Source organism: Kogia breviceps, chromosome 1 (genome assembly GCF_026419965.1).
Source record: "Kogia breviceps isolate mKogBre1 chromosome 1, mKogBre1 haplotype 1, whole genome shotgun sequence".
Classification (NCBI taxonomy): domain Eukaryota; kingdom Metazoa; phylum Chordata; class Mammalia; order Artiodactyla; family Physeteridae; genus Kogia; species Kogia breviceps.
In genome coordinates, this window is record NC_081310.1 from 181,288,176 (window position 1) to 181,410,930 (window position 122,755).

The 122,755-nt window shown below is 49.9% G+C and overlaps 1 protein-coding gene and 1 long non-coding RNA gene across 2 annotated transcripts; one reads left to right on the top strand and one right to left on the bottom strand.

Moving 5' to 3' along the window:
- Positions 1–19,118: 19,118 nt before the first annotated feature.
- LOC131760620 (uncharacterized) lies at positions 19,119–32,853 on the bottom strand. The gene is made up of 3 exons (XR_010836653.1): positions 32,673–32,853; positions 29,806–30,150; positions 19,119–19,642 (listed from the first exon to the last, which is right to left on the bottom strand). It is a non-coding gene; the product is annotated as an uncharacterized lncRNA (long non-coding RNA).
- On the top strand, positions 21,467–72,035 carry SLC9A1 (solute carrier family 9 member A1). Its single transcript, XM_059070261.2, has 12 exons — positions 21,467–22,660; positions 58,390–58,850; positions 62,148–62,398; positions 63,314–63,531; positions 64,493–64,695; positions 66,631–66,720; positions 67,196–67,266; positions 67,385–67,558; positions 67,793–67,907; positions 68,060–68,161; positions 69,486–69,558; positions 70,176–72,035. The coding sequence occupies exons 1-12, from the start codon at positions 22,309–22,311 to the stop codon at positions 70,514–70,516; spliced, it is 2,451 nt and encodes an 816-aa protein (XP_058926244.1). The 5' UTR covers positions 21,467–22,308; the 3' UTR covers positions 70,517–72,035.
- Positions 72,036–122,755: the final 50,720 nt, after the last annotated feature.

The window sequence follows — 122,755 nt, forward strand, 5'->3', positions numbered from 1 at the left end:
GGCTTTTACTTCTACTTTGGTGAAGAACGTGGCAAAGAACATCACTCCCACCTTAATAAGGAGAAAAAGGCAGGTAACCTACAATGTCATGATTTTTCTCCAGCCCATCAGAGAGCTCAGGCTGTAAAGTAACCAAGTCAATTGAATTCCAAAGAGCGAGAAGCCTCTCAAAGGTGAGCTAGGACACAGAGAGTGTGTCACCTTTGTCAAAGCACAAGAGAAAGAGGTGGCTGCCAGAGAAGCTGGTAAGAAGAAATTAGCTAAAAATTTGACAAATTTTTAAAGACCATGTGTGGGCTAGCATATCAGTGTGGTATGGATTGGGGCCCAGACACCAGAGGAGTTTGCACTCACTCCAGGTTCTTTTCCACGGGCCTCCAGTGGGTGTGCACAAGAAAGATTGGAGGCAGAGCAGGAGACCGGAGAGTCCCCTCATTGCCTAGGTGTGCAGGAGGTAATTGGCTGCTGCTGAAGAATGGACATAAAGTCCCTCCCAGTTTTCCAGACGCTTCCTTCTTTTCGATAAAGCAAATCCTTAAGCCTCTGGGCTAGGGGAAGCAGACCCTCTCCTGCACATGTTTCTCCCAGCAAAGATCTATTGCTTCTGCAGGGGGACTAGCAGCAAAGCCCATCTGCCTGGAGTGGTGGGGATGTAGGAAACACTCTCACCCCATGACACAAGCAAGGCCCCGCTGCAGCTGGGGGAAGAGTAGAAGCAGAAACCCTCTATCTTTCCAGGAGGGGCTAGAAACAAAATCAGGCTCAGGATCCTACCAGCAATACCAATCTGAGGTCTGCTGACTCGGCAGACCAACCAAAAACACAAGGCAGACTTTGAGTGCCACAAGGAGGAGGGACAGGGATGGTGAGAAGGCTCCAGCCTGAGGCCCAGATTCATAGAGCTTGCCTAAGACTGAGGCTGGATCAGCACAACAGAGAAACCCACCCCACGTCTTGCCACCATGATCAGCATAGCATCAAGTAACAAGCAGCAGCAGGCTACCACAAGGAGAGAGGTGAGAGCATGGAGAAGAACCCCCGCTGTGTTGCAGGGGTGCAGGGGTGGCTGAAAGCTGAGGCAGCAACAAACAAAAGCTGGGGAAATCCATAGTCAGCAGACCTAACGATGAGAAAAGATAACGGAAGTTCTTCAGGCAGGAAGAGCATGATACCAGAGAGAAACTGGATCTGCACAAAGAAATGAGGAGTATTGAAAATGGTAAAAATAAACAGAAGAGACATTTTCCTTATTTTCAGTCACTTTAAAAATAATTGCAAGACTTCCCTGGTGGTCCAGGTGTTAAGAATCCGCCTTCCAATGCAGGGGACGCGGGTTTCATCCCTGGTCGGGGAACTAAGATCCCACATGCTGCTGGGTAACCAAGCCCGCCGCCGCAACTACTGAGCCCACGTGCCACGACTAGAGAGAACCCCGTGTGCTGCAACTAGAGAAGCCCGTGCACCACAATGAAAGATCCCACATACTTCCATGAAGATCCCATGTGCTGCAACTAAGGCCCGACACAGCCAAATAAATAAATAAATAATATATTTTTTAAAAAAATTGGCTGACTAAAGCAAAAATAGTCAATAATGGCATTCATAACATATTTAAAAGTAAAATACATGACGATAACAGCATAAAAGGTGCTCAGAAGGAACTGGAAGTTTACTGTTGTAAGGTTCTTACTGTATAAGAGGAATGGTAGAATATTATTTGGAGGTAAACTGTGATGAATTGAATATGTATATTATAAATCCTGGAGCAACCACTAAATTTTTTAAAGAGGTGTAACTAATAAACCAATAATGGAGGTAAAATGGAATCATTAAAAAAATACTCGGGCTTCCCTGGTGGCGCAGTGGTTGAGAATCCGCCTGCCAATGCAGGGGATACGGGTTTGTGCCCCGGTCCGGGAAGATCCCACATGCCGCGGAGCGGCTGGGCCCGTGAGCCATGGCCGCTGAGCCTGTGCGTCCGGAGCCTGTGCCCCGCGGCGGGAGAGGCCACAACAGTGAGAGGCCCGCGTACCACAAAAAAAAAAAAAAAAAAAATACTCAACTGATACTGAAGGCAAGAAAAGAGAAAAATAGGAACAAATAACAGATGGGACAAATAGAAAACAAGTGGCAAGACAGATTAAATTGAACCATGTCAAAAATTCCATTAAAAGTGATCTAAATCGCCCAATAGAAAGGCAGAAACTGTCATATTGGATTAAGAAAGCAAGATCCAACTATGTTCTGTCTACCATAAATACATTTTAAATATGAAGTCCTAGCTAGGCTATAAGTTTTTTAAACAAGTTAAAGGACAGGGAATTCCCTGGTTGTCTAGTGGTTAGAACTCAGTGCTTTCATTGCCAAGGGCCAGGGTTCAAACCCTGGTTGGGGAACTAAGATCCTGAAAGCTGCTAAGAGTGGCCAACAACAACAAAAAGAAATGCAGGTTCATAGGCTCCATCCCAATCCTACTGAATCAGAAACTACATTTTACATGTGTATATATATTAAAGTTGAAGACACATGGTTCTAAGTGCCTTGATAGCAGAAGCTGTGGTTTTTAGACTCAGTACCTTAGGTCCATTAGAATGTCAACTCCATTAACGGAGGATTTGTATCCATCTTATTCTTTTCTGTCCCTCAGTGCTTGTACGTGGTTAAAATCTCAGGCTGGAATTCCCTGGTGGTGCAGTGGTTAAGAATCCGCGTGCCAATGCAGGGGACATGGGTTCGAGCCCTGGTCCAGGAAGATCCCACATGCCGCGGAGCAACTAAGCCCGTGCTCCACAATTACTGAGACTGTGCTCTAGAGCCCGTGAGCCACAACTACTGAGCCCACATGCCACAACTACTGAAGCCCACGTGCCTAGAGCCCATGCTCCGCAACAAAAGAAGCCACCACAATGAGAATCCCGCGCATCGCAAAGAAGAGTAGCCCCCGCTCACCGCAACTAAAGAAAGCCCGCGCGCAGCAGCGAAGACCCAACACAGCCAAAAGTAAATAATAAATAAATAAACAAATTTAATAAATAAATAAAAACTCAGGCTGAGAGCTGGCAAACCTTATGCATTTACTCCTATACCCTCCAATGCTCTCACAGAGGATACATAGGATACTAAATCTGGAAGGACCTTAAATACCAGCCAATGCTGTCTATTAGAACTATCTGCAATAATGGAAATATCCTATATCTACGCTGTCCAATATGATAGCCACTATCCACATTGTCTATTGAGCACTTGAAATATGGCTAGTGTGACTAAGAACTGAATTTTAAGTTTTAATTAATTTAAACTTAAATAGCCACGTGTGGCTATTGACATCATGGATCTAGACTAATCCTCTATTCTATGCACAGAGGACTGAGACTCAGAAAAACATCAGTGACTTGAGTAAGATCACACCATGAGTAGATGGACATCTAGATGTGTTTTGATGAGCGTTAAAGATGAAATGCCCTGAACTTAGAAAGAGGCAGACTTGGGTCTCTGGTATTGGCTCAGCCACAAAGCTGGGAAACTTGGATAACGTCTCTGGATCTCACATGCCTTCTGTGAAAGGAGGTGTTTACTTTATCGTTTGCTTGCTCTAAAATCCTTTCTAATTATTCGTGTTGAAAAGTTCTGATTGGATAATTTTTGTGCCCTCCTCACACAGTGCCACCTAGTGGTGCACTATGAACCCTGCATTTCCTCCTCGGATCAAATTCTTGGACACGGAAGATGGAAACCCTTGTGAGTTGATCACCCCCTTGCTGTGCGTGATTTGGCCATCAGATCCCACTCTCTACTCTCCGCACGTAGATGTGGGCAGCTGTCCAGTGCTGACACTGCTAGATGTCCCAGGGTTTTTCCTGACCACTTCTCACCCCCTGCATCCACAGGAACAAGACTTTGTGACTGCTTTTGGTGGAGTCATACCTAACTTACTTGTCAAAAGTCTCCTGTCCTTGTGTCTGGTCCATGACATGGCAGCCACCTCCTCTGACAAGCCTCTAGTTTGATATTTTTTTCTCTTTCTCCAGACACAGCTCAGCTGATGGTCAAGGGAAGAGCGAGTAGGTGAAAAGCCACAAGCCCCTTAACATCAGTCTGGGGACAGTGCCAGACTCTGAAGACTCCTGCCCCCATGGTCCTAAGAGCTCTGTGACCTTGGACAAGTTATTTAATTTTTCTGAGCCTCAGTTTGCATAGTGGAGATAAAAATACCTATCTCAAAGGTAGTTCTGAGAAATAAAATATAGAGTATTTAGTAAATAATAGGCGATCAATAAATGGCATTTGGTTACAATCACAGCAATAAGTAATAAAATACACCTTCTGTTAGTTAGGCACTGATCTCTGAACTCCAGGGGATGCAGAAGAGCTGTAAGAGACGTGATCCCAGTTGGCTTCCGCACTGGTTGTAAACAGCAGGCTACCACACAGGAACAAGAGTACATAATTGGAGGCATGGTATTAATAAGTGCAAAATGATGGGCTTCCCTGGTGGTGCAGTGGTTAAGAATCCGCCTGCCAATGCAGGGGACAGGGGTTCGAGCCCTGGTCTGGGAAGATCCCACATACCGTGGAGCAACTAAGCCTGTGCACCACAACTACTGAGCCCACGCGCCACAACTACTGAAGGCCGCGTGCCAAGAGCCCGTGCTCCGCAACAAGAGAAGCCACCTCAGTGAGAAACCCACGCACTGCAACATAGAGTGGTCCCCACTCCCTGCAACTAGAGAAAGCCCGCGTGCAGCAAGGAAGACCCAATGCAGCCAAAAATAAAATAAATAAATGTATTAAAAACAACAAAAAAAAGAAAGAAATGGGGGCTAGATATCCTGCAAGAAATTTGGATTTTACCATAAAACCATTTCCTCTACCCTGAAAGGTAAAATTCCCCAAGATCATGTTCAAGCCCATGCTTCTGAAGACTTGAACTGGTTTTGCTCTCTCCCAGCTCTGCCACTGATTAGCTGCATAACCTTGGACATGTCACTTACCTTCTCTGAGCCTCAGCTTTCTCACCTATAAAATGGGTATACTGGGACTTCCCTGGTGGCACAGTGGTTAAGAATCTGCCTGCCAATGCAGGGGACACGGGTTCAAGCCCTGGTTCGGGAAGATCTCAAGTGCCACAGAGCAACTAAGCCTGTGCACCACAGCTATTGAGCCTGTGCTCTAGAACTCGCAAGCCACAACTACTGAGCCCATGTGCCACAACTACTGAAGCCCGTGTGCCTAGAGACCATGCTCAGCAACAAGAGAAGTCACCACAATGAGAAGCCCACACACCAAAACAAAGAGTAGTCCCCACTTGCCGCAACTAGAGAAAGCCCACGAGCAGCAACGAAGACCCAATGCAGCTAAAAAAAAAAAAAAAAAAAAAAATTTAAAAATAAATAAAATGGGTATACTAATAGAGTTGCTGTGAGGACCAAATGAAGTTATGTGTAGTGCCTAGCACAGAACAGGTTGCTCAATAATGTTAGCCTTTTGTTTTCTTTTTTTCCATGGAGAGATAAAAGATAAAGGATGAGAAAACTGGCTTAATTTTTTAAAAATTAATTAATTTATTTATTTTGGCTGCGTTGGGTCTTCACTGTTGCATGTGGGCTTTCTTTAGTTGCAGTGAGTGGGGGCTACTCTTCATTGCAGCGCATGGGCTTCTCATTGCAATGGCTTCTCTTGTTGTGGAGCACGGGCTGTAGGCACTCAAGCTTCAGTAGTTGTGGTACTCAGGCTTCAGTAGTTGTGGCTTGCAGACTCTAGAGCACAGGCTCAGTAGTTGTGGTGCATGGGCTTAGGTGCTCTGCGGCATGTGGGATCTTCCCGGACCAGGGCTCTAGACCCTGCCTCCTGTATTGGCAGGCAGATTCATAACCACTGCACCACCAGGGAAGTCCAGACTGGCTTAATTGATGTGTGGAAATCTGATAAATTCTAGCATTGAACTCTCACTGCTACAACTGCTGGCAGGAAAAGTGTACAAGTCGTCCCTCAGTATCTGTGAGGGATTGGTTCTAGGCCCTCCTGCCCATACCAAAATCTGCAGATCCTCAAGTCCCTTATAAAATGGCAGAGCATTTGCATATAACCTACCCGCACCCTCAGCCCACCCTCCACCTGTATACTGTAAATCAGTGGTCCCCAGCCTTTTTGGTACCAGGGACTGGTTTCGTGGAAGACAATTGTTCCACAGATGGCGGGGGGCGGGGGGAGCAGGGGTTGGGGACCCCTGCTTTAAATCATCTCTAAGGGCTTCCCTGGTGGCACAGTGGTTAAGAATCCGCCTGCCATTGATGGGGACACGGGTTCGAGCCCTGGTCCGGGAAGATCCCACATGCCATGGAGCAACTAAGCCAGTGCACCACAACTACTGAGCCCGCGTGCCACAACTACTGAAGCCCATGTGCCACGACTACTGAAGCCCGCACGCCTAGAGCCCATGCTCTGCAACAAGAGAGGCCACCACAATGAGAAGCCCATGCACTGTAACAAAAGAGTAGACCCCCCTCACCGCAACTAGAGAAAGCCCGTGTGCAGCAATGAAGACCCAACGCAGCCAAAAATAAATAAATTAATTAATTAAAAAAAAGAATGAATCTGCATAAAAACATAAATCTACCATAAAAAAAGATTCAAATCATCTCTAGGTTACTTATGATATGTAATACAATATAAATGCTATGTAAATAGTTGTAAATACAATGTAAATCATTGCCAGTGCTCAATGAATTCAAGTTTTACTTTTTGGAACTTTCTGGAGTTTTCTTTTTCTGAATATTTTCAATCTGTAGTTGGTTGAATCCGCGGATATGGAGGGCAGACTGTACACTGACAATTTTCCTCTCCTCTTTTCTTCCCCCCCAGCTTTTGACCTGGACATATTTGTGCTTCCAAGTAAGCCATGGAAGAAAGACTGATAACAGACAATTTTCCTGGTGTCAGTCTTGAAGGTTCAGTCTTGAAGCTGCCTCTTCTTTTGCCCCTGAGCTGCCTTCCCCCACCGATGGACTGGTTTCCTTTCACTACAGGAGGAGAGAGGAGAGACAGCAAGGAGGGTATGGTAGAAATGACTCCACCTAGAGCTTGTGGGATTTTTACACAAGGCTCCGCCCTGCACCTCCCTGCCCGGGGGTCTCTGCTGGGAAGGTTGAAAGGTGGCTCTGGTCCTTACCAGGTGTGGCAATGTTGAGCCTCTAAAGACCACTGAACCAGGATAGGGTGGGGGTGGGAGGGTGGGCACTGGAAGTGATCATCTCTGTGCTAGTGACTTAGATTCCTGCCAGAGCTTGGCCTCTGCAGGCAAAGAATAAAGAGCACGTGTAAGGAAGGGGCCTGGGGAAGCTGAAACTGTGTGACTTTGGCTGAGTCATTCTATATTCAGCCACGCCCTTGCTCAGTAACCTTCAATGGTTCCCCACTGCCATGGGATAAAGTCCCAAAGGCTTAACCCTGACCCAGCTTATAGTAACCACAGGGCCTGCTACTCCACCCCACCTAGTCCCCAGGCTCCCTGCAATGCAACCTCAGCAGAGGTTTCTGCTTCAAGTAAGCAAGACCTTCCTTCTTTCCTTCCTTCCTTCCTTCCTTTCTTCTTTTCTTCCTTCCTTCCTTCCTTCCTTCCTTCCTTTCTTCTTTTCTTCCTTCCTTCCTTCCTTCCTTCCTTCCTTTCTTTCTTTCTTTCTTTCTTTCTTTCTTTCTTCCTTCCTTCCTTCCTTCCTTCCTTCCTTCCTTCCTTCCCTCCCTCCCTCCCTCCCTCCCTCCCTCCCTCCTTTCTTCCTTTCTTTCTTTCTTTCTTTCTTTCTTTCTTTCTCTCTCTCTCTTTCTTTCTTTCTCCTTTCTCCCCTTGTTTTCATATATGATATACATTTATACATATCATATATATGTGATATAGTTTAAAAATTAAACCTTTTCTTTAGAATAATTTTAGATTTACAGAAAAGTTTCAAAGATAGTCAAAAGGCTTCCCGTATACCTCTCAACCAGTTTACCCTAATACTAATGTTGCAGGAAGGGGGACCCATTCCAGGGCCCAAGAGTGGGCTCTTGTCTAACACTTGGAAATGAATTGTCTGAGGAGACACATGTGCTGACAAAGCAAGAGAATTTATTGGAAAGGGACGCGTGGGCAGAGAGCAGCAGGGTGAGGAAACCCAGGAGAACTGCTCTACCACGGGGCTCACAGTCTCAGGTTTTATGGTAATGGGGTTAGTTTCTGGGTTGTCTCTGGCCAATCATCTTGCTTGGCCCATATCTGGTGACTCAGGGTCCTTCCTGGTGGCTCATGCATCTCTCAGCCAAGATGGATTCCAGCGTGAGGGTTTCTGGGGGGTTAGGGCAGGACATATCGTCTCCTCCCTCTTTTAGGCGCTTGTCGAATTCTCCCGGTTAGTTTTCGGGGCGGCAGCACCATGTTCCTCATCAGGACCCCTGTTGTGAGACAACTCAAGCAACCAGGCCTGGCCAAGGCAGATGGTTTCAGTCAACAGTTCCCTAACATTAACTTCTTATGTTACCAAGGTGTATTTGTCAAAACTAAGGAGTCAACATTGATATATGTATTATCAGTAGCTAAACACCAGACTTTAATCAGATTTCACAATGTCCTTTTTCTGTTCCAGGATCTCATCTAGGATACTGCACTGCATTTGGTCCTCCTGTCTCCTTAGTCTGCTCTGGTCTGAGACAACTTACCAGTTTTTCCTTGTTCCTATGACCTTGACAGTCTTGAGGAACACTGGTTAGGTATTTTGCAGAATGTCTCTTAACTTGGATTTACTTGATGTTTTCCTCATGACTAGACTGAAGTTATGGGTTTTGGAGAAAAATAGCCCAAAGATGAAGTGCCCTTCTCATCACACCCTGTCATGGATTGCATGCTACCCACATGACTTATTACTAGTGGTGATGTTAACCGCCATCACTTGGTGATATTTGCCAGGCCTCGCCACTGTAAAGTTACTCCACCCACTCCCATTCCCTAACCCCCACCCCTACCTTTCTATTCTTTAGCAAGTCACTAAATCCAGCTGACACTCAACGGGTAGAGAGTGGGATTAAGTTCCACCTCCTAGAAGGGGAAGCATCTACATAAATTCTTTGGAATACTTCTTTAAAGAAGATTTGTCTCTTCTCCCCATTTATTTATTTATTTATTCAATCATTTAGTTTTATCAGTAGGGACTCTGTAATATTTATTTTACACTTTGGGTTATAATCCAATACTGTTATTTCTTTTGTTGCTCAGATTGTCCAGCTTTGCCCATTGTCAGGTTGACTCCCGAGCGTTTGCCACGCCCCCCCAACCTTTGGTGTTTTGGAACACTTCCTTACTTTCTGGCACTGCAAAATGCTCTAAGCTCATCTTGTCTTTTCTCTACCCCAGCCCTAAAATCATCTACTTCTCCAAAGATCCCTGGTTCTTTCTATCGGAGAATGGTTTTTATTTTTATTTTTTTTTATTTTTTATTTTTTTTGTGGTATGCGGGCCTCTCACTGTTGTGGCCTCTCCCGTTGCGGGGCACAGGCTCCGGATGCGCAGGCCCAGCGGCCATGGCTCACGGGCCCAGCCGCTCCGCGGCATGTGGGATCTTCCCGGACCGGGGCACGAACCCGTATCCCCTGCATTGGCAGGCGGATTCTCAACCACTGCGCCACCAGGGAAGCCCCGGAGAATGGTTTTTAGAAGACAAACTCTGGACGCTGGATCATTGCTCATTGCTACTGGGGAGTAGACCTATGTTTTTAAATTGTGAAATGTATAATATACAGAAAAGTACATCAAACATATAAGTATGGTTTAAAGAATAATTATAAGCTGAACATAATCAAATCTGTTTTTAGCATTACTTATGTCCATTCCTGTGTATCTTCCTCTTGAAACCTTCCCCTGATCTACAAGGCCAGGATGGGGTGCCCCTCACATGAGCAACCACAACACCTAGTACTTACTCCTATGCTAATTCTATATTAATACATGTCTATGGTAAACAAGTTGAAGAGGCAGATGTTTAAAGAAGAAACCAAGCCAACATTATTCTACCATACAAGGGAAAATTTCTAACCACCAAGAGTGGTCCAAGGATATACTGGTTTCCCTCTAGATCTGTGCTTCATTCACTAGCCCATGGGGCAACTGAGCACATGCAATGTGACTGGTCTGAATTGGGATGATTTAGTACAAAAAAAAAGAATGTAGGGCTTCCCTGGTGGCGCAGTGGTTGAGAGTCCGCCTGCCGATGCAGGGGACACGGGTTCGTGCCCCGGTCTGGGAAGATCCCACATGCCGCGGAGCGGCTGGTCCCGTGAGCCATGGCCGCTGAGCCTGTGCGTCCCGAGCCTGCGCTCCGCAAAGGGAGAGACCACAACAGTGAGAGGCCCGTGTACCACAAAAAAAAAAAAAAAAAAAAAAAGAATGTAAAATATCTCATTAACAGTTTTTTATATTGATTACTTGTTGAAAGGATAATATTTTGGATGTGTTGAGTTAAATAAAACATTATTAAAATTAATTGCCCCTGTACATGTGACAAAACTTATACATTTAAAATTGGTTAATTTTATTGCATGTAAATCAATAATGGAGATTTAAAAACTCTGAGTAGGGCTTCCCTGATGGCGTAGTGGTTGAGAGTCCGCCTGCCGATGCAGGGGACATGGGTTCGTGCCCCGGTCCGGGAGGATCCCACATGCCGCGGAGCGGCTGGACCCGTGAGCCATGGCCGCTGAGCCTGCGTGTCCGGAGCCTGTGCTCCGCGACGGGAGAGGCCACAGCAGTGAGAGGCCTGCGTACTGCCAAAAAAAAAAAACTCTGAGAAGACAAAAAAAAATTTAACTTCACCTGTTTCTTTTTTTTTTTTCCCTTTGGTAGTTACCAGAAGAATTTAAATTATATATGTGGCTCGCCTTATATTTCCACTGGACGGGGTATTCTATAAAGAGAGCTCCTGGTGACTAGATGTTTTTGAACACTGAGTGGATTTTGGTGCAGTGCTGGTGATAATTGTGGAGGTTGGATTAGGTGATTCTTAAGATTTTAGGCTTGAGAGTTTATGATTCTATGTCTCTGCCTTTTCTCACACTCTTTGCCTCTGTTTATACTCTGCTTATTCCCCAAACATGCCCTATGGGTTCCTTTTTTTTCCCCCCTATGACTTCTTCTCTCTGAGACTTCGTTCATCCAGTGTGGTCCATTTGGAATGTCCTCTCCACTATCTCTTTTGTCAAAATCCTACCCGACCTGAAAAGCAGCTGACATGCCACCTCACCCATGAAGCCTTTCCCACAGTGGGAAGTAAACTCCCTGAACACCTCCATCACTTCTCACCAACACTTCAGTGCATTTTGTACTTTGGCAATTTGCTAACTTCTCTCCCCTACTAGATTGGAAGTACCTGAAGGCAAGGGTGTGTGGCACAGATACTTCCAAGAACTGACCTGCAGATCTTCAAACCCTATTCATGCTCTTTCCTAAGACACATTTTCTAGAGAAGATGCTCTGAAGTCCAGGTCCACCTTTTTCTTTCCCACCCACCTTGTTCATACTTTACAAAAGGCTCTCAGCCCTGATTTTCACCCACAACCTTACCCCAGGGAGCTGGGGTGGGGGGTTAAACACCTTCAGGGCACCAACCAAAGGTGAAGAACTGTGATGACTGGATAATAAGGCATTTTGCAAGTGGGACAGTTGCTGGTACTTTGCTTTCAATAGAGTTGAAGGAGATTCTGATTTTGTTGTCATTAAAAATAACTTTTTATGATAGGTCACTATGTAATTTTTTGGCTTGTAATGCCAAGAATTCAAATAATTAAGTGATATTATTGTAACAGAACTCCCTCCGCTTTCACCTACTTATTTATTTGAACAAGATTTCTCAGTTTCTATTTATAAAAGTTAAAAATAGATATAAAGTTGATGCTGAACCCAGCTTCATTCCAGCAATAAGTAACATTTATTCATAAATACATAAACTAATTGAAAAAATCTATTTCAGTAAGAGATACTTTTCCAATATCGTTTTACTTTTTGTTTAATAATCATTTTTCAATAGATATATGTTATTTTGCTTTGATCAATTGTGTACTAATACAATAATAAGTGATATTTCAACCCAGAAGAAATTTTAAAACATAGAGCTTTAGAGTCAAAAGAAATTTTAAATTATTTAAATTTCAAAATTTCTTAAAGTACAATCATATATATAAATTTCTGTTGGGAGTATGAATTAGGTAATCAATAACAGACTTTCCAGCAGAAAATATATTACCCTAGGAGAACATTCTGTGAGAGGAAGCAAAATGTAACTACACATTCAAGAAGAAAAAAAAATGATGTAGCATTTCTGCCTGCTAACGTACAGCTTGTTCTGATTTTTTCTTGACATGAATGATAGTGAGTATCAAACCATGATGATACTTACATTCAACTGATGATGGAACAGTTTTATTTAAACTATTTTCAATATGCTAGCAAGTATATCCTTTGCAATGGCTTACATTTAAGATGAATATTTTATTATTTTTTTAAAAGTTTGATCTATATCCATTCCTTCATTTTATTTTCATTTTTTAAAAAACTGTAGTATCTTTAATTTTATTTATTTATTTATTGTTTGGCTGCATTTAGTCTTCGTTGCGGTGCATGGGCTTCTCATTGTGGTGGCTTCTCTTGCAGAGCATGGGCTCTAGGTGCACATGCTTCAGTATTTGCAACTCGTGGCTCAGTAGTTGTGGCGCATGAGCTTAGTTGCTCCGCAGTATGTGGGATCTTCCTGGACCAGGGCTCAAACCCGTGTCCCCTGCGTTGTCAGGCAGATTCTTAACCACTGTGCCACCAGGGAAGTCCCTAAGATGAACGTTTCAGTTGTCAATTTTGAAACGTGCCAGATAGCCTGCATGTGGACCAGCAGGTCCATTCTTTGACTTACTCCTCCCTTCCTCTCCCCTGGTTGGCTGACTTGGATGGAGGACATCAACGGCTCTATGCCTTCTAGCCTTGGCTTGGATTTGGTCAATGGGAAGTCCTGGCAGGAGACAGGAGGGAGGGAAGAGAGTGAGATTAGGGTCTCTATTCCCCTTGTTCCCACCTCAGGACATCTAGTCAGTCTGGCCCTGTCCCTGGACAGAAAGTTAGTTATCCTCTTAAGGAAGAGAAATTGCCCTTTAGACCTCAGGTGGTAACAGCCTGGCTGCTGCCCTTCCCAGCTTCCTGCATAATCCCTTGTGATTTCCCTACACCTTGACCACACCTTCTACATTAGCTTCTTTACATATATGACCTTCTTGAATTGTCTTACTTTGAGTGCGTCCTTTCCTGTTGGAATCCTCACAAATGCGGAATTAAAAAAAAATTCTTTAAGGGGGCACAAGAGCAAAAAGTCTGAAGACCACTGATCCAGGCTATAGCCTCATTCATTCATTCAATAAACATTGACTGCATCATGACCAGTGTTCGGTTACAAAGATGAATTAGTCGGCTACCTCACACCCATTAGGATGGTTACTATCAAAAACAAGTGTTGTCAAGGATGTGGAACAATTGGGACACTTGTGCACTGTTGGTAGGAATGCAAAATGATGCAAAAGCTGTGGGAAATAGTATGGAGTTTCCTCAAAAAAATTAAACAGAATTAACCTATGACCCAGCGATTCCACTTCTTGGTATATACTCAAAAAAATTGGAAGTAGGGTCTTGAAGACACACTACTGTGTACACCCATGTTCACAGCAGCATTATTTGTAATAGCTAGAACATGGAAGCAACCAGTGTCCATCAACTGTTGAATGGTTTACCAAAATGTAGTATATTCATACAATAAAATATTATTCAGTCTTAAAAAAAATTCTAACACATGCTGCAACATGAATGAACCTTGAAGATGTTATGCTAAGTGAAATAAGCCAGTCACAAAAGGACAAAAAAAGTATGATTCCACTTATATGAGGTACTTTATTATTTTTTTAATTATTAATTTTGGCTGTGTTGGGTCTTCGTTGCTGTGAGTGGGCTTTCTCTAGTTGCAGAGAGCGGGGGCTACTCTTCATTGCAGTGCACTGGCTTTTCATTGCAGTGGTTTCTCTCATTGCAGTGGCTCCTCTTGTTGCGGAGCACAGGCTCTAGGAGCGTGGGCTTCAGTAGTTGTGGTTCGTGGACTCCAGAGTGCAGGCTCAGTAGTTGTGGCTCACGGGCTTAATTGCTCCGCAGCGTGTGGGATCTTCCTGGACCAGGGCTTGAACCCGTGTTCCCTGCATTGGCAGGCGGATTCTTAACCACTGCACCAGCAGGGAAGTCCGCAATATGTACTTTAATAAAGGTGTGGACAAGTTGTGAGAGCACTGTGGAGAGAGCAACCAATTCTACCTGGGGGAATTGGGAGGGGCTTCCACAGAAGGTTTTATTTGGTTTATGGCATTGAAGATAAGTAGGAGCTTGTTTGGCAGTGAAAAGGAGAAAGGGCATTTGAGGCAAAAGGGCAACATGAATCAAGTCAGGAGAACCAATGATTGTTAGGGGATTGCTGAGTCATGGCTGGGTGTTCAAAAGGTAGTTCAGAAAGCACAAAGATGAAAGGAAACCATTTGTAAATATGATTAAATTAAAAACTTAAAAATGGCAGAAGACATTATGAACATAATTAAAATACTAAATGACTCTCTGGAAAAAGATAATTGCAATTTATATATAAATAACACCTAGAAGCTGGTGAGAACTAAAGACAAGCAAACAAGTTGAAACATAAGCTAAGGATGAAGAGGTTAATTCTCACAGGAACTCCCAACTGCAGAGGGAAATGCAAGTTAAAATGATTAGATATTACTTCCAAAGAATAGAGTAGGGAAAGGGGGAAAATAGTAACTTTACAGTGGAAAAGCACCAACTAAACCAAGGGATGAAAGGTAATAACATCACCAGTAATGTCATGTGGGTAACATGTGACCTCCTATAGTGTGTGATAAGAAAGGTACTTCAGGGAGCTTCCCTGGTGGCGCAGTGGTTAAGAATCCGGCTGCCAATGCAGGGGACATGGGTTCAATCTCTGGTCCGGGAAGATCCCACATGCTGTGGAGCAACTAAGCCCGCGAGCCACAACTACTGAGCCTGCGAGCCATAACTACTGAGCCCACGTGCCACAACTACTGAAGCCCGCACGCCCACAGCCCGTGCTCCACAACAAGAGAAGCCACTGCAATGAGAAGCCCACGCACCGCAACGAAGAGTAGCTCCCACTCACTGCAACTAGAGAAAGCCCACGTGCAGCAATGAAGACCCAAAGCAGCCAAAAATAAAATAAATTAAATTTTTAAAAATAGCATCACGCTCATGATAGAGGTTGCCCTGTCATTGGTAGATGTTGATGTACATTACTGTTTTTTTTTTTGGCTGTGTAGCATGTGGGATCTCAGTTCCCCGACCAGGGATCGAACCCTCACCCTCTGCATTGGAAGGGCAGAGTCTTAACCACTGGACCATCAGGGAAGTCTTACATTACATTCTTGATAGAGGTTGATGTCAGTGAAGGTTCAAAGAGACTTTAAAATTTGATAAAATAGTGCAGATATCTGTTTAAAAAAATTGAAGGCAAATAGAACAAACTGTAACAGCTGGTAATTCAGAAAGGTAAAAAGTTTGATGTTTGTTATATTATCTTCACACTTTCAAATGTCTTTATAAATAATTAGAGGGCAAAAAAAGTTTGTGTCCCTGAATGTGTGAAGGTCCTTGAGTGTCATGTCAGGAATGGGCTCTGCAGCTGTCTAAACAGGGGGACCACGGCTCAGACTGTTCTCCCTGAAAGCTGTGTGTAGCGCAGACTGGAAGCGGGAACAATAAAAAGTTTACTTTAATAGTCCAGGCCAGAGTTTTCCAAAGTGTGGATAGGACCATCTGCATCAAAATCTCCCAAGGGCACTCAATAAAATTCAAACCCTGGACCTTTCCCCTCCAGCCTACTAAATCCTAATGTTGCCAGCAGGGCCAAGCAATCTGTACCTGAGAAGGTGGAGTGGTAGCAAGTTCAGAGGAAGGTGGGGGGCTGCGTTTAGTATTTGTGGAGATGGAGGTGCCCACAGGACTTCCAGCCTGTGAGTAGATATAAGAGTTTCAAGTTCACCAATGGGTGTTTATCAGATTCATAATCAAGTCTCCCATGGCAGGAAGCACAGGGACTTGCACACAGTAGGTGCTAAATGTTTATTGAGTGAATTATGAATCTAGCTTAAAAGCCATTCACTGGATCAAATTCTACCTCCTTACCAACTCTCTCCTAGTTGCCGAGGACGTGCATGTTTTTTCATGCTGGCTTTCAGCCCAAAGAAGTGGGAAAAGCTTGGATTTCAGAGTCAGACAGACTTGGATTCTCACCTGGCTCTCCTTCGTCCCAGCTCTGTGGCCACAACTGACTCTCTCCTTGGAACCTCAGTTTTCTCATGTGCAAGTAATATACCCTGTCATTCATTCATTCATTAGGGTTCTCTTGCTCTCCTGGAGCTCACATCCTATGGGGAGGAATGGCAGTAAACAATAAATACAGTAAATAGGTTTATTATATCATATGTGAGAAGGTTGGCTGGGCCTGAGTGGTAGTGGTAATAGTGGTCAGGTAGGGGAAGTATCAGGAGTCACCACATAGTAATGGTGAGAAGGAAGATTTGTGGAAAGGCTTGAGGGATGTGATGGAGTAGGCCAAGTGGATATCTGGAGAAGAGTGTTCCAGGCAGAAGGAACAGCAAGTGCTAAGGCCCTGAGGTAGAAGTGTGGCTGGCAGTGTTTGAGAAATAGCAAGGAGGCAGTGTGGTTGGAGTGAAGTCAGTGAAGGGGAGACTGAAAGAAGAGGGACTTGGGATTTCCCTGGTGGTCCAGTGGGTAAGACTCCGCACTCACAATGCGGGGGGCCTGGGTTCGATCCCTGGTCAAGAGACTAGATCCCACATGCATTCCGCAACTAAGAAGGTTGCAACTGAAGATCCCGCATGCCGCAACTAAACATGCTGCAACGAAGATCCCGCGTGCTGCAACTGAGACCCGGCACAGCCAAAATAAATAAATACATACATACATACATATTAAAAATAAAGGCTATTATAAAAAAAGAAGAGGGCCTTGCAGGGCTGTGATGCTATATAACAAAGGAAATAAGGAAATGAACTCAGAGTGTCAATAATGTGTAAGGAACTGAGCTTGACATACGTCAGCCATTTAATCCTTGCACTAACCTTAAAGGCAGGTGTTCTGATCTCACCCACTTTTTATACACATGAATAAACTGAGTGACATAAACAAAACATGACTTGCTTATGATGTACAGCTAGTAAGTCGCCCAGAGGATCCTTTCCAAGCACCACACATTGTTTGCTATGTATCTGTCATAGCTATAGCAATTCCATAAAATTCCCATTACTTTTAGCAAAAGGATTCAATGAGGGGGACTGAGGAGCAGATGTGGCCTAAGCAAGGGGGAATAGCACCCAGGCCCAGACGTCCTGAGACTGTTCTGGATCTGCAGGAAGAAGAGTCTGCAGATATATGGCCCTTCTGAGTCAAGAGCAATGTGGGCCTGCAATGGTTAAAAAATGAGGACTTGCTAGACTCCCCCAGTGGTCCATTGGTTAAGATTCTGTGCTTCCACTGTAGGGAGCATGGTTTCGATCCCTGGTCAATCCCCGGTCCAGGAAATTCCACATGCTGCATGGGATGGCCAGGAAAAAAAAAAAAAGAGGACTTGCTAAAACAGGGTTACAAATATTGCAGCATATTTTAATGATTACCTTCAACAAGATCATGCTTTTAACAGGCAGAGGGACTTCCCTGGTGGCGCAGTCGTTAAGGATCCACCTGCCAAGGCAGGGGACACGGGTTCAAGCCCTGGTCTGGGAAGATCCCACATGTCACGGAGCAACTAAGCCCATGAGCCACAGCTACTGAAGCCTGCATGCCTAGAGCCCGTGCTCTGCAACAAGAGAAGCCACCGCAGTGAGAAGTCCGCACACCGCAACGAAGAGTAGCCCCTGCTCACTGCAAATAGAGAAAGCCTGCACGCAGCAACAAAGACCCAAAACAGCCAAAAATAAATAAAATAAAATAAATAATAAATTTTTAAAAACATGCAGAAAACACAGCAATATAATTTATATAAAATTATTAAATTCATAGCATACCACAGGGTGAGTGGTCTGATGATGGGACCAGTTTCACAGATGTGAAGGACTTCTTTCTACCCTGTGTTTCTGTGTCTGAATGTATAACTTCATATGGCCCTAACACAGAAAGTCTACATTTGAGGCCCTCAGTACATGTAAATAAAGATAAAGATGGTAAATATATGTGGTACTTACTGGCTGCTGCCCTGAGTTATATATGTACACTGGCTAAGACCCTTAGAACAGCCCCGTGAGTTTGGCATTATTGTTTCCATGTGATGGAGGAAGAAACAGTGAATCAGGGAGATTGACTGATTTACCCAAGGTCTTCTAACTAACTGAGAGGTGGTGTGGGGACCTGAACCTAGACAATCTGGCTAGATTCTTAATCTTAATTCTTTTTTTTTTTTTTTTGCGGTATGCGGGCCTCTCACTGTTGTGGCCTCTCCCGTTGCGGAGCACAGGCTCCGGACGCGCAGGCTCAGCGGCCATGGCTCACGGGCTCAGTTGCTCCGCGGCACGTGGGATCTTCCCGGACCAGGGCACGAACCCGTGTCTCCTGCATCGGCAGGCGGATTCTCAACCACTGCGCCACCAGGGAAGCCCCTTAATCTTAATTCTTAGGCTATACTGCCTGGTCCAGACTGGGCCTTGGCCACGGGCAGTCCCAGGTGGTTTTTCCCAAGGGCTCTTTCCTGGCACTGTCATGTTGATACAACCTTCTCCACGCTGTGGAGGATCTTAGGGCTGCTATTTGCTGGTTCTCATGGGATCTGCTACCTCCAAGGCTGGCTCCCAAGGGCTGACTGAGGACCGGAATGAGGGAGAGTCAGAGAGTGAGGAGGATCAGAGTGCACGGGTGAATGTTGACCTCAAGACTGGAAAGGACTGGGAGTTCCATGATGGTCTAGTGGTGAGGATTTGACACTTTCACTGCCGTAGCCTGGGTTCAGTCCCTGGGAACTGAGATCCCGCAAGCCACGCGGCATGGCAAAAAAAAAAAAAAAAAAAGACTGGAAAGGACTATAGGTCTCAGGGTTCTGGCCCATGTCACCTGCATAAAGTCCCTCCACTAGCCCCACCTTTGCCTCCTTTTTTCTACAATGAACCTGTGGTGTTTTGAAAGAGCTCTGGATTAAGATGTTAGAAAACCGACTTAAGTCCTGGATCTGTTACCTAATAGCTGTGTGATCTTGGCCAAATGGCTTTATGTCTCTGAGTCCTCAGTTTTTTCATCTGTAAAATGGAAATGAGAATAATAGCTACTATTTATTGAGCACCAGGACTTGGATCATTGATAAACCTGGGGCACTTTGTTGTAAACTATAAAGGACCGAACCATGTGAGGCATATTGTCATTGTTCTAATCCTTGTCCTAAATGCTTTTCCTCTCTTTGGTTATTTCCATTATAGCTGATGTTCTCCTTTCATCTGCTCCAGGTGACACAAGGCCCTTGGATTTCTCTGAAGGCTTTTCTAGGCTCTTCTGTCATCTCCCAAATGGCTGGACCTGTGCCAGGAGAATGTGAAGTACAGAGAATTCAGTTTAATGTTGGCACCTTCAGTCACAATGACATCACTCTAGTAGCATTTGAATATACTTTTATGTGAAAGGAGAGCATATCTCATGAAAAGTACACAGATCATGAGTGCTCAATGAGTTATCACAGAACAACTACAACTGTGTAACCTTTGTAACCACCACCCAGTAAAGAAAGAGAACATTATCAGCACCCTAGAAGCCCTTGCTCTGTCCACTTTGTGCCCCCTCCTAACCACTGACACCTACTTCCTCCCCATGTCTATGTCTGTGTTGCCAAAGCCCATCCATCACAAAGCCTTGTCAAGAGGCCCATAAATAGTTGCTAAACTGAACTAAGCCCTTTGACATCATTTTGTGATCTCAAGCTAGTCACTTGGACTTCCTCTGCCTTGATTTACTCTTCTGCAAAACAAGGGTGGCATTTCAGTAATCTCAATAATTCTCAACCCTAGTTCAGAATCACCTGGGGAAACTTTTGAAAAACTATCCATCTTGCTTGGGCACTACTCTGGAGGAAGTGAATACAAACCTTTGAAGGTCCCAGGCAATGGTAGTGTTTAAAAGCTTTCCAGGGGCTTCCCTGGTGGCGCAGTGGTTGAGAATCCGCCTGCTGATGTAGGAGACACGGGTTCGTGCCCTGGTCCGGGAAGATCCCACATGCCGCGGAGCAACTAAGCCCGTGAGCCATGGCCGCTAGGCCTGCGCGTCCGGAGCCTGTGCTCCGCAACGGGAGAGGCCACAACAGTGAGAGGCCCACATAAAAAAAAAAAAAGCTTTCCAAGGATTCCAGTGTATGGCCATGATCTCTCAAATCTTACAAATGCCAACCAACACTATATGTTCAAATCTCAGTTCCACTACTGCTGTGGGTTGAATTGTGTCTTCCACAAAGATGTTGAAGTTCTAATCCCCAGCACCTGTGAATGTGGACTTATTTGGAAATAGGGTTATTGAAAATGATCAAGATGAGGTCATTAGAGTGGGCCCCTAATCCAGGGTGACTGGAAACCTTATAAAAAGGGGAAATTTGGACCCAGAGACAGAGACACAGGGAGATCACCACGTGAAGACTGGAGTTATCAAGGAGCACCAAAGATTGTTGGTAAACCACCAGAAGCTAGGAGAGACACATGGAACAGATTCTTCCTCACAGCCCTTAGAAGGAACCAACTCTGCTGACACCTTGACTTCAGACTTCTAGCCTCCAGGATATGAGACAGTAAATTTCTGTTCTTTAAGCCACCCAGTTTGTGGTACTTTGTTACAGTAACCCTAGCAAACCGATATAACTATTTACATACTAGTTAAGGAACTCTCTTTACCTGTTTCCTCATCTGCAAAAGTGGAACCCTAATAATTGTTCTATATGCTGGGCTCCATTCTAAACACTTTACATAGATTATCTCATTTAGTCATCACATATACTATGCTACAGCAGATCAGCAGATATAGGTACTCCTGCTATCCCCACTTTTTCAGACGAGAAAACTGTGCAACAGAGAGGTTAAGTAATTTGCTCAAAATCACATGGTAACTAAATGTATAAGATAATAATACATCCTTCACAAGATTATTGGGGAGTCTCCATGAGACTGTGGATGTGGATGTGGATGTGAAGGCGCTTTGTAAATAGTAGAGCATTTTACTCATGTTAGTCAGAATCTCTGTAGATTCAGGATTTTTTTTTTGCCATCTCTGACTCTTCCTCCTCTTTCGACGCGATACTTCCTTTCCTCGGCGACAGGGGTCGCTGCGTTGAGCGGGCGCTGACAGGTCCTTCTAGCCCGCTGCACCGGCTGCTCGCTGGTGCCTATAAGTGGCAGCGCCGGGCTCAGAGAGGCATCAGTCCGCCGCCGCCGGGGCTGGAGCCGGGGCTGCAACTGGAAGTGGAGCTGGACGCGGAGGAACTGAAGCTGGGCCAGGGCGCAGCGCAGCACCGCGCCGGGGCCGCAAGGAGGGGCGTTTCGCTGCTGGCCCACCGCGAGCCGCCCTCAGCGCGCGCCAGGGCGCCCTCTCGCCAGGCCGCCTGCCTCCGCCTTCCGCCTCCCTCCATTTCCCCGGAATCTCAGCCCGGCGCGCCTGCACCCCGGTCCTTCTTTGGGTGGGGAAACTCCCGGCCGCTTTCTGGCTTCACTTCCTCGCAGCCTGGGCTCTCAGCCCCCTCTCTTCTTCTCCTGGACTGGGTCTCACCCCCTTCGATCCCCTTCCCTTAGCTCAGGCTCCTTGCCCCTTACCTTAGCCGAGTCCCAGCTCATCAGTCACTTTCCTCAGCCGAGGGTCCCCACTCTCCCTTTTCCTTTTCCTTGCCTGGGGTCCAACCCATCCTGTCCCTTCCTCTGTCCCTAGGGTGCACTCTCTCCCCTCCCCCACCCCCTTTCCCAGGCCTGGAGTTCCAGACCTTTTGGTCCCTTACGGTCCTAATTGAGTCCTTGTCCCTCTTCCCCAGTTTGGAGTTCTAGATCGTGAACCCAGCCTTCCTCCACTTCCAGAGGACTGCTTCCACAAAAACACATCTCTAAAACATGAACTTTGCTTAGAGACTCCCCCACTTTCTCTTCCCCCCCTGCTGACCCCCTGCTACCTATGTCCCTGGTCTTACTCTCACTCTGCTAAGGGTCGAGGGTGGCAGCAGGATGCTTCTCTGGTCTGGTGTCTGTGGCCTCTCTCCGCCTCGAATCTTCCCTTCGCTGCTCGTGGCAGTAGCCTTGGTGGGGCTGCTACCCGTTCTTAGGAGCCATGGCCTCCAGCCCAGCCCTACTGCCAGCACCATCAGAGGCTCAGAGCCCCCACGGGAACGCTCCATTGGGGAGGTCACCACCGCCCCGCCGGAGCTCACCCCTGAGAGCCGCCCTGTTAACCATTCCTTCACTGAACACAGCCTGAAATCTCGAAAGGTCTTTCCAGTCCTGGGCATCGACTACACACACGTGCGCACACCCTTCGAAATCTCACTCTGGATCCTGCTGGCCTGCCTTATGAAGATAGGTAAGTGCAGTTCACCCCCGGTGCTTCCGCTGCCACCAAACTAATGAGCTTCTTGAACCATCCTTACCACTTGAGGCTGCCTAGGAATAAAGGTCTGGACTACTCCTGTAAAGTAGGCAGCCTCTATCCCATCATCGTGGTCCTTCTCAGACTGGAGCTCCGTGGCCTCTGTGGGCTGAGGCCTCCTAAGATTGGAGCCAGCATTGTTCATGGGAGAGAGCAGGACCAGAGGATGGGATGCTTCAGGTACTAGGTACCTTCAGCGAGGCTTCCAGGCCTGGCAAGTCTCCTCTGGCTGGGACAGACCCCGAGGGGAGCCAGGCACCCAGCTGTGTGAGACAGGGGTGTCTTCAGCAAGTGGCACAGTCTGCTCTGTCAACAGCGACCAGTGTAATTACATGCTTCATGGGAGGGTGTTCCAGGATGGAGGCTATTTCTACTTGGTTTGTCTAAGGAGTTTGAGTGTGGTGGGGGACCTGTGTGCTGGAGACTTACAGGTGTGGTGGAAGATGAGGCATCCCCATATCCTCACCTTCCTTCATCCCCAGAGTGTTATCTGCCACCTTTGCCTGCCCAGGCTGGTCAGGAACCCCTGAGTCAGTTTCCTGCCTGGGAATGCCATTCCTTATACAGTTTATGGGACAGGGGCCTTGGGAATTCCTGAAGTCTGGTTTGGAGGTGGAGGGAGAGTGGACGAGGGTCAAGCTTGGTCTGGCCCCAGCTCATTTCCAGGTTGCACCCAGCCGTGTCTTAGGTGCTGTCCTGTTGGCCTGCCTGCTGCTCATCCAAGAGGGGGAGGGACAGGTGGAGGAGCTCAGCATGTTCAGATCTGAAGAGACTTTGAAACGTTCTTTTTGGGAGAAGGAAACAGATAAATTGTTCCCTTCCAGAGGATTATCACCCTGCTAGGCCTGAGCACTCCGTTCTGCTGGGTGATTGATGGAGCTCACCAGAACCTGCATAGCCCAGAAGTCCCTTGAAGTGGTGTCCAGGGGGCAGGAGGTGGGGGGGGTGGGGTGTTGAAAGCTGCCTTTGCTTTTCTAGCCCCCAGCTAGCTGTGGAAGGCACGGGGGCCTGGTGGAACTCTGCTGGTTTGGGTTTGGAGGGTTTGTGACTCTTGGCAGGAAGCCTTGCAGCTTTCCCAAGGACATGCAGGAGCTGAGTGGCGATGCCAGGCTGGTATGAGGCAGGCTCTGGGACATGCTGCAGGAGGGCACTCGTGCTTCTGTTTTGACAGATCCAGGAGCTGGCTTCCTGATACAGGGCTTTGGTGCTGTGACAGTAGCAGGCCTGCCCATGGAGCTGGGCCACCAGCACCTAGCCCCTGATGGCAGCCAGCTTCCCAGAAAAAATCGAGGCCCGGGCAAGGGGAGCCATGTGTACTGATTCTGACAAATACATGACCTTGAACAAGCTGGGGCCTTTTTCTCCAGGTCTCGCTCACCTGTGAAACTGGCAAGAATCTCTAAATTTGACCATATCAATTGAATCATGAAACCCTGTGTCTTAATTTGTTGGTAAGAAGCTGAAGTGACGGATATGGCATTTGCCTGTGTGAGACCAGGAAGAGGCCTCATAAACACTATTTATAAATTTCCCTCCCCTTTCCAACCCCCTCACCTAACATTGTGTTAGGGCATTAGAGGCTAATGCACACACTGTGCGTCTCAGTGCCTTCTGCTGGGTCGACAGCATGACCACAAAGATCCTACTCTGGATGGTCAGGAGGTCAGGAGTTTGTCTCTGCAGGCCTGATTACCTCTAATCCTAATCGGGTCAGGCTTGGCCTGCTTTGTCCCTGCCAAAACTGTGCCCGGGACCCTGGGCAGCTGGCGGAGGTGGTGCCGTGACAAGGGAATCAGTCTAGAAGTTAGGAAACTTGGCCTCTTATACCACCTCCCTCTGTGACCTTGGGCCAGTCATGCCTCTCCACTTGTCGGTTGATCTTTGTGGCCTCTTGCAGGTCTGACATTGCTGCCATCCCGCTGACTTGGGTGACCCTGGCAAGTCACTCACCCTTGGGCCACAGTTTTCTCATCGTAAAGTGAGGAGGCTGGATATGATCTCCGAGGGCATTTGTAGTTCCAAGAGACTGTGTCTCTGGCTTGATAGGGCAATTTTCTGCCTCTGAAAACAGGGGTGCCCTAGCATCTGGCCATCCTGGGAAGAGGGTAGAGAGAAAGATGGCCAAAAGATCTTAAGGGTCCCAGTTCAGGTGGCAAAAAGTGAAAGCCCATTGTTCCCTTTACCTTGCAGAGTTTTGGGTTTTTTTGTTTGTTTTGTTTTGGCTACGCAGCTTGCGGGATCTCAGTTCCCCAACCAGCCAGGGATTGAACCTGGGCTGCGGCAGTTGAAAGCCCCGAATCCTAACCACTAGGCCACCGGGGGACTCCCCCTTTGCAGTGTTGAATTGAGGTTGGCACCACTCTGCCACTTACCCTCCCTGAGCCTCAGTTTCCTCAAGTATAAAAAGGGGGAAATAATAGTATCTAGCTCTAATGCTGCTGGCGTGATGATGACATAAATTAACACGCGTAAAGCTGGCTTTGTACCCATAGGAAGCACTCCGTGAGTTGCAGCTGCTCCCGTTGGCATTTTAACCACCTAAGGTAAATGCATCCCTACCTCAGCCCCTCCACTGAGAGGGCTTCCTCTGAGGCTGGAGGATTACAAAACTCTCAACCTAGGCTGCCACCAGCAGTCCTTCCTTAAGGTTTCAGGAAGGACTGAGAGTCAGTCCTACTGACTTTGTTCTTCCTTCACTTAAGCTGCCTCCAGAGCAGGTCCTGTGGGGAGGGGACATGGCACCGACCGACTTGGGGGATGGGGGGTGTGCCGAGGCCACGCTCCCTCTGTACTGTCAGTTACCCAGGAGCCTAGGAGTTCATTTTGGGGTCTTGCCTACTCTCTCAGCACCCCAGCATGGGTAGGAGCTATGTTGGAGGCCTCATTCTGTCATCTCGGGCAGCTGCTTCCCTTGCACGTTACCCCTCCTTTAAAAATAGAAGGTTCTGTGTGTGGTTCTCACTCCTATCCTAATCATTGAGCAGAGAGAGCCTCAGGTAGATACTGGCGGAGATGCGTGTGGGAAGGGTGGGGTTAGAGCTGAAGTTCCAGGGTAGATGCTTCTGGATTCTTTTCTGAGTGACTCAGTGGGTCACATTAGGCAAGTCACTTCCCGTCTCTGGGCCTTTTTTCTCTCTCTGACAGTCAGGGATTCTTGCCTTTTCCTTGGTGAGGAGGGGCTGGTGATGTGAGTTGGGGTTAAACTATTGGGAGAACTCTGAGAAAGACTCCAAGCCTTAGGTAGGCCCATTCCCCTCCCCCACCTCCACCTCACATTGTGGTTTGGACCCTGCACGAATTCCACGTTGTCCCTGTTTACCTGGCTCCCAGTCCAGTGCGTGTTTCAAGGGAGAGCCTCGCTGTAACCCAGCTCACCACTGGCACCCCCTGCGTTTGTTTACACATATCCCAGACCAGGAACTCCTGGCAGCCTATGAAGCAGGTATCCATCTCGTCTCCTGACCAGAGACAAAAAAACCTTCCATTGTCCCTTCACGTCTTATAGCTTTTTCTGGTTTTGGTGTTTGCAAGGTTTGTTCTGCCATTTCCTCCTTAGAGCAAGTCTGTGAGGAGGGGAGATGGGGATCATTATTGCCCACTTCACGTGTGGGATATCAGACCCAGCAGCTGGTTTCCTGTGTAAGACTGGAACTCTCCTCTCTCACTTCTCAGAAGGAGAGAGGAACAACTTAAAGGTCACCTTGAAACTGTCTCTAGAAGCCCAGATGGAACTCTCCAAAAAGAAAAAGGTGACCTTTTCCTCTTTGGGAAAACAGCTGAGTGACTGCAGGATAGTGGGAGGGGAGGTCATCTGGGGACCGGGAAGAAGCTTCAGGTAGGACATGTGTGTCCCGAGGCTCCAGGACACTTAGAGGGCCTCTGTTGGTCATACTGCCTGGAGTTCATTCAGCTGAACACCCACGAGGTGCACCTTGCCTCTCCTTCCCGCCCCACCTAGCCCCTCCAGCTCTGGTGGGAAGGACAGACGTTGTCACAAAAGCCTGGGCTCTGCCGCTGCCCCTCGGTACCTGTGTGACCAGGCCCCTGGTTTCTCTGAACCTGACTTGCCTCATTGGGAAGGTAAGGATGCCGTCTCTACCTTCCAGGATCGGTGTAGAGACCAAACGTGGGAATGCTAGCACAGAGCCCAACGTGCTGTGGCAGCTTTCAGGGCCTGTTCAGATTCCTCCACTTTGGGCCGTCTTCCCAGCCCACTCCAGCCCACAGCCGTTGCTTTCATTTCTCCCCTAAAACCATATCCCTTATTGTTTATCCACAACTTTGGCATTAGGCCTAGCCTGCCCTGTGACATCTCTTCTGTTGGGGGCGGGGTGGGGGGGATGTGTGTTTTAGTAAGAATTACCATTTATTGAGTATCTACAGAGTGGTGTCAGGCACTTTATAAAAGTAATCTCATTTAATTCCTACTATCATCCTATGAGATAAAGGCTCTCTGTCTCACAGATGAGGAAACAGCTCAAAGGGGTTATCTGCTGTGATGCTGAATTACCATTTATCTCTGTTTGAGCCTTGGCACAGCCTCCTCTCAGGGTGCAGCTGCATCTCCTGCCCCTCACGTCCTCCTCAGCAGATGCCCGGGCCCCTGCATGGGGTGGGTGCCCAGCTCACTGCACCTGCCTTCCGGGATTTTAGGACTCCCTCTGGGGGCTGGCACTTGTTGATGGCGGAAGCCCTCTCCCTGCCCTGAGAAAGCTTGTAGGGGTTCTGTGCTGGCTTTGGGCCCATCTTCTGTCCCTGTGAGTCCGCATATGTGTACCTGAATCCCGCAGCCAGGCTGGGCCTATCCCTTGGCCTCTGCTAGTGACCCTGCCTGCCATCTCTTTGCTCTCTCAGTGGTCTGACTGAGCTTGCTTCTTCCCTGCTTTGGCAGGGGGAATGCCTCTTAAAGAGTAGTTTCCTTTGCCCAGCAGGGGATGGCTAACCTTGTGATTACCATCTCCTGCTTCTGGGCTGGAAGGGTACTGGGCTGCTTTTGGTTACCCTTGGGGCCCAGCAGGATCCCCTGAGAGGCAGCCTCTGTGCTGGAAGCAGATGGCGCAACTCTCTAGCCCTGTAAGGCAGGTGGAGTTTAGTAGTAATTCTCATTAGTATTGTAACTTGTTTCCAAAGCACTTGCGTGTACAGTATTTAATTCCGCTCTTCTCAGTGGTCCTGTGGGTTAGAATAGCAGGTGGTATTGATGTAACCATTTTACATCTAAGGAAACCGAGCCCCAGGTTGTGACCTGCCTGAGGTCACTTAGCAAGTAAGTGGCAAAGGACACAATCCCTGGATTTCTAACCCAAGGCCGTGTCCTCTTTCCTGCCTGGTCAGGTCATTGTGAAGATCAAGGGGGATCAGAGGTCCCAAGGGTCTTTAACTAGAGTAAATGACCAGGCACATCCACGTTGGTAACTTGAGTGGTTGACAGAAGAGACACTGTTTCCTCTTGGAGGAGCGAAGGGCTAAAGGAGCATGGTGGTTTGGGTTGGTCTGGGGCCCAGGCCAACTTAATTCCAAGTTCTTAACCCCTCAAGCATGCCTGTATTTGTATGAAGAAAGTGTGTGAGAGTGTGAAAGCTGACTCAGCCTCGGGACCTGTCATTCTCACAGGCTGTGGCGCAGCAAACTTTTGAAATGGAAACTTTTCCTTTCCCTTGATGTGTTGTAGGCTCTCTGGGAGGAGAAAGGAGAGGCAGAGAAGTGAATTACAACAGAAAACATGCTCAATGGGGCAGGAGAGGGAAGGGGTCAAGAGACCCTGAGATATGGTATGGTGCTAGCTTTTTGCTGCCTAGCTGTGTGACCTTAGGCAAGGCACTACTTCTCTGAGCCCTCGTTTCCTAATTTGTAATATTTATGTTAAATATTTGTTAATTATATTAGCTGTCACTTACTAAGCTCCTGTTTCAGAGGCTGTGTCAGGTACTTGCACAGCTAGAAAACAGTGGGGTTGAAGCCCATATCTGTCTGACTTTGGAGCTCTTGTTCTTTTCATCATGCCTTGATTCCCTTTCGGTTCAAAAGGTTTATTTTTCCCATGATCATTTTGAACAGGGAAGGATTAAAGGCATTTCAAGTCTTGGCTGCTCTCTGTGGATCACTTCTTGGGTTGGGGGGGAAAACTGTGACCTCACCCCCCAAGTCTTACCGTGAAGCAAATAGCCCTTCTCAGAGGTGGTGGCATTCAGAAACACAGGAGGGACAGGGCATTGGAGCTCAGCAGCCCTGGGCTCCCTTCGGGAATGCCAGCCTGTACACAGCTGGCGGGCCTGCCTGCCTGCCTGCCTGCCTGCCTCCCTCCCTCCCTCCCTCCCTCCCTTCCTCCCTCCTTCCCTCCTCCTCCTGTCACCCTCCCCCACCTGCTCCCCTTTCCTTCCGTGGTGGGGAGAGAAGGCTCACTCAGCAAACCCAGGACCTGGGTTATTCCTGAATCATCCATTGCCTGTGTGGGCCTCCTTCTGCAGCGCTCACTCCCCCTGTAAACGTCTGAGTCAGACATGTCTCCCCAGGATTGTCTGCACACACTGCGCTGGGCCCAACCATCTCTTTAGATGCCGACAAACATCAACTGATACTTTAAGACAGGCCGTGATTATATGTGGGTATTTTTAATCTTACAGGCTAATCTAATTTTAACTGAACTAAGTTTTGAGTTGGGCCGGGATCAGTGGGCTGCCCCCCTTCCCTGGGATCGTGCTGACTTCATTTCCTTTCCCTGAAAGCTCTTTCAACATGCGGGGCCAGTTTTGGGGTCTGTTAGGTCATACATGACCCCTGAGTTCTGACACTGACTTGCTGAGAACCTGGAGTTTCCCCAAATTACCCAGGCAAGCTGTTTCCTGAAAACATATAGCCTTAAGCAGCTCTGAGTGAGATTCAGGATGAGCATTCCTATTCCTTCCCAAGTCTCCTTCCCGGTCCCTTGGGGGACACTTACCCCTAAGCCCGGACTGGCCCTTCCACAGCGCTGGGCCTATCTGAGACCAGGTCACTGAGAAGCGGAGAGGTGACATCACAGCTGTCTGTGTCAGGCAGAATCAATGAGCCCACCAAAATAATAAGTAGCTAACACTTACGTAGCACTTGCTGTGTGCCAGGCAGACTCACAGAGGCTCTGGCTTTGGGCTGGCCAGCCAGGACTGAGAGCAGCTAATTAATTCGTCTGTCCAAGGTGGGGTCGTAGAGGCAGGTCAGCTGAAACCAGCCAGCGGGCTCTGAGCTTGTGGCACATCGGGGAACCAAGAAGAGTGAGACCCAGGCCTGACTCACCAGGAGCTTCCAGTCTGTTTGGAGAAAATGGTCCATCTGTGCTGAGGTCTCCGCGGACTCCTGGCAGAGGCAGAGTTCAGAGGGAACAAGCAGTCCCCGAGGGCACAGGTGGTTAGGGAAGGCTTCTCGGAGGAGGTGGAATTTGAGCCAGTCTTGAAGATGGAGAGGAATTAGACAAGCAGGCAGGACAGAGAGAGTTATTCTTAGGATAGGATTCCTACAAGAATGTAACCCCCTTGAGTGCAGAGCCTTTGTTTGCTTTCTTCTCTGTGCCTGGCACAGAGGCAAGGCTCCTAAATACTTGGGGGACAAACAAGTGCATGACTGACTTCTGTGTAGAGATAGTGTCCATGTGAAGCCTTTGAGGAAGACAAGAAACCAGCTTGACACAGAGTGATGCTCTAGGCGTCAGCCAGCACCTGTGTAAGTGCTGCTGCCACAGCCGCCTTCCTCCCCCTCTGCCTCCCTCGGCTTGGCTCTAATGGAGGGTCTTCTAGGGCATCCTCTCTGGGCTGGGTGGGGTCTCTCTGGGAAAGTCTGCATCTGTTTGGTTTACCCTCAATTTGTATAAGTAAAAGCAAGATACCAGAGCTTCCTCAGGGAAGCTCTGAGCCAAGAGCCCTAATTGAATTAAGCTTTTCCTAGGAAGATTCATCGAGTCATCAACCACACTGTGTCTGTGAATTAATGAAACCAGTGCCATAAACCATGCAAAAAGGCAGTCTTGCTAATTTATAGTTGTACCTAGACAGGTTGACTTACGTCTTCTCTTTGTTTTTGTGTGTCTGTTGGGAGTGGGCTGGGGCCAGAATCTCCTTTCTGTGGCAGGTTTATTTTTATAATATGAATAAATAAAACACGTTCAACAGTAGAGAGGGGTATTAAGGTAAAAAGTAAAAGTTTTCCTCCTCACTTCTCTGACCACCTCCACTGTCATACTCCCCGGAGGTTACCACTGTTAACTTTCTCGTGCATCTTTTCAGAAATTTTCTGTGCATATGTGAGTGTGAGAGTGTGAGGGCAGATTTTAGTTTTTAATTTGTGTGTGTGTGTGTGTGTGTGTGTGTGTGTGTGTGTGTGTGTGTGGCTGCGAGGCTTGCAGGATCTTAGTTCCCCGACCAGGGATTGAACCCGTGCCCTCAGCAGTGAAGGCGTGAAGTCCTAACCACTCGATCGCCAGGGAATTCCCGGATTTCATTGTTTTTTGTTTTTTAATCTTAACATCCTTATTGGAGTATAATTTACAATGGTGTGTTAGTTTCTGCTTTATAACAAAGTGAATCAGCTATACATATACATATATCCCCTCCCTCTTGTGTCTCCCTCCCTCCTTCCCTATCCCACCCCTCTAGGTGGTCACAAAGCACTGAGCTGACCTCCCTATGCTATGCGGCTGCTTCCCACTAGCTATCTATTTTACATTTGGTAGTGTATATATGTCCATGCCACACTCTCACTTCGTCCCAGCTTACCCTTCCCCCTCCCCGTGTCCTCAAGTCCATTCTCTACGTCTCCATCTTTATTGCTGTCCTGCCCCTAGGTTCGTGAGAACCATTTTTTTTTTTTTTTAGATTTCATATATATGTGTTAGCATATGGTATTTTTCTCTTTCTGACTTACTTCAGGCTGTGTGACAGACTCTAGATCCATCCTCACCACAAATAACTCAATTTCGTTTCTTTTTATGGCTGAGTAATGTTCCATTGTATATATGTGCCACATCTTCTTTATCCATTCATCTGTTGATGGACACTTAGGTTGCTTCCATGTCCTGGCTATTGTAACCGGATTTAGTTTTTATAAAACCACTTGTGTAAGGAAAAGAGTTCCAGGCTGGGAATCAGGGACCTGGGTCCTAGTCCTAGCTCTGCCTCTTTCTTGAATATTTTCATTTTGCCTCCCTGGTCCTTAGTTTCCCTGTCTGTTGATTTCAGTTGTTGAAAGGCTCTCTGGGACTTTCCAGCAGGAAAGGCAGTTGTCCCAGAGGAGCCCCTCCTCTGGTGAGGCCTGGGCAGACTGAGGCCCTTGGGAGATCTCCACAGCCCCATCCTTTGGGGGAATGGGCCACTGCTATCATGAGCACTGGCTTCAAAGCACAGAATTCTCAAGTTCATGATAATGGTCACCTCCAACTCTAGCTCAGGGTTATGGGGTTAAATGAATGGGTCTGCAGAGAGCCGGCTCTCTTGCTGGGGAAGTAAGACAACACACAGGGGAGAAAGCACAGGTGGGAAGTTGTGTGGCTCTGGCTAGGATGCAGAGGGGCTCAGAGAGGAGGGGTAGAGACAAGGGAAGGCTCCCTGAAGGAGGTGATCTTGAGCAGTGGGCCAGGTAGAGAAGAGGAACATCACTGAGGGGGACTTGCTGTTAGAAGGGATCCTGGCTTAGGTGGGAGAATGGACTGGGGGACCTGCTGTTCTTCTAGGATCTAGATCTAGGTTTCTGAGATTCTTTCTGAGTTCTTGATGGAGTTCAGGGGACCCATGGACCATCCCCCTCCAAATATCTGCAGACATTTGTGTGTTTGTATCAGAGGAAGAAAGCCCATAGTAGCCACAGATTCTCAGCAGGCTTTGTGCCCCCACTCCCCGGCCAAAGGTTAAGAGCTTTGGCCCTTGTCCTATGGGAATCTGAAGAAGGGTAAAGGGCTTTCCTTGGATGAAGTGGTACTTACCTCTGGGATGAGAGGGGTTTGCCTGGGGAACTGCAGAACTCCTTCTAGGCAAGGGGAATGAACCCAGTCAGAATGAACAAGCTGTGTCCCAGGAGAAGAGGAGGGAAGATGATTCTGTAAAGTAGAGAAAAACTTTTCTGGATTGGGGTTCAAAACAGATGAAGCAGGCTCCCCCTGCCCAGTGTAGACAGGGAAAGTACTGGGTTCATTCTGCCCCCTGGTTCTGCTGGGTTTCCAAGATGAGCTCAGCTGACACCCTGGGAGGTAACTCAGTCCTCCTGCCCTTTTTCCTAAAGTGGCCAGGGCCCAGACAGTCCTCTGAGACTCTGTTACAGGAAGCAGCTACCTTGGAGGCAGCAGAAACAAGGCATTGCCTCTTAAGGGGACAGGCTTTCAGGGCACAATACTAGGCAGCCCCGATTGGCTTCTGCTGTTTCTTGGATTGAGGACCCCCATCTCCTGCTCTGACTCTGCTTCCGGGAGTGAAAGTAGACAATATTATTCTACCTGTAGAATATTAGAGGTAGAAAGAACCTTAACATAGCTTGTGGCCCCAGGGCCCAAAGGAGAAATGGAGATGTTTTGATCCAGTCCTCTCATCTCCCCATTAAGGCCCAGAGAGGATGTGCCCAGAGCCACACGTGAATTAACGGCAGGGCAGGGAGGGCTTTCCCTGCTCTGTTAACTAACTCAGGGGTCTCTAGGCAGTAAGAGCTGGACCAAGAGGAGGGGCTGTGGTCTTTGGCCTTGATGTCGGTATCTAAGCATTGGCATCTCTCTAGTGGGCCCTAAAAGCCTAAGGAAGGGAAGCTTCGTGCTGGACTATCCATCAGAAGAGCTGTTCCTGGCCGAGAAGCCATTTGGCTTTGGTCATACAGGTCCTTGCAGGAGAACCAAGTGCAAGCCTTGGGACCCAGAAGCTTCTGCCCTCACCCATCAAATTCTTCAGGCTTTTGTACTCCTTCACAAGCCAATATTGAGCCTGGGTGCTCTGCTTTTTATAGCATCTTTGCCCTCAAAGCAGGGAATGAGATCTTATCTCCTGGGGCCAGGGCCCACAGGAATCTGGATGCCATACCAGGTAGGCAGGATGCCAGTGTGGAGGCAGGGCCAGCTCACCTCACTGAGCCCAGCCCAAGACTCAGATTACAGCTCAGTGGGGGAGGGGAGCTGGCACCCTACCACACCCTTCTGGGCCTGCCTGGCTGGTGGAACAAACAAAGATGCCCAAGAACTGCTTCTCTCAAGGAGCTCAGGGACTGGTCTGAGAAATTCAGTATAGTTGCAGGAGAGTCAGGCAGTAGAAAGTGGGTGCGAGTCGGGGTGCAGATGGAATTTTTTGAGGGTTTAGAGGAGGCAGAAAGACCTTCCCACCCGGGAGGATCAGGGAGGCTTTATGGAGGTGACTGGTGAACTAGGCCTTAAAGAATAGGTAGGATTTAGATGAGATGCTCGAGTGAAATGGCTCACTGGGCACAGCCAGAAGCTTCTACTTGGGGCAGGACCTTTGGATTGCAGAGGAGTGTCCCAGAGCAGTTTCCTTTGGAAACATGGTGGTTAGGAACACAGGCTTTGCAACTTGACAGACCTGGGTTCAAATCTAAGCTCTACCACTGTAGCACCTTGACTATGGGCAAGTCACTTTACCCTGTTTGCGTCTCATTTTGATCATCCCCAACATGGGGTAACACCTGGCAGGAATGTTGGGAGGACCCTTGTAAGATACATGGCACAGGTTTGACACATTCTGAACATACGATAAATGGTGGCACTTAGGAGTCCTTCTAGGATCAGGAGGAGGAGAAATACTAGCTTGTTTTCTGTGACTCCTGAATCTCCCAGCAACTGAAAAATCACTCAGCAGGACTTACTGATGCCCTGCTGGGCATCCAGTGCTCTGCTAAACACAGGGGTCAGGTGGCTCCGGGTAAATAAAATTTATTATTATTATTTTTAAAAATAAATTTATTTTATTTATTTAGTTTTGGCTGCGTTGGGTCTTTGTTGCTGCGTGTGGGCTTTTCTCTAGTTGCGGCGAGTGGGGGCTACTCTTCGCTGCGGTGCGTGGGCTTCTCACTGTGGTGGCTTCTCTTGTTGTGGAGCATGGGCTCTAGGCGCGCGGGCTTCAGTAGTTGTGGCACACGGGCTTGGTTGCTCCGTGGCATGTGGGATCTTCCCGGACCAGGGATCGAACCCGTGTCCCCTGCATTGGCAGGAGGATTCTTAACCACTGCGCCACCAGGGGAGTCCCAAAATTTATTATTTTAATGAAGTGGGTAGAGCACTTTCCGGCATGCATCAGGAAACCTTCTGGGGGGATACTGTCCTTCTCCTTTCTACAAATGAGGAAACTGAGGCCCAGAGAGCTTAGGTGACTTGCCTAGGGTCACATAGCCTGACTATGGCACAGCTGAAACCAGACCCAGGGCTTCCCACTCCAAGTCCTATGCTGTTTCTCCTACATAACAGTCCTTTCACCACCTAGCTGGAGTAGCAAGACTTTTCACTTGAAACATTTAATGAGCACGATTTTGTATGACAATTTGATGTGTAGCTATAAAAGCACTAAATTTTGCAGAACAGATGATGGTTTTTTAATAAATTTATTTATTTATTTTTTTATTTTTGGCTGCATTGGGTCTTTGTTGCTGTGTGCGGGCTTTCTCTAGTTGCGGCGAGCGGGGGCTACTCTTCGTGGTGGTGCGCGGGCTTCTCATTGCGGTGGCTTCTCCTTGCGGAGCACGGGCTCTAGGCGTGCTAGCTTCAGTAGTTGTGGCATGTGGGCTCAGTAGTTGTGGCTCATGGGCTCTAGAGCACAGGCTCAGTAGTTGTGGCGCACGGGCTTAGTTGCTCCGCGGCATGTGGGATCTTCCCGGACCAGGGCTCGAGCCTGTGTCCCCTGCACTGGGAGGCGGGTTCTTAACCACTGCGCCACCAGGGAAGCCCCCAGATGATGATTTTTTAAATAGGCCCAGGTGTGATGAGGTGCCAGGTGATCTGTGCCAGCGTTAAGGGCAGAAGATTCTGCCACTTCATAACCACCCCACTCTGTGAGCCTCAGTCTTCCCAATCAAATGCGGTAATGTCTGTAAAGCCCCAAGCACATCATAAGTGCTCAGAAATGGGAGTCACCACTGTCCTGTAACATTAAAGGAAAAGGAGGGAATCCCCTGGCAGCCCAGTGGTTGGAACTCCACGCTCTCACTGCCAAGGGTGTGGGTTCAATCCCTGGTTGGGGAACTAAGATCTCACAAGCCACGCAGCGCAGCCAAAAGAAAATTAAAAAATAAAAGATAAAAAAAATAAAATAAAGGAAGAGGAGATGAGAGTGAAGTCTAGCAGTGGAGGATGGTTTTAGGTAAGGGGGCCGGAGGACATTGGGGTAGGGCTGAATGTCACCAGGAATGGGGTGGGCATAAAATGAGACTGTGAGCTGAAGTGTCTGAGTTTGGCCTTCAGTTGGAAGAGGGGGAGACACACACTCAGTAAACACTGATTTGTGCGTGATAAATGCTGTGCTGAAGATGGAAAGACGGATAAATATAGTCCCAGCCTCATGGGAGCGGCTGACATGGAAACTGGCACTTGCCATGTGCTGTGAAGTGCCACAGGAGGGGCCCACAGGACTGTGGGTGCACGGGAGGAGTTGGGTTGGGGGCGGATCGGGAAGGCTTGCCAGAGCTTGAAGGTTAAGCAGGAGTTTGCTCATTTCACAGGGAGGGAGGAGCTGGAGAAAGATGAGATGTGGATAATGCAGAGCGTAGATAATGCAGAGCCATTGACTTTTGCTTTTGAAACCCATTGGGACATTCTGCATTCCCTCCACCTCACTCACCCCCAAACGTACTTAACCCACGTTCCTGGCTGGGCAGAGAAGCTGAGCTTCCCTGTGGGACAGTGAGCACCAGGGATGGGTGTCCTCATAAGCAGGTGATAAGGAGGAAGCTACCATTGAGTGAGACCTACCGGGTGCCTGGCCTTGTACTGAGGGCTCCACACAGCGCATCACTGTCCGAGTGTCACGACAGCCCCGAAGGGTGCGAGTCATGGTATTTACCTTTATCCAGCTTACAGCTACCTCGGAAAAGTGGAAGAGGGAATAAGTAAGTGCTTGATGATTGCTGTGCTACTGCCTCAAAGCCCAGGAGGACTTCAGAGAGGGCAGAATGTGGCTGGAAAGAGCAGGGAGCAGGGGCCTTTGCGCAGGTGCCTTCACTAGACCCTCATAAGGGGAGGGCAGGTGGCAGGTCAAGTGAGGGTTGCAGCACTTGCTGCAGGTGTGACTGGGCAGCTGAGAGGAGGCCCAGCCAGCTGGGGGGAAGTCTGGGCTGGGGTTCATTGAGAAATGAGATTGGGTAGGTGGGCTGGGCTGGATTCCCAGGTGCCTAGAACTCCAGCTAGAGGGATATAGAGTTGGCCAGGCCTCTCAGGCCGGTGGACAGATGGCTCCACGGGTCGAACGCTTTCCCCTTCCCTCCATTTCCACTTCTGCTCTCCCTATCTAAGCCACAAGCATCTCTAACCCGGATGACTCCAGTGGCCTCCTGGCCCCACTCCCCTCTGCCTGTAATCAGCTCTCCACAGAGCAGCCAGTGGGGTCGTTTAGAACCGTGGCTCACAATGTGGTGTTCCCCTGCTAAAACCTTTCAGTTGCTTCCTGATGAACTTGGGATAAAATCCAGGAGAGGTGTGGCCTATTCCTCTCTCTCCTTCACTCCCTGCTGCTCTTTCCCCACCACTCACACCAACCTTCTTGGGTTCCTCAAACACACCAGGTCTTGCCAGACCACTTCCCCTTCCGTAGGACCGCAGCGCTTGCTTTCCCCAACCTGGAAGACTGCCTGGAGATGGCCACCGGCTGGCTGCCTTTTTCATGCTCTGGGTCGGATGCCGTCTCTTCAGAGAGGCCTCCCTGGCCACCTAGTCTAATATGTAGCACCCGCCTCACCAACCCCCGCCCCGGCCCACGTCAGACAGTCTTCTCGGTGCTGAGGACACAGCTGGGAGCCAGATGAGGAGGCTCCCGATGTCAGGGGTCTCACAGGCCAGTGTGGGGTGTTGCACAGTGGATACATCAGGCAGTGATAAGTGTCCGGAAGAAAATAAATATGAGAAAGATGTGCTACTTTGGATGGTCAGCAAAGACCTCTCTAAGGAGCTGGCTTTTGAGCTGAGCCAATGACAAGAAGGCGTCCACCTTTCAAAGATCAGGGCCCCTGCAGAGAGCCTCTTTGCGGAAGCTGGGGTGGAATAAGAGGGAGGCGAGGTGTGAGGACAGAGAGGAAGGCGGAGGCCAGACCCTGCTTGGCCCGTGGGCCTTGGGTTAGGCATCGGATTGGATTCTATGTGCGTGCAGTGCCACTGACCTGGGGAGGGCTGTGCAGAGCAGCCTAGGGGGCAAGAGATGGCTCCCAGGGTCGGCTCTGGCTTTGTGCTGGCCACGGTGAGCCAAGCAAAGCAGGACCCTGGCCCAGGACTACTCAGCCAGGTCTGTGAGAACAACAAGAACAAAGCTTCCCAGCAGGCATCTCTGGCCAGGCCAGGAGCGGGATGGAGAGCCGTGCCCAGAGAGGAGTGGAGCCGGGGGGGTGGGTGTGTGCAGAGCAGGAGGGGGTGAGCGCACGTGGTGAGGGGAGGGGCTGTGTGAGGTGCCAGGCTCTGCTGGACTCCTGCCCCCTCCCCTGCCCAGCCCCAGCACCTGTAGGCAGGATGTCACCAGACCTGTCATGGGAGAGGCGTGGCGCCACCGAGCGCCAGGGCCCCGACATGCCTCTTACCGCCTGAACCTTACGGTCCCACGTGGCCTGGGGAGTTATCAGGCCCAGAAAGGGCAGGCCTGGAATCAGAGAATTGGACTTGATTGTTGGGAGGGATGCTAGAGACGGAGTTAGGAGTCCAGGAGGTGTAATGGAAAAAGATAAGGGCGTTGGGGGTTAAAAGGCCTGGACTCGAATCCTGGCTCCTGTCCTGGCAGCTGTGTGGTGACTGACAGGCAGAGTTGGGGAGGTTCGGTGACAGTGCCGTGCAGAGCACCGAGCAGTGGCGAGGCCTCCTCATCTCGCAGAGGAGGAAGCAGAAGGCCAGAGAGGAAATGGCTTGCCCACAGGCCACGGAGGCGGTGGCAGAGCTGGGCTAGTGCAGGTCTTCAGCTCCTGGTCCAGAGCTCTTCTGTGATGGAGTGAGTGGCCCTTCCCTCCTTCCATCCTGCACTGTTCCTCTGGAACAGTCCTCTGGCCCTTCTGCAGGCGTGAGGCGGCTGGCCCTGGGCATCCCACCTTCTCCTCAGCTTGCCTCTGAGCACCTACTACGCAATGGCAGGGCTGTGTGGGAGATAGACTTGTAAACAGCTTAAATACAAGGCAGGATGAAGTGACACAGGGAGGCGGCACAATGCAGCGTGGGCCCTGGTGGCAGACGGTCTCAGTTCTGGCGCCATCACTTAGAATGTAGTGGTGATGAGGCCCGCACTGAAGTTGGACCAGATCAGAAAGGCTTCTGATTCACTGCAGAGCAGCGAGGACTGTAGTGTAGTGGCGGGAACTGCAGAGGTTTAGGAGGGAGGTGTGACCATGACTGACTGGCTTGTGTTTAGGACAGAGGCTCTCCTGGCAGGTGGAGAATGAACTGGATGAACTTTTCCCCAGTGTTCTTGGCTCTGGGAATTTTCCACCTCCTCCCTCCCTGGATAATTATGCTTCCTAAGAAACTGATCAGATGGGAAGCTGCAGGAAATGATTTGGGACAAGGATTGTGTAGGAGTTGGGGAGAGAGTGGAGAGGATGTAGTGGGAGAGGGAGATCCATGCCAAGCAGCAGGAGGTGGCTGCCTTTGGAGGGGGAGGGGCAGGGGGAGGGGGAGCCTGGGCAGGCTGGAAATTTAAAGCAGAATGTGGTGGCTCTGGGGAAGCCAAGTTCCACAGAGCTCCTGTGTTCCTGGTCCCTTGTGGGGAAGAAGGGTGAGATTGACTGGCAGGGTCCGGCTTTTCTGGGTCAACAGGAGCTGGGGTCCTAATGGGAGAATGTGAGGCAGTGAAGCCTCACGGCTGGAGCGCTGGGCTGGGTATCAGAGCCAAGCCCAGGCCCAGCACTGCTGCTTAGCTATCCTTACACATCTGAAATTCCATCACTGTGGGCCAGGGCCTATTACGGTAAGTGGGTGTGTACCAGGCACCCTCTCCTGGCACAGAGCACTCCTCGCATCCCAGCTCCCAGTGGGCCCAAGACTTTAGCTGTGGGTGTGGCCTCTGCTCCTTTTTGGCCTCGGTTAAACCGCAGCCCTCAGTGTGCCGAGCCTTCCGGGGAGCCAGATTCCATCCACTTGGTGTGAGCAGGTGACTGAACCACAGTGATAACAGTGAAGAGCCAGATGGTCGTAGACGGTCTTGAACCCCGGGGCAAGGCTGCCTTTGCAGTGACACAGGGACCCATTGGGAGATTCAGGGCATCCTTCGGGGCAGTCAGGGGTCAGTGTAACCTGGCGGCTTAAGGTCTTCAGAAACTAACAAACCTGGCTTTGAATCCCAGCTCTACTACCTGCCAGCTGTATAACCTTGGGCTGAGTACCTGACCTATCAGCATCATTTTTATCTGGAAATAATTCTCGCCTGCATGTTGTTGTTGTTTAAAATTTTCTTTTATTTATTTATTTATTTATTGGCCGCGTTAGGTCTTCCTTGCTGTGCGCAGGGTTTCTCTAGTTGTGGCGAGCGGGGGCTACTCTTCATTGCAGCGCACGGGCTTCTTATTGCAGTGGCTTCTCTTGTTGTGGAGCACGGGCTCTAGGCTCATGGGCTTCAGTAGTTGTGGCTCACTGGCTCTAGAGCGCAGGCTCAGTAGTTGTGGTGCACGGGCTTAGTTGCTGTGCGGCATGTGGGATCTTCCCGAACCAGGGATCAAACCTATGTCCCCTGCATTGGCAGGCGGATTCTTAACCACTGTGCCACCAGGGAAGTCCCTCACCTGCATGTTTTTTTTAAACCTTTTTCCCTCTGTTCATTTAATCAAGGAATAACATACATACACGCAGTAGAGTATGCTGATCTTAAAGTGTACGTATGGCTCGCTGATTATTTACAAATGTTCACGTCCAGATGGAGATAAAGTGCATCTGTATACCCCCCCCCCGAAAGTCCCCTCTGCCCTTCCCAGTCTGTACCCCCACTCTCCCCTGTGGGAACCACCATTTTGTCTTCTGTCATTGTCACTTGGTTGTACCTGTTGTTCAACGCCATATACCTGCAGTCAGACACAGGTACTCTTGTGTCTGGCTTTTTTTGCTCAGCATTTCTGGGAGGTTTCCTTTTATCTTTGCATGTCCCCGAGGTTTGTTCTTTCCATAGCTTGGCGGCATCGCCTCGTGTGAGTAAGCCACAGTTGGTTCATTCTCCTGTTGGTGGGCATTTGGGTTGGTTCCCTTTTTTGACAATTATGAATAAAGCTGCTATGAATATTCTCATCTTCCATAGGGTTTTTGTGAAAAGTAAGTGAGATAATCAATTACAGTAACATGTTTAATGCTGAGTTTTGACTTAGAGCTGCTGCCCAGAAAATTTCCCCCAGATTTTTGTTGTTGTCGTTTGTAAAAAGGAACAAACAAAACAACCAACAAACACTACATAAGTATTTAAAGAAAAAAAATGCAAATCATACCTTTCACCCCAGCTGCTCCTCAGAGCTGATCAGTCTTCACAGTTCAGTGTGTCTGCCTGGACTTTTCCCTACAGTTGTGTGAAGTTATTTTTAATAAAAACAGTTTCACAATAATCATCATGCTGTCCGTAATCTTTTGCAACTTACTTTTGTCATTAAATCTGATCTTTTAAAAGAGTCCCCTTCTCTGAGTCAGTGGAGCAGCTTTGAGAGAGACAGGCTAAGTGAGCTCCTGAACCGGTCTCTCGGGCCTTTCACCTTGGCCTGGCTGGACTGCCTTCAGCCTTCCTCAATGTGGAGCCCAGGGTGCACGTTCTGGCTCTGTTGTGCCCTATCTGGATGTGTTCTTGGGCTTAAATGCCCTGAGCTTCGGTTTTTTCATCTTTAACCTAGGAGAACCCATACTTGCCTCTGAAGCATGCCATGAGGTTTGAGTGAGACGAGGTATGTGGAAGTACAAAGCAAAATGGAAAGTGATGCATGTGAGCTGGTTATTATGTAAAATCAGGGCCTGTCAGAGCTCGAGGAGGCCTCTGAGAAGCTAACTCAGCCCACCGTCTTAAACGTGAGGAAACAGTGGCCTGCGGAAGGTCACAGAGCCAGTGAGTGACGGAGCCAGACCTGCACCAAGGGAGGCGTAGGAGCTACAGCTTCACGGGGCACCCCACTTCACCCCGGCCTGCCGCCGCCGCCCCCCTCCCCACCGTTCCCACTCTCTCGGGACCAGAGCTTGGCTCTAACCGGTCCACCTCCTCTCTGTGGGGACTCCCTGCTAGGGAGGAAGGGTGCTCTCCCCCTGGTTCCTGACTGAGGCCACTGGGGACTAGAACTTCCAGGCACTGATCTGTCCCCACCCTCCCCTGGTCCAAGAAAGCAGAGAAGCAGGGGGGTGGGGCAGAGGAGCAGGGACTTGGATGGATAGGAGATGCAGCGCTGGTCTAGGACCCCCAAACCTGGGGCTGTGTGGGTTCCCCAGCCCCATGGAGCTCACTTCCTCCTCCTAAGAAACCAAGTTAGCACCGCTGCCCCTGTCCTCAGGTAGACAAAGGCCTGGATCTGAGTAGTCGCTCAGACAGCTTCCAGCTCAGTGTTCAGGTCTCCTGAGGCTTCACCCTCAGCTTCTGCGAGAGGGTAGAGGGGCGTCTTCCAGGCCTATGAGATTACAGCCTAGGCTGAGGTCAAGAATCTGGAAACAAAACCCTGACCAGCATGGGCTGGCCCTTTGCCTCACTACCCTGCCCCTTCCCGGGAAGAATTTGGCATGATAAGTTTTGCACGGTAGCGTACCAGCCCAGGAGGGCCCCACTTTCCTCGGTGTTTAGCCACCGCATGTGGTGCCAGGCACACAGCGGCGGAAATGGCTCCTGTGCTCTGGCTCCCATCCGTCTAGGAGCCGCAGCTCATTATGAAAGCACCAGGGCAGTGATATCAGGGAGCTGGCAAGGCCCCGCCTGGGAGTGCCGTGTTGGTCCAGGGTGGGGCTTGGGGAGGGGCTCTGAGCCCTGGTATCTGCTTTCAGGGTGAGGTTGTAGAGTGACACGTGTTCTAGAGTCAGTGAATGGTGACTTCGCAGGAGTCCTGCTCAAAGAATAGGAGGCACCCCCACCTGGTGCTTGAGCCTTACCTCACAGGCCCTTTGCCTTCATCAACGCAGTGGGGCTCGCCTGACCCTGGGAGGTGGGTGGAAGTGTCCCCACTTATAAATGAGGACCCTGTAGTCTGGAGAGGTTAACTAGCTTACCCAGGCTCACACGCACCAGAGAGTGGAAGAACTGAGTGACCGTGAATCCTGGGAAGCCAGAGTGAAAGACCCATTTGAGGTTCCCTGGTCCCCTCCGCTCACAGGGGAGCAAACCCGAGGCCCACAGTTAGGACATTGTGGGGACTGGCATTCAGGGACAGTGTTCTTTCCTTTCCACTGATAACAACAATAGTTATTCCATACTGAGGTCCTTTGAACACTCTGAGACAGTTCTAGTGAGGTCCATCCTTCAGAGAATTGAGAAAATGGTATCCAGATCATTTTCTCTGTGGCTCAGATGAGGAACCTGGCTGAGAAACGCCCTGGAGGATGAGCACCTGTCAGCTCTGGAGTCAGCTTCCTGGGCTGGCGTCCTGTTTGGCCCTGCCACTTAACCGGCTAGGAGGCCTTGGGCAAGTAACCTAGCCTCTCTGAGCCTCAGGTTCCTCATCTGTGATGTGGGTATGATAGGGCCTCCCTCACTGGGTAGTTGTGAGGGCTAAGGAGCCCTCAGTGAGGCTGTCGTCATTAACATGCCCATCTCAAGCGGAAGCTGGGCCACTGAGCTAGCTGATTAGAATCGGGGCTCCAGCCGGAGTTCCAGGCCCTCCGTGTCCTGCCCTGCAGGGGCTACTTTCCCAGCTTCTGCTGCCACAGGTATCCCCACTTCTGTACCATGTGAAGGATCATACGATGGTCCCTGCCCAGGGGGAAGCAGGTGTTCATGGAGACTTTCTTTACTCCTTCCTGGGCACAGGGCACTGCCTTCTATGGGGCGGGCTGGTGGCAGGCAAGTAGGCAGGTGGGCAGCCTCTCAGCCTGCCTGGGACCTGGCCCCTCCATGCCTGGCTCTTCACTGATGGGCTCCCAGCCTCCAGCCAGGCTCTCCCTGCACAATCTGAGCGGGACTCTGGAACCTGTGCCCTGAGGAAGAGAGTGACAGAGAGTAGGAAGCTGTTACAGGTCGTTTCCTACTGAGCAGCCTGGCTTGAGGGCAGAGCTTGTCTTCGGGGATCAGGTGTCCTGGGATCAAATACAGCAAGCAAGTTGTGTTGCTTGCTGTGTGCCATCTGGGCAAGTTCTTTAGGCTCTGAGCCTCAGTTTCTCCTCAGAAAATGGAAACGCTGCCTATCTCGTGGCGTTACTAAGGCAAAATGAGAAAGCACAGGGCTTGGTGTGATTCTCCCTTCCTATGCTGGTGGGCAGCTGGAGGGCTATGCCGTGCCCCCTTGAGTCAGTGCGCACAGGCCCGACCCAGGCCTGGGAGGTGCCTCTGCAAGAGTTCCATTCTTCTTCACCAGGGTACCAGATAGCTCCTGGTTCTCCTGCAAGCAAAGCACATGCAGAACCAGGGCACGTGGGTACTGCTAGGGGTTACCTAGAGGGAATCAGAGGTTTCGACTGGGTGGGTGGCTTACCTCCAAGGTCACACAGCAAGGGAGTGACAGAGCTGGGAGTCAACTGAGGCTTCTGCCCCCAGCCAGCAGGACAGAAAGCCAGGGCTCAGAGATGGAGGCAGCCTAGCTGAGCCGTGGCACTGGAGTCAAAAAGACCAGCTGTAGGGCCTGGGTTAAGTCCCTTCACCTCTCTCTGCCTCCGTTTTCTTAGCTGCAGAATGAGGATGACAATACCTGTATCAGAGAACTTTCAGGAGAACCATGTAGTTAATGTGTACAAAACATCACAGTGAAGTGCTAGAAAAAAGGTGGTTCTTTGAAAAAAGGTGGGAGTAGTGTGAGGCGTGGTATTGTGTTGTTCCAAGTGAGGACTGGCTCTGGAATATTGAGTCCTGGGTGTGAATCCTGGCTCTGCCACCACTTTGCAGTGTGACCTTGGCCAAGTCCCTGCCTGTCTCTGGGCTTCATTCTTTGCATCTGTGCAATGGAGGGGTCAGATTGAAATGGTCTGGGGAGGCCCTGCCTCTCCTAACCTCCTGTGGCTTTTTGCTGCCCATCTTCTTCGCCAGGAGAGGCCCAACTTCCCTTTGATGTTTCTGGAGCCCCAGGCCTTCCTGGCACCAGGACCAAGGCCTGCAGCCGGCTGTGTCCTCATCTCTGCAGTGTCCTCTAAAGGGCAGCCTCCTCTGAGCATGCTCAGCTCTCCCATCCACTCCGCATATCTCCTGGCTCCCAGAGGCCTGAGGTGGCAAACTGTCCCCAGTGGACAGGGAGAGGAGGCGGGGAGAGGCCCGCCAATGCTCCCTCTGTGTCCCGCCGCCCACCCCAACACTTCGCGGCGCGCTCGGCCAACTGGGCTGTTTTCAGGAGAAGTGTGTGCAGACTTTCAGGGCAGACCCGAGATGGATGCCTCGGGCACCTGCTTAGAGGGAAGCTCCAGCAGCTTAACTGCAGGGACTCTGCTGCCGAGGTTTCAGGGAACCTGCATCCTCAGGGCCCCAGCCGCATCCACAGCTCTCAAGATCTGTACTTAGGTACCCTGGGAGAAAGTTTTACAGGGGACGAGAAGCAGGTTCAGTGGGGCTTCCGCCTCTCTTCAGCGTCCTCTCTGTCTTCTCTCAGCACCTCTAGAAACTCCTGTCAGCCAGACTCAGCCTGGAACCAGTGATGACAGGGACAGGGCACCAAGCTCTGCTTCGGAGGGGCTGCCTCAGAAGGTGCCCTGGTCTCCTGACAGCTGCTTCTCTGGCAGCCGTGCTCTGATGCCAGCGGGCCCTCTCTGGCCTGGGATTGGTGAGACAGCAATGGGACCAGGCCCTTTGCTGAGCACTTTCTTTGGCAGCCCTTTGCTCCAGATACATCATCTCCTCGGACCCTTAGGACAGCCTTTTGACATAGAAATGATTATGAGCCCCACTTTTCAGATGAAGACGTGGAGACTCAGTGGTTGAGCGCCTGCTAGTAGATGGCAGAGCCAGGAAACCAGGCTGCTGGGTTCTCAAGACCAGCCTCCCTGCCTCCTCTGGTAACTGAGTTTGAGTTGAAACTTGGGACAGAATTCTGAGGCGACACCCCGGTGTGTTTTTTCAGTGTCTCCCTTCCCAGCCTGCACCTGGACTGCCTCCCCTGGCCCAGCCCTCCTACAAGCCCGGGACCAGTCCCTCTGCCTCAGTCCCCCAGAGAGCTGGCTGCCGGGCCCCCAAGAGAAGCTGCCTCTAGTGCAGACTGCCGCCTGACCGGGGTTTCCTCCTCTCACTAGGGCCTGGAAGCCTGGCTGGGCCGAGGCTTTAGAGTGAGTCTCTACTCCCGCGGAGGGCCCAGCACCTCTGGTGTCACCATATTCCTGCTGTGCTCTTGTGGAACCCAAGCCAGGTGGCAGCCACGCTGGGCCACACGATAGGCTGAGCCCTGGAGGGCAGACATGCCCTGCTCCCCAGGAGCAGAGAGGCCCCTTGCCATCCCACCCCTCCCTCCAAGATGTGTCCTTCTCCCTCCGCGTCTTCCTTGAAAGCGGAGTCGTCACGGTGATTGCCACAGCTCTCTGGGTGTTTGTTTTATTTTCCTCTCAGTCTTTTTACCTCCATTCCCTCCTCTTTCTCACAGCCACCCTGTGCCACAGTATTGCTTTATCCCCAAGCTAGAGAGGAAGGAAGTGGGGTTCAGGGAAGTACCATGATTTGCCAGAGATCACAGAGAAGTTCAAGTTTAGAACAGAAGCCAACTCTCTTGTTGGCAGACCAGGACTCTGTACACTGCCCCATGCTGCTTGTGCAGTCTTGCTCCGCATGAAGACTGTTCTGGGCCCAGACATCATGCTTGTTGGCATGGACAGAGACGGTATTCCAGAGCCCCAGCTTTGTCCATGAGCAGGGCTCATCAGTCAGATGTCAGAGCTGGAAAGGCTCTCAATATGCCTCTGAGGATGGGGAAACTTAGGCCAGAGAAAGGCAAGGGCTTGTTCAAAGCACCTAGTGAGGTGGTGGCAGGATCTAGACTGGAATCCGGACCTCCTGATCCCCACCCTGGGCTTGGCTCAGGCCCTTTTCCTCTCCCAATGTTGCTTCCTGGTCTCTGCAGGCATCTGGAGGTGAGATGGGGGCTGGGCTTGTTCACCTGCCGGAATCTACAGGAAGCAGTGCTGGCTGCCCCGGGATCCCAGACTTGATGGCTAGGCAGTTGGAGAGCTCTGCTCCACCCCAGGGTGCTGAGCCTGGGGGCAGCACCATCTCCCCGACTCCCTCCCCAAGGTGCTTGCAGGCAGGACCTTTTCGCCACCTCTGTCAGAGCCCTCCAGCAGCTCTGCCTGGTTCACCAAGTTGACCCAGAATTCTCTCTCCAGGCTACTTAAGGCCTTCCACAGTCTGGCCCTGGGTGAGCACTGGACTGGGTCAGTGGTCTCAGCTTTGTGACCTGGCTCTGCTGTTACCTGTGATCTTGGGTGCATGTCTGGATCTCTCTGAACTTCTGTTTCCTCATCTGTTGTCCACTGCCTTGGGTTTTAGTGAGGACCAGAGGAAAGGCTGCTTTATGACCATCTGAGTAATGGTTTCCTCTTCAGCCTGCACTGTCATTTACTCCCAGTAGAAGTCCTCTGCCTACACCACACTCGTTCAGCCTGTCCTGCCTTTCCGGACCCTGGGGCTTTGCCTGGAAGGCCTTCCCCGTGTCTGCCTAACCCCAGCCCTTCCTTCAGGCTCAGGCCAGTTCAGCGAGTGTTTAGTGCACACAAGCTTAGTGCCAAACACTGGAGATTAGGTTAAATTAGGACAGGAATTCTGCCCTCAAACAGTCATGCAGACTCAACAAACAAGTTTTACCCTTGCCCTGTGCCAGGCTCTGTGCTAAGTGCTGCAGAGTCGGCGGTGAGTAGGACAGGGTCCCTGCGCTTGAGCAATCTGGACGGGAGACGGCCAACCAGCCACACGGTGTGAGCAGACGCTTGGTCTGCTCAGTGCTCCCATGTCTGGGTCTCATGTGGTCCTCACAACAGCCTTGTTAGGTCACGGAGGCAGGAGACAATCATCCATTAAGCAAATACTGATTGCAAGCCTACTGTGTGCCAGGCACAACTCTAGGTGCTAGGGACGCAACAGCGATTGGGACAGTCTGCCTTGACAGAGTTTGCATTCTGGGTCAGGGGAACCGTCAGTGAGCACATAACACAGTCAGGAAGTGATACATGCTCTTAAGAATGATAAAGCAGGGTAAGCGGATAGGATGGTACAGGAAGGCCTCCCTGAGGAGGGACCCGTAAGAAGGGAGGGAATCTGCCGTCCATGTCCACGTATTCAGTGTAGAATGTTTCAGGCAGAGGAGCCAACAAATGCAAAGGCCCTGGGGTGGAATCATATTTGCATCCAGGGAAAAGCAAGGAGGCCAGTAGCTCCAGAAGGGAGTGAGTGGAGCCAAATCTGGTGTTTGCCACTGGATTGGGTTATGGGTTGTGAGAGAAAGAAAAGAGTCAGGATGATTCCAGGGTTTGGGGCCTGAGCAACTGAGTGATGCTGGGGAGATGGGGACCATGGGAGGAGGAGCAGGTTTGGGGGCGGGGAAATGAGAGTTCAGCTCCTGTGCCCTTGCCACTCTGCAGGTCCACCCTGTGCACACCCAGACACACCAGCCTCACGGTCACCCCACGCCCATCCCACTGGAAGCCTCCCCATCTTCTCAGGCTCGCTCCAAGCTCTGTCCTCTGAGAGTCATTTTCTTCCATCAGTGTCTTTCTGGCCTTTCTGAGTGGTCACCAAAACCTAGTTGAGGGGTGCCTCTTCTTCATCACCACCCCCAGAAGCTGTGAAGCACATAGTAGACTCTAGCCAGTTGAGCTGGGAGGGGTAGAAGGGGCCCCAGATGTCTCTCCAGGGCGCTGTTCCTTCTTCCCCACCCAGCCAGTACCACCTTTCTTCCCCACCCAGCCAGTACCACCTAAGTCCTGTTCTCTCTTTGCAGCTCCCCCTCCCTCCTCTGCGGCAGCTGAAAGTGGGGCGCCAGGACTTGCTTTCTGCACGGCTGTTGTCGTGGAAATGGTAGAATTTCTCTTTGTGTTGCTTTTCTACGGCCACCTCCCTGTACTCCACCTCTCTGTATCTGAGTACGATGATATCGTGAGCAAGTTCAAGTTATATCTAATGAATTTAGTTAACTGTTGTGCTTCTAAGCTAAGTGACTTTCAGCTGGGACATTAAGAACAACAGATATCTGGTATACTCAATTTCAGTTTTCTCTTCAATTTGGATTTTGCAAACTACACACTGCCCCCACCAAAAGGAAAAGAAAAACCCAGCTTTCCCAGGGCTCTAAGGTTCCTGGAAATAGAACCTCTATTATTGAACCTCTTGTTTCTTCCCCACCCCAGGTGTGGGGCAGACTGGTGCTTGGAGCTCCTGCTGCTGTCTGTAAGTCCTGAGAGCAGTCTGGCAGGAGTCACGACAGGGCTGGGGCTGGGGCTGGGGACGGGCAGGGAGGGCAGAGCCCGAGCTCGGGAGTGGCATACCTGAGGCACCAGGAAAGGAAGGGGATGGTGGCTTGAAACCAGGCTGATGCCAGGTTCTTCTCCAGCTCAAGCATTCTGTGCTTTCCTCTCCTCCACACTCTGTGGTTGAAATCTGGGGAGCCCAGAAAGGCCTCCTTTGACAAGAACGTGATTTAGATTTTTCTGATACCAGTGGTACCACAGGGTCAGGAGAAAGCAGAAGCCGAGGCCCTCTAGTCTCACTGCCAGCCACAGAGGCAAGGCCTCCCTGGAACTCTTAGTGGAGGATCTCCGAGTATAAGGCAGCAGGCTTCAGCCTAATGCCATCGTGGAGGGACCATCCAATACATGATGGCACAGGCAAGGCCGTACACACAGTGAAGTTGCTTCGTAGGGGGCAGGGGTGGAGGGCTGGGGGCGTGGGGTCAGCCTGGGTCTGAAGCACTGCTCTGTAACCCTGGCTCTCTGACCTTGGGGCACGTAAGTTGTCACCCCTCTGACCTCTTTACTTACCTTAAAATGGGGACAATAGTAGTACCTACTGCAGTAGGATTGTTGAGAGAATTGAACAAGATGCTGCAGTGAAGTGTTTGGCGCAGTCTCTGCCCCATAGAAGCAGTCGCAGCACGGTGTGTAGCATACACCATTTACACAAATATTGTAAACTTATAGATACAGAAAAGCTTCGAAGTTTGTATATCAATCTGTTTCGAGGGTTAGGGGGTCATAGAATGGGTATAGGAAAAGGAGAATCACTGGCGGGTTATTCTCCTTCGACTTAATGAACTTATATACTTTTGGAAAGAAGTTTTAAATGACCATGATTTCGTTTAAACCACCAAAGTAATATATTTCCATTTTGAAAACAATCCAAAGAAACCAGTGTGTATCACATGGTCCCCTGCCAGGGACCCAAACCAGCCACGAGAGTCTTTGGAGCCTGAGGTCCTACCCACCACCCTGAGCTGCTGCCCTTTCTGGCTGCGCGGAGACCTCTGCTGCCTGCCGTTGCCTGCTGGAGCTCTGTATCTTGTCAACACACATAGGCTGTTTACAGCCTGTCCCTGTCCGTGTCTCTACCTCCCCGCCCCTCTGTGAGTCATCCTCTACCTCACTGCATGGCGACTCTCCATCCAGCATCTTTCCTGTGGGGGGTGCGGAGAATCTGCGGGAGTGAAACTCATTCAGCAAATGTTTATGGAGAGCTTGGGTGATTGGGGAGGCTGGACTAGGTATCTAGAGTTGCTGTTCCAGCTCAGGGTGAGGTGAGGGGGAGTAGGTGGTGCTGACATGGGTCTTGAGACCCAGGGAGAAGTCTGGTGGGAGTGAAAGGCAGGGCAGGAATAGAACCTGGCTCAAGGGCCAGGCCTGAAGGTCAGGGGCCCCTCTGAGTCCCGCAGCATCAGCTCGGGCCCCTTGACTTGGGTCCTTGCATGCCTGCCTCCTCCAGCTGTGTGCCAGCACCTTCCTCGCTTCCAGTCTCATTTCCAGACTGGCTGGAGGCCTCAGGGTCCTTGGAAGGCTTTTGAGACGCCCTCTCTGTACATTTGTTCACTCTTCCCCCATCAGCCCCCTGCCCTCCAGACCCAACTTCAATTCCACATCCTTTAGGAAACTTCCATCATTCCCTTAACCCACTCATCCTGAGCATTTTCATGGGGCTCGGGATATTTGGAAAGCCACCTCAGATCCATTTGACAAGATTAGTGCCAGCCCCGTGTGCTGGGCTGCCAAGTCGACTAGAACACCAGCTACAGAGCTCTCACTCCTCAGTTTGCAGGAGCACCTGACTCAGCCTGGGGGTTCAGGGAAGGCTTCCCAGAGGAGGTGACACCTGCGCTGGGTTTTGAAAGGTGGGTAGAAGTTCAAGGTGAAGGATTTCCCTCGGTGTGCACAGAGATGGGATTTGGGAACTTCTAGCAACTGGAGGACAGGGGTTGATAGGGATGGGAGGTTAAGTGCTAAGGGTTAACGAACCTGGAATCCTGATCACAGCTTCTCCTGCCAGGTCTCCAAGAGGGCCCGGCAGTCACAGCATCACTCTGCTTATTGCTTTCGAGTCTCCTTGTCCCCCCTGCCCTCCGGCCCATGTGGCATTTCTGTCCTTACCTCTCCTTTATCAATCATCTCTGAAGTTTGTCTGCCACGTCACAATGTACAGGTGCTTCTGTATCCAGTCCCTTGATTCTCACTTGTCTACACCTGAGGAAACTGAGGCCGTCTGTGGTGTAATGATTTGCCCAAGCCTCCTGGTTGCTAAAAGGAAGAGCTGGGCCTCAAACCCAGGTTTTGACCTCCTGGCCTAGTCCTCTTTTCCCCATGCCTCAGGCGGCCCAGCGTACGCTGTTGTGTTCTCAGCTAGCTTATTAGCTAATTTCCCACCCAGACTCCATGTTCCCAGAGGGTGGGACCCTGTCTCCCTGAGATGTGGATTGAAACAGGCAAGAGATAGAGGTACCATTTGGAAGAATGATGGGAAAAGGCACAGAGAGAGACTGACTCCACCAGCATGGGGAACAGTTCTTCTCCAGGTTCTTGGAACAGATTTATTTTTGGCTGTTTTGCAGGGGAGGCATATTGCAGACTTGAATTCTCTTCCTGTTGATGCTCACAGGTTTAGTTTTCACTGATACAGCCTGGCACAAAGAACTGGCGATTAGGAGACCTGGGTTCTAATTATTCTGACTCTGCCACTTCCCAGCTAGGTAGCCTTGGGCAAGTCACTTCACCTCTCTGAGCCTCAGTTTCTTCATCTGTCAAATGGGGGTCAGGATATGAGATGAAATGAGAGGAGATATGTAAAAGCCTTGCATCAGACACTCTAAGTGTCTGGTAAGTGTTTTTCTCCTTCTCTGTGCTGGAGATTGTATCTTAAAGTGAATCATGATCAAATATAGTCTTACTGAATGGGCACTGTTGGTTTACATTTTTTTTAAAATTGTCACTCATTGGGTGACTCCTGTGGGCCAGGAGCTCTAAATAAATGATCTCAGTGACACAGCCACCCTGGTCACTGGGTGACCAGGTCAGTCATCACCCCAGTGACAGAGGAGGGACCAAGACTCAAAGAGACATGTAACAGGTATTGTGCTAAGTGTTTTACATACAGCACCTCATTTAATCTCAGCAACACTCATATTTGGATAGTGGCAAAGGCTTGGCGAAGTCAAGCCTTCCTATTTGTCTTTTTCTTTCCTTGTTTTTCATTCATTCATTGCCCATACATCCATTTGCTACGTGCAGGGTACTTATGCTGGGGTCTTTATAAAGAATACAGACCCTAGAATGCCTTTTTTCCTGCTTCCCTCTCTGGTAAACTTCAAAGCCCAATTCAGATGTCCCCTCCTCTGGGAGCATCACCTAGTCTCGAAATTTCAGAGCCCGCTTCCTTTTTCCCCACACTTCACATCTGAAAGTCAGTTTTATCTCAATTCACAAATAGTTAGTATGCCTACTCTGTGCTGGCAGCTGGAGACCCAGATGACTCTAGAAGGTTCCCACCCTCAGGGAGCTTAACACCTAAGTGATGGACAAGTGCGCACCAGCAGGTCATGATAACGTGGAGTGATTCATTTCTCTGCCGTCTGGCTGCAAACCTACTGAGGCGCCGCCAGCTGCGTCTGGTTTATCTTTCTCCCTGGTCCTCAGAGCTGACGTCGATGGTGGGAACAATCAACTGAGAGGAATCTGACTCAAGGACAATCAGAGCCCCTCCTACCCCAAAGAACCCTCCAGCCCCAGTGGAGCCCGGAGCTGAATACAGACCAGGCAGGCAGGGGCTGAGCAATCTGGCAATTCCCTCCTCCTACCCTAGGCGTTTAGGAGAAGACTGACCCCTTCTGGCTGAGTTAACTGGGGAGTGAGGCGGCAGGCTTAAAAGATGGGAAAGATTCCCCAAGGTCTTTCCTCGGCCTCTAGAGTGGAAGAGGAGCAGGGGCGCGACTTCCCTGGAGAAGAGCTGCTGGAAAGAAATACCTCGGGCACCCTGGGAACCACTTTGGGGCTCTTCAGTCCTGGGTTCTGACGCTCCCTTTAGAAACAAAATAAGAATAAAACCAGGGATAATGTAGGGAGTAGCTAAGAACACAGACTGGAGCCAGACTGCCTGGATTGGAATCAGTTACCAGCCGCTTGACTTTGAGCAAGTTGCTTCACCTTTCTGTGCCTCAGTTTCCTCATCTCTAAAATGAGGGGATAGTCATTGTGACTTCCCGGAGCTTGGTGAGGTGCAAGTAAGTTAGACGTGTCAGCACGCTGCCGTAAACTACAGAGTGCCAGGCTTTCCTTGGGAGGCATTACCTTTCATTACTGTAGTTGAGACTGGTTGCTGGGGCAGTTGAAGTGGGAGTTAAAGAAACAGAATTGAGCTTCCCTGGTGGCGCAGTGGTTGAGAATCCGCCTGCCGATGCAGGAGACACGGGTTCGTGCCCTGGTCCGGGAAGATCCCACATGCCGCGGAGCAACTAAGCCCGTGAGCCATGGCCGCTGAGCCTGTGCGTCCGGAGCCTGTGCTCCGCAACGGGAGAGGCCACGACAGTGAGAGGCCCGCATACCGCAAAAAAAAAAAAAAAGAAACAGAATTGTTGTGCCACCAGGAACCCCTTGGGACCTGGCCGAGTTGCAGCCCCAGAGCAGTCCTCAGGCCTGGAACTAGGGCGGCAGAGCCCATCGCGTGCCCCAGGGTCCCTGGTGACCCGGCACTGGTGGGCCAAGGAGGCCCCTCTTCCCGGCAGTCTCCCCGGACCGCCAGGGCAGGGGAAAGATTCGGGAAGTGGGACTGGGGTGTCTGGTCACCCCGGCAACCAAGGGTGATGTGGGACAGCCTCGCCTGCCTGCTCCACCGCGCCAGTCTCAGCAGATGGGGACAGTCTGAGGAGCTGTAAATAAAATGTTCTCATGGTGGAGAGCAGAGAGGCTGCAGAGGACCAGGAGCCCCTCATCAATCTGAAGTTTAGCCCAGTGCCTGTTCCGTTTACGTGTGCGTGTCAGAGAGAGAGTATGTGCGTGTGTCTGTGTAAGAAGGAGAAGAGGGTGGGTGAGTGTGTGTGTGTATGTCAGAGTATGTGTGTCAAGAGAGAGCAAGAATGTGGGTGACTGTGTGTGTAAGAAAGCGAGTGTGTGTCAGTACGTGTGAGAGAGTGTGTGTGTCAGAGAGAGTGAGAGTGTGTGTGAGTATGTATGTATGTGTGTGTGTGTGTGTTCCCACAGTGCCCCCACTTGCCCAACTGCCATCTACACTGGACAGAGTGAGAAACACCCCTCCCCTCCCCCAGCCTCTTCACATCAAAGGGAGGCCAGCCCCAACCTGTATCTCGGGTTTGCCCCATGGCGGGGATGTTGAATTCCACACCTTCTCCTGTCCTTGCTCTGGGAGGCCTGGATGCTCCTGAAGGAGGCCTTGTAGCTTGAGCGATCACTGGACTTGGAGCTTCATGGGTTCTCGTGGTGGGACTGGTCGTGACCACTGACAGGTCACCGCTTCTCTTTGAGTCTCAGTTTCCCCAACCGTGTAATGGAGGATTTGGATGATCTCCAGGGTCTGTTTCACCTCTCACGGCGCTGGATCTGATTCTAACTGCCTCTGCCCCACCCCTGATTCCATCCTGGTGACATCGCCACTGCCACAAGTTCGAGCCTTGGAAGTTTTGCCTCATTTCTTGGCATCTTGGAGTCTTGCCTCAGTGCTGGGCCTTTGTGAGGGGACCAGGAACCCCGCTGTCCCCCTTTCACCTCACTCAGTGTCAGCAAGCTTCCTGCGCTTTGAGGGGACTCTTCAGGGGTACAGGGTGGGGACTCCACAGGGTGGAGTCAGGGCCTTGGGAGAGGGACACGCCAGAACAGGCCCTGAGGCCCGCTTTCCACCGTGCTGATGACAGAATCTACCCCCTCCCCCTGAAGCTGCTTTCCAGTCATGTGCCGCCTACCCGCAGGCCAGGAGCCAGAGTGGATCCCAGACCTCCCTCCCCAGCCTGAGCCCCCCGCCCCCCCTCACCCTGTTCCCTCGCCTTCGGGGTTCCTTCTGCTTCCTGAGAGGCAGGGCGAGCACAGGAGCACCTGGGAGGATCTGCTCCGGGAGCAGGGCTCCAGCCGCAGGTACTCTGGGGGGTGGCTTATTTGAAGAAAGTAAGATGCTCTGAGCTAGAGGCAAACTCCTCCATTAGACTCTGGGGAGGCTACTGAATTTTGCCGAAGCCCCAGCTTTCTCTTCTGCAAAATGGGGACAATACCTATCCCACAGGGCTGTTGTGAGGACTAAAGAGGTGACATGTGCCATGCTCCCTGCTCAGGGCCTGGCTCCTGATGCACCTTTAGGAGTAGTGAACATTCTTCATGTTATTGTTCTTGGCTTGTTTCACACAAATACACACACACACACCCCCAACCCCCACACCCCCACCCCGGGGCTGTGGCTTATTTGTCTCTGTGTCTCCGTGCACTTCCTGGCACTTCCTGGGGCCAGGAAAGCTCTGTGGATTGGATGATGGCAGAGAGGGCGGTGAGGCAGTTTCAAAGCCTAACATTCTAGGTGGAGGTGGAAGCTGTTCTCCACCTGCCCTGGGCTGTCTCTTCAGACTCTGCCTTCTTCTGAGGCAGCCGTGGGTGCTCACCTCCCAGGGGTGGGGGGTAGGGATGTGGAGGCCAGCTGGCTGCGTTTGGCTTCCCCAAACTCACATGCTGTCCTGTCTCCCCAAGGATATGGTGTCAGCCACACATGGTGGGGGGTAGAGGTACAGGAATGGTGTTCTAGAGAGGCAAACTAGACTACGCAAAGTTCTGCAGGCAAAAGAGGATGTAGCTCATTTACAAGGAATTTGTCAAGGTTGAAACATAAGAATAAATGGGGCGGGGGTTGGGGGGAGACTTCCCTGGCAGTCCAGGGGTTAGGACTCAGTGCTTTCACTGCCGTGGGCCCAGGTTCGATCCCTGGTCAGGGAACTAAGATCCCGCAAGCTGCACAGTGTGGCCAAAAAAAAAAAAAAAAAATTGACAGTGGGGAGTGGGAAGCATGAGACATGAGCAAGCCCAGATGATGGAGGTGGTGCTGAGTTTGGACTTTAACCTTTTAGCAAGTGATCAAGGGAGACTCGGACTCAACCTGACCTACCTTTCCCAGTGTACCAGCCGGGTGAACGCTGAGGGTTACTGAAAGACGCTCAAAGACGGGACGGGGGAGGGGGCCTTTTGAGCTAAGAGGTGACTTTTGGTCAGGTCTGTTTTCAAGTCTCCTGGCCTAGGATGGAGATGCGTCTTTTCCAACATGTTTTGAGTATCTCCTGTGTGCTTGGCGCTGTGACAAGGTTCTGGGCCAGATAGTGTACTGAGTCTTGAATTGTAGCTGTACTGGCACCACCTAGATCAGTACCTGAGAGCAGGAGGGCTTTGGGCATGGGGAGGGATGTTCCTCTTCCTTCCCAAGGATCTCAGGGATGAAGAGAGCAGAGACCTGGCCAAACAGGTTATCGGGAATCATGTGGGTCCTGGCCAAGCCCTTTGCATTTTCAGATCAGTAGATACTTGTTGAGTGCCTCCTGTGTCCCCAGCCCTGGAGATATAATCGTAAACAGATATGGAATCTGCCTGCACAGAGCTTACAGGCTAAGGAGGGGAGGAGAGCAAGAGCTTTCACCTTGAGCAAAGTGTCAAGCAGACCCTCTTAACCAAGAGGACCTTGGTGGTGGGGGGGGGGTTATGTGCCTGACATGCAGCTAGATGCCCAGGTCTTCTCCACCCACCTCCTCACCCAAAACAAACCAAAAACCCATAGCCAAACCCATAGCATTGAGAGGTGCCCTCTCTGAAAGAGATTTTTGCTACCTCCCAGCTCTGGGTTTGGAACCAAGGGGGGCCCGCTGCAGAGAGTGACCTGCTGCTACTGCTGGTCAGGACCTGGCTTGGGGAGATAGTTGATGGGTCTCAAGCAGAGGGGCATTTTATGCCTTAATGGGGAGGAAGGAGGGGTTGACTTAAAGAACTGCAGAATTTGATGGGAGCTTCTGAGTCAGACCTGGGTTCTGTCCTGGTTCTGCTACTGATTTGCTGTGTGACCTTGGGCAAGTCCCTTCCCCTTTCTGAGCTTCAGTTGCCCTGTCTTTAAAGCGGGTGGAATTGGGCTAGAAACAGGGTGGCAAACAGGTTTTGTCTCACATGCAAAACTGATGTTTTGCTGTCGGCTTCCTGAGCAGCTCTCTGGGCTCAGCAGGAAAGCACACGAGTCTGGGATTGGAAGTTGCTGCGTGCGTTCTGCACGTTTGCAGGCCCCTGGCAGTATGATTCCCCAGGTTCCTTCCTGCACTGATACTCTTTGACTCCTCTGTGCTTCTTCCTATCTCCTGTGTCACTTCCCCACCAACCATTGTCTGCCTTTTGCTTAAATGCCTCCATGATGAGGAACTGGCTGTCTTCCCTCAGACAGACTTGTTGGATTGTTAGGCCTGGTCTTGAGCTCACATCTGTCTCCCTGAACTTGTGCCTGGAAAGTGACTTGGGTTCAGGTGTAGGTAATGCCCTTAGGATTGCAGATAGAAGTTGTGAGAGGGGAAGGCACCAGAAAAGAACTCCTACCCTGACCTGGGCAGACAGGGTGGTCAGGGAACTTGGAGGTACTTGGAGCCTCAGTAATCAGTGTATAATTTCTGCTTTCTGGAGGCATACAGAGCTGCTTCTTTCTACTACTTTATGACAGTGACAGAGGATAGCATCCGTATATATCCTTTGCAAAAAGCACTTTAACAACATCATCACTTAGTTTATACCGCAACCCTCTGAGGCTGGTATCATCAGCTCTGTTTTACAGGCGAGGAAGCCGAGGCTCAGGTAGTTAACAGAGCGGCCCTCTGAAAGCAAGCCTGTGCCCCTCTCACCAGCTGCCCTCCTCGTCCCCACCCCCACCCCCAGCCCCAGCCTTCTGTTCTCCTTGCTCCCGGCAAGCCCACGCCTCCCATTCTCTCACCCTCTGCAGGTTTCCACGTGATCCCCACCATCTCGAGCATTGTCCCGGAGAGCTGCCTGCTGATCGTGGTGGGGCTGCTGGTGGGGGGCCTGATCAAGGGCGTGGGCGAGACGCCCCCCTTCCTGCAGTCGGACGTCTTCTTCCTCTTCCTGCTGCCGCCTATCATCCTGGATGCGGGCTACTTCCTGCCGCTGCGGCAGTTCACAGAGAACCTGGGCACCATCCTGATCTTCGCTGTGGTGGGCACGCTGTGGAATGCCTTCTTCCTGGGCGGCCTCATGTACGCCGTGTGCCTGGTGGGCGGCGAGCAGATCAACAACATCGGCCTCCTGGAAAACCTGCTCTTCGGCAGCATCATTTCAGCCGTGGACCCCGTGGCCGTGCTGGCCGTCTTCGAGGAAATTCACATCAATGAGCTGCTGCACATCCTTGTCTTCGGGGAGTCCCTGCTCAATGACGCCGTCACTGTGGTGAGGGGGCAGGGACCACACCCACGTGCACACAAGACGCAGATCCGAATTCAGGTCCAGAGTGAATCCCACATCCGCCCGCTAATGATAGTAATAAGATAGCAAATGTCCATTCCTGCTTGCTGTGTGCGGACATCATGATGGGCACTGGACATGGATTATCTCATTTCATCCTCATGACCACCTTAGGAGGTGCTTATTATTCTCACTTTACAAAGGAGGAATCAGGCTCAAAGAAGTTAAAATAACTTGCTAGAATATGATAGAACCCAAATTAGGAGCCAGGTCTGTCTGACTCCAGGGCCTGAGCTCTTGGCCTTACCAGGTCATATGCTCTGTCCCTGATGGATTGTGGTGTGATCTTGGTTAAATCACTTATCCTCTTTGTACCTCAGTTTAGCCTTTATAGACCATTTAGTCTCTGAGGGGCATTTCAGCTTTCACGTTAGCTGTGTCTTGAGTTAGAGTTTAATTTGTGCAGAGTTTGGGGGTGGCAATTGTGGAAGGGGACCTTGCCTCTGAAACCTCCAGAAAGTGACAAGTAAAGTGGGTTGGTTTGGGTTGAACACTTCCTTACTGTGTGACCTTAGGCAAGTGACTGTACCTCTCTGGGCCTCACCTTTGACAGCTGCAAAGTGGCAGAGTAGTTAGTGCTTTCCTTCCAGGTCTAGCGAGGACAGACACCCCCTACTGCAGGGTCTGCACGTGGCGAGGCTGTATATGTTTGCACATACCCTTCCTCCCAGTCGGCTTCCTCAGGAAACAAATACGTGTATGTGCACACTCACGTTGTGTTGTGAAAACACCTACACCCCCCTCCTAGCTGGACCCCTCAGAGAGCAGCTGCCCGGACAGGAAAACACAAGGACATGTGTGCACGCTCGCACACACACGCCCACTTCCCCCCCAGCCCCTCAGGAAGCCGCACCTGAAAGAAGCAACAGACGGTGGTGGTCGGCCGCTGGCAGCCTTGGCTTCCTCGCCCTCTTCCTTCCCTGCCACCCTTGTCAGCTCCTCGTGAGGCTGGTGGAGCAGCAGCCTGACCTGAGCAGGCTGGCGTCTGTCCTGCTTCTTCTGGCCCCGGGTTACCACACCAGCCTGTTGCCCCATCTGTAACAGGGATTGCAGTGCTTAGCCTGTCATCCTCCCGGGGTTCTGGCAGGAGCCGCACTCACTGATGTCTGCAAAATCAGTGGGTGCCACAGACGAAGCCCTCCCCAGAGGATCTGGGTGTTGGGGCTCAGGTTGGCCTACTGGGGAGCAGCAGGGCATGGTTGCAAGAGTGGATGCCTCAGTCCAGCCACCTTGGGCCACGGCCACGCCTCCCCAAGACGGTGGCAGCGTTGGTGGTAATCGCTGGTGTTCACTGAGTGCTTCCTGTCGGAATATGTATTGTCTCATCTAATCTGCACAGAAACTCCATGAACTTAGCTTAGTGGAAAATGGTAATTTTCCCCAGTTTTCCAGGCGAGGAAACTGAGGCACTGAGAGATTAAGGAACTTGTCCAAGGTCATATTAGCTGATCAATGATGTAACTGGGGTTCAAATCTACACAGTCTGAGTCCAGAGTCCAGACGCTTACCAGTGTGCTACTCTGCTTCTCTAGTCCCAGTGACAGTGGTACCAGGCCAGAAAGGAGGACCTTGCCCTCTATACCTGTCCCATTGGCCCAGGTGGTGCACTTTAGGGACCCATGAATTTCCTCAGGCCAGGAGTAAATTTAGGTAGCCCAGGACTGAGAATGCACTGCTGTCCTTCACCGGAGCCCTGCCCTGTCTCCCAGACGGCTGCGTCCTGGCTGCACTGGGGACTGGCTGGTGCTTGGCATCTCCCCTTCCTGCCTAGCCCCATTCAGGCCCTTTCTAGAGCTCTGGGCATGGGTGTGAGTGCCCCATTTTCCAGACGGTAGAGCTGAAGGCTGCCCCAAGCTGAGTGGCTTCAGGCCTTTGCCCTGGAGCAAAGGTGCCCTGCTTCCAGGTGCGGCCCAGGTACTGGGGGCTTTTGAGGGTTCTGTCTCAGGGATCCTCAGGCCCTCTTGCCCACTCCCTCAGCATCCCCCGGGCCTGGGCGCTCCCCAGCTGGTTTCTAGGTGGAGCTGTTTAGGAGCAGGCCAAGCAGTCAGCACCTAAGAGGCCAGAACCTCCAAGCTGAATCCCCAGGGAGGCCCCATCCACTGCTGTCAGGGAACAAGCTGTAGGCCCAGTTCTGCTGTTCCTCGGCTGGGGGCTGTCTGGCAAGTCGCTTCACTGCTCTGAGCCTAAGTTTAGCAGGGGAACAAGCATCCTTAGCTCTCCTACCTCTTCACGCTGTAGCGTGTCGAGCAGGATGACCATAATCAAAGGGCTTTACAGTGTATGAAGTGCCACTTGAAGTCTGATGGTAGTGTTACAATGACGATTTATTTCCCCCGCCCGGAGGTGGGGAAGCCATGGAGAGCCTCAAGTCCCACAGTGCCTGAACTTGGTGGTTCATTGCAACTACCTGTTGAGCAGAGATTTCTGGGCCCCACTTCCAGACAGTCCAAGTGGGGTACGTATGGCCTAGCCGTGTATATTTTCAGAAAACTTCAGCGGGCTTCCCTGGTGGCGCAGTGGTTGAGAATCCGCCTGCCGATGCAGGGGTCACGGGTTCGTGCCCTGGTCCGGGAGGATCCCACATGCCGCGGAGCGACTAAGCCCGTGAGCCATGGCCGCTGGGCCTGCGCGTCCGGAGCCTGTGCTCCGCAACGGGAGAGGCCACGGCAGTGAGAGGCCCGCATACCACAAAAAAAAAAAAAAAAAAAAAAAAAAAAAAGAAAACTTCAGCGGTTAAGTCCTGTCCTAGTTCATTATCTGAACTTCCCCTGCTTTGTGCTGAAGGAAAAACTGAAATCCAGGCAAGGATATGAGAGGCGAACTTGGTGCAGTAGCAGCTAATACTGTGATAGGCACTTTGCCTTCATCGCCTAATTTAATCTCACAATAGCCCTGTAAAGTCGGTACTATTGCCCCTGTTTTCTGGTCAGGAAAACTAAAGCACAGGGAGACTGAGTAATTTGCCCCACGTATACAACTGGGGAACGGCAGAGCGAGAATTTCAACCCAGGTGGTTTGGCCGCAGAGCTGTGCTCTTTACCTGCGCAGCACGTTGCAAGCCCGAAGACCCTCTGGCCCTGAGGCCGGTGGTTTGGGCACCTGCTTGGTGCTAGGGTTTCTCTGCTACCACATGGCCGTGGTCAGCGGAGGGGATGGGATCACCTGGGTGGACCCCAGGGAGCCGTGGGGCATCCTGCCGACCAGCCTGTGCACTCTTCCTAGGTCCTGTACCACCTCTTCGAGGAGTTTGCCAACTACGACCACGTGGGCATCGTGGACATCGTCCTCGGCTTCCTGAGCTTCTTCGTGGTGTCCCTGGGCGGGGTGTTTGTGGGCGTGGTCTATGGGGTCATCGCAGCCTTCACCTCCCGGTTCACCTCCCACATCCGGGTCATCGAGCCGCTCTTCGTCTTCCTCTACAGCTACATGGCCTACCTGTCAGCCGAGCTGTTCCACCTGTCGGGCATCATGGCGTGAGTCTGGGTGTGGCCTGGGGGGCTGCCAGCTCAGATTCCCCAGGCTTGTAGGGTCAAAGGGAGCTACCCAGCCCCCAGATGATCCAGACTCTAAGTCCCGGAGCTGCCTCTGAAGCCCTGAGTTTAAGGTTCTGGGAAGTCTCAGCCCAGCTATTTCTTCCCTTCATTTGTGGCAAAGGGAACCCCTTGGTGGTAGCCAGACACAGTCACTCGTGCTTGCCTCCCCCCTCAGCAGCCCCAGCAGGGAGGCTCCAGGCTTCCCTTGAAGTGAGGGTCCTGGAGGTCCTGAGGCCCCAGATGGGTCTTGAAGCCGGGGGAGCGTGGAGAGGCAGTGAGGTGCCAAAGGTGCTCACAGTAGGGGAGGCCATTGGAAGTGTGGAGGCGGGACCGGATTGGGGCACTGGGGGTGACGACGGGGAGGCTGGGCCAGCAGGAATGGAGCCCAGGTGTGGGCACCAGGCTGGGAGGGCTTGGGCTGCTGCCCGAAAGAGAGCTCCCCGTGGGGACCCCCGCGGGTTAAAGGGACACCACCCTTGGGAGGATAAACCCGAGGCCGCAGACTTCTGTAAGGTGGAGCGGCCTCGTGGCCTCGGGGAGAAGGCACAGGCGTAGGAGTTGGGCAGCCCTTCGTTTGCGTCTCAGCTCTGCCGCTCTCTGGCCGTGTGGCCGAGGGCAGGCGACTTTGTTTCTACAAGTCTCAGATCTCTCGTCTGGAGAACACAAGAATATGCCTGCGTCTACAGGGTTGGGTAAGAGGCTTGAGTGAGAACAGGTGTGCGAAGTCCGCAGGGGCGTCTGACTCGCAAGGGGAGCTCAGGAGACGGGCACGTGTCCGCCTCCCTGGCAGTGGAGGCACTTTGGGAGGGTGCAGCTCGGCTCTGAGCCCCGAACCCCATGCTTCCCTGACCCCAGACTCATTGCCTCGGGAGTGGTGATGCGCCCCTACGTGGAGGCCAACATCTCCCACAAGTCCCACACGACCATCAAGTATTTCCTGAAGATGTGGAGCAGTGTCAGCGAGACCCTCATCTTCATCTTCCTCGGCGTCTCCACCGTGGCCGGCTCCCACCACTGGAACTGGACGTTTGTCATCAGCACCCTGCTCTTCTGCCTCATCGCCCGAGTGCTGGGTGAGGTCCCGGGCCCGAGCCGGGGGAGATGTGTGTGCGTGGTGGGGGTGGGTGCTGTGTGTGTGTGTGTGTGTGTGTGTGTGTGTGAAGTGCGCTGGGTGGAGGGGCTGGGGTTGGCTCCTGGCTGGGCTTCCCCACTCCTGCTGTCTGCAGTGCTGAGGCCATGATGGGCCCTTGCGGGGAGAGGGACGTGCTTGAGGTGCATCTGTGATCTCTGGGGAGATAGTCATGGTGTGCCAGTGGAGGGGCCTCAGGAGCCCTGTGATTTTGAGCCTGTCAGTGTCTGGGGAGGGGACCGAGGCCCACAGAGCCAAGTCTGTGAGTGTCTGGACTTTAGCACTTTCAAAGCTGCCTGCAGCTCCTCCCAGCCTCTGCCGCCAGCCTGGGGTGCACACGGAGACCAGGCCTTAGGCCCTTGGGTGCTGCTTCACCTGCCAGGCACACAATACCTCAGTGATTGCATGGCTTCCCCGCTCTGGATCTCACCTCCTCTCTGAGGTTAGGTCTGGGTGTCGCATTTACTTGCTGCACCGTCTTAAAACCCTTTTAATCCTGAGCCTCATCCTCCAGAAATTCTGGTTCTGTGGGTTGAGATTGGACTCTGAAATAACTTTTTATTACAGAAGATTTCAAACATTCAGAAAAGTAGATCCATGTACCCATCATATTTAATAGGTATCAACTTGTGGCCATCTCTTTTCCCATCCCCCTCCTAACCTCCAGCCTCTGGAGGCCTCTGTAATGTCTATAAAATATATCCAGGTTGAGGGACCCCCTTAAATTGAAGATCCACCCAGCTCTTGGATTGAGGGATCTGGAGCTTCTTGGGCTGAGGGACCCGAGAAATGAGTGAGCTGGGTGGGCTTACTAGTGGAGGCTTCCTCCAGACAGAGAAGTCTCTCTGCTGCAGAAGCCAGGAGGACCTGGGACAGCCTGACCCCTCTCTTCCGCTCTCCGGCAGGCGTGCTGGGCCTGACCTGGTTCATCAACAAGTTCCGCATCGTGAAGCTGACCCCCAAGGACCAGTTCATCATTGCCTACGGGGGCCTGCGAGGGGCCATCGCCTTCTCCCTGGGCTACCTGCTGGACAAGAAGCACTTTCCCATGTGTGACCTGTTCCTCACGGCCATCATCACCGTCATCTTCTTCACCGTCTTTGTGCAGGTGCTGGACAGGGTGGAGCAGCCCTGCCTGGGGACCCTGACTCTACCAGGAAAGAGGAAGCACGTGACCCAAGAGGGGGCCCATGGGTTCTAGTCCCAGCTCCACTGATAACTAGTGCAGTTATCACAGGGACAAGCCATTCCCCCTTTCTGGGCCCCAGTGTCCTAAATTGTAAAGGGAGAGTTGTGACCATGCGTCATTGAAAAGTGACCAATCAGAATGTAAAGTAACCAGACCTCTGCCTAGTTTAGTTAGGAATCCAGATAGCATTAAGAGGAGTGGGTCCAGTCAGCAGGCCCATGATGCTCACTGTAGGGGCTTTAGGAAGTGGTTTAATGTCTTAGGATCTTAGTTTCTGCATCTGTAAAATGGGAATAATAGTGCAACATGGGGAACTGGAAAGGTCCCTGAGCTGGCCAGCAGGAGGTCTGGAGTTAGCCAGAGCTCTGCTGTTGTCAGTGTGACCCCGGGAAAGACTCTCCTCCCATCTCTGGGTCTCAGATCCCCATCTGTGAAGTGAGGGGACTGAACTGGATGATCCTGAAGAATCCCTCCAGCCTGCTGGCCATGATTCCTGTGCATTTAAACAACCCAGACTTAGCTGAGAGCCTCATCGCCCTGAGAGTCCCCAAGAAAGCCCGGCCTGAGATGATGTAAAGTGCTTTTCCTTATCTGACCTGTGACCTTGGGCAAGTGAGAAACACCCTGTCTGGGCCTCTGTTTCTCTACCATCCCCTCCATCTTTCCTGGACACTAATCCTGGCCAGGCCCTAGATGGGAAACATCATTGCCTTCTCGGGAAAAAACAGTAGAGAGGAAACTTCCTGGGGCTGGACTTGTTTTCTGTCCTTTAAAAGGAGAGGAGACTGCCTCTTTTGTCATCTTGCCCTGCTCCCAATCTTCAAAAATATTTTATCACCTTGACTTTGCAGTTGTGTATGCTAATGGTTTACCAAGCGCTTTCTTTAAAATATAAATGTATTTACTTATTTATTTTTAGCTGCATTGGGTCTTAGTTGCTGCGTGCGGGCTTTTCTCTAGTTACAGCTAGTGGGACCTACTCTTCGTTGTGGTGCGTGGGCTTCTCATTGCGGTGGCTTCTCTTGTTATGGAGCACGGGCTCTAGGCACACGGGCTTCAGTAGTGGCTTGCGGGCTCTAGAGCACAGGCTCAGTAGTTGTGTCGCACAGGCTTAGTTGCTCCGTAGCACGTGGGATCTTTCCAGACCAGGGCTCGAACCCGTGTCCCCTGCATTGGCAGGCGGATTCTCAACCACTGCACCACCAGGGAAGCCCTACCAAGCCCATTTTTAATGAAAGCAGCTTTGAGGTAGGGACCTCCCTGCCTGAGTTTGAATCCAGCTTTACTACTTCTGTGAGACCTCAGGAAGTTACTTAACCTCTTTGAGTCTCAGTTTTCTCACCTGTAAAATGAGGATAATGAATGGGCTTACCTCTTAGGGTCATTGTGGGTATTAAAGTGCTAATCCTAGTAAAACACAGTTGGTCCTGGCACATGGCAAGTGTGCAGTTAAATTAGTTGCTGCTGCTCTTACTAGATCCTCCTGGGTGGCAGTCCTGCAAGGGGGGCAGAGCAGAGGTGGTCCTCCCTGTTAGCCAGGCCTGACTTCCCTGGGGTGACAGAATGCATCTGTGGTGGAGCTCACACTTGAACCCAGGCCCTCTGACCCCTGACCTGGGCTAGATGCCTGTGTGTGAGTCACTCGGCTGGATGGGCTGTGAAACCACTGGCTGTGTCTTTGGGAAGAAGTGGGCCTTAAGGACCTGCTTTATATAAGTGCTGCTGGGAGGTTGGGCGATTGGGGACCTCAGAGCAGAGGGCATCCCAGACTCAGGGACCCTGGGGTGGGGGACCTCTGTGGCCTCCTTACCGGAGTAGCAGAGCTAGAGTGCCTGACACCCACCTGCCCTCCAGGGCATGACCATTCGGCCCCTGGTAGACCTTCTGGCTGTGAAGAAAAAGCAAGAAACGAAGCGCTCTATCAACGAGGAGATCCACACTCAGGTACTGGAAGCTGGGCCTGGGCCCTGTGTTGCAGGAGGAGGCTCCGGAAGCTGGGGAGCAGCTAGGCCTCGCATCCATGCCCTCAGTCAGCCCCTCCTCCCTCATCCCAGTGCCCGGGTGGTCCTTCAGCCTCCTGAGGTCACCAAGTCACACCATAGGGAGGTGTGGTAGGAGCAGCCGAGAACTTGAGGAAGGGGCGTCACACAATCTCTGCCTCTGCAGAAACCTATCCCAGGCATCGGCACAAGTGGGTTCAGAGAAGGGGTCTCAGCCGGGCCCCAGTGGCCAGAGGGCTTGAGGTTTCCCTGGGGTTCAGGATGAGTGAGGTATAGGTGCCACCTCCTGACTGGTCCTGGAACTATAGGGCTGGGCTGAGCAGAGCTGCACTAGGGTGGAAGGGGGGGCGCCCATTCAGAAGTCTTGGGAGGGGAGGAGCCCAGTAGTAAGGCTTGACCTGGCCCTGGGCCCGTTTCAGTTCCTGGACCACCTTCTGACAGGCATCGAGGACATCTGTGGCCACTACGGCCACCACCACTGGAAGGACAAGTAGGTGGCAGACCTTGTGGGCAGGAGGGTGGGGAGGGGCAGGTAAGGGTCTCCCGGGGCCTGGGCATCAACCCATCCCAGGAGGTGGCTTCATCCGTGTCCTCCTTCCTCCCACCAGGCTCAATCGGTTTAATAAGAAGTATGTGAAGAAGTGTCTGATAGCTGGCGAGCGCTCCAAGGAGCCCCAGCTTATCGCTTTCTACCACAAGATGGAGATGAAGCAGGCTATCGAGCTGGTGGAAAGTGGGGGCATGGGCAAGATCCCCTCTGCCGTCTCCACCGTCTCCATGCAGTGAGTGCTAGTGGCCAACCCTGGCAGCCTCTGCAGGCGCACTGAACCCTCGACACCCACCTGGAGCAGGACCCCTGGGGCATCCTACCGGGGTGGGTGGGAGAGCTGCAGGGCCACACTGAGGACCTGAGGCTTGGCCCCCCCACCCCCGGCCATCCCCGGGGGACCCTTCTGGCCCAGCCCAGCAGACCCCCGGGTCCCAGGAGTTTTCTCATCTGTTCCCCGTTATCCCAGGAACATCCACCCCAAGTCCCTGCCTGCCGAGCGCATCCTGCCGGCACTGTCCAAGGACAAGGAAGAGGAGATCCGCAAAATCCTGAGGAATAACTTGCAGAAGACCAGGCAGCGGGTGAGGAGCTGCTCCCCACCCGGTCCCCCTACAGCAGAGGAGCCCCTCCACCCCCTCTCTGCTCCAGCCCCACCCCACACACCCAGAGCCGCCCAGCCCCTCCAGGCCCAGCTTCTGGGGCCTCCCCTGCCTGACAACTGTTCCTTCCACAGCTGCGGTCCTACAACAGACACACGCTGGTGGCAGACCCCTACGAGGAGGCCTGGAACCAGATGCTGCTCCAGAGACAGAAGGCCCGGCAACTGGAACAGAAGGTGTGTCTGGGACTGGAGCTGGCTCCCACCTTTCTCCGGGAGCCTGGGCTCTTCCTCTTCCTGCACCACCACCACCGGGCCCTTTTGGAGATAGAGCCACTCGGATCTGGTTTTTTGGCCTCCTCCACTTGTTTCAAAGGCTGAGCCCCAGGACGGATTCCAGAAAGCTGCCTTCTCTCCCTCTTCCCCACTCAGAGCAGCAAAGAGGCCCCCTTCCCCATTGTGTCCTCAGGCATCAGAGCCAGAAGGAGTCTATCCATGTGCTCTAACCCCTCATTTTCTAGTGAGAAGACTAAGGCTCAGGGGAAAGGGACCTGTTCCAAACCACAAAGCAAGGCACACGTGCGTTCATTCATTTGTTCAGGAAGTGTTTGTGGAGTGGTTCCTAAGTGCCAAGCAGCAGAGTATCCTCTGTGAATCCGGTGGTGAATGGGCCCAGTCCCTCCCTTACGGAGCTTCTCATGCAGTAGCCCGTGCAGGACAGGGAAGTGCAAGGGGCCCTGAGCACCCCGAACAAGGAAGTGGTCAGGGTATGCTTAGGAATAAGAGCCGCAGGGGAGGGAGTGTGGCAGAGGGAGGTCCGGGTGGAAGGAAGGAGCTGCGCATAAGTTCCTGACCACAGACTGAGGAGGCTCAGCTTTCCAGGAAGCTTGTTAATGGTGTAAGGGTTTGGGCTTTATTCCAAGGGCGTGGAGAGTCATGAAGGAGGGTTCTAAGCAAGGGAAGGACATGGGAAGCAGTGGGGGTGGCCCGGCTTAGGGCAGTGGCAGGGGGAGGAAAGGAGCAGGTAGATTCAAGGGACATTTAGGAGGTAGAAGCAGCAAGACTTGGTCACCAGCTTGAGGTGGGACTGAAGGAAAAGGAAAAGGAAGAGTCAGGGGTCGTGTCTAGCCTTCCATTGGGGTAGTTGGGAGTGGTGCCTGAGAGAGGGGACACCGAGGAAGGAACAGCTTTTGAAGGAAGATGAAGAAGCTGAGTTCAGTTTCAGCGTGTTGCATTGAGATACCTGGGGGCCATCCAGGGCCCAGGTGACACTCCTGAGTTGACTCTCTGGGTCTGTACCTCAGGGGTAGGTGTGGGCTGGAGCTAGAGTCTGGGCAAGTGTCACCGTGGGAGAGGCGGGGCAGCGAGGGGGCTGTTCAAGGCCACCCCGGAGGTTGCAGAGCTTGACAAGAGGCTGGGCCAAGCCCTCAGGACCTAGCACTGGCCCGTGCAGAGAGGGCGCGGGCACCCCAGACACACCAAAGGAGGGTGTGGCCACTGGCCTTGGGTGCCGTCCAGACGGGCCACCCATGCTCACCCCCGTCTGCTCTTCCTCTGTCAGATCAACAACTACCTGACGGTGCCGGCCCACAAGCTGGACTCGCCCACCATGTCGCGGGCCCGCATTGGCTCAGGTAAGGCCGGGCGTAGGGTGCTGGGCGAGGGGGCTCAAGGCTGGGCACACAGTGCCATCGTCTCGAGGATGAGGCTCCAACAGGAACGGGCCTCAGAGAGCCCGCGGGGAGGACGGGCTGCTCCCTCCCTGACCTCCTCCCAAGCTCCTCCTACATCGGGTAGAGTTGGGGGTTCACCAAAGGGGGCAGAGGAGTGGCCCTGCTGTCCTCCCCAGGGACAGAGCGCTCCACGTGGGCCTCGTGCTGAGGAGCTGGGTGCCTGGCAGGGAGGCTGGAGGCGGCTGCACCTTTGGATCACCAGCATGTGGGGAAAACAAGGGCAGGCCTTCCAGGAGCCGGTGACTCAGGAGGGATCCTGAATTGGTCTGAGGAGGGACTCCTATGGGAGCCCCACGGCTGGGGAGGGGAACACAGTCCTACCTCTCAGACCCCAGTCCGAGGGGAAGAAAAGCAATCTGCTGTGTTGACAAGGGCTTGGAAAGGCCCCTGTGGGGTGATTTGAAGCGCGCCAGGATTGCTGAGGTTCTGTAGGAGTTGCTAGCACGGGCGGAGGTGGGGCGTACGCTGGGCAGGGCTCAGGGGCAGAAGCCAGCTTGTGCCTGGCTCTCTGTCCCCAGACCCTCTGGCCTATGAGCCGAAGGCCGACTTGCCTGTGATCACCATCGACCCAGCCTCCCCACAGTCGCCCGAGTCTGTGGACCTGGTGAACGAGGAGCTGAAGGGCAAGGTCTTGGGGCTGAGCCGGGATCCAGGAAGGGTGGCCGAGAAGGACCATGAGGACAGCGACAGGGGCATCATGATGCGGACCAAGGAGCCCTCGTCCCCAGGCACCGACGACGTCTTCACCCCCGCGCCAAGTGACAGCCCCAGCTCCCAGAGGATACAGCGCTGCCTCAGTGACCCAGGCCCCCATCCTGAGCCCGGGGAGGGAGAACCTTTCATCCCCAAGGGCCAGTAGCACTGGGGCCAGCGGGCGGGCGGTGCCCGTCCCACCACAGACTCTCCCACCAGAGCAGGGGTCTGCTGGCGGGGCTCCTCTCGTCCTTCCCGACCTGGATGGGCCCCGCCCCTCCCCCTGTCGCATGGCAGCTGGGCCCATAGCCCCCACCGCAGCACGGCTCCCCCTGCCTCCTGGGAAGCGCCCTCCCTCCCACCAGAACTGCCTTCCCAGTCCTTTGGCAGACCTGCTGGGCTGAGGCAAACCCTGCCCTTCCTCATCCAAGCTCTCTCCCATACCAGACCAGGGCCTCTGAGTTTCCCAGACCTCGGAGGGCCCCCTCCCAATCTGTCACCCTCCTTACTGAAGTCAATCTTAGTTTCTAACCAAAGAGCCTCTGGCTCAGCCTTGGTTCCTCCTGGAAAGGGGAGGAGCCGAGGCCTCTGTCGGCCTATGCCAGGCCCTCCATTAACAGCGTTAAGACTAGGGGACCAGGCATGTAACCGGGGGAGGGATCAGTGACCCATGGCTGTCCCACCCTCCTCCTGCCAGCTCTGTCACCCTGGCCAGCCACCTGACCTGTCCTTACTCAGAGCTGCAGGCTGAGGGCATCTCTGAGCTCTGTCTGGAGCTGGGGCGCTTTGGACGATGATATGACTCAGCTCTCCAAACTGTGCTCCAGCGGGGACCACTGGGCCCTTCAGGGGCCGCTGTCAGGGGCTCCAGAAAGTGCTGCCTTTTTATCTGTTTTGTTTGTTCACACTTCCATGTATGATTCTATTTGCACAGAGGGCATTCCTGTTTTTAAAACATTTTTGAAAACGTCTAGCTGAACAGAGCTCCAGCCATCCTACTCTGGAGCATTACCCATCCTCAGTTGTGCCTGTCTGCTCAACGCTTTCCCCCAGAACAGTCCTCTGTCCCCAGGGCTCTGACTTCAGAAATGACCTCACCCGCTCACATACACACCCTAATCATGATTTTCTCTAGCTCACAGATGCCGGGCCTCCTGGCACCTTCTTTCTCTTGGGCCTGACCCTCAGTTCCCGCTGGCCTGTTCTTTCTCTCATCCCTCTCCCCTCCCACATTGGCCCCTGGAACCTCTCTTATAAGCACTGCACTCGGCTTGCTGTGGAGCCCCGTCCTCAGGGGAGGGGCCTCCCCTGAGCAGCTCCCACCGGCCAGGGCCAGTGGGTGGGCTGAGTCCTGGGCCCCCAGAGGCCTTTGCTCACAGGCACACACTCCTACTCCCACTGCCACCATGGGCCAGGCCCAGGCCTACTGGTGTCTGTCCTTCTCCCAAGGGTACTCCTTTCCCCAGGATTGTGCAATAGTCAGAGCGTCCCCCTTCCCAGTGGACTGGGCAGTGGGTGCTCATCTGTCCCCCCTCCTCTCCATGTAAGTGCTGTTTTGGGCAGGAGTCACCGTGCAAGGGTGACGTTGACAACCACGTTCAAAGCCATCACAGCTGCTGCCGCTCTGCCGCCTGTACAGAAGAAACCGAATCTTTTTCATATTCTAATAAATCCGTGTGAGTTTTTGATAGAGTCGAGGGCTGCTCCCTGGGGACGAGGGGCTTGCGGGAGGAGGGTGGCCCAGGGGCCCGAAGGACTTGGCTCAATGGCTGGCACAGAGAAACACTTAATCCATGTCAGGGGCTGGTGTGGTTATTACCGTGGGTCCAGCACCAGGAATACAGCTGTGAGCAAAGCAAGATGCTCCCTGCCTTCAGGCTCCGTCAGCCTCTGGGGAAGAGCAACATTAATCAGTCCTACCAGGAAAACCCCGTGTGTGTGTGTGTGTGTGTGTGTGTGTGTGTGAGTGTGTCTGTGTGTGTGTGTGTGTGAGTGAGAGAGAGAGAGAATGACAGTGAGGGGAGGAAGGGGTGATGAGGAGGACTTTCCTAAGTGATGGATAGAACTACAGGATGAGCTGAGGTTAACCAGGTGAAGAAGGTTTCAGAGAGTGCCCAGATGTTCTAATTGGGAGCTGCATGTGGGGACACCCTAGGATCTGAGGAAAGGCTGATGTGGCTGGGTCAGAGAGTGACAGGAGGGGAGGCGAAGATGGGACCTTGCAGCCCATGGTCAAGATTTTGGTTTATACTAAGGGCAATGGAGAGGCTCTCCGCTGTAAAGTGGGGACAATTACCCCTGGGTGAAACGTGCTCAGGAGTGAAATGGGCTCAGCACCAGTGCCCAGTGGGCTGAGTTCAGCTGAGGTTGGATCCCTGAGGTGCATTTTCAGGAGCTGACCGCCAGAGGGCAGTGGGGCCTTTGGTACACATCCCCGGCACCCTTGGAACCTGCTTTGTGGAGGAAAGCATCTCTTTTGCCCAGACTGGGACCTGTGAACAGAGCTGGTTTGAGCCATAAAATCTGAAGTGGTCCATGCCAAAAGGACCATACGGAGGGACCACACCATCCATTTCTGTATCAGTGTCCCAGCTAGAAACGGATGGTACCACTCAAAGGGTTACTGAAGAGCCTTCAACTAAGGAATTCTTTACAGAGGTATGGGCAGGGTTAAGGGAACCTATCAGGGATGGGACCCAGGGGGTTCACATTACAGGAAGCCGTTACAACTCCTAGACCTGAAGAGCAAAAGGAGGGAGTTGTTACTTTGGGGGCTGGGGGGTGGGGATGCCCTGCTGGGGCTGCAGCCATGGGGAGCAGAACACAGCCTCTGCCAGACAGGGAGCCAGGGGATAAATATTCTGACTTTGATCCTGCTGGTGCCTCCCCTTGGTCAGAACCATCTGCAAGCCAAAAGCGGAGGCACCTGAGTGACTTCACTGAGTGTAGTCCACGGAGGTCAGCCTTCCAGGAATGGAACAAGGGGAGAGTGGATTTAGAGGGGAGACAGTGTATCCAAGCAGAGCAATTCCTTACCCCCACCCTTCTCCCCCACCATTCACTCTTGTCCTTGTTAAACTCATGTTCCTATTGCTTAATGGTTACATAATTTGTTTGGGGTAATGAAAGAGTTTTGAAAATAGATCATGGTGATGGTTGCACAAATGCCACTGACGGTTCACTTTAAAATGGGTCGTTTTATGTTATGTGAATTTCACCTCAATACTTAAAAAAGATTAAGGGGTAAAGAAAGCTCATCCCTAACGGGGAAAACACAGTCTCATCGACCACCATATCCTTATCACACTCACCATATCCTTGTCATCCTTCAGTCACGCTCACCTGGACCCTAACTTAGGCATCATCAAGGCTCTTTCGATCAGACAGCACAGGGGGGGATAACAGCAGAAACCTGCTCCAGCCCCGCTTCTGTAGCTGGTCACGAGGGCTGAGTTAGCAGTCATGCCTTCTTCCTCCACCCCTTCCATGCTCCTCTCACCAGCTGCCAGCACTTTGGCTGATCTGGTTCTTTACCAGGTGTGTGTGTGTGTGTGTGTGTGTGTGTGTCCTAAGTCTTTATTCCTATGCGATTCAGGTTCTTATTGGTCTTTGGCCTATTGGGTTGCCGTTTCCCACTGTTGTTATTAGACATGGGAGATCTGAGAGGTACCCAGTGAATCCTCTGGATTCCAGATGTGGCCTTCCTGCCCGCCGTCCATTTTCCAGATTCATCACTCTGTCTGGTACAGTTGATGCCCACGCTGCCTTTTAGTTAAGCAACATACAGAGCTCAAAATTACCAGAAAGAAGACTCTACTTCCAATTTCAAGGAACCACATCTGTGTTGCCTGGAGAAAGTATCCCTCCCTTGGACACTAAAGACTCCGGACCCACCGAACACAAAGCTGAGCGATGGACGGCAAAAATTCCTCCAGGACGTTAATTGGGATAATAGTGAGAGGGGCCACCTCCACTTCCACCCCTTGGTCCCTGGGCCTCTGCATTCTGGCTGTGAGAGAGGTGGAGCCACTGAGTTTATACTGCATCCTACATGTCAATAACCTAACCTGGAAGGTTGCTGTCTCCCAGCCGGCGCTGAAGGTTTCGCTATCCAGTCAGCTGCTTTTGAGCGATGGGGTACATTGCGCGTCCAGTGCGTTCCATGGGTGAGACCACTGCTATGTGCCCTTCACCATAAAATGAAAATAGGCAATGTGTGGGATCGCATAGTGATGAGTAAGCAAGTCCAAAAATGATGAGGCTGGCAGAAGCCCTGCAGGCAGGGAAGCCAAGTCCGGAGCAGGAATACGTATTCATTACCATGAGGTCATAGATCCCTTATGAAGGAAGGGGACAATCAACCTACCAATAGGTAAGTAGCTGGTCCCCCTAGGGCAGTGGTTCTCAGGTTTTTTAGGTCTCAGGATTCCTTTACACTCTTCAAAATTATTGCAAAACTATACTCTTAAAAATTGCAAAGGGTTTTTGTTTATACAGTTTGTATCCATTTTACTGGATTAGAAATTAAAGCTTTAAACTATTTATTTAAAACTAATAAACCCATTACATAGCAACATAAATATAATATTTTAATGAAAAATAACTTTCAAAACAAAAATTGTGAGAAGAGTGGCATTATTTAACATGCTTGCAAATCTGTTTAGAGTCTGGCTTAATAAAAGAGAGCTAGCTTCTCAGATCAGCTTCAGCATTCGGTCTGTTGTATACACGTCGTGTAGCCTCTGGAAAATTCCACTGTACACTCATGAAAGAATGACAGTGAAAAAGGCAAATACTGTCTTAGTGTTAATAAAGTAGATTTGACCTCATAGAACCCCTGGAAGAGTCTTGGGGACCCCCAGGGCTTCCTGGTCCACACTTTGAGAACCGTTGCCCCAGGGGATAGGGCCATGCAGGGAACTCAGCTTGGTCTTTGCTGCTGGCAGCTTGGGCACTCAACAGTGCCAACTGCCCAATCAGATCTGCTGAGGGAAATCTGTTGAGTCTATGTGTACTAGCTTTATATGGCTGCTGTAATAAATTACCACAAACTTAGTGGCTTAAAACAACACAAATTTATTATCTTACATTTTGGGAGGTCAGAAGACTGAAATGAGTTTAACTGGGCTAAAATCAAGGTGTCAGCAAGGCTGCAGTCCTTTCTGGAATCTCTAGAGGAGAATCTGTTTTCTTGCCTTTTCCAGCTTCTAGAGGCTGCCTGCATACCTTGGCTTGCTCCCTCTACACCTTCAAATCCAGCCACGGCCAGTAGGATCTTTCTCACCTCACACCACCCTGACTCTGCCTCTGCCTCCTGCTTCCACATTTAAAGACCCTTGTAATGACCCCGGGTCCACCCAGGTAATTCAGGATAATCTCCCTATTTTTAAGGTCAGCTGATTAGCAACTTTAATCCTATCTGCTACCTGAATTTACCCTTTGCCATATAAAATATATTCACAGGTCCCTAGGATTAGGACATGGACATCTTTGGGAGGTCATTATTCGTCTACCACACTATGAATAGCCCCTATCCCTGCCATCATGGCCACTCTGTATGTGGGCCCATTGAGCAAGAACCAGGGCACATGGGGAAAGAAGTTGACATCAACAGGATAGGTCATCTTGTCCACCTGATCACTGAGACCCTCCCTCACAGTGGATGCCCTCTCAGGACATTTGTGTGGGTTAAAAATCACTTCAACACCTGTGCCCATTTCAAGCAATTCATCCATAATCCATATGTCTTTCCCTTAGATCTCTTCACTCTTCATCACCAATCTCCCGATCTTCTTATTTTCAAGTCCCTGACCAGCTAGTCAACTTGTGAGCCACTGCTCATGAATCAGAGTAGATCTGTACCTCTGGTGATCTCTCCTTCCATGCAAAATGGACAATCAGTATAACCAGAAGTTCTGCCCAGAGAGGATACCTCTTCACCACTGTCTTTTAGAGACGCTCTGAGTGTGGCTTTAATGTGTCAGTTATCCACTTGTGGCTGGAGCTCACATACCATGCAGACTCATTTGGAAACCATGTCTGCCTTTTCCTCCATGATAACTTGCCATAGCAACTTCCCGACCTTTGGGTTGAGAGAGAAGCGGTGAAGCACTAAGAGGGCCTACCACGGGAATTTGAGCCACCTGTTCCAGCAATTTCCTTGTGCCTCCTGGACTTGCTCAGACCTGATCTCATATATACTATTTAATAATAGAATGTTGCCATGCATGTCCAATTTAATGATTAGATGGATTAGAAAATGTCCAGTTCCAGTTGCATGGGTCACTTGGTGTCCCACAGTAAGGCATTCAGTCTTTATCATGCCCAGCTGTGAGTCAGGAGCTGTTTTTTTTTGTTTGTTTGTTTGTTTGTTTTGTGGTACGTGGGCCTCTCACTGTTGTGTCCTCTCCTGTTGCGGAGCACAGGCTCCGGATGCGCAGGCTCAGCGGCCATGGCTCACGGGCTTAGTTGCTCCGCGGCATGTGGGATCTTCCCGGACCGGGGCACGAACCCGTGACCCCTGCATCGGCAGGCGGATTCTCAACCACTGCGCCACCAGGGAAGCCCTAGGAGTTGTTTTTAAGTGGAGAATAGCTATTGGCAGAAGAGGTCATGAATTAATCCAAAACCCTAAGGGTCTGTAACTGTACTGCAACTCTCCTACTGGAGCTTGTCCCTACAGCATCTTTTTCTGCCATAAACTTCTAAATCGTAAAGCTCATGTGACAGAGCAGCTTGCTCTTCAGTCTGGACCTGCTGTAGAGTCTTATCTTGCTGCAGGCCTCACTCACAACTTGCAGTATTATGGGTTTTTCCAGGAAATGGGTAGAACAGCATGACCAAATGCAGTATATATTGCCTCAAAAATCCAGAGTCCCATCAAATGTTTTGCCTCTCTGTTGTAGACAGTATCAGGTTCAGTAACTTGTCTCTCATTTTGGAGGAGATATCCTGACATACCCCAGACCACTGGCTACCCTAGAAATGTCACTGACACAGCATTCCTCTGAATTTTTGTGGGATTTATCACCCTTCCTTTGGCATACATATGTTCTACTAAGAATCTAAAGTGCTTGCAAGTTCCTGCTCACTAGGCCCAATTACCACAATGTCATCAATATAATGGACCAGCATGTTTGGAACCATGTCAAGATGATCAGTATCCCTTTGGCCTATATTATGGCAGAAATCAGGAGAGTAAACAAAGCCCTGAGGTAGTAGAGTGCAGATATACTGCTGTCCCTGCTACCCAAAGGCCAACTAATTCTGATGATCTTTACTTAGCGGAATAGAAAAGTAAGACTTTGGGGTCAAAGATGTACACGAGGGCAAGAGTTGTGTTGGTTCGTTCCAGTAAAGATTTCATGTCTGCAATCACAGTTGCAATTGGCATCCCACCTAGTTAACTATAGTAATTACAGTCATCTATAATTAATTACAGTAATCTCTAGTCTTTCCTCAAGACCCAACTGGTTTTTGCACCAGCCAAATAGGTATGTTAAACTGAGTCTTAATAGGAAGGACCCCCTGACGTATCTCAGATCCTTGATGGTGGCGCTAATTTCTAGAATTCCCTTAGGGATGTAGTGTTGCCTTTGGTTTGCTGTTTTGATGGTGAGGACGTTGCCGTTCAGGGGCTTCCATCTGACCCTTCCACGCCTAAGTGCCTTTTTACCATGAGTCAGGAAATTAGTGGTGGGATTCTGCCAGTTAATTTACAGACACAGGATGGGTCTGTCGTCACATTGAGCTCGCTCAGGCTAAAAACGAATTGAAAGCCTTGAACCCATGACTCAGTGCAAGGGTGGACATTCAAAAAGCCTCCAGAATGACTCTGAAGGAATCTTTGATTCTGGTAGTCACAGAGCAGATATAGCAGAGGACCAAGCCCAGGTCTTGATGGTCAGGGCCCCAGGGTTGCAGAGCTAGTTAAATGTGCAACCCCTACCAAGTCTCTTATGTTAATGGAAAGGCACTGGTTAAGAAAGAATGGGAAGCCCAGGCATGGGATGGGGACATTTGGTCAGAACTTGGGACCCCCAACACCTCCTGAATCTTCCTTGTTGGTGAAGGCAGCAACCCTACCCCGCCTCGAGCACCCCCCCCCCCACTGCCTTCAGTCTGAGGAAACCAGCCTTCCTAGCATAAATATCCTGCAGGGACTTCACTTGGGGCAGTTTCCTCACAAGGGATGCTGATTTTCCTCAGGATGCACTCCATCACCTCTCATTGCCTCTAGGACCATAATGAGAACTCTTTCCCATTTAGTCCAGTTCAAGGCTTTCAATCTGTTTTTTTTTTTTTTTTCCTTTGTGTGTGTTTCCGAGGGCAATCAAATGTAGAGTCAGAAGGCCACTCCAGTCTTTGTAATTACTTCTGTCACCATAGTGACTAAGTGTCATAGCTACTTGATCTCCCAACATCTTACCAGTTCATGTCACGCCACCACTGGTCATAAAGGCAGTAATTGTGATGCCGCAGATAACCATTGTCCATTACCCCCGTCAAGGAGGCTGTTCACACACTAATCAAGATGTGTGAGCAACCCAATCCCAGAATCCCAGAATCCCAGCCAAGAATCTGTTTCCCGAGGCTATTCTGGTACCAATTATTGTAGCAGTCAGGGCACTGGATGGAAACAGATGGCACATTTAAAGGGGTAATTGAAAAGGGTTTGATGAAAGGATTATTTCAAAGTAGTGGGCACAGTTAAAGGAACCAAGAAAGGCTGGTGAGGTACTCAGGGGCTAGCAGCGGCAGGAAGCTTCGCCACCCAGGGAGCAAGGGACAGTCCCAGAACCTGATGAGAGCTGCAGCCTTAGGAAATGTCAGCCTCTGTTGACCAGTGCAGAATGGAGAAGAGTGAAGAGTGGACCGGTACTGGCACATGGAGAACGCCAGACATGGTGCATCATTTTACAGATAAGGAAACTAAGCCTTAGCTGCCCTCGTGCAATTCAGCAAATAGGCTCAGTGGTGGGGGGTGTTGGTGTGGAGAGACGGAAGCACAGAGCCCCATCCTGGAAAAACTGGCAGCCTGGTGAGGCAGACATACTCAGCCTCATTTCCTCGTCTGTAACAAAGGATTCCAATTACTGCCCACGTCATAAACTCAGTAAAAGGATCATGCCAGTGAGAGCCAGGAAAGCAATTTTCCATCAAGGAATATTTTTTGAGGACCCATTGTATGCTGTTCTCTGTGCTCAGGGAGAGGATGGGGTGGTGGAAGGGGACACTTGTAGATAGTTGAAGCTCACCTTCTTAGCAACCAAGGTGTCCCAGAGAGTGATGTAAGGAAGAAAGACCAAGGAAATGGAACACAGGAGAGGGAGTCCCTGAGTCCAAGGTGGAAAGTCTGGGAGCTGCAGAGAAAGAGAAGGGGGCAGCCTTGGTCAAGCATCTCTGGAGCTGTTTCTCCTTCCACATCCCCAAGGAGCCCCTGGTACCAGCCTGCATCATGGAAGGTGGAGGGGGAGGTCAGGGGTGGCTCTGAAACAAGGTGGCAGGTCATAAGGGAAGACGGTGTTCTGATGTGATCTAAGTCTGCTGGGCTGGGTGTGTGCCCTGGAGGACACATCACCCAGACTCATTGTTTCAGCAGCCCACCAGCCCTGGGTCCACCTGCTGGCTTTCCAGGCCCACCATCCAACCCCCAAGGTCCCTTTTGCTTAGCCTGTTCCACTGGTTCTACTTCGCTGTAGTGTCTGAATTTGAGCATAAACAGCGGGATGTTAGATGTGTATTAGTTTAAGCTCTGCTCCAGGGAGCAGACAATTGCTCTGATTGGAAATTCACACTGAGAGGGAAGAGAGTTGGAAGTCATCAGCTCTCATTTAGCCAGAAGGGCCATTCTCTAGTCCTGACCACTCCCAGAGCTTCAGCTTATTTTATTTCTCATTGACCCCAGAAGCTGTACCAGTTATAGCACACTGAATATTAGAAATGGGTCTCACTGAGGGGGAGGGATAAATTGGGAGCTTAGGATTGACATATACCCACTACTATATTTAAAACAGATAACCAACAAGGACTTACTGTATAGCACAGGGAACTGCTCAATATTCTGTAATAACCTAAATGGGAAAAGAATTTGAAAAAGAATAGATACATGTATATGTATAACTGAATCACTTTGCTGTACACCTGAAACTAACACAACATTATAAATCAATGTAATCCCATATAAAATAAAAAATATTTTAAGTCATATTTACACTATGCTATAGTCTATTAAGTGTGCAATAACGCTGTCTACAAAAACAATACACATACCTTTATTGCTAAAAAATAAAATAAATTTTAAAAAAATTTAAATTATAGAAATGGGTCTCATTGATAAAAATAGTGGTGTCAAGATATATGGATTGGCTGGAGTATCATAGAAACACTCCACTGCCCTTGCCTGAACAGGGAATAAAAATCCAGCTACCAACAGTGGCTGCCTGTGGGGTTTGGGGATTGACCAGAAAGGGGAAAGTAGGAATTTTGGGGGTGATAGAAGTGTTCTATATCTTGATCAGGGTGTTATCAAAATTCACTGAATTGTACAGTTAGGATGTGTGCATTTTACTATGTGTAAATGTTATATCCATTAAAAGAATGATATCAAAAAATCTGGGGCTTCCCAGGTGGCACAGTGGTTAAGAATCCACCTGCCAACGTGGGGGACACGGTTCGAGCCTGGTCCGGGAAGATCCCACATGCCGGGGAGCAACTAAGCCCATGTGCTACAACTGAGCCTGGGCTCTAGAGCCCAAGAGCCACAACTACTGAAGCCCTCGAGCCTAGAGCCCGTGCTCCGCAACAAGAGAAGCCACCCCAATGAGAAGCCCGCGCAACCCAACGAAGACCCAATGCAGCCAAAAGTAAACTAAAAAAAAAAAAAAAAATCTAGTGACCAGCCCTGAGTTCACATCCTGGATAATTCACCCCTGCAGCACTCGCTGTTCTGCTGCTACTTGGGAACCTTCTGGGAGCCTGGCTGGTTAGAAGTCAGCCCAGTCCCACAGCTAGAATAGCGTCCCATTCTCTGCAAGTTCACCATTCGTGCAAAGGTGAAACCAACCATGGGCTGGTGGGGCAGATGGACAATAAACAAATGCACACATCAAACAAGTGCCCTGAAAGAGACAGAGGGGGCACTAGGAGGGGACCCTTTAGATTCACTGGAGAGCAAAGGGCTCTCTGAACTGGTACCATTTAAACCACAGCTGAAGGAAAGAGGGAATCAGGCCTGATGAACAGTAGAGAGATTGTTCGGTCAGAGGGATGGGCAGGACGATGACATTTTTGAGAGCTTCAGAGAGGACAGTGGTCAGATTACACAGACCACAGACTTCATAGGCCAGGGGGGAAAGTGAATTTTTTTTTTTTTTTTTTTTTGGCCACTCTGTGAGGCATGTGGTATCTTAGTTCCCCGAGCAGGGATCAAACCTGAACCCTCTGCAGTGGAAGATGGAGTCTTTACCACTGGACTACCAGGGAAGTCCCAGAAAGTGAATTTTATTTGAAGTGCATTGGGAAATTATTCACATGACTTAAGCAGGACAGTTATATTACCTGATTTATGCTTTTAAATGATTCCTTTGGGCCATATGGAGAATTGATTTAGGGGATCTGGGATGGAAGTAGCAAGTAAGGAGACTAGAACAGTAGTCCAGGAAAAGGTGACAGAAGTCAGGACTAAGGTGCAGACAGTGCTGATGCAGATGTGTGTAATTTAGAGGTATAATGACAGACCCTGACAGGCTGTGTATGAGAAGTGAAGGAAAGGCAGGGATCAAGGAAAACTCCAGGTTCCTGGCTGTCTGACTGGGTGCGGGTTGGTGCAGAGTCACCCAGAGGGAGAACAGGTTTGGGGAGCAGGAAATCCAGAGTTCGCTTTAAGACACGTTTAGTTTGAGATGCCAGTGAGAGAGCTGAATGAAACTATCAGATAAGTTCCCACAGAAATGAGTCTGGAGCTCGGCGAAGAGGCTTGGGCTAGAGATAAAATGGTGTGAGTCTTTCAGTATCTAAATGGCATTTAAAACCACATCACCAGATGAACTGACACTAACCTAGAGAGACAGTGTGGATAGAGAAGCAAGGAGCTGAATTCTGCCACCAACTAGTGAGTTTGAAGAGGAACCTGGGCCTCAGAAGAGATCAGAGCCTTGGCCAACCAGAGCTTTGCTTTCAGCCTGGTGAGACCCTGGACAGAGAGCCCAGCAAAAACCTGCTGGACTTCTGACCCACAGAAGCTGTGACGCGATAAATCTGGGTTGTTTTAAGCCGCTAAGTCTGTGGTTGTGTGTCATACGGAATAGAAAGTGAAGAGAGATATGTGTCTTGTTTCGTTGGGCAAAACAAGAGAGATATTACAGATATCCGTGAGCTATTGAAAAATGACCCAGTTGAGAAGAAAACACTTTGAGAATGTAAGAGAGGTGGAGATTCAGAGTCAGACACCCTTGAGAGAAGCGGGGCCAGCTTCTCCAGGGCCTGCAGAAGCAGGTGGGTTTGCAGATTTAGCGGCGGGAAGATGAAACATGTCGGTGTGATTGAAGGCTTTAATTCTCTTAGGAAAAAATGAGGCAAGGTCACCAAACAACAATGAACCTAGGAAAGGAGGTACAAAATTTTGAAGAATAAGGAAAAGAAATGAAACTGTAATCTTGAGAGAGTAGAGAAGAAGGAAATTGTGCTTATTCAAAAAACATACTAGAATTTTCCATGTTGAGTCCATTTTCTGTTTGAGAACAGAAAACCAGTCAGCCTTAATTGTATGATTTTTATCAGTGATCTTCAGATACTTGAACACAGTCACCAGAAGGATGAGGTTTGCCAAGTCAAATGAAATGAAAGAGGGGCTAAGACTTAATATTGCAGGGATGTTATTGTCATAAGAGACCGTAGAATCAAGAAGAGATCCCAAGAAAAGTAAAGATGGGAGGAAGAAGAACAACTGAGGTCAATGGATTGACATCTCCATGAAATGGGAGCATTAAGTGGGTGTGTATTAATTAGGGGGAAAGGCAAAGTGCTATAACAAAGATATCCCAAAATATAGTAACTCAACAGAAGTTTGTGTTTTTTTCTCATGTAACAATCCTGAGATGAGTGGTCCAGATTGTTGGGGCCACTGTGCTCCCTGCAGTCATTCAGGGACTAGGTGTCTCCCATCCTGTGGCTCTGACATCACCTAAGGTGTTATCTTCACCTTCATAGTCAAATCATGGCCCATGTTTAGCCCAATGGGGAAAAAAAAGGGCATGAAGGGGAATGCACCTAAACTTGAAGGCCTGGATTTGGAGGTGACACCCATCACTTTTGCTCACATCCACTGATAATAATCTATCCTGTAGCCACACCCAGCTACAATGGAGGCTGGGAAATGTAGTTTCTAGCTTGGCAGCTAAGTAACCCTACTGCTAATACAAAAGAAGAAGACAACAGATTTTGATGGACATCTGACAGTCTTTGCCATAGGGGGTACTTTAGAAAATGGGCACGGTAATCGTCATATATGGATATCATAATTTAATAATTCACCTTTTTTTGAACACTACCTATTCTACCTAATTTGTATGTATTTTAACTAGTTTGCCAATTAACATCTTAGTACATAAGTCTTTGGGAGTGAAGTTTCTGGTAAGCATCTTCCTGAAAAGATTTTTTTTAGGAAGATGCTTATAATGAATAAGCATCCTTGAATTCTGACAAGCTTATAATGAATAACCAGGCAAAACCTAAGTGAAATGAGTGAGCTTAGTCAAGGTGTGGAGCTGTTTTTCCCTGAGGTCATTTGCCAACTTTGGGTTTGATATCTGATGGGCTTCAGGTTTGAGGATCTCACAAAGCCTAGGACCTAACCAAGAAGGAGAAGCTGATAAGAGACCCCAAATGGCCACACTCTCACTGTAAGAGTGAAACAGCAGAAATCATCCCACCCCCGCCCCCTGGAGATTACAAGGAAATATGCCATGGTGCCCAAAAGAGCAGGAGGAAAGAAACCATATCCCTGAGAAGTTGCTTCCTGAAGCTGTCCCTTATGCATACAATTCACATAATCTATCATGGTCTACAAATATTTCGACTGTAAGTTTAATTTAAAATAATCCTGGGCTTGTAATGCCCCCTAGCACCTGATAGAAGCAAATGCCCTCCGGAGGAATGCACCATCATCCTAAGCCTCAAAATTTCAACAAGTTAGGTTTTTAAAAATATGATCCGTTAACCATGCAAACAAGGGAAAAACTTATCATAAGTGACCATAAAGGAAAAATAGATACATTTAATTACATCACAATCCAGAAACTCCACAAAGAGCATGAAAAGATAAGCCATACAATGGAATAATACTTGAACACATATAACTGATAAAGGAGTCTTATTTCGAATATATAAAGAACTCCTGCAAATCAACAAGAAAAGACAAACCCACCAGATAGAAAAATGGGCAAATAAATTCAATACATGCTTTGCAAAAAAAGGAAATCCGAATGACCAATAAATACATGGAAAAGTGCTTAACTCCATAAATAATCAAGGTAGTACAAAAACTATAATGAAATACCGCTATACGCACACCAGTTGGGTAAAATTCAAAAGTGGGACCAGACCAAGTGGTCACAAGGGTGACCATACACTGTTGGTGACTATTAGCCCAACTACTCTGAGGAAAAGTTTGGCATTCTCCAGTAAAGTGGTATAAATACTCACATCCTGTGACCCTGCAACATACCCACTGGAAAATTGCCCTAAGAAATGCATGGACTGTGCACCAGGAGACATGTACAAAAATGTTCAGAGGAGAATTATTTATGGAGCCCCAAACTGGAAACAATCAAAATGCCTATCAATAGTAAAGTAGCGCAAGAGGGAAGAGATATGGGAACATATGTATATGTATAACTGATTCACTTTGTTGTAGAGCAGAAACTAACACACCATTGTAAAGCAATTATACTCCAATAAAGATGTTAAAAAAATAGTAAAGTAGCTAAGTCAATTTTGGTATAATCATACCATGGAATATTAAACGGCAGTGACAATAAACTAGAACTTCACAACAACATGAATTAATGGTATAAATCCAGTGATGAGTGAAAGAAGCAAAACACAAAAGATATGTAGGGAATTTTTCCATTTATTTAAAATTCAAGAACAGAAAAATCTAAACTATATTATATAAGGATGGATAAGCTATATAGAATGATGAAACTATAACACTAGGCAGAGATAACCGTAAATAAAAGAATGATTACTCCTAAGAGGAAAGGTGGGGATGTGATTGAGAAGGGGCCCATAAGGATTCCTGTGGTGCTGGCAATATTCTATTTCCTGACTTGGGTGGTGATTACACAGATGTTTGCTTTGTAATTGTACATTATACTATGCATTTATGTTTTATGCACCCTTCTGTATGTGAGTTATATTTTACAATCAAGCTTTTAAACAGAACAACTTTATGCCAATATATTTGAAAACTGAGGCAAAATGAATGCATTTCTAGAAAACTACTACTCTCCAAAACTGAATCAAAAAGTAATAAGGTATCTGAATAGTACTATAATTAGTAACCTATTGCTATGTGACAAATTACAACAAACTTAGCAAATTAAAAACACATGTTTATTATCTCATGATTTCTTTGGGTTAGGAGTCTGGGCACATCTTAGGTGGATGCTCTGTTTCAGAATCTCTCACAAGGCTGCAGTTGTTGGCCAGGGCTATGTCTTATCTGAAGGCTCAACTGGGGAAAGTCCACTTGTAAGTTCACATGGTTGTTTGCAGAATCCAGTCCCTCAAAAGTTGTTGGACTCTGGGCTTCAGTTCCCAGTTGGCTCTTAACCTGAGGTCACCATCTGTTTCTTGCCACACGGACCTCTCCAACACAGCCACTTGCTTCATCAGAGGGTATAAGCCAAGAAGGCAATAGGGAGAGTCTAGGGAGATTCTGCCAGCCAGCCAGAAGTTACAGTCTTATGTAACCTAATCATGGAAGTGACATTCCATGATTCCATATTCTATTGTTTAGGAGCAAATCACATGTCTTTCCCACACTCAAGGGAAGCAGATTACACAAAGACTTGATACCAGAAGGGGGTCATCTTAGAGTCTGCTCATCACATGAGTAAAGGAATTGAATCAGCAGTCAAATATCTTCCCACAGAGAAAATCCCAGGCCTCCACGCTAAGTTCTGCCACGTATTAAAGTAACAATTCCGGTTTTACGTCTTTGTTCTCATTTCCAATTATTCCCTTAGAACAGGGAAATTAGTGGGGCAAGGCTCTTGATAAATGCTGCTGAATTTTTTTTTCCAGGAATCTTGTACTAATTTACACTATTACTATTTTCCCATATCTATTTTTTCCCAATATTTTATTTTGAAAAATTTCAAATGCATGGAAAAGTTGAAGAAAATGTACAATGAATGCACATATACTCACTGCCTGGATTCTACAATTGTTAACATTTCGCTATATTTGCTTCATCATGTATTTATCCATCAGTGCATCTTACTTTGTTTATTTTAATCGTGGTAGAATATGTATAACACAAAGTTTGCCATTTTAAGCACTTTTTTTTTTTTTTTTTTTTTTTTGCGGTACGCGGGCCTCTCACTGTTGTGGCCTCTCCCGTTGCGGAGCACAGGCTCCGGACGCGCAGGCTCAGCGGCCATGGCTCAAGGGCCCAGCCCCTCCGCGGCATGTGGGATCTTCCCGGACTGGGGCACGAACCCGCGTTCCCTGCATCGGCAGGCGGACTCTCAACCACTGCGCCACCAGGGAAGCCCTTAAGCACTTGTAAGTGTACAGTTCTGTGGTATTAAGTACATTCACATTGTGTGACCATCACCACCATCCATCTCCACAGTTTTTTCATCTTGCAAAACTGAAACTCTGTACCCTTTAAATAATAACTCCCCATTCCCCTCCACCCCCAGCCCCTGGCAACCACCGATCTTTCTGTCTCTATGAATCTGACTACTCTAAGCACCTCATATGCGTGGAATCATAGAGGTTTTTGTCCTTTGGTGACTTGCTTATTTCACTTAGCAAAATTTCTTCAAGGTTCATTCGTGTTGTAGAGTGTGTCAGAATTTCCTTCCCTTTTAAGGTTGAATAAGATTCCTTTGTGTGTCTATACCACATTTTGTTTATCTATCTGTTAATGGACACTTGGATCACTTCCACATTTTGACTATTGTGAATAACAACACATCTTATATTTAATGCATTTAAGAGTAATTTGCAGGTGTCAGTACACTTTATTCCTAAACACTTCAGCATGAATAGTATTGACTAGAGTTCAATATTTGTTTGCAGTTCTTTTTTTCTTTTTCTTATAGAAATATAGTTGATGTACAATATTATATGTTACAAGTGTACAGTATAGTGATTCACAATTTTTAAAGGTTATACTCCATTTATAGTTATTATAAAATACTGGCTATATTCCCTGTTTAGCTTTTTTTTTAGGGTTTTCTGTTACTTTTATTTTATTTTTTTAAATTTTATTTTATTTATTTATTTTTTATACAGCAGGTTCTTATTAGTTAACTATTTATTTTGTACATGTTAGTGTATATATGTCAATCCCAATCTTCTAATTCATCCCCCTCTCCAATTTCCCCCCCCCGTGACCATATGTTTGTTCTGTACACCTGTCTCTCTATTTCTGCCTTGCAAACTGGTTCATCTGTACCATTTTTCTAGATTCCACATATATGTGTTAATATACAATATTTGTTTTTCTCTCTCTGACTTGCTTCACTCTGTATGACAGACTCTAGGTCCATCCACGTCTCTACAAATGACCCAATTTTGTTCCTTTTTTTTTTTTTTTTTTTTTTTTTTTTTGGTTTTTTTTGCGGTATGCGGGCCTCTCACTGTTGTGGTCTCTCCCGTTGCGGAGCACAGGCTCCGGACGCGCAGACTCAGCGGCCATGGCTCACGGGCTTAGTTGCTCCGCGGCATGTGGGATCTTCCCGGACCAGGGCACGAACCCGTGTCTCCTGCATCGGCAGGCAGATTCTCAACCACTGCGCCACCAGGGAAGCCCAATTTTGTTCCTTTTTATGGCTAATATTCCATTGTATATATGCACCACAACTTCTTTATCCATTCCCTCTGTAGCTTATTTTATTTATTTATTAATTTTTTGGTTGCACCGTGTGGCTTGTGGGATCTTAGTTCCCTGATCAGGGATTGAACCCCAGGCCCTCGTCAGTGAAAGCACCAAGTCCTAATGACTAGACCACCAGGGAATTCCCGCTTGTAGCTTATTTTATACACAGTAGTTTGTATCTCTTAATCCCCTACCCTTATAATGCACCTATCCTGATCCCTCTCCACACTGGTAACCACTAATTTATTCTCTATATCTGTGAGTCTGTTTCTTTTTTGTTATAGTCACTTGTCTGTTGTATTTTTTACGTTCCACATATAAGTGATATCATACATTATTTGTCTTTCTCTGTCTGACTTATTTCACTTAGCATAATACCCTCCAAGTCCATCCATGTTGCTGCAAATGGCAAAATTTCATTCTTTTTTATGGCTGAGTAGTATTCTATTGTATATACACCACATCTTCTTTATCCAGTCATCTTTTGGTGGACACTTAGGTTGCCTCCATATCCTAGCAGTTGTAAATAATGCTGCTATGAACATTGGGGTGCATGTATTTTTTCGAATTAGTGTTTTTGTTTCTTTCGGATATATACCCAGAAGTGGAGTTGGTGGGTCATATAGTAGTTCAATTTTTAGTTTTCTGAGAAACCTCCACAATGTCTTCCACAGTGGCTGCACCAATTTACATTCCCACCAACAGTGTACAGGGTTCCTTTTCTCCACATCCTCACCAACATTTGTTATTTGTGTTCTTTTTGAGGATTGCCATTCTGACAGGGGTGAGGCGATACCTCACTGTGGTTTTGATTTGCATTTCCCTGATGATTAGTGATGCTGAGCAGTTTTTCATGTGCCTGTTGGCCATCTGCATGACCTCTTTGGAAAAACGTCTATTCAGGTCTTCTGCCCCCTTTTTTACTTTTGAGATAAAATTTAGACTCAGTGAAATGCACGGATTATAAGTGTACCATTAGGGCTTCCCTGGTGGCGCAGTGGTTGAGAGTCCGCCTGCTGATGCAGGGAACGCGGGTTCGTGCCCCGGTCCGGGAAGATCCCACGTGCCGCGGAGTGGCTGGGCCCGTGAGCCATGGCCGCCGAGCCTGCGCGTCCGGAGCCTGTGCCCCACAATGGGAGAGGCCACAACAGTGAGAGGCTCGTGTACCGCAAAAAAAAAAAAGTGTACCATTAGATGAATTTTGGCAAATGCAGGTATCCATGTTACCCAGACCCTCATCAATATATAGAACACCTCCATCACCCCAGGAAATTCCCTCATGCTCCTTCCTAGTCAATTCTCAGTCACCCTTGTCCCCAGTCCTGAGGCAGACACTGTAATAACTTTTTTAACCATAGATTGGTTGTGCTTGTTCTAGAACTTCATATAAATGGAATCATACACTATGTGTTCTTCCGCTTCTGTCTTCTTTCCCTCAGCCTGTTTCTAAGATTCATCCACGTTGCTGCCATCTAGCAATAGTCCCTTCTGCCTTACTGGTTAGTATTCTGTTGTAAGTATACAGTCAAATCTATTGTCCTGTTGATAACACTTGGGCTGTTTTCAATTTGGGCTTGTGAATAAAGCTGCTATGAATCTTGTTGTCCAAATCTTTTTGTGGGCATATATTTTCATTTCTCTTTAGTAAATGCCTACAAGTGGACTTGCCAGTCACAGGGTATGGAAGTATTTAGTTTTAGAAGAAACTGCCAGATCTTTTCCCCAAAGTGACTGGGCCTTTTTATCCTCTCACCAACAATACACGAGCGTTCCAGGTGCTCCACATCCTCAGTGTCTCTTGGGACTGTCTTTTCATTGTTAGCCCTTCTGTTAGGTTTTGCAGTGGTATCTCATTGTGGCTTTAATTTACATTCCCTTGACAACTGATGATGTTAAACATCTTGTCTTATGCTTATTGGCCAAGTTCATATCTTTCTTTGTGGCGTATCTGTTCAAATCTTTTGCCCATTTAAAAACCGGGTATTTGTCTTTTTATCATTGAGTTTTAGAAACTCTATTTTTTCTGGAATCAAATCATTTGTCAAGATATGGGTTTTGTGACTATTTTCTTCCACTCTGTGGCTTGTCTATTCATTTTATTAAAGATGACTTTTGTGATGAAGCCTAATTTACTGTTTTTTGATGGGTATTGTTTTCTGTGTCCAGTCTAAGAAACCTTTTCTTACCTACAGATTGTAAAATTTTTCTCCTATTCTTTTCTTTTAGAAATCTTACAGTTTTACAAATTTATTTATTTATTTTTGGTTGCATTGGGTCCTCGTTGCTGCGCGCGAACCTTCTCTAGTTGCGGCGAGTGGGGGCTACTTTTCCTTGAGGTGCGCAGGCTTCTCATTGCGGTGGCTTCGCTTGTTGCGGAGCACGGGCTCTAGGCACGCGGGCTTCAGTAGTTGTGGCACGCAGACTCTAGAGCACAGGCTCAGTAGTTATGGCGCACGGGCTTGGTTGCTCCATGGCATGTGAGATCTTCCCGGAGGTTTCGAACCCGTGTCCCCGGCATTGGCAGGTGGATTCTTAACCACTGCGCCACCAGGGAAGCCCAAGCTTTTGGTTTTAGTTCTACATTTAATTTCAACAATAATTCATAAGATTTAGGTATTTTTTTCCCCTTTCATAGGGGAAGAAACTACGGCCACAGAAAGACCAAGTAACTCGCACATGGGCACACACACATACACACCCTTAGCAAGTAATTGTTGTGCTGGGGCTGGAATCCAAGAGGTCAGACGCCAGACCCAAACTCTGACACACCTCTATGGACCACTTTTGAAAGGTGCTATTGGGGAGAGAGGGAAATCAACCAAACTATTCTCTAGGGTCAGAGGCCCCTGTCCTTCCTGACGGGAAGAGAGAGCTGGGCACTGGGGGCTGGAGAAGAGGAGACGGGAGGAGGGGCTGGAAGGACTCACGGTTCCCAGTTGCCCTAGGAGGGGCCAGGCTGTCTGAACAGGCTCCCTCTTGACTGTCCTGGTCTAGACCCCACCGCCCTCCGTAGGGTCCACCAAGGGGCATCCGAGCCTGTTGGTCCTCCTGGGGCAGTGGTTCTCACTGGCACTTCCGGTTGCACGTTCCTTTTGCCTCTAGCCAGCACCATCGCTGGAGGATTCATTCATGATTCAAGGCTTCATTCGTGAAGAATCTCAACCCTGCGTGTATTTTCGCCATGTAGGGTAGAAATCCTCCATTTACTTTTACCACCGGGCCTGGAGGAACAAGGAGGTGTCCAGATGATGGCACCCCACCCCGGGCTGTCTCCAGGTTCTCCTTGTCTCTGTCTTATGGCAGCCTGCATTTCCTCTCCACAGTCAAGGTCAACACCCAGCCAACACCGTAACCCATCTCATTACCTGTTTTCTCAGTGGCCAGTGACAGTCTCAGCTTCCACTTCAGAGGAATCACTTTTGTATCTCTTGATGGACCCAGTTCTCCTCCTGGGTACTGAGTATGTACCGCTCCAGCCTCTCGCCGCTGGCTCCCAGACCCACGTGTATGACTCCAAGAGAGCTAGCATCCTATGTTGATACCAGTTCAAAGCACTCCACCATCTTCAGGCCAGCAGGTCTCATGTGGAGGTGTCTCTCAGCTCATATCACAACTGAGCCTGCGGTGGGACATTTCCCCATGCTTCAAGGCCACCTAGTCCTGGGTGAGGGGCACAAGGAAAGACCACTGAACCTCATGGGCACTGGCCTGTTGCTGTATGCCCTTGGTCTTCACAGAAACATGAGCTTCTTTGTAGTGGGCCATGCTGTCTTAGACAAGGCCCAACGCTGCCATTCAGTAAGTTTAAGAATGGCGGTGCAGGGCTTCCCTGGTGGCGCAGTGGTTAAGAATCCGCCTGCCATTGCAGGGGACACGGGTTCGAGCCCCGGTCCGGGAAGATCCCACATGCCGCGGAGCAACTAGGCACATGCGCCACAACTACTGAGCCTGCGCTCTAGAGCCTGCGGGCCACCACTACTGAGCCCGTGCGCCGAGAGCCTGTGCTCCGCAACAAGAGAAGCCACTGCAATGAGAAGCCCGTGCACCACAATGAAGAGTAGCCCCTGCTCACCTCAACTAGAGAAAGCCCGTGCACAGCAACGAAGACCCAATGCAGGCAAAAATAAATAAATAAAATAAATTTGTTTTTTTAAAAAAAGAATGGAGGTGCAGAAGGAGCATGCGGAAGCACACCCAACTCTACAGTAAGGTTCTATTGCAGGAGGACAAATTGCTGCTCCTTCACCGATGAGGTTCTTGACCAGCTGTGGCTTATGGAGACTCTCAGAACCCAGGGTGTCACCGTGTAACAATTTGTCCTCTTCTTGGGAAACAGATGGAATTAACAAACTATGACTATTAAGCAAGTTACACCAGAAGATAAATTATACATATTGCAACAAGGGGAAAGAGAACATGTAATGTTTGCAAAATTCTTAAGGGAGTTTGTCCTTGTCCTGGAAAAAAAAAAAAAAAATGCTGGCTTGCAGTTTAACATTTCTATCAGAGAGTTGAAGCTCTTCGTGCCTCAGAGAAGGCAAGAAAGTCATGCTGAGATGTCACCTCTGAAGCTGCCTGGAATGAGTGAGAGTCACAATCTAGCTGTGACTAGTTCTGTCCCCGGGGAATAGTAGCCAAATGTTGCTAGCATTATCTTAGGTCAGGATAACAGGACAGGAAAAAGCCATGACTTGTCTCTTTTGTCCCAAAATTTGTCTCACTGCAATTAGAAGTATCAAAGGTAAGGCCTAGTGGATGTTGCAATATTTTCTCGAATTTTGTCCAGGTCCTAAAAACAGAGAAGGGAAGAGAATGACACTCACAGGCGTCCCCTGAATATGGAGCCTCCATTCAAGGGGTGCCCCTTGGTGGACAGTCACCTGGGACAATCATTCTCTCTCAATCCGGGCCCATCCTGAGAGTCCAACCACAGAGTACCTCCTTATCTCCAGTCCTCCGATCTTCCTCTCTCCAAATCCCTGCCCACCTGGCAAGACCAGCCAGTGCCCAGAACTGACATAGAGCTTGACCTCAAGCCGCCTCTCCTTCCAAGCAAAATGGACAACAAAATGTACTGCTAGAAACCCCGAAAAGGTTTCTCATCACTGTCGCCGTCGGAAACGGGCAGCAGTGCCACAGCAATCGATTTCTGGCTGGGCTGGCTGCTGTGGAACCATCTGTTAGCAGCCTGTGGAGAGACCTCAGGATTGTCTGAGAAATGACCTCGAAGGCTCATCCTGGGTTGCCTGGCAACTAGCAAGCTGGGACCAGTGGCTCTGGGTGCCTGAAGGAGGGGCTGTGCCTGAACCCAGCCTTTCCTGGGATGATGATGAGGTGGGCACAGGCGCCCAAGGCCCCCAGGCCGGCTTTCCCAGATAGCTGACGCTTAAGGTCAGACTGCTTTGCAATCATTCCCCTCACGCCATCACCCCAAGGTCCTTCTCACACTCACCTGTGAACGGGAGAACAAGGCGGGGACCAGGGTCCCTCAGTCCCATGGTGCCTCCAGTGTCACCAGGGACCTGCTGTCTGTGGGCGCTCTGCCCGTGAGTTCCAATCTTCACCGAGCATTGGGCCAAGTGTCCCCCGAGCTCTTTATACGGCACCGGATCGAGTTTTCAATCCTTGGGCAACTGGGCCTGGGGGACCTGCGTCTGAGGTGTGGGTGGAGGGAGGGGCAGCTGGAAGCTGGAGAAGGGCCTCCGGGGAGTTATCTGCCTGCTTAGCGCTCGCCTGGGCTTCAGGACGTGCCTGGGCCCGGTCTCTCTCCCTGTGTGCCTTCTCCCTTTGATGACAGATGCTGCTAGGCACACCTGACTTTGTGGCAAAGTCAGACAGCACGCAGCTCTCGTCACGTGGTCCCCAGGTGCCTCATATCAGGCTCTGAGTCTTCCCTGGGGGCCACCAGCTTATGAAAGGCATGAGTTGTTTCTTGAAAGGAGAACAGTGGCTGGCAAAGGGGGAAACAGCTTTGCACCAAAATCCAGGCTTCTGAGCTGAGATTTGCCTCCTGGGGCTTGTCCTGGGCTCCATAAGGGCATCTCAATATGCCAGAGACACTCAGGGACTCAGACGATCCCAGCTTTGGAGTAACTTCCATGTGTGAGGGCGGGAGTGTGGAGATGGCTGATGCTCTGCATTATCCAGCCACCCCTACCCCCCACTGAAATAGAGCTGCATCCTCGACCTCAGAGAGGACTGCACAGCCCCTTGCCTCGGAGGTTAGATGCAGATTACCTGAGGCTCCTGACTCTTGACCTCTGTCCACAAGCCCCCCTCCAACCCAGAGTCCTCTGTTATTTTGAGGCCCCTGAGTTCTACTTACCTTTAGTTCTACCCAAGGGATCAGAATGGACTTCTGATTTTCTTAGGATTTGCAAGAGGAAACAGAATGACACGTCACGTTCTCAGACTTGAGTGTACATCAGAACACTCTGGGTGGTCATCTTGCTGTAAGTAGAATTGCCCAGGCCCTAACTCTGGAAAGTCTAACTTGGCAGAGCTGATGTGGGACTCTGGAATACACATTTTATCCAAGTTCCACACCCATGATTCTGATTCAGGTAGTCTGCCATGTACCTGGTGGGGCATCTCAGGGACAGGCGAGCCTGGGTCCAAATCCAAGTTCTGTTCCTGAATCAGTTTGGATTCATTGCATCGGTGAGGGGTAGATACCCAAAGCAACAGGAGCCTAAACAAGAGGGAAGTTAGAAGTTTCCATCTCTCATGTGAATGTCCAGGAATGTCGTGGATTCAGGCTGGTATGGTGGTTCCACAATCATTAGGAATCTAGACTTTTCCTATCTTCTTGGTCCCAAATCCTCCACATTCAGCTTTGTTTCGTGGTCCAAAATGGCTGCTCCAGCTCCAGCCATCATGCCTGCATTTCATCTAGTAGGAGAAAAGAAAAGGGGAAGAGAATGGCACAGTCTTATTTAAGGGCAATTCCTGGAAGTTAAACAACCACTTCTACTTACATTCCATTAGCCAGAACTTAGTTAAATGGCTAGATCTGTCATAAGGGAGATCAGGAAATATAGATATTTGTTTGTAAATAGTGATTTAAGGCGCAGAGTGTGTAAAGTAGCTGAAACAGAGAGGAAAGAGTAGTGGGAGAGGAAGATAAAACCAGTCTACTAACCCCAGTCATATACTTACGAATGCCAGTAACTGTTCTAAGCACTTTGTGTGTAACCATGAATTCAATTCTTCCAACAATCTTGTGACATAGGTCCTACTAGTCCTTGTTTGTCAGAATGGAGTCACACATTCACCCCCAAACTGCACCAGTTGAAAGATTAGCCTTGCCAGCTACTCCCTGAGTGACTCTAATCAAGTTCTTTGCTGGCAAAACAGAATAGGTAAGCCATACTCAGCTCAGACCAGACACAATTTACCCCTGAGACCTGGATACATTGTGTCCCCCAAAACTTGACCATGTCAGACTTCTGCCAGCCAGGAAGAAAGGGTATGTGCTGCCCTGATGTCTATAAGCCAGGTGGCAGCAGAGGAGCCCCAAGAGACTGAGGTAAGTTTCACTCAAACCCCATCCCGTGGTCATGCTAGGGGTTGCTAGCTCTGGCTTCTTGCTTCTGCTAAATTATGTCTGTGGGCGTTTGGAGCCTGGAGGTGCAATTCCTGGCCTCTGGGACCTCCAGGAGTGTTTGCTGTTGGCACAGTGCTGGGCACAAAGTAGTTGCTCCCTAAACGCTTGTTGAAAAATAACGACAATAACCGTCATTTAATGAGCGCTTATTACGCATCAAGCACTATGCTCAGGGCTTTACATATATTATGCCATTTAACACTGACAACTGTCAAGATCTTCATTTTACTGATGAAGAAACTGAGACTCACAAAGACAAGGTACTTGCCAAAGGTCTCACACCTGGTAAATAGTAGAGCTAGGATTTGAAGCCACACATTTTTTTAACCACAATGCTTGGATGTCTACAGCTCTCAAATAGCCACCCCTCTCTACCCACACGTACCATGAAAGTCCCAGGAGCCTGGGACCTAGGCTGATGGTTCTGTGCACTGACACAAACAAGAAGAATGAGTTTTGTCTGGGTTTCCAAGGATTCAAACTACTGCGGGACACTCCTGTCGGTCTCCTCAATTTCCCCTGCTCCTAACCCACCACCTGAGTGATCCTGCTGTCCAAAACGGAGGCCACTTTCACTGTGGAGAAAGGAAAGGAGGACAGGCCTTCTATCCACAGGGGACTTGGAAACAACTTCCAGAAAAGCAGCAGAGTACGTGGTTGAAATGCTGGACTCTAGCCTGTCACTCCTCAGCTTTGGGAGCTGGTGAGGATTAAATGGGTTAACATGTCACAGAAAGCACTGAGAAAGGGGTCAGCACACTCTCTATCAACAGTCTCCAAGAATTAGTCACCATTATGCCTATTTCAGCGAAAGATGGTGCCAGCAGAAGCCAACCACTTGGAGAGGGCTGTTTGTCCCCTTTTCTTCCTTTTTCTGCACAATAAAGTTGGTTTTTAAATAACAAGTGATACATGGTCAACTGGTAGAAACTGTAAAAATTCAGACTGAAAAAAAATCACCTACGATCCCACTCTCCAAAGATCATCTTTCTATTCTTGTATTGAACTTATATCATAGTGATTTGATGCTATTTGTTTTTTCCCCAGAGGGTATCTGTGGTTCTCCCACCTCCACCAGCATGAGTCACCCTGGTCCCACACAGTCACCCAAGCCTCTGGATTTGCTAAGGAGGGTGATGGCTCAGAGGCAAGTGAAAGAGGCTGAAGAACAGGCCCTGCAAGTGCATCTGGCTCGTCTTCAGCCACCTGGAGAATTTTATGAGCAAGGTGCTTCAGTGACTTTTAAAAGGCAAATCAGAGATGCACCCCTGCTTACAATCTTTCAACAGCTTCCCATGGCACTTAGGAGAAGGCCAAGATCTCCTACATGGCCTTTGAAGCCCACCCCCACGGCCTGGGTCTGAATCATTGACTCCACATATCAGTTATGTGACTTTGGACAAGTCATTTAAACCTCTCCATGCCTCAGTTTCCCCATCTATAAAATGGGAATAACAGAGCCTACCTCTTAGAACTGCTATGAGGGTGAAATATGCTAAGTGAAGTACTTAGAACAGCACGTGGCATATGAAAAGCCCTTGATAAATGTTAGCAGTATGACTACTACAATTTTGTTCCATTTTTCCCTTTGCCCTCTACCCTGGGACTCATGTCCCAGCAGCCTGACTGCAGAGCGCCCACATTTAACCCCTCTGTACACAGCTTCTGACAGTGTCCGAAGGTGATAAGACAGGGCAAAGCTTCTACTCAGCTGTCTCTCCTGTTTTATGAGGGCGCTGGGGATGGGATATCTTTCCAGAACCTCCTCTGTCTCATTGACCAGAACTGGGTTCCACATCTGTCCCTAAATGAATAACTGGCAGAGAGGAAAGGAAACGCCCTAGTTATACAAGACCTGGACAAAATCAGGCTTCTGTTAGCTCTGACGTGCTTCTCAGACTCCAGGTGCATTGGAATCCCCTGGAGGGTTTGTTACAACACAGATTTCTGGGCCTCAACTCCCAGGCTTGCTTAGGTAGGTCTCAAGTAAGGTCAAGGATTTGCATTTTCCAGATGCTTCTGCTGCTGCTGCTGCTGCTGATCCCAAGACCACACCTTGAGAATCCCAGGAAGAAGGGGACAAATGTCTGCCCCAAGATGTCACCCGGTGTCTGACCAGCTTCTCGGGTTGGAGATGGGCTGTGGCTCTACGAAGACCTCCCCCAGATCTTTGCCAGTTCTCATGGCCACTGTCCTGCTTCTGCTGATTTCTTGACACTGTGGCCTTTATTTCTGCCCTGGAATGGACTCGAGTGAGGGATGAGGGACGGAGAACATTTTCCCCAGCTCACAGAGCAACCGTGGGTACCGGCTGTTGTGTGAGCGAGACTTTTACTAAAGATGCAGCACACGGTGGAAAATAGCACTAGAGCCGTTCCTGTTCTTAAAAGCCCTGGGGCTGCCCTGACACTGAGGTTCTCGGTGAGTTCTCAGGGCTCTTCACCCCTCACAGGGCCCAGCCAGCTCCTCTCCCCTCCTCCTTGCCTTCTCTCCTACACACACCTCCCTCCTCGATGCCTCCATCAGAACAATGGGCTCCCTCCACCCACTCCTCCCCAACTCAGCCCTCGTCCCACCAGTGGCCAAACCCTTGATCAATGGGCCCAGGGCAGGAGAGTCAGAGAAATGCACCTGTACAGAGCCTGGGACTAAGGATACTGAGTCTGAGCCACCAGATCGGGAAGGGGATGCTTCTGATCTGAGCAAACCTGGGGGCAGACAGAAGACAGCTAAGGCCTGAGGGTGGGACTCTGCCTCCCGTGGGCTGGGCAAGGACAGGAGTTTGGTTCTGAGCTATGCTGGCCCTGAGATGATTCTAGGAATATTGTGAGAGATGCTGGGCTGAAGATCCTTTCTACTTCTTCTGCTCTCAGAATCACTCACAGCAGGCTTATACGAGGAATCACTGAGGCTTTTGAGTCTCAGAAGCAGAGAACCTGCTGGCCGGGGTGGGTAACCCCTAGAGGCATCAAGAGGCACCAGTTCTGGGGACAGGGGTTGAGAAAGCTCCAGGAGGACAGTGTCTTTCTAATGCAGTTTGGTTTTACTTCTCAGGTTCTGGAAGAGCGACTGTGTCCTTTATGGTGAACTTTAAGGATGCTGAGGCCCCGACAGGGGGAGGACCCTCTTGGCTGTCAATTTATTGTGAAATTTTGATTTCACCCAGAGGAATCCAGAGGGGGGACCATTGTTATTTATAACCACAGCTTCCTTCTCTGGAGAGTAGATCCTGCTTCTTTCAATGAAAGGCCCTTGGCTTCCCTGGTAGCGCAGTGGTTAAGAATCTGCCTGCCAATGCAAGGGACATGGGTTCGAGCCCTGGTCCGGGAAGATCCCACCTGCCGCGGAGCAACTAAGCCCGTGTGCCACAACTACTGAGCCTGCGCTCTAGAGCCTGCGAACCACAACTACTGAAGCCCGCACGCCTAGAGCCCGTTGCTGCGCAACAAGAGAAGCCCCTGCTCATCACGACTAGAGAAAGCCCATGTGCAGCAACGAAGACCCAACGCAGTCAAAAATTAATTAAATAAATAGCCCTTTTGTTCTGAGGCCCCTTGTTGGGTTTGGCAAAAGTAGCCAGGTAGCCGAGTTTAGGAGGAGAAGCTGGGGAAGGCCGATTCACTCAAACTGCTGGGTGTCACTAGTGAGCCGAGCAGGGGAAGTGCCTGTGGGCGGTGAGGCGGGAGGGCTGTGAAGGGAGGAGGGCAGGTGGAGACCGGGGAGCCAGCAGACGGCAGGGGCAGCAGAGAGGGCTGGGGGTGGTGGAATGAAGCGTGAGTGAAGGAGGCCTGGGGGCCACAGCTGTTAATAATGGCGCTTTCAGGTGTGTGCTGAGCAGTGCTGTGACTTCCAGAGACCCAAACTGCTTCAGCTCACTAGACCAGCCCGGCATTCATGGTTTCTTGGGAGAAGAAATGGGCTGCATCCTACGTTTGAGTCAATTCCAGGGCAGAAATAAAAGGAAAAGCTGCTAGAATTCAGCAGAAGCAGGATACCAGAGCCACACAATTGTAAGCCTGAGAAATTGCAGAAGTCTTGGGGAGGGGGAGGGATGGGGTCTGAGTCAAATTCATTGCAATCCTGATGAGCTAGGAACCCCTAGGCAAGCCTGGTTTCTGCCATCGGGGCAGACTCTGCCCCCTGCTTCCTTACTAAAAGAAATCTGTTGTGTTCAGGTGAGAAGGCAATGTACCCACCCAGAGAAGTGGTTGTGGGGGGGGGTGGTTGATGACGTGTCAAAGATAATTCTATGTGTTCCCACTCCCCGCTGCTGTGATTGGGTTGCGGTAGGCCTGTGACCCTCTTCTGGCCAATGAGACAGAAGGGGAAGTGGGCTGGGGGCTTCAGGAAGGATTTCCCTCTCTAATAAAAGGAGAGAGAGCCATTTTAGAGCAAGGCCTGCCCCAGCTTTCTTGTTTGGAGATGCTGTCTTTGGCCAAGCAGCTGAGCCATTAAAAACAGAGTCAGGGTTAAAAGCACGGCTGGGCTCTGATTAGCTGTGTGGTCTGGAGAGAGTTACTTGATCTCCTGCCTCATCTGCAACATGAAAATAATAATGGCACCTTCCTCATAAGGGTGTCGTGAAGATCAAATGAGCAAATACATCTCAAATGTTTAGACATCTCTGGCACCTGATGAGCACTCGATACATGATAGCTGTTATTATTATTTTTATCTGTGGATATGATCCTTGGAACCACTGTAGCCATCTTTTAGCCATGAAGGAGGGACCCCTAACATATCAATAGAAGACGGGAAGGCAGAAAGAAGACAGCAGGATTGATTCCAAAACAAGACCTTTTAAGATAATAAAACTCGCAACTCTTTAGGAAACATTTAGTTGAGTATTTTGTTACCTGCAGCCTAAATCATCCTGACCAATTTGTACATAAAACTTGACTCCAAAATAAACTGCTGTCCAGCTCTGAAGTCATGAAAAAAAAAAAAAAAAAAAAAAAAACTTGACTCCATTATTGATTTACAATGAGGATAAAACCACCTAGTCTGTAGGACACTCATAGTTATTGATGAGAATACTCACCCTGCAGTCAGACTATGGTAGATTGCCAGTTATTTTCAAATGCTTAGTTTCTCCTTTCTTTTTTAAATTTATTTTATTGAAGTATAGTTGATTTACAATGTTGTGTAGTTTCTCCTTTCTTTAATAAAAAGAACTGCCATATTTTAGCTGGGCACATGCTGCCTAGCTAGAAAATACATTTCCCAGTCTCCTTTACAACTAGGTGAAGCCATATGCCCAAGTTCTAGCCAAAGGAATGTGAATAGAAGTGATACGTGCCCCTTCTGGGTTTTGCCCTTAAAAGCATTGGGCATGCCCTCCCCTTGCTCTTCTCTCTCTTGCTGGTGGGAAGATAATAAGAGCTTGAGCAGTCACCTTGGACCCAAAGATGGAAGAGCCATTTTGAGGGTGGGCAGAGTTGCCCCACCAGCCCTGAACCACCTACTTCTTACATATAAGAAAAAGAAATTATCTTGTTTAAGCCAGTGTATTTTTTTTTATTACTTCACTAAAGCAGATACACATGAGGCTACAGAATGTCAGGTAGAAATAGTGGCACAGAAGTACTGTTCTGTGATTATTACTATGACCTTATGTATCAGTCAGCTATTGCTGCAGAACAAAACACCCAAAATTTAGGATTTAATAACGTTTTATTATTTCTCATGATTCTGTGGATTGGCTGTATTCTTCTGCTGGTTTTTCCAGGGCTTGTTGTGCAGCTTCATTCAGTTGGAGGAATGGCTGAGGGCTGAGTTCAGCTAGGACAGTGGGGATGGTTGGGCCTCCCTCTACATGTGGTCTTTCATCCTCAAGGAAGATAGTCCAAGCTAGGTTTCCTCACATGGTGATTCCATGAGAGTTCCAAGATGAAAGCCCCAAAGTACCAGCACTTTTCAAGCTTCTGTTTGTATCATGGTTACTGGTACTCCACTGGCCAAAGCAAGTCACATGGTAAAGCCCAGAGTCAATGTGGGAGGGTATAGATACCAGAGGCTTGATTCACTGGGCCATTTAGGTAACAACTCACCTTAACCTATTATGCCTCATGCATTTTGGAAGCTCATTAAGGATAATTAGAAATCCTGGTGCAGTGCTCATTAGGCCCATTTGCATAGGGACTAATAATCCCCTAGGATTAGGGACAATTGAAATTCATTCCTTTGTTTGGATATTCATCACCTAGCTCCGAAAAAAATTTGTTTCAGGTTGTTTATATAAACACAAAGATTTTTAAATGATAAAATTAAATTAAAAAGAGTATCGGAGAGAATCAGAACAGAAGGAAAGTGAAGGTAGGAAAAAAACAAAAGATGGTAGCAGGAGTAGGTTCAGAACAAAAGATGTGTGTCTCAGAGGTCCAAGCTCCTGCTAGAAGAGGGACATGAGAGTCGCTGGAGAGTGCTGGAACTAGATCCAGGAGATGGTCAGGGGGTAGTGGAGGGGATGGGGGTGAAGAAGTGACTTCCCATAGAGCTCTGCCACTTTGTGGGCTACACCTGAAGTACTCCAAGGTGCTGCTTCTCAACCTTATTTATTAGGATCACCTGAGGAGTGGGTTTAATACAGGTTCATAGGCCCAATCCCTAGAGCCTGGATTTTTGACAAGCCTCCTAAGTAAGTGGTCTTTGAACCACATTTTGAAGGGACTTTGAAGCCCATAAGTGGATGCCAGATGCTGGTAGGATATTAAGAGGGGAAGAATAAGCAAGAAGAAAGCTTCTTGAGTAAGTGAGTGGCTCTGAGAGTCCCAGGAAAATTCTAGAAAGGGAAAGGGGATGCAATGTGGCCTTGGCGCTCCCTAGTATTTCAGATACTTTATTCCTGCACAGAACCAACGTTTTTCCTGCATAAATATCTCCCAGTGAGACTCTCAGCCCTCAGCAATATTACCGGCTCTAGGGCCTGCCCCATCATACAGCACCAACGTGCCCATTTTAGTGAGAGTGAGAGATGCACTTTTTTTTCTCCTGAGGTAAATCCAAGGATCACAGAGAATCTACCAGTCCAAAGGAGGCCACCCTGGTTGGTTCCTCCTGGTAGAAGAAGAAACCAGAAAATCTGGTCAAGACCGCTGAGGGGGCCCATTTCTCAGCTGCACAGACTTCGCCAAACCAGAAGTTCTAGCAGTTTCTCACGGCATTTCTGAGGAAAGGAAACATTGCCTTTGCAAAAAGCCCAGGGGCCCTTCCTGAAGGAACAACTTAGGGATGTCTCAATTTTTTAGAGCAAAGAAGGCCAAGCCATTGGTACAAGCTGTCCTGGATGCTGAGTCAGGCTGCATGCTTCTCGGGAAAGAAGGGAGACTCAAGGTTGTGCTAATAGAGTGGAGAATCTTCCTGGCCTGTCTGGGCTCGCCACTTCCCTCAGGGAAACGTAGGCCTCTGAGAGCTTCATGATTCCTCTCTTCCCTTTCCTGTCCTCTACTTCTACACATGCTTTGCACACCGCCACCTCTACCTCATTCCCACCATATCTCGCTGCCTGCAGGCCCAGGTTACTTAGAGACCAGGGCCCCTTTCCCTCAGGATCCACCTCCCATGTAGTCCCACTCTTTTCTCTCAAAGTTTCCTCTTTCGGGGAATTCCGGAGGGGCTTGACAACAGCACTGTGGTGACCTCTGTCCTGTGGATGTTTGTCATGGTGGGAGCAGGGACCGTCACCCTAACTCACTCCCCACCTCCCAGGATGGGAGGAAGATTTTCTTCCACGATACTGGACCCAGCATACAGGGCAGGGCCAAGGAGCCAGGGCAGGACCCTCCTGGAAACCACTGCCCAGTGCCCAGTGGGACAGGTGCGCCCTCTGGTGGCCCAATGCCACATTCCCCCCACCACCACTCTCACGCCCCAGCGCAGATTTACTACCACAATGGCCTTCAGGAGCCCACCTGCCCACCTCCATCCCTGAGCCAGGGGTCCCAGCTGAGGAGAGAGGTGAGGTCACTCCAGAGCTCCTTGTCTGCTGAGTCCGGTGGGCACTGAGTTTGTAGCTATCCCCACAACAGTTTGGAGAACTCTTATGACCCCTGGGAAGGGCTGAGGAGGCGCCTTTTATGCTGCAGGCCTCTGTGAGTGTGAACCTGTGGGAAGGCCAGGGAAATGGTGAGGTCTGGGGTGGCATCTCCGCCATCTTTGGTCCTCAAGGGTTGGGGGCACAGCCTTCCCACACAGCCAGGACAGCCCCAGAAGAGGAGGAGTCTGCTTTCTCACCTGGAAAATGAGAATAATAAGATCTTAAAAGGAGATTATAGAATTAAAGCTTTTATTTAACCTCCGATGAGGTGAATTTTCCAAGGGAAGTGGCCCCATGCGTAGGCAGGGCTGGGGTGCAGTGGAGTGATTCTGACTTTTCAGAATTTCAGATCGCTCTGAGTCCTGGCAGCAAAGCCAGGCAAGCAAAGACAAGCAAAGAAAAGAACTGATTCTCTGGAGAATCTCGGGAACATGATTTGTGGGCCTGACCACACGTTTGGTGAATGAAAAAATGGCTGAATCAGTGAATGACTGACTTCACAGCTCTAGGTGAGCTCTCACGGAAACAGCCCTGTGGTATTCTCAAGTCATGAAACCTGACTCCCGAAGGCCAGCAGTGGTGGAAAACCAGGAGTCAGCCCCCAGTTCCCAGCCCCAGAATTCCCTACCGTGCTGCTGAGAATTTGCCTCAGTGCCACCTGCTGGTGGGCGCTGACTGGACAGCTCCTGCTAGAGTTGGAAATCTGTCACCTGGATGCAGAAAGGGATGGTGGAAGGATGGAGACCAGCCTCTCCAGATGACCTACTCCCTCAGGAACAGTTACTACCTGACTTTTCCTGATCCTTCTAAGGGTTAGTCAAGAAAACATATAAAGCCTTTGGAAAAAGCAAAAGAGAGTCCTAGGTGTCCTTTCAGAGGAAGGCTGAGCATCTTCTGATGATGACCTGCTACTTAGGACTGTGCGCTGTTGGTTGTCTTTGACTGACTTTATAACTCTGTAGGGATAGAAGTAATTTGTAGAAAACAGATAATAATGCAGATGATTCCTGCCCATAGCAAGCAAATGATTCCTATTTATAACCACGCAAAGGAATTTTGTCCAGGAGACAACATTCTCATTTGAACTACTTTTAACACCTCGCTGGTTCCTTGTCAGTTACAGAGTTAAAGAAAATCTTTGACACATTCTTTTTTTTTGTATGAAGGTCATGATTTTCCCTTTTTGAAAATTACACTCGAGTAGATGCTTGGTCCTCCAGGAATCTACAAATCTCTCAGACCTTCCTTCCCATCGTGCCCCCAACCTGTTCAAGTGGCACCAGCAACTGCCTCTTCTGGGTCCCCACTGCACCCAGCACTGACTTCAAGGACAAACTGCCCTTTGTGTTTCCCTGTCAGCCTCTCCCTCCAGACTGCTAGTGCCCGAGAGCAGGGTCTAGGTCGGATTCTCACTGGATCTGCAGAGCTTGGTAGACGCTGTTGAATGGATTTATGAATATACTTAGTGTGGACCACAACCCCTGCTGGTGAGAGAGCCCAGTGTAGGCGAAGGGCAATATATGCACGTGGCCTAACACTTCTCAGCCTCAGTTTCCACATCTGAGGATAATATTTCCGGTGTGCTGCAAATACAGATAGGAAGGAAGTCTTAAGTAACTCCTGCATGTTTTCCTTTTGCCTCTTTTGCTTTCTATTCCGACCTCCCACCCCATCCCCAGAATATTAAGAAGAGGAACAGGGTCGTTTCCTCTGGCTCCCCACCCTGCAAGGCCTACGTGTTCAGTTAAGTGTCCCCCAATCCCTACAACCTAGCCTCGTTCTTGAATGCGAAAGGGAAGGGGAAATGGCTTGAGGGGGCAGGGTGCCCGTCAGCTGGCAGTCAAGGATCATGGCCTACTTAGCAGAAGCCTTGGACTCCAACCCTGGGAGGGGAGGGGAAAAGTCGGGGCGGGGGGCGGGGCGCAGACACTGGGGGTGGGGTGGACCGTATACCTGAACACTAATAAGGAAACCCCAAGAGAAAAACCAAAACGAGAGAGAGGCTGGAAGGGGCGCCATGACCACCCCCCAGCCCCCACCCACCCTAAGCCATAGGAGCCCAGCTGCCTCTCGGGCCCTAACTCCCCTAAAGAGCTTCATCTGCTAAAGGAAAAAAAAAAAAAATTACCTACAACTAAATAACTGGGATTTGGGCGCCACCTCGTGGCCATTTGTGAAACTGCCCACCCAGGCTGAGCGGGTGATCCAAGGGCAGAGGCCCGCCAGCACTCCTCCAAATTTCCTGGCCGCCATCCTCTTCCTCATCTTCTCCCTGCCGTGTATTGAGCACTAACTGTATTCCAGAATCTGTGCTCAGCCCTTTACAGGCCTTTACCACATTTATTCTTGGAACAGCTTTAAAAGAGAGGTAATACTTAATACCATTTTACGAATGAGGAAACAGGCACAGAGAGGTGAAGAAGTTTTCCCAAGGCCACACAGCTAGGAAGTGGACCAGAAGAGCTTCTCTCTGTACAGAAGAGGGACGGTGAAGCAGTCGGTCCTGCCCCTTAACAGCTGGTTGGCCTTGGGGCCTTTCGGCTCTAACTCAAATGTTTTTGTTGCTGATTCTGCCAGACCCTACACTGGGCACTGGGGTCTCCTGTAATCCCCCGTCTCAGTCCCTGTTAATCCCCTTCACAGCACTGATGCTGCGTCTCTGAGCTCAAAATCGATCTCAGAACACAGACTAAATGCTCAATAAACATTTGTGAATGAACTCATAAATCAGTGAATGAATACAAGATTTTTTAAAACCCAAAAATGTGTCCCTTCCCTCAAGGCGCTGATGGCCTGGTAAGGAAAGCAGATCAGTAAAGAGCAGGGGTGGTTCCTGCTCCCCCCCTGCACCGCCCCCCCGAACTGCCCACCTTCCCTCAGAGCTTTACCAGAGGGATGCACAGGAGATTTTGGACCCAGAGGAGACATTTAACCGCATCCTGCCCTGAAGCCCTGAGAAGGACAACCAGCAGAGCTGAGACCTATAAAGGAGGGAAGGGGAAAGGCGCTCCAGATAGAGGCCGCAGCTCAAGCAAGCACCTGCGTGGTGTGCGCTGCGAATTCTAAGCCTTCAGGAGGGACATAAAGGGAGGAAAAGAGGTCTGCAGGGGATTCATCAGGGATTTGCCATTAAAACAAAACCCTCCCTTGACTATGCCTCAGATTCCTCAACCACAAAATGGGAATAAGATGAGGATGACATGAGTCTTGGAGCCTGGCACACAGTAACCTTTAGGAGTCTTGACTGGTTACCCACACCGGATGCACTTCAGGGGTAGGTATAGCCACCACAGGGCAGTACGTGGGTCCCAGAGGCCACTGGGGAACGGCCTGACACTCGGGAGCTGCAGGGGATCACAGTCCCCATGTGGTTTAAGTCAGTGCCTCTCAGATGGCAGTACCAGGACATCCCTTGGGGACCAAATGTCCAACCCCCATGGGATAGCAGAGATTCGTCCTATAATGCATGGGCACCAGGTCAAGGAACTGGGGTGGGCCTCACAGACAGGGCGTCAGATAGAACCCTTTGATGTAACCAGTAATTCATTCTCGTTTAGTAAGTATCTACTATGGTCCAGCTGTTAGCAGCCCTGGTGATGCAGCTAGACAATAAAACAATAGAGTGTGTGTGTGCGTGTGTGTGCGTGTGTGTCTGTGTCTGTGTGTGTGTCTGTGTCTGTGTGTGTGGTGATGAGATGTTGATAAGTTATTAAGGGAGAAAAATAAAGATGGGATGGGGAATAGGGAATGTAGGGATGGTTTGCAATTTTAAATAGAATGGTACAGGAAGGCCTCCTGAGAAGGGACGTTTGCATAGAGACCAGAAGGTGTGATGGAAGTAATCCATGAGAGTATCTGAGGAAGGAGGGTCCCAGGCAGAGGGGACAGCAAAGGCAAATGCTCTGGGGCAAGACTGTGCTTGCCTTGATTCAAAGAGCCATGAAGAAGCCAGACAGTGGGCTGAGTGAGGGGAGGAGGGGGCCAGATGGAGTAGGGCCTCATAGGCTGTTGAGATGCCCAAATGAGGATATAACATGCAGTGACAAAGGTACACGATGGGAGAGAAGCACAGACTGCTCATTAGGCAAATCTAAACTTGTGTCTCATTACCCGACCACACCCCCTGCAGTGCACAATGAACTAATATTTTCTATAAATCCTGTAATTATCTTGTGAATAGCACAATTATATTGCATTGTATTCTGTGTGTTAAAAGCATCCATTTGTTAAATGTAAACATTTAAAATATACCATGTATCATGCAGCCCTTTTTACTTTTTCGGACGCCTTATGTTAGAAGCAGAGGGGGATTTTCTTGCCCTCCAAGAGTTCCCTGGAGGCTGGTCTACACTCACACTTACCCACACCCTCACACACTCACACTCACTCACCAGCAGTGCCTGGCCACAACCCAGGGATGCTCACCTGCCACCTCGAGGTGGCCTTGGGCAGGTCCCTGCTGCGTCTTCCACTACCTCGGCACCACCCAGCCCTTGACAATGTACAGAATGTCCTCATCCTCATGGGCTGTCACTATGAAATGGGCAGGGATTAATGTGTCCACTTTACAGATAGATGAACAGGTTCTGAGAGGTGCCTGGAGCAGGGAGTCTGGAGAAGGCAAGATGGGGATAGGGAAGATTTAAAAGTATAAAACTGAGGAGAGGGCTTCCCTGGTGGCGCAGTGGTTGAGAGTCCGCCTGCCGATGCAGGGGACGCGGGTTCGTGCCCCGGTCCGGGAAGATCCCACATGCCGCGGAGCGGCTGGGCCTGTGAGCCATGGCTGCTGAGCCTGTGTGTCCGGAGCCTGTGCTCCGCAACGGGAGAGGCCACAACAGTGAGAGGCCCGCATACCGCGAAAAAAAAAAAAAAAAAATTTTTTTTAAATAAAAATAAAAGTGAGGAGAGGAGCAGGAGAGTGTCATTGCTAACCCTCTGGTGGACCATGACCTCAGACAGACCCGTGTATGAATCCTAGCCCCACCATTTATTTACCTTGGCTAAATTCCTTAAAATCCCTGAGCCTCAGCTTCCAAATCTTTACAATGGGTATAATGGTAGTACTCACCTGGTGACTTTGTTATGCAGATTAAATGAGGTAGCGTGGCCGAAATGACTGTTGTGATCAGTGTTGTTTTCATTCTTACCAAGTCCTGGGGTTAGGGGTGGGGTGGGGATGAGGCTGCTCAGATTCCCCCCCCACCAGCCACACACTGGCTAGATTCCTGCTGGGCAGCTTCCTCTGCCTGTGTAGACAGCAGTTATTTTACAACCATCACAGCCTTTCCCATCACTCGTGCTTTACAATTTATAAAGTGGTGTCATTCATTCATTCAACATTTGCTGAGTGCCTCCTATATAAACCAGCACAGTGCTGGACTCTGGGCATCTCCTGGTGAATGAGGCAGGCACTGTCCCTGCACCTAGAGACCTTACAGACAGCGAGTAATCACACATAAAAATATAGTTAGAAATCGGGTTAAGGGCTAGGAGAGAACGATAGAGGGCGGCCAGCGGAGAAAATGATAAGGGGCCCCAATTTAATCTCGACAGGCCTGCCCAGCAGTGGCCAAGGATGACTCACCCCCGCTGCACCTGATGGAGACCCTGACTCTCAGGACAGGGCAGGCTCTGGTGAGATGGGATGAAGGAACAAGGAATCCAGCACATGCAGCTGGCCCTGGCTCCTTCCATTCTGGACATGCTGGCCTCCTTGTTTCTCAAGTTCATGGTCACATTCCTGCCTCAGGGCCCCTTGCACTTGCTGTTCCCTCTCCTGGGATGTTCCATGCCCCAATGTCTCTGTGACTTCCTCTCTCACCCCACACAGGCCTCCATTCAAATGTTAACATCTCAAAAGAGCATCTTTCAGGACATCCCTGGTGGTCCAGTGGTTGAGACTTTGCCTTCCAGTGCAGGGAGTGCGGTTCGATCCCTGGCTGGGGAGCTAAGATCCCACATCCTTGAGGCCAAAAAACCAAAACATAAAACAGAAGCAATATTGTAATGAATTCAATAAAGACTTTAAAAATTGTCCACATGAAAAAAAAAATTCTAAAAAAAAAAAGTGCATCTTCCTTCCTCCTATTCTTTGTCCTCCTCACTTTCTTTCAAAACACAGGTCACCCCCTCATGTTATACTATATACGTGCTATCGCCTGTCTCCCGTCTAGAGCAGGGACTTTGCCTCCTGTTCTCTGGTGTATCAGTGCATGGAGTACTCCCGGTGTTGAACAAATGAATGAAGACAATTATGAAGTGGGACAAAGGTTATGAATGAAAAATACAGGAAGTCTATGCATGAGGGAACAAGAGGCCTAATAGGTGTTAGGGTGTCAGAAATGTTTTCCTCAAGGCACTTGGACAGCCCTTCAGAGTTAACCCCAACTGAGGCAAGAGAACCAGGCCCCCGAGCTTCCTCGGTGATCTAGTCCCTGAATCCAGGCTGCCCCCAGGGAGGGGACATAATCTTATACTAGGTGGTTTCTGGGGGAACGAGTACCTGAGTCCTGTAGGGGGTTCTGAGTGGTGTACCCCTGCATCCCTGAGCAGTCCCTTCACACGACCCTCCAGAGGGGCCCTCCTCACCCCAGCTTAACTGTGGAAAATCCAGACTTATTACAAACCTCTTCCCCATCCCTGTATTTGTGGAAGCTTCGGGAGTGTTTATACGTGCCCAGGAACCTGCTTTGGTCGGCCCCACTCCGGAGCTCCTCACCTGGTATGCAGTAAGTGCTTACTAACTGTTAGATGGCCGGGATGTCGTGTGGAGGGAGGAGAAGGGGGCAAGTCTAGGGACACCTCGAGCTTTCTTTTCGGTTTGGGTCCCTGGCTAAGATGGAGGCCAAATTTGGAGCGAGACGATGTGGTGGTTTGGGGACATGTTGAGGCTGTGGTGACTGAGATGCCCAGGCCCTGGGGTGTGGTGCCTGCTCCCCAAGGAGCCCCCCACGATGGAGTAAGAGGGAGAAGAGACCAAGAGGGTTACAGGGGAAGGGAAGCCTGGGCAGAATGGGATCTCGGAATCCAGGGAGCAGAAAACGATGTCAGACAACGAGAGGGCAAAAGGGAGGGGGAACAAGAAGAGGGGGCCCAGAGGACATGGCAGGGCCTGGGTGAGGCGTGCGGGAGCTTAGGAGGAGGGGGCTTGGTAAGGGGCCTGGAGCTCATTGGGGCCTGAGAGGTTTCCGGTGCAGTCATGGGGTGGGTGGGGAAACAAGGCCTCCTGCAGGGCAGCTAATAGAGAGGCCTGCCTCAGAGCTCCACCCACCCCAGACCCCCGCCACCCCCATCCCACTGGCTGAGAGCCCAGGGTCAAGACCCCTCCCTCCACCACATCTCCTGAGGCCCCCACTGCGAGGTATCTCAGCCCAGGAGGTTCCTCCCTGGAAACTGCTGCCTCAGCCCAAATCCAAATCAGACAACAGGAAAGACTTCCTGGCTGGTAGGGATGGGAGGCCCTGGACAAGGTGAATGCGGGTATTTCTGTCCAAGATGAGAAACTGGACACAGTGACTTCTGGAGGCCCGTTTCCAATTACTGGACAAAAAGAGCAGCGTCTTCTCCAACCTGGATGGGGCAGAAGGGGAGATTTTTAGAACAGGGAAGAAACACTTGCTGCCAGAGAGCATCAGGGTCAAGAGCTCAGATTTGAGCTGGACTCCCTGAGCTACAATCCCAGCTCTGTCACTAACTAGCTGTGTAACCTTGGATAAGCTACTTAACCTCTCTGTGCCTCAGTTTCCTCATCTGTAAAAAGGGAAAAATAGTAGTACCTATCTCTTACGGGCTCTTATGAAGTTTGAATTAATGAACTGAAATTTGTCAAGTGCTCCGCACAGTGCTGGCACGAAGTGAGCTCTATATAAGTGTTTGATAAAAGAAATAAAAGGTATTAGTGACTTCCATTTGAGAGCCTCCTAAGCACTAAGCACTGTGCCAGGTTCTTTATTTACATTACCTCGAATCCCCACATTCCTCTATAAGAACTATCCTATTTTACAGATGAAGAAACTGAGACCCAGAAAGGTGAAGTCACTTGTCTAAGCTGACCTAGACTAACTTGACCAGCACTCCTAACTACTATGTTGCTTTTCTCCACCACAAAGGCAGGGGGATGGATGGAATGGCCTCCCAGAGGCTTGCCTTGGAGCCTCACAGCCACATTCACAGGGGCAGACCCCTCCAGTAAATAAACCACCCCCAGCCTCATCGGAGCCTGGGAAGATTTCCTACTTTGAGGAAATAGCTCAAAGCACAACCATCTAATTAAGCAATTACTTTTTGGAGCACCAAGGCAAGGAAGTGACCTCAGTGGCCGCTCAACACCACCCTGCCCGCTGGGGATGGAGGTAATGGGGATAATCATGACAATGGTGGTAGTGACATTGATGGTGATGTTTGTCAAGTGACAGAAAAGGTGACGGCTGTCAGAGCTCGGTGTTGGTGGAGGAGGTGATGGGGCTGGTAATGACTTGATGGTGGTTAAGGGGATGGTTCCCTCATCCAGGTGTCTGTCAGCCAAGGTCATCCCAGGTGATTGGCCCAGGGATGTCCCCTCTGGTTTCAGAGATGTGCAAATGAGGTTTAAAATATAGTGTTTGAAGACTTCCTTGGTGGCACAGTGGTTAAGAATCCGCCTGCCAATGCAGGGGACACGGGTTCGCGCCCTAGTCTGGAAAGATCCCACATGCCGCGAAGCAACTAAGCCCGTGCGCCACAACTACCGAGCCTGCGCTCTAGAGCCCACGAGCCACAACTACTGAGCCTGCGCACCACAACTACTGAAGCCCGCACGCCTAGAGCCCGGGCTCCACAACAAGAGTAGCCCCTGCTCGCTACAACTAGAGAAAGCCCGCACGCAGCAATGAAGATCCAACACGGCCAAAAAAATAAGATAAAATGTAATGTTTGATTCTCAACCTTTTGCTATCTGAATAAAGCAGAGTTTATATCGAGGGGAAGAAAAGCAGATCATAGCATTGATGGAGAGGTGACAGTGATAGGGATGGTTTACAGGGTAGATCCTGTGGCTGGGCTCTCTCAGACTCCATCCCACCCTCCTAGACAGGGAGGTTGGAAAGCTAACAAGTACATTTCCCTCCCTTGCAGCGTTTATATGTCGAACAGGCTCCACTTATTAGATTCACTCCAGAAAGATTTGGAAGGCTAAAGTGAGGTGCAGCCCTTTCCGTGCTTCAGTTTTCTCATTTATAAAATAGGGATAATAATAAAAGAGTGCTGGCCACATAATAAGCACTATTTATGATTTGGTTGTTGTAGTGGGGGTTTGTTTTTTGGTTTTTGTTTTTTTTGCTCCCTTTTGGCTGTTCCTGCTGGCCCACAAGTTTGCGGTAACAAGAGGTTTTTCTGCAGCAGTGTTCTGGTATCAGTCCAGCTTCCTGCTTGCCCAGAGGCAGTGGCAATTGTGAATGTGGTGGTAGCAACTTCTTACCTGCAGCTTCCTGATCCCTGGACTGAAGCTTCAGGGGCGTGTTCTTGAATTCACAGTGACTCTCTTGGTGGATCAGTTCTGTATGGCTCTGGGAGTCATTCTTAGAGGTGTGGCTCATTCGGCCTCTGGAACAATTGTCCTCTACTAAATACCTTCCTGCTAAAAACACTAAGGCAGGGTTTCTGTTTCCTGCACTGAACCCTGACAAATACAGTTTGAGAGCCTGAGGATGGTTAAAGCTATTGATGCTTGAGGTCACAAGACATGGATGGTGATGGTGTCTGGTGAAGATTATGGGGCTAAATTGATGGGTGCTTGATCTTGGGATTGATGGGAATGGTGATAATGACAACGTCTAGTGGTGGAGGTAGGTGGCAATAAGAGTTCTTGGGGGCTTCCCTGGTGGCACAGTTGTTGAGAGTCCGCCTGCCAATGCAGGGGACACGGGTTCGTGCCCCGGTCCAGGAAGATCCCACATGCTGCGGAGCGGCTGGGCCCATGAGCCATGGCCGCTGAGCCTGCACGTCCGGAGCCTGTGCTCCGCAATGGGAGAGGCCACAACAGTGACAGGCCTGCGTACCGCAAAAAAAAAAAAAAAAAAAAGAGTTCTTGGGTGCAAGCAATAGAACCTGACTCTGGCTGACCTATGAAGAAACAAAAGATATTGGGGGGCTCCCAGAATGGACACAAAGCCCAGTGATCCAGGCTGAGATAAAGGGTAGGAACCAAGGAAGTGACAGCATTGGACAGACCAAGCCCCTCAGCAAGACACCCGGATAGAACTGTCACCATCAGACACCACACTGACCACTACTACCAAAGGCCACCTTTCTGAGTGAATTCTAAACCCTCATATCTTTGCATCACTCACTCAAGATTCAAAGCTCTGGGCTGAGGCATCCACTTGGCCGAGCCCAGGTCATGTGCCCATATCCTATCTGCCAAGGAGTGGGAGGAGGGGCCTGTGGTTCCCTTAACTTCAGTAGTAGGATGTCCATCGAGACACAGGTAGTGGGGGCTTCCCCCTAAAGATAAAGGGGGTTGGGATGTAGGGCAGCCAAAAACCAACAAAAGTCCACCCAGTAAGGAAGCCTGGTGGTAATGATAGCATGAAGCTAGGAGGAGATGCTGCCTTCTTTATTAAAACCAAACCCAAGTCAGTGGCATCTGGAACTTTCAACACTGGTCAGACCCAAAGCCCCTTGCAATCACCTACCAACTTCTGATGTCACCACCACAAGTGCCCTGCACTCCGACCAAGTGCAGTTGGGACACTGCCCCTTCCATTTATAGCCCAGCACAGAGCAGAAACCAGGCCTGGACATTCAAACAAGATGCTATCAATGACCCAGGGAGAACAAAGAGGGGAGAAACACAGACATCTATTCATTCATTCCATATCCTTTTATTGGGCACAGACCAGGTACCAGATACAGCAGAGAATGAGGTCCCTGTACCGTGGAGCTTACAATCTAATGGGGAAGACAGTCGAATCAGTAACACATAAGTAGACAACACTGCAGGGCAGGAAACACAAGGAGGATGAGATGGAGAGGAACTGGGGGAGCCCCTTAAGAGGGGGAGGTCAGGGAAGGACTCTGAGCTGAAGCTGAAGCTGTTGTGCAGAGATCTGGGGCGACTGTGGACTCCGAGGCCGCAACAAACTTGCTGTGCTTGTGGAACAGAAAGGTGGCCCAAGTAGCTGCAGCATGGGAAGCCAGGGTGGGAGGAGGTGAGGTTAAAGTCAGCCGGGGAGGGACTTACCTGGCGGTCCAGTGGTTGAGACTCCGCACTTCCACTGCAGGGGGCACGGGTTTGATCCCAGGTAGGGGAACTAAGATCCCGCATGCCATGTGGCAGGGCCAAAACGATAAATAAATAAAGTAAAATAAAATCAGCTGGGGAAAGAAGTGGGATTTTTATTCCCATCAATGGGAAGCCACTAAGCGACATCCTTTGATAAGCGGAGGGCCTCGTTCTCAGGAATGAGTAGGGAAGGAGAAGATGGGCCGAGTGCAGGGAGGGGTACAGGGTCAGTAGAGGTAAGGGCTGGGCTTCCCACACATTGGGCTCCTGTTTCCTCAGTGAGGTATGAGGCTAGTTCATCAATGCAAAGGGGGAGTAGGAGATGGCAGGACATCTGTCCATAAGGCCACATCAGGCTTCCAGTGTCCTGGAAAGAGCCATGATACAGCCCTGGGGAGGACCTAATCGGCCATTGTACTCCTGGGTACACACCTCCTGGCAGTTTCCCTTGGGGGACAGAGGTACTTCCTTGACTGAGGTCAGTGGTAGCAAGGGAAGCCTCAACCATCACAATCACAACGTCAATCACGATCATAATCACCGTCACCTTCATACCAACGGGCACAAGGACAGGACAGGAAACCCTCGAGGGCACCCTGACCCTGTGAGCTAGTGGGACCTGAGCCCCTACCTGCCCTGTGGACAGCAGTGGGACTGTCCTGGGACACAGCGAGTGGTGTGCTGGAGCTGGCTCGTACCTGCTTGCAAGAGCTGATTCTGTGAATCTCTTCCCAACTCTACATGCAGTGACATCGCATGGGTGGCTTGCAATCAGCCACAGTGGAGGGTTTTTGGTTATTTTTCCCAGCTAGCCAATTCATCAGCTTACCTCTGGACAGAGCCCTGAGGACAGTTAGAGACCATGATCCGCACCACTTGCCTCTATAAACTTCAGAGCCTAGAGCAGGACCAGCAGAAAGAGAGTCCAGAGTCCTGGGAGGCAGGTTGTCTGGGAGGATGTTGGGTGGAGGTGAGAGGTCACCTCCCCTTAAGACACACCTGAGGGGCTTCCCTGGTGGCGCAGTGGTTGAGAATCCGCCTGCCAATGCAGGGGACATGGGTTCGAGCCCTGGTCTGGGAAGATCCCACATGCCACGGAGCAACTGGGCCCGTGAGCCACAACTACTGAGCCTGCGCGTCTGGAGCCCGTGCTCTGCAACAAGAGAGGCCGCGATAGTGAGAGGCCCCGCGCACAGCGATGAAGAGTGGCCCCCGCTTGCCACAACTAGAGAAAAAGCCCTTGCACAGAAACGAAGACCCAACACAGCCATAAATAAATAAATAAATAAAATTAAAAAAAAAAAAAAAAGACACACCTGAGGAGACCAGAGAGCCTGGGCATCACCTTCACCAGAGCCTGTGCTCCAGTCCAAGAGACTAAAGGAAGGCCTGTGGACTCCCAGACGGACTGCCTGACTCACCCTCCTGGGCTGGGTCTGCCCTGGGAGGGACCAAGGGCTGCTTCTCCTTGCTCCCTGCTCCTTGCTCCCAGGATGAGCCCTGACCTTGGTCATAAACTGGACTTGAGCCCAGTGATGAAGATCTCCACCCAGGCCCAAACAGAACCCCACCCTTATTCTGGGTTGGGCTATGATCGGGTCACAGAAAACACACTCACATTTCCACCCGAGCCTGACACAGGCTCACCACTAAAATCATGTCAAAGCCAGGGCCTTGAGCCCAAAGGGGAGCAGACCTGGCCAGGGGTTGGCTGAGCATCGTCCACCTCTGCTGTCAAGGCTTGAGCTCCTGCCTGGGAAGAAAACAGTGAAGAACAAAACCAAATTAAAACCCACCACCATCTCCTCCTTGCTTTAGTAATACATCTTCATCTTAGGAAATAAAACCTAAAGGCAAATCATATTTTCTAAGACCTAACCCCTCCCCATTCCTGTCAGGCTCCCTCTTTGATTTGGAGGATTCTTGCACTAAACCCTCCCTCCCCACTGTGCCCAAACACAGGCCTCCGGATCACTAGGAGGAGAGGGAGCTGAAAAAGCCCCAGGAACTTCATCTGAGAACCTAGAGGTGGAGGCCACTACCTTATCTAACAAATGGGCAAGACCCTTCCTCTCTACAGCCTCAATTTCCTCACCTGTACAGTGAGAGATTTAGCCTTCCAGCTCTAATATCCAAGGTTAATGATCCTGATGGAAATTTACGGCCCCATGTTCAAGGGTTGTACTTCATGGACAATTCAGACCCAGGAGATTCAGGAAACTTTCCCTAAACCATGTATGCGATACTGGGTTTAAGTCCCGGCATGTCTTCTTAGCTCTGAGACCTTGTGCTAGTGACTTGACTTCTCTGGGCCTCAGTTTTCTCATCTGTCAAATGGCACTAACGCCAAGTTTGTGAGGATCAAAAGAGATGGTAGCAAGAAAACAGCTTTGTGAGCTGTGGAGCACAGTCCTCGTGGGAGGGAGGGACATTTGTTATTCCTGTTGTCACTTGTTATTCCTGCTGTCATGGGTTACTGTTTTGCCTTCCAGCAGAGCCCAGAAAGTAGAACAGTCTGGCCTAGCTCTCAGGTGGGAGACCGCCTCAGAGTCTCCCCGGAACCCACTCCCCCTGCCCAGAGCCAGCTCCAGCCCTGCATAACATAAGTCTGCTGCCTGCCCTCCGCACCCCAGAGATGATAGATCCTCCTCATTGGTCACCAAGGGACAGCAGGCTTTAGAGCTAGACTGGCCTTGGGGATCCCCAGATCCCATCCCTTTATGGTGGCCCAGACAGAAAAGGAAAAGGGCTTGCCCCAGAAGGCACACAGTATGTCAGCAGCACAGCTGGGCCTCAAACCCAGCTTCGTTTTCCTCTACCCTAGCCGGTAAAATGGGGTCCTCTGGAATCCTCACAGCAGCAATGCCCCTGCTGGTGCCCCAAATCAGCAGGTCCTGGCCAGGCGGGGACTCTGGGAGAGAGGGCTGTCTTAAGGCATCCCTCCACAGCCTTCACGCCCTGCTGGGCTCCTACCGCCTCCAGGAAGCCTTCTCTGATTGGCACCCAAAAGGCTGGAAATGAGTTCCCTCCCACATAACCTCCTTTGACAGAACACCTGCTTAAAGGTGAAAGGTGTCTGTTTGCCTGTCTGCTGGCCTCCAGCCTGAAAGTTTCTCGGGATAGGGAACAGCTAGATTAATCTGGGCTCCCCATTACAGGGGCCTAGGCCAGACTGAGGGCAAAGGGAATGAGGAAGAAGTGGGAGACAGGGGGATGGGAGAGCGCTCGGGGCAAGAAAACAGTGCACTGGGATTTAGTGGCCCAAGCTGCAGAGCGGCAGGGACACAAAGCCCTCACACCTTCAGACGTTAATTCCCAGGGCTTCCTTCCCTCCCTCCCCAGTGGCCCATACCCCAGGGCGGGCTCCTCCTGTGGGAACTGCTGTCTCGGCAGCGGCAGCGGGCACCCAGCCACATGGGTGCCGGGAATGAGGCTTGGCAGCAGGGCGGGCGCTTTCCTGGGCAGTGTTTGTTCTGGGCCGTCCCGACAGGGCTGCCCCTTGCTCCGGCCTGGTGAGGGGATGGCCCGGGCCGAGGTCCTGCTGGGAAGGCAGAGTGGTGTGTGGGCCCAGGGAACAGGAAGCATCCTTCTCCCGCCAGCGCCAGTGGAGCAGCTGCTGGGCAACACCGGGGAGCTGGTTAGAGATGCGGGTTGTCAGGTCCTTCCTCAGACCTGCTGTTCAGGATCTCCACTTTAACAAGATCCCCAGGTAACTCCTATGCACATTTCAATTTGACAAGCCCTGTTTTGCAAGTGTCTGCCTGTGTATTTACACAGCAAATAAATAAATAAATATCTACAAATTCCCAGTTAAGATAAATAAGTCATGGGTGTCCTGCATGGTGACTAAAGTTAATAATACTGTATCATAATTCAGAAATTGCTAAGAGAGTAAATCTTTAATATTTATTTTTTTTATTTATTTGGCTGCACCGCGGCATCTTCGTTGCTACCTGTGGGATCTGCAGCTGCGGTGAGTGCAGAGTCTTAGCCACTGGACCGCCGCCAGGGAAGTTCCAAGAGAGTAGATCTTAAAAGTTCTCATCACGAGAAAAAAAATTGTAACTACGTGTGGTGATAGATGTTAGCTAGACATTGTGGTGATCATTTCACGATGTATACAAATATCAAACCATGTCATACACCTGAAACTTAAGTAATGTTTTATAATTATATATCAATTACAAATTAAATCATGAAAAAAAACAGATTACCCTCCTTTCAGTTCTTCTTTACATTTCAGTTAGGGCATTACCTTGATTTTTTTTTTTTTCAAAAATTTTGAGTGTGTGAATAGGATATTTTATCTGTGAATCTCATTCCATTACAGGAAAGAGATATTGCAAGAAATTTATCATAAAAGAGGATGTGGGGTCTGCTGGGGCTGGAAACCCACTGATGAACACCCACTCCTGTTTTCAGCTGGCAGCATCAGCCCTGAGGAGACAGAAATGGAAGTGGGCAGCCCTTGAACCTGAGGAGCTTACCTCTAGCAACGGAGATGAAACAGAGATGCATGTTGCCACCTCCTGAGCCTCAGTTTCCTCACCCACGAGATGGGTGTAATCAATCATCAGTCGTGTCTGCCTGCCTCCCCAAGGGGCTGGACGGGCTCAAATGAGTTTGGTGGGGGTGGGGCTTTATGAGCTGCCTCATAGGTGAGGGAAGTGAGATCTGAGAGTGCCCTGCTCACAGCTCTGTCTTCTGGTGTCTCTCCCTGTCCTTTAGGGTCTAGCCCTCAGCCTCCTCTTTCTCTCCCAGAACCTCATCTGCTGCTATGGTCTCACTCTCTCTTCCTCCTTCCTCCCCCGCCCCCTGCAAAAACCCACACCTATCTGAACCTTGCTCCAAATTAGCAAATTGGCACTGCTTCTGGGGAGAGCAAGCATGCACTGAGTGTTGACTACATGCCAGGACCCCTCATGCACTGGGTCTTTTATGCCAGCCCTGAGACTAGGTCATAATACCCCAATGAGCAGATGAGAAAACCCAGGCTCAGTGAAAGGGAGTGATTTGCACCCAGTTGCACACAGCCAATAAGAGGCCAAGCTGGAACAGGAACTCAAGCTTTTGGCTCCTACTTCACCAGGCTTCCTTGGCTGGAAACAGGAACCAACTTCCCATGACCTTGAGGAGGACTCCATTCAAGTCCCTCCTCAGACATCTGTCTCTAGCTATAGTGCACCACTCCCTGCAAGATCAGGTTCTGGAAGAGTGCTCCTTCCTCCTTCCCTCGAGCTTCCCTTCACTCATCCTATGAATATTTATAGACTCCAGGAGCTGGGATACACAGAAAAAAAAAAAACAGACAACACCTCTGCCCTCCTGGAGCTTCTGTTCCAACAGACAAACAGGCAATAAATAGGTATGATGTGTAGCATGATGTGTAGATGGTGCTGGGTGCTATGGAAACAATAAAGCAGAGGAGAGGGTGGGGAGGGGAGACTGCCATTCTAATTGGGTAGTTAGGGCTCACTGAGAAAAAGACCTGGAGGAACTGGGCAGAAGCCATGTGGCCAAGAGGCGATGAGTGTATCAGGCAGATGAAAGCAATTTGCAAAGGCTCTGAGGTGGGAGAGGAGCATCAGGAAGGCCAGTGTACCCGCAGCAGATGAGCGATGGGGGTGGGGTGTCCCATGGAGTCTTGTGGTGAGTGGAGGACTTTGGCTTTTACTCCAAGTGAGATGGAGGCATTAAAATGACATGATCTAACTAGTGTTTTAAAAGGATCGTTCTGGCTGCTGGGTTGAAACCACACTGTAGGAGACAAGTGCAATAGCAGGGGGGCCAGCAGGGAGGCTCCAATAATCCAGGGGAGGGGGGTGATGCCCAGGGAGGTGGCAGCACGCTGAGTGGCAGGCAAGATGGGGTCAGAGTCTGCCTGTATTCTGAAGGTAGAGCCAACAAGACTTGCGGACAAATGGGATGTGGGATGTGGGAGGAAAAAGGAATAAAAAATGGCTTCATATGTTCAGCCCAAGAAGTGGAAGTTGCCATTTGCTGTGGGAGGAGCAATTCAGTTCAAGAATTCAGTTTTGGGGGCTTCCCTGGTGGCGCAGTAGTTAAGAATCCGCCTGTCAATGCAGGCAGGGGACATGGGTTCGAGCCCTGGTCCGGGAAGATCCCACATGCCACAGAGCAACTAGGCCCGTGAGCCACAACTACTGAGCCTGCGCGTCTGGAGCCTGTGCTCTGCAACAAGAGAGGCCGCGATAGTGAGCGGCCTGCGCACCGCGATGAAGAGTGGCCCCCGCTTGCCACAACTAGAGAAAGCCCTCGCACAGAAACGGAGATCCAACACAGCAAAAATAAATTAATTAATTAATAAACTCCTACCCCCAACATCTTCTTAAAAAAAAAACAACAACAACCCTCAGAATTCAACAATTTTTTAAAGATAATTTTTTAAAGTATTTATTTATTTGGTTGCACCAGGTCTTAGTTGTGGCAGGTGGCTCCTTAGTTTTGGCATGTGAACTCAAGTTGCGGCATGCATGTGGAATCTAGTTCCCTGACCAGGGATGGAATCCGGGCCCCCTGCACTGGGAGCACGGGGTCTTTACCACTGCACCACCAGGAAAGTCCCAATAATAACTTTTTAAAATAATGCAATTTAGGGGACTTCCCTGGTGGTCCAGTGGTTGGGACTCTGTGCTTCCACTGCAGGGGGCCTGGGTTCCATCCCTGGTCAGGGAACTAAGATCCCACATGTTGCATGGCACAGCCAAAAAAAAAAAAATGGGTAAAGGATTTGAATAGACTTTCCTCCAAAGATACAGAGGGCCAATAAGCACATGAAAAGAAATTCAACATCATTAGCCATCAGAGACATCCAAATCAAAACCACAATGAGATACTACTTCTAAGATGGCTGTAACCAAAAAGACATATAATAACGAGTGTTGACAAGGATATGGAGAAATTGTAACCCTTATACACCACTGGTGAGAAATGTAAAATGGTGCAGCTGCTCTGGAAACCAGTCTGGCAGTTCTTCAAATGGGTAAACATAAAGTTACCTTATTACCTATGACCAGTAATTCCACTTCTAGATATTTACCCAAGGGAAATGAAAACACATGTCCACACAAAAACTTGTATGTGTACAACACCAAGAGTGGACCGTCATGTAAACTTTGAGTGATGATGATGTGTGAATGTAAGTTCATCAGTTGTAACAAATGTACCACACTGGTGGGATTTTGTTGATAACGGAGGAGACTATGCATATGTGGGGGCAGAGTCTATACAGGAAATCTCTGTACCTTCCTCTCAATTTTGCTGTGAATTTAAAACTGCTCTTTAAAAAGAAAAAGAAGTTTAAAAAAACTTGTACATGAATATTCATAGCAGTATTCATAATAGCCAAAAGTAGAAACAACTCAAATG

What these genes read in the sequence shown, in the direction of transcription:
- SLC9A1 (XM_059070261.2), top strand. Translation starts at nt 22,309, where the DNA reads ATGCTTCTCTGGTCTGGTGTCTGTGGCCTCTCTCCGCCTCGAATCTTC. An exon ending in GGCCTGCCTTATGAAGATAG is followed by an intron (nt 22,661 to 58,389) that starts GTAAGTGCAGTT and finishes CACCCTCTGCAG; the next exon opens with GTTTCCACGTGATCCCCACC. An exon ending in TCAATGACGCCGTCACTGTG is followed by an intron (nt 58,851 to 62,147) that starts GTGAGGGGGCAG and finishes CACTCTTCCTAG; the next exon opens with GTCCTGTACCACCTCTTCGA.